General features: G+C 43.6%; 6 protein-coding genes and 1 long non-coding RNA gene across 13 annotated transcripts in view; 4 read left to right on the top strand and 3 right to left on the bottom strand.

The window, feature by feature from the left end:
- pdxdc1 (pyridoxal-dependent decarboxylase domain containing 1) overlaps positions 1-8,956 on the top strand; it is a 53,695-nt gene extending 44,739 nt beyond the window's left edge. For 4 of the 5 annotated variants that reach the window (XM_052049646.1, XM_052049644.1, XM_052049645.1 and 1 more), the window contains 4 exons: positions 1,270-1,362; positions 1,534-1,630; positions 5,531-5,629; positions 5,772-8,956. In XM_052049646.1, coding sequence (XP_051905606.1) covers positions 1,270-1,362; positions 1,534-1,630; positions 5,531-5,629; positions 5,772-6,019 — 537 coding nt within the window. In that variant the 3' untranslated portion in view covers positions 6,020-8,956. The remainder of the gene's footprint in view (positions 1-1,269; positions 1,363-1,533; positions 1,631-5,530; positions 5,630-5,771) is intronic. The other variant, XM_052049643.1, reaches the window with a different exon arrangement.
- Positions 8,957-9,505: 549 nt separating this feature from the next.
- On the top strand, positions 9,506-32,986 carry gspt1l (G1 to S phase transition 1, like). 2 transcript variants are annotated; one of them, XM_052049666.1, is made up of 14 exons: positions 9,506-9,963; positions 11,147-11,191; positions 11,981-12,226; positions 13,609-13,642; positions 13,745-13,822; positions 13,959-14,139; positions 14,755-14,909; positions 16,128-16,268; positions 16,361-16,454; positions 17,398-17,478; positions 17,601-17,774; positions 17,866-17,955; positions 22,481-22,649; positions 32,342-32,986. In XM_052049666.1, exons 1-14 carry the CDS (start codon positions 9,771-9,773, stop codon positions 32,392-32,394), a joined length of 1,734 nt encoding a protein of 577 aa, XP_051905626.1. In that variant the 5' UTR covers positions 9,506-9,770; the 3' UTR covers positions 32,395-32,986. The 2 variants fall into 2 exon arrangements, with proteins under 2 accessions (XP_051905626.1, XP_051905627.1); XM_052049667.1 differs by lacking the exon at positions 9,506-9,963 and adding an exon at positions 9,991-10,372.
- Positions 32,987-34,789: 1,803 nt separating this feature from the next.
- On the top strand, positions 34,790-37,425 carry si:dkeyp-72e1.6 (transmembrane protein 238-like). Its single transcript, XM_052049808.1, has 2 exons — positions 34,790-35,546; positions 37,214-37,425. Exon 1 carries the CDS (start codon positions 35,006-35,008, stop codon positions 35,531-35,533), a length of 528 nt encoding a protein of 175 aa, XP_051905768.1. The 5' UTR covers positions 34,790-35,005; the 3' UTR covers positions 35,534-35,546; positions 37,214-37,425.
- A 3,255-nt stretch (positions 37,426-40,680) lies between these two features.
- LOC127590243 (uncharacterized protein K02A2.6-like) lies at positions 40,681-42,844 on the bottom strand. The gene has a single exon (XM_052049752.1). It carries the CDS (start codon positions 42,675-42,677, stop codon positions 41,658-41,660), a length of 1,020 nt encoding a protein of 339 aa, XP_051905712.1. The 5' UTR covers positions 42,678-42,844; the 3' UTR covers positions 40,681-41,657.
- Positions 42,845-48,671: 5,827 nt separating this feature from the next.
- On the top strand, positions 48,672-67,094 carry rrn3 (RRN3 homolog, RNA polymerase I transcription factor). Its single transcript, XM_052049660.1, has 17 exons — positions 48,672-49,029; positions 49,140-49,196; positions 49,279-49,368; positions 49,464-49,593; positions 49,681-49,740; positions 51,037-51,100; positions 51,228-51,297; positions 51,723-51,821; positions 55,886-55,981; positions 56,831-56,954; positions 57,625-57,755; positions 59,424-59,554; positions 59,670-59,857; positions 62,476-62,584; positions 62,944-63,096; positions 65,829-65,913; positions 66,035-67,094. The coding sequence occupies exons 1-17, from the start codon at positions 48,934-48,936 to the stop codon at positions 66,170-66,172; spliced, it is 1,821 nt and encodes a 606-aa protein (XP_051905620.1). The 5' UTR covers positions 48,672-48,933; the 3' UTR covers positions 66,173-67,094.
- On the bottom strand, positions 66,759-133,438 carry si:dkeyp-72e1.9 (syntaxin-binding protein 4). Of its 2 annotated transcripts, XM_052049652.1 has the most exons (22): positions 133,078-133,438; positions 129,172-129,245; positions 116,485-116,580; positions 107,517-107,586; positions 106,322-106,396; positions 103,947-104,026; positions 98,483-98,606; positions 98,249-98,390; positions 90,738-90,844; positions 90,524-90,656; positions 89,969-90,041; positions 81,439-81,462; positions 79,789-79,877; positions 78,209-78,305; positions 74,802-74,929; positions 74,608-74,700; positions 73,434-73,499; positions 73,124-73,321; positions 70,966-71,082; positions 70,672-70,721; positions 70,463-70,593; positions 66,759-67,267 (listed from the first exon to the last, which is right to left on the bottom strand). In XM_052049652.1, exons 1-22 carry the CDS (start codon positions 133,122-133,124, stop codon positions 67,221-67,223), a joined length of 2,061 nt encoding a protein of 686 aa, XP_051905612.1. In that variant the 5' UTR covers positions 133,125-133,438; the 3' UTR covers positions 66,759-67,220. The 2 variants fall into 2 exon arrangements, with proteins under 2 accessions (XP_051905612.1, XP_051905613.1); XM_052049653.1 differs by lacking the exon at positions 81,439-81,462 and having other exon boundaries at positions 133,078-133,436.
- On the bottom strand, positions 81,506-89,961 carry LOC127590302 (uncharacterized). Its single transcript, XR_007959586.1, has 3 exons — positions 88,232-89,961; positions 81,873-84,179; positions 81,506-81,630 (listed from the first exon to the last, which is right to left on the bottom strand). It is a non-coding gene; the product is annotated as an uncharacterized LOC127590302 (long non-coding RNA).
- Positions 133,439-144,179: the final 10,741 nt, after the last annotated feature.

Here is a 144,179-nt window from a genome sequence, read left to right as displayed (position 1 = left end):
GAAGACAGAGGTGATATTGTTTGGTCCCAGTGGCCCTTGTACATTCCATCCTGTAGACTTGGGCCCCCTGTCTCCTTATCTGAAATCAACGGTCTCAAACTTGGGCCTTAAACTGGACAGTGATTTCAAACTCGATCGGCAAATTTGTGCCGTTGTTAAATCAAGCTTCTTTCACCTTAGACAGCTGGCCAAAATAAAACCTTTCCTCTCACATGAACACTTTGAGACATCAATTCATGCCTTTGTCACATCCCGGCTGGATTACTGCAATGCCTTGTACTTTGGAATCAGCCAATCCTCCATTAAGCGCCTTCAGCTGGTCCAGAATGCCGCTGCTCGCCTCTTGACTGGTACTCGTAAGAGGGAGCATATAACTAACTAATATAACATATTCCCTTCACTGGCTCCCCATTCATTTTAGAGTTATTTTCAAGATCCTCCTCTTTGTTTTCAAATCTCTGAATAATCTCGCGCCACCTTACCTCTCTGAGCTCACCCGCCCCTACACACCTGCCCGGCGCCTCAGGTCTGTGGACCAGTCTTTGTTAGAGGTACCAAGAGCTAAACTGAGGCTCGGAGGGGATCGAGCCTTTTCTGTTGCGGGTCCCTCTCTCTGGAATGACCTCCCACTGAACATTCGGCAAGCCTCCTCGCTGCCCATCATTAAAGCCCTCCTCAAAACTCACTTGTATTCTTTGGCGTTGGACTCAGCTTGATTTGTCCTTGATTTTACTGCTTGGTGCTTTCCACCGCCTTTATTACCGATTCGTCTTACTGTTTATTGTGTATGTTAAATCGCTCCATGTACAGCACTTTGTATGCAGCGATGGCTGTTCGAAAGTGCTCTATAAATACTGTTGACTTGACTTGACTATTGCTGTTTCAAACCTTGAACCTTATTAAAAATGGGTCAAATGAGTCAGGAAGGTTCAGAGTTTTACATTTAACATTTTTAAAAGCTTTCTTAAATGTAAAGCAGGCCTTGATGCAAGTCAGAAAATGTCTGCAGCTTATTGATATCATGATTCACTGCTTTAAGAACTCTGTCTCTGATCATTTTATCTTCATATTTTAAATTTGGAATGTCGGCAGTTGCTTTATTTATTGAATGAAGTTATTGCTGGAATATGGTGTTAGATTGAAACCTAATGAATATTGGAAAATATATTTTTTAAAGTAGTATAGCAAAAGCATACTTAATTTCTCATCGATTCAACATTTCCATCTGTTGTTGTAGTACCATTCTAAATAGAGTTGTTTCCAATGTAGCTACTGGAGAACATGACAGAGGTGGTGAGGAAAGGCATTCGGGAGGCAGAACAAGAGCTCTTAAAAGCCAATGATCAGAAACTCATGGAAGAGGTAAGTAAATTTGGGTTGCATGAACTGCAACCTACAAACATAGACATTTGATTTATTTTAGAATCAGAATGACTTATAGCGGTAGTAATTAAGCTTTCCCAAAAAGGAGAAATGCTACTACTAGTGTGAAGAAAACAATTGTCTGATTTTTGTTTGTTCGTTTTTTTTAAGGGCATGTTGAGACAGCTTCCTTTGGTTGGCTCTGTTCTAAACTGGTTCTCTCCTGTACAAACTTCAATTAAAGGGAGGACCTTCAGCCTGGCAGCAGGTTTGTATACGCATGTGTATTTTCAATATCAGTTTGTCAACAGAGCTTCTGTTTTGTTGTTGTTGTTGTTTTTTTTGTCCTCATAAACAATTAAAATCAGGGGTGTCCAAACTTTTTGCCAAGGGGGCCAGATTTTATGTGGTAAAATGTCGGAGGGCCGACCTTGGCTGACATTCTTTACATTGAACAACAATATTGTTAAACACATTTTAGTAAGCCAGTCTGTTTCACATTTCCATTTTTATTTTAATTTCAACAATCTTAAGAATTTCCTTTGGTTCATTTGAAACAGGTATACACAGGAATATTCAGGAACAGGAATATTCACATGCAACTGAATATTCACTTGACTTTTTCTTAAACAGAAGTCTCCTAAGTGCAAATTGCAATGTTTGAAAATCACCATGACTTTTCAATACTCACAAAACCTTTGACTCGAACAACAGGGAAATGAACCAGCAATACACATATTCACAACTGCAGGGGTCATTTGAAATATGACATATCAGTCAATATAAATGTTGATTGAACTTTTAAAATTTTACTCTGGAATGAAACTTATGACTGATGTAGATCTTAAACATTTATTCAGACTTATTACCAGCTGACAAATGACTTGTTTGTCTTCATGTGACAAGTGATATTGAGATCTGGATTGAAGCACAAAGGGCAGGTCTGGCTCAAAAGCAGTGGTATTGATGTGCAAAATGTCTCGCAGGTGATCGTCTGTTAGCCGTGTCCTCACACAGCTTGTATTTACGTTCATAACCGAGAATGTCCTCTCACACAAATACGTCGACCCAAACAAGCTCAGCATTTTCTTAGCAAACGCGCGAATCTCTCAGAACCTGTCCTTATTCAGCTGTCGGTAAAGGTTAGCGAGAGAAAGTTGCTGGTGCCGACTGCGGCTCTCAGCATCACACAGCAACTCAATGAGCTCCAGCTGCAAGTGGAACTCCAGTGAAAAAAATCAAACTCTTTTCCTCGGTCTCTCGATTGTCGTTTGATGTCCTCTAAGAGTTCTTCAATCCTGCGTGCCACAGTGTTACGTGCCAGGCAGACTTTGGCAAACTCTTACTGCTTTTCAGGGCATATTTTCTTCACCATCGTCATCATGCAGTCTTTGATAAATTCACCTTCGTTGAAAGGTTTGGAACGTTTTGCGATCAGCATTACTACCGCGTAACTCGCTGCTGTTTTCGTTGACTCGCCGCTGTGGCGTTCTCGTTTGACTCTCGAGCTCTTGCAAAAACTGCTGTGAGATAACGAGCTTCAAACTGCTTCAATTTCTCTGTGCGTTCCTTGCCTGTAATCATGTCGTACATGTCAGCGTGTCTTGTTTGGTAATGTTGCTTGACATTATAATATTTAAAAACAGCCACTGTTTCTTGGCAAATGAGGCAGACATAGTTGTTGCGTATTCCAGTGAAGAAATAGTCCAATTTCCATCCATTCTTGAATCGTCATCCCTCGCAGTCAACTTTCCTTTTTCTGTTGATTGTCGCCATTTTAGTAAACTGGGAGGTTAATATGTGCACGGAGTAATGTCTCGTAGACTCGTGAGTGATGTCTCGTAGAGTGCTACTGCTCTCTAGTGTCTAAATGCTATTACTAATTTAATGAATGCTAAACACATTTAGCCACTAGAGGGAAGCAGCACTCTATGAAACATCACTCACCAGTTTACGAGACCTCACTCCGTGCAACGCGTGTCCCATTGCGCCCAACCTGCGGGCCAGACGGCACCGATTTATGACAGAGGCCGAGGGCCGGATAAAATTCGACCGCGGGCCGGACTTTGGACATGCCTGATTTAAATGCTCACACATAGCCCACAATACATTTTCTATTTCACATGGTTTTATTTGCTCGCACTGTTTTAAGTTGAATTTCCAGGGATAAAAGCCATATGCAGATAAGTAAATAGACAAGGCCGGGGCTGCAGCTAGGATAAAGTTGAAGAGACATTAAACTGATAGAACATTAAATCTTGTAAGGTCCTGTTGTGTAGTGGTCGATGGTCTGTGTTTGGCTGGGAACCACTTCAGGGTGTACTGCTTGAAGACAGCTGGGGTAGGCTACTCGACCCTCATATGAGAGGGAAGGATAAGGTCACTGGTGTCAAACATATGTCCCGCGGGCTGGAACCAGCCCCCAAGGAGGTTAGATCAGGCCCGCGGGGAAATTTAAAAGTGGGAAAAAATGCATGAAAGATACGGAATTAATATATTTAATAAGGTGCAACTCATGGAATATCCGCTAGGGAAACAGTTTTGATCAGAGTAGAACACAACATTGTTTTTATCAGAGAAGACAACAGCAGTCTCAGTCTGTCACTGAGACAGACCCAAAACATCAGACGCTACCAGCGACATGTGGATACTCTCCTTAATTTGTAGGGAAGGATTAAATTTAGATTGTATATGCACATGTTAAATGGTTTAAAAATTACTTTTGTTATAAATCTCATTTCGGCGGCCCGGTAGTCCAGTGGTTAGCACGTCGGCTTCACAGTGCAGAGGTACCGAGTTCGATTCCAGCTCCGGCCTCCCTGTGTGGAGTTTGCATGTTCTCCCCGGGCCTGCGTGGGTTTTCTCCGGGTGCTCCGGTTTCCTCCCACATTCCAAAAACATGCGTGGCAGGCTGATTGAACACTCTAAATTGTCCCTAGGTGTGAGTGTGAGTGCGGATGGTTGTTCGTTTCTGTGTGCCCTGCGATTGGCTGGCAACCGATTCAGGGTGTCCCCCGCCCACTGCCCGAAGACAGCTGGGATAGGCTCCAGCACCCCCCGCGACCCTAGTGAGGATCAAGCGGTACGGAAGATGAATGAATGAATGAATGAATAAATCTCATTTCACCTTAACGTGCAGTCCTATATTTTTCAATACCAATTACTTGTTAAAGTTTTATACCTTTGTACATTCAGTGGGATCAGTTGCAATACATACACTGTATGTGAATGATAAAAGTAAATTGCACATTTGTCTAAGGAAATCGAAAGTGCTTCATGAAATGTTTTGTAAAAGATATGTTCCTTAAATTTCAACATATTCCTAATGTTCTTGTGCTTCTTTAGACCAAAACAAAGGAAAGACATGTTATTTTTGTTATTTATAGCAGAATATGGTATAATTTTAATGGTCCAGCCCACTTGACATCTACCGAGGCCGTATGTGGCCACAATGTGAAATGAGTTTGACACCCCTGGATTCGGTGGTATATCCTTAATATCAGAGGTGGGCAATTTACTATATTTTGCCAGTCTGTCATTTATCGTAAGCCTCTGTACATGTCCGTCATAGTCAGTCCAGCATTATTTCAGGCCGAATGAAACTGTCGGCATCAGTTAGGCATGTTATTTTAAACGTGGTTTTGTCATCAATTCCTTCAGTAAACTTGATTCGTATATTCATAAACAATGTCAATCTGTTACCAAAAAAAGTCAAAGCCTACCACAACTCCTAAAATGTTTTACTTCAAAATTTTGTTAACTATAACCAGAATTCCATGTCACATTGTTCCCTAAGTGTGCTTCCCAGTCCTTCTGAAAACCAAAATCAAGTTGCCATGACAATCAATCAATGATTTTTCTTCTTCTTCTTCTTGCTCCTCTTGTGGTTTATCTTCTACTTCTTTCTCTTCTTCTGCTCCATCGTTCAGGTCCATTGTTAGTAAAGTGCCCGGTTAGTGACTATTACACTCACAGAGGAAAAATCATCTCAGTGCTAAATCCATCCTCCCAAAAAAAAATTTTTTTCAAAAGTTTGCCATCATTATTCGTCAGAAAATCGGGCTTATGTCAGTGACGGACATACAGAGCTTCCGTCAATACTGATATAATGCCCACCCCTGCTTAATAGGGTTCTTATTTATTCTCACTATATTATTATTATTCATAGGTTCCTTGGACTCCACAGAGGTGACATACTCTACCAAGGCCCAGTCAGGCAGGCCTCCCTTGAAAGATTCTTCCACCTCATCATTGGAGAGACTGCAAGGTAGCACTGTACAAAACTACTGAAGACAAACAGTGCTTTGTGATGCGTTTGAGGAAGGAGAACAACACTTGCACGTGTCTTGTTGGATATGTTTTGTTCTTCCCAATGCATCACGATCCAATAATGCCCTTTTCCATCACAGGTCAGAAGTTGTTTCGGCGCTCAGGTGCAGGCTCTGACTCCTTGAGTGAATCCAGCTCAATTGGACAAGCTGAGGGGTCAACCAGCATCCACTCACCCTTTTTAAGTGTACCAGAGGTTGACTCTGCATGTCAGTGCATTCCAGAAGAAATTCAGGACTCGTCTCAGCAGAAACAGCATGGCCAGGTGGACAACAAAGCATTCTTGGAGGAGAGGAAACTTGAAGGCCAAGAGGGCCAGCCATCATAATGGTACCAGCCTAACTCATTAACAAGACGTTTTATACGTAAATTATGCATTTATGCTGGTATGAAAGAGTAAACTTGCCGAATTAGTATGGTCTAATTGTTTCTCTCAAGAGTGTCTGTCCAATGAGGTTGGAAAGGATATCAGCGAACATTGTAACAATGTGATGCTTTTTTCTAATCGCTTCCACTTATACCAATGGCTGTAGTTTACATTGTATTTACACACATTTTTGTTTGACCTATCAAGATGGTCCAAGATCAGGACTTAAAGCGATGGGCACAGAACACCCTGGTCACAAGTCAGTCACAGGACACATAACTCTCAACTCAACTCAACTGTATTTATAGAGCACTTTCAAACAGCCATCGCTGCATACAAAGTGCTGTACATGGAGCAATTAACATACACAACAGTGAAGCAAATCTGTAACAAAGATGGTAGAAAGCACCGAACAGCAAAATCAAGAACAAATCGAAGTCATGCTGAGTCAAATGCCAAAGAATACAAGTGAGTTTTGAGGCAGGTTTTAATGATTGGCAGCGAGGAGGCTTGCCGAATATTCAGTGGGAGGTCATTCCAGAGAGGGGGACCAGCAACAGAAAATGAACATTAATTAACAAACGACTGATGTAAACAAAAGGACGATTCACACTCACATTTACACCATCCCTTAAGGGTAAGTCCCAAGTCACAGATGGTAAACTCTGGTCCTCGAGGGCCACTATTTCGAAGGTTTGAGATATTTCCCTCCTCCAACACACTTGTTTCACATGATCAGATCATGATGCGCTGCAGGAGCCTGATAACGATCCTGATCATTTGAATCAGGTGTGTTGGAGGAGGAAAACATCTAAAACATGCAGGATAGTGGCCCTCAAGAACCGGAGTTTGACATCTGTGATCTAAGTGAACGGCAGCACCATCAGTGACGAGATAGATAAGATCTTGCATTACATTCAATCACATAGTCGCATCCACCAAAACGGCACATGCTGGTCAAACGTTTTGTCGTGGGTGCAGTGGATTGAGTGGTCGTTGCTTATTTTGGGATGTTTAAGAAAAACATTCATTGCGCTAGGTTAACTATCCATAAATTTAGAGGATTTTTTAAACAGTTTTTGAGTCTCCTTGAAGACCTCACTTATTGTAGATGTCGATTCTTCAGCTCTGTGGGAAATGCCAAGGTCATAAAGGCTTGATTGTGGCAGGGATGCTAATTAATTTGCATGAGGAAAGAGCTACACAAATGGGATACAGCGTATTGAACAGTTCCGCTTCATGGTGTACTGCTGTGATTGTAATGCAGAAAAGCCTGACCGCATGCATGATGATTTTGGACACACACAATTGCACAACACTAACTCTATTCACACAATACATAAAAATATCAACTACCTTTGCTTTGTTTATGCAAATCTAATTGAGACAGAAATTACAAATAATGCTATAGCATAGAAAATGATAAAAATGGTGTGTATATTTTACCAGAATATAGTATTTTGGTGAGAGGATCAGGAAAGGATTATTTTAAAAATCTACCTTCATAATATATGCAACCACATTGCAGCCATAGCCACACTGAAGCAAAAACTTAATTGCTACACGACACTCCAAAGCATTTATATTTTCATCATGACCACAAGAATATGTTTTTGCATTTACAGGTTTTTTTAATCTTTTTTTTTGCCGAAGATATCCCACCTGACCTGGCTCAAAGTACTTAACATTTTCCACATGTCATAGTCATGGATCATGATATGGGAACTAAAAAGAGAATATACAAGGTGCGTGAGAAAAGTTCATTGACTGGTGCCACAGAAGGTGGAATTTAAACTACAAGTTTTCCCTTTCGAGGTAATTCCCATGGGCTCTCAAGTTTTTCTGAATCACTTTTGTACATTTCTTGATCATCCTCGGTGAATTGTACATGAACTGCATGGACGTAGTAAAGCATTTGAAAACATTAAAAAAAAAAGAAAATTTGCCTTTTTTGATGTGCACCAGTGACACAGTGATAAGAGTGAACAAGTACTTTTGGCAATTTAATATCTGATTTGCAAAATGTACTAAAGTAAATGAGAAGAACAAAAACATTTTCCCAGTTTTCTCTGCCGTGGTTTCATTTTCTCATGGAAGGCATGTTGTCATGGTGAAGCAACCATGAGTTGTCTTGCCACACCTCTCAATTGGCAAACCACAGGATCTCTTTGTAAATGTACTAGTTGATCATCTGGCCAACATTGAAAAGGAAAACTTGTAGTTTGAAATAGATCTTTTGTGTTACTTGTCAGGGAACTTTTGTGACACCCCTTGTATTCTATCCTAAGGGGATGGTGACCTCAACGATGCAAGATATTTTAATGTCATGTCCATTTGGAAATTATACTTCACCAAAAAAGCTGGTAGAAAATATTATTACGTTCTGCAAATGTTTTAATTATGATTCAATATCAAATTTTCAATGTGGGAAAAGGCATTTTTGGAAATCTTGTCTAATTGGTGATAATCAATTGACAGTTTGTCAATACCAATTGGAATTTGGTGAGATTAAGATGCTTTTTTTTGAGATGCCAGTCTCACCTGGCAAACTTTTTTTTGCATACCTTGCCAACTGTTAAATGTATATCAAAGAAAAGTACCAGATAGATAAAGTCACACTGAAGTCCTCTGAGCCAGTGCCTTCTGTAGTATTGAGATAAGAAGTACTAACTTTTGTGGTTAGAAATACATTGTGTTGGTAGAATTAAGTTATTGTGTTGAGAATGAAATTGATTACATTTACCTTAATTGCACTTGTAAATAATTTCTTACATTATGTAAATTAAACCCTTGCTTGATTACACATCAGATGATGATAATGTAAGGTTGTGTCTCGAACTTTGTAACCTTCCAATCTTTCATGAAGAACCTTGATTTAATACAATCTCCTATAGACCACCCCGTTGTAATGTTTTTTTTATTGGCTGTATATAATAATGAAACACCCCCTCACCTTCCCAAATGATCCCTATGGTGAGTATAAAGTATTTCTGAACACGTTTCGTTGAAAAGTCTTTGTGGAATGTACAGCCCACTTTCATTGGATGCAATATTGCCAATACAAGATAGTTTTTTAAATGTAGGGTCAAACCTCATGAGAACTTAAACAAATGACAGATAAAAGGTTACGTTATTAATCAGAGAAAGGGAAATCAATTTAAAATTTAGCGATTATTATTGTCTGTATTAATTTCGTTGGATTTTTTAATATTTCTTTGCACTCTCAATTGGGGGGAAAATCTTCTATAAATAAATTTATCGTCGCCTGCCCAACTAATGACTTCAACGTCAGTATTTTCCACCATGAGAACATTACAAACTATTTTTTAAAGGACAGACTAATGAAAAGTATCATTGGAGTATATGGGACATGTAGTCTTCTTGATTTTACGACTCGCGAAATACAACTTTCTTCTCAATTTCAAGACTTCATAACCCAGAAGTCGTTGCGCACAGCACGTCCGGTTGAAGGGACGCAAGAGCTCACGCGGGCTGTCTCTGGGAGTGCTGAGTCGAATATCCTCTTTGGCGTCTCCACCGATCGTACTGGACGCTTAATTTCACCTAGGTCGGATTGAAAACATTCCTCCTCGAGTTGGGGCGTTTTATATCAGTCAAAGGTGTGGCCTGAACACCGGGATTTGGGTGGACACTGAACGTAGCCTAAAGACTGCGTAGCTCAAATCTCACTAGTGAAAATTCAAAACCCACGATGGACCCGAGAGACACTGCCCCTGATTCTTGGGAACAAGAGGACGATGTGGAGGCCACAATCGACGGACAGCTTGAGTCTGCTTTCACAAGTTTAAATGTAAACGCTAAACCCTTTGTTCCCAATGTGAACGCCGCTGAATTTGTCCCGACGTTTGCCATGAAAGCACACTCGGAAAATCTCAATTCAATGGGTAAGCCGACTGTCACGTTGGGTAGCAACGTTAGCGACAAGCTAGTCGTTAACATGAGCACGACTGTGCAGGTGCTAACCCTCGAGCTACACTACAGACACGCGTTGGTATATTCGAACAACTGTGCTCTCGAATATGATTGGACGCTCGGTGCACTGTACTGAAAACATTGCTGTTTTTTGGCTAATGTAATGTGTATATACACTTGCTGTGCTATTATATCACTTTTTTTCTAGATGTGTTGAATGTGTATTGGCTCCCAACCGGCATTAGCTTGTTAGCTACTAATGCTAAGGTAGCCAGCCGGTATGGTTTTATGATAAGAGTGCTGAACACTTGTTCCGCCCTCTTAGGTTTGTGTGGCGTATCAACCGTTACTTCTAACGGTACACGTCACTGGAAGAGGAAAGTGAGTGAAACTTATAACTGCTGTCATATTTAACAGATACAAACACATTGAATTATTCGGGTAAAGATAACCTTCTTGGGCTGTGTTGCGTGTTGACCTTCGTGCGGTGTGACGTGGACACGGTGACGCATAAATTTCATTGAATCATTCGTTAAGGCTAGTTTCTACACGTAAACAAGTCTGAGCGCTAATTACGCAGTGTCCGACACTACTCATATGAAGGTGTAAAGCAGGTGTCACCAACATTTTTGAGGGTGAGAGCAACTTCATGTGTACCGATTGTGTGAAGGGCTACCAAATTGATACACGTCTGAAATAACACATTTGTCCAAAATACCTTCAATAATATGAGGATGTGTTATTTTTAATACTTGATGATTTAAATTGTCAGACTTTGATCGTGTTTCGAAATGTCTCACAGTACTGCCAATGTTTGCATTTTTAAATCATAATTTCTACTAGCAAATCACAATGTCCAGGCACTGGCGGGCTACTCAAGTGGTCTTCACGGGCTACCTGGTGCCCGCGGGCACCATGTTGGTGACCACTGGTGTAAAGGATAGCCAGTTACTTGTCGTTGACACGAAATAATAATCATGTTCATGTTGATGAACAAATATACAACAAAATCAATTTGCAAGAATTGTATACTTCCTTGAGCAGCACAAGTGGCTTGCGACCCCTGTGGAAACAAAATAGTTGCGCTTCGAAGTATTGAATATTAATTCCTGTCTGATTTTATTATTTTGAAGTAACAGACATGTTGTTTTTCAGTTGCTGTTGAAAAAATAGCCACCATGGAGGTGACAGAAAGTGCTGGTATGTATGGTCTGTGTCTTAAGCGTGAGTGTCAGCGAGCATTCCAGCAGTGCGATCTATTTTCTGGACGTTTGTTGTCCTGTACTGTCCAGACAATGTCAGAGCAAGACCTGTAATAATATAGGGTGGCTCCCTCTCTTTGAATGCGCTTCTCTCCAAGTGTTTGTAGGTGATCATCAGCTTCCAAGTCTCAAATACCCTGTCACTTTCACATAAGCAATTCCTCATTTACTTAAATCAGAACTCTTTTGGTCATGGGTAACAGGGAATAAATGTGTTCATAAGATACTGAAAAAATGAACGACAAAGTGTCGAATTGGAGTGCAGCCTGCCTGTACCCGGACTTTGTGTAAATAATCAAATAGGCACTAATAAATATTTATTTAAACCGTAATCGCAAACTCAAAATTTGAGTGGATATGAAAAGTGAACTGTGGCAATTGATATCAACTTATCTAAGTCATATTTTCTTAAACTGATGCCAGACAGCAAAATATACAATTTCATGTTATTTTGTGAAAATGCAGAAGTAGTTCCTGCTGCACTATATTAAGTGCAATCAATTGTTCTGGTTGCTGTTGGTATGCTGCAGAAAAACAATCGGCAACATTATTCTTACACAGCATTCCTCATCTGAGTTGGTGTCGCTTAATGGAGATGTTTGTAATGATAAAAGTATGCAATAAACTTGATAAGATGATTATTTGGAGAATAATAATAAAGTATGCAATAAACCTTTGTATAATGATTTGGAGAAGAGAATGTGCAAATAAATGACATTTTATGCAGCTCGATTGGAGAATGGTGACACAGAAATGACACCAGAGGAACCATGGGATCAGAAAGAAGTTGAACCAAATGAGGAAGAGCCAGGAGGTCGTTGCTGTGGTGATGGTGGGCCAGTGGTGGTAACAACAACTGAGGAGATGGGGTCAGAGATAGAGGAAGAGGAAATGCTTGCGCCCAAGGTTCCCCCGACACAACCTGACGCCCCCAAGAAGGAACACATAAATGTAGTGTTCATCGGACACGTAGGTCAGTTCATGCATGACTCCGAATTTGTGATGAATGCACCTGGTTATAAGAACACTTGGGTCTTTCTTGGGTACATTGCCCTGTTCGCTCTGCACAACATTGACGTTAGCACATGCGGGAAATATGGACTGAAATTTGTCGCTGTGTAGATGGGATCCCTTCTACTGTCAAACCCCACAATTCAGCACTCTGTTGCAGAATTGTTGCAAAGTAACACAAATGAAACTACAGATACACTTTTTAAAATGTGTAGCGTATCAGTGATGCATAGTTTGAAAAAAGTACAAAAGGCTTTTCTGTAATGCTTAAATATAAGGCACCATGGTGAAACTTGAGTAAGTCTTGTATAGTTGTGAAACGGGTAAATTCATTCATTCATTTTTATTCACATGGAGCTGGATAATTTATCACATTTTACAAAACAAAATCAATAATTACCGTTGGTTGTTTAGTGTGTTCATACATACAATTCAAATGAAAAATCCCCCCGAACCACCATGTGTTTTGAGATGCACTCAAAAGTAGCACGTGGGGGTTTGTTTCTTCCATGCCAAAGGTCTTATTCACCATTTCAAATTGTGCCTCTGCGTTAAACGTTCAAATAAGTTGAACTAATCAAAGAAATACTTTTTTTTTAAATTTAAAAAATATGTCACATAGGAAGTTAATATCATTTATAGTTTGCCAAAGCCTTAAAATTTAGGAATCATTTTAAAAAAAATCTGGGTCAAGGCTCACACTTCAGGTCTTAAAAGTTCGGATTTTGAAATGCAATATTTTTGCGCGCGCATGTGTGTGAAACCAAGTGTTCACATTACATCTTAGGTGTGACCTTAGTCTGTTTTGTGCGTGAACATATGCATCCCCAAAGTCATGTGCAGAAGAAGCATTGTGAGCAAACATTGCTCACAGAGTAATGTTTACAGAACTAAATATGGTCGAATATGTAAGGGCCACTGATGTGGTCAGGGCAGGTTTTTTTTTGTATTTGTAATCTCCAGAGGAGCGATGCGAGATGAGGTATAATCAATATTTGTGAGAAATATGGTGAGGATTTTCACATTTCATGGTGACATCACTAAAGATGACCTCACGTCATTGCAGCATTAAAAAAAAAAAATCTGATACAGATCGCATATGGTTAAAAAAAACTATCTCGGTCGGACTTTCCTGTAATGTGAACGGAGCTGAGGAGGAACCCGCAACATGAACGACCACAACACAGAAAATGAATGGTTGGGGAGAATTTGAAAAAAATTGGATGAAACTATTAATTTTTCTGTTTGTTTGTTTTGTTTATTTTTTGCTTCCCCATCTTGCGCTTACTACATATAAATCAGTAAAGCAACTGTCCAAACCTACAACCTTTCTTTCCTCTTTAGATGCTGGAAAGTCCACTATTGGCGGACAAATCATGTAAGTTGCACTGTTTTTGTTTTAGTGTACTCCATCTTACTGCAGGTGATAATACATAATCACTCTTCTCATATTTTCTTGTCTTCCCTTCTTCACCATCAGGTACCTTACAGGCATGGTAGATAAGAGAACCTTAGAGAAGTATGAGAGAGAGGCAAAGGAGAAGAACCGAGAAACCTGGTGAGTGGGTGTGTTGTGCTGTCTGTTATGTCAAGCTACAACATGGAAATTTGCTCACGGGTGCTAATAATTGCTATTAAAAAAATCGCTGATCTTCCTTGAAGAATGACATAACATCTCCGTTGTCTTTCTTCAGGTACCTGTCTTGGGCCTTGGACACCAATCAAGAGGAGAGGGATAAAGGCAAAACGGTAGAAGTGGGCAGAGCATATTTTGAGACAGACAAAAAGCACTTCACCATCTTAGACGCTCCAGGCCACAAGAGCTTTGTGCCGAACATGATTGGAGGTGCATCACAAGCGGACTTGGCTGTGCTGGTGGGTCAAGGAAAAGTCTCGCGTTTCTTAAAAATTCCTTGCACAAGTTATTGAGTAGACGGTGGTGACAGCATATCATTCATCTGTGTCAGATCTCATGCATTCAGACAATTACAATTCATACACCTTTATCTTCATACACTAATTCTGTCTGCATGTAATGGTACTTGGATGTGTCATATGTGATCCACCGCAGCAAAAGGTCAAATTTTTTACCTATATTTCAGAAATTAAGTTTTGGCATTACCAAAAAGACAATGATCTCATCTTTCCAACGCTATATCACCCATTGCGTTATCCTCCTTATTAAAACAAACAAATTGCTCATTAAATCATTACCACTTGTTATTTCATTACCACATATATGAGTAGGTACGACATGCTCCTTTTGCACTTCGTTCATACGGCGTTCTTTAGTTAGCACCATATCTCGATCAAATGATTTGGTGACACATAGTGCCCGAAGACGCCTGGGATAGGCTCCAGCACCCCCCGCGACCCTAGTGAGGATTAAGCGGTTCAGAAAATGGATGGATAGTTCTTTGCATCTCTGATCTGTCATGTTTTGTGACATTTAACGTTAGAAATGGTAACGACTTTAATGTTGTTCTCCAGGTGATCTCTGCCAGAAAAGGCGAGTTTGAAACAGGTTTTGAAAAGGGTGGACAAACACGAGAGCATGCCATGTTAGCCAAAACAGCAGGTGTTAAGCACCTGATTGTTCTGGTCAATAAAATGGATGACCCTACAGTCAACTGGAGCCTAGAAAGGTGGGTTGATGGATCAGAATGATCGAACCGATAACATTTCTTAATTTTGCAATATTGTGTTACATATGTTATTTAATTTTTAATATGTTGCTAATTGTTAGCCCATTTCTAATCATCTCAAGCAAAGAACAAGATCAAGATTCCTTCTTTTAGTCAGTGGAGTCACATTTTCCTTTACCGTATTTTCCACACTAAAAGGCGCACTGGATTATGAGGCGCACCTTCAATGAATGGCCTATTTTATTATTTTTTTAATACATAAGACGCAATCTACAATGCATCCACTAGATGGAGCTACGCGGAAGTAAAATCCAACAGAACGATCAGAAGTCAGGAAAACGTTAATAAAGCAGCAACACAGTTCACCTAACCAACAGCAAGTTATAACATTGACTCATTAACGAACTCTCTCGCCGCTGCTCTATTTCTGTGTTCAACTGCGGCAAGCATGTCTTGAGCAAGAAGCCATTTTGGGGTCGAAATATTACCGGAATGACCATACACAAGGCGCATTGGAATTTATGGTGCACTGTGAATTTTGAATAAAATGGAAGGCTTTTAGGTGCGCCTTTTAGTGCGGAAAATACAGTATTCAAATCTATGGCGGAGTAAAGCAAGGGAAAGCGTGCAGGTTGTGTGTTTAAAATTTGTGGAAATTTTTGTATTTTCCATTATCCATGACAGTGAACCCAAGCACCACCCCTCCTCCGCCTATTCATAGTTCGTTCAAGTTAGTTCAACTATTTGCGTATTCTTCTGTGGAACACATCTTGACAATTTGCTTGCAATCTCATCTGTTGCGGGCTTTGTACTTTGTGGGTAATGCTTGAAGATGCCACAAGATGGCGCCAAAGCCATGGCTGGTAAGAAAATTGTGATGTCAAGGTCTGTGTCTGAACCAGCAAAACTTGCTTCGTTTTCGGGTAATTTCAAAATGTTGTTTTATAATTCTATTTAATTAAAATGAGTTACCAATTGCATTAGTTGTAGTTATATTTCTTCATTATCCACATGAAGGTGTGCATGGTTCACACCACAGACCTTTTAACTTTTTTTTCGTACTGGATTGAATCACTTTCTTGGTATGGCTGCCAAGAAAGTGAAGAGTGAATCACGCAGCAAATACAATTGGTAAACAGGTTCCGTTGATACTTGGCTCATGGTATTTTTGATTTTCCATGCGACTTTACATGGATCACTTTCTGTCTCAATGCTCAGGTATGAAGAGTGTAAGGAGAAACTAGTGCCATTTTTGAAGAAGGTGGGCTTCAACCCAAAGAAAGACATTCACTTCATGCCATGTTCAGGTCTAACAGGAGCCAACCTGAAGGAGCCCACTGATATGTGCTCCTGGTACACGTAAGTCCTTAAATGTGAATAAATATAAAGCCTTCCTTCTCATTTTCCCACGTTCTTCCGACTGCAACATGTGTCCCTATTTATTTTCGCAGAGGTTTACCATTCATTCCCCACCTGGACAGTTTGCCAAATTTTAACAGATCAAGTGACGGCCCTATCCGATTGCCCATTGTAGACAAATACAAGGTAACTTTTTTTCACACCTATCATACTTGTATTTAATACCGACCTCAAGATGCAGAAGGCTGCATCTAAAGCCAGCTGCACACTGTGCATCGTGAGCAAACGATCCTGAACAAATCAGTCGCGTTGCAGTGTGTGGAGTTCTGCGACGGGTTTTCATGAGTTGCTGACCATCTGCAACTGTTAGATTGTGATTCCAAATACTGAGTTGCGAGTGACTGGTAATGCAACGGCACTGACATTACTTCCAATAAAAATGCCCAAATAGAATCGCATTTCAGAACAAACCGTATCACAGGGCATGAGGCTCCCCTTGCCATAGGGTCCACTCTTCAAAAGAGCTTGTGCAGCAGGTAGTCTGTGGTTGGGTAATAGCGAGCTTTCTTTGTGCTCTCCTGCATTGAGAATCTAACGGGCCGTTTGGGTCAAGCACATTTTATTGTTTCAGATGGTAGAAAAATGTGCCCATGTTACAAGTTGTTCGCAGAAAAACTATGACTTAACAGATCTTGCAAATGACATTTTTCTGCTCACTATTGGACTTTTTAAATCCAAAACATTAATATGCCTGAGTGCTAAGTCAGCGATGTTAATGTTTTGTTTGTTTTAACCAGCTCTTCCTGTTTCGTGCTCTCTGTGCTTGATGCCATTGCCACACGGAGTAGAGTCCAAAAATTTAGATCATTTATACACTCGACCGAATGTACCCCGTGTCCATTGTGATAAGACTTGGTAAGAGCAAACTTTGTAGGGCTGTTGAGTGTTTACTTCAGCTATCAAAAGGTTGTGCTGCTTGGTAAAAGTAATGTTGGGGAATCTTAGAAATTTACCCCTGTATGATATCTATAACTTATGGGGAAAATATCTGTTAGACTTGAGAGATTGCATTTCAGATTTTTTTCAAATGGAAGAAATGACATAACTCATAAAGCGCTCTCTCTTGCAGGACATGGGCACTGTGATTCTCGGAAAACTTGAATCAGGCTCAATCAGTAAAGCACAGCAGCTTGTTATGATGCCGAATAGGGTAAGACCTGTGTTTCACTAGTACGGGGAATAAAAGCTTTATCTTTTTGTTGTTTTTGCTCCCGCTTCAGTGGCCCTTTACTCGCCTCCTGTAATGTGAATGTCATTATAATGTCTTAATAGCATGTGGTCGAGGTGCTGAGCCTCTTGTCTGATGACGTGGAGACAGACGATGCAGGACCAGGAGAAAATCTAAAGTTGCGACTGAAGGGCATTGAAGAGGAGGAGATCCTCCCTGGCTTCATCCTGTGTAATGCAGAGAACCTGTGCCATTCTGGGCGCACATTTGATGCGCAGGTCAGTTTGGAAGAACAAACCAGATTCAGTTTCAGTCGAACAGGAGTAATATTCATGTGAAAACGAATTCCTCTATTTCTTCTCTTTCTAGATTGTCATCATTGAACACAAATCCATCATTTGTCCAGGTTATAATGCTGTCCTTCACATTCACACGTGCATTGAAGAGGTGCAGATTACGGTAAGCGTATGAAAAGGTTGGAAAGTATTTAAAATGGAAGATGGTGGACAGTCCACAGAAGTATTCCAATTAGAAATGGGAGCCAAACTTGCTGTCATAATGATTGCACTGACAAATGCTTCCTGAATGAACCAGCACAACAATTTTAGATCACAATTGTCATCACCACAATTAACAATTACTAAATGTAAAACAAATAAAAGAACAGATGGACATGTCGCAGAACCTTTTTTCAATACAAAAAAAAAAATCATCACCCAAAGTGAATTTTCTGTCATGCAAGATCTTGGAAAATGCATTTAAAAGGAGGGTGACATATTTAATAACGGTGGGAATATATTAATACAATAATCTAAATAAATGCTTAGTAATTCATTATTCTCATTGTAATCAAATATACTATTTGAACTAATAAATTGTTTGCAATACCACTAGGTTTTGATCAAGGAATAAACAAAATTCAACAAAATTATATTGAGGATTTTTTTTCTGTCAATTCGACTACATACAAATAATGTCAATGCCAATTTAAGTCATTCTCTCTCTCTCACACTCCGTTTGTGTGTGTGTGTGTGTGTGTGTGTGTGTGTGTGTGTGTGTGTGTGTGGAGAGAGAGAAAAAAAAACATCATTCAGTTTGGCTATATTCAAGCTTTTAAATGCCTTGGTCAACCAACCACTGAACCACACAATAGTCGTTTAAATTTGAGGCTCAAATGTGCTTTGTCTCCTACTAGGAGCTAAAGCCAGGAGTACCTGCACTGCAGTGCTCTTTTCCCATGTTCTTGTATTACAGCCGGCATGTCCCGATCCGGTTCTGGAGGGCCACTGTCCTGCCTGTTTTCCAGTTCTCCCGGCTGCAACACACCTGATTCGGATGATCAGCTCATCGGCCAGCTCTGAAACGGCATTAGAATGGTCCTGATTATTTGAATCTGGTGTGTTGCTCCTGGGAGAGCTGGAAAACAGGCAGGACAAGCGGCCATTGAGGACCGACTTTGGACACCCCTGTATTACAGGGGGGCACTTCCTCTCCCTGTGGTTTTGTCAGAGCATCCACATTCTTTGTTGTTTACATAAAAACTTGTTGCCCAGACTGGGCAATAGAACAGCCTTGGGAAAAAATTAAGAAATGGCCACGTTTTCTGTAATTGTTCATTTTAATGTCTGGTGCCACTAAAAGTGACTAATGGACAGAAAAGAAAACATAGCTCAATAAAAGCAGTTTTTGGCAGCACAACACTTTTTCTATGTATGTAAGAACTTGTGCAGTAATTTTGGTCACTGTCAAGAAAATGCGGTCAACTCTTAAATATAACTCTTAGAAGCTGTTTTTGCTGCCATTAAAGGGAAAGTCAAGCCAAACATATTACAATATGTTCTATGCGCCTACACTAGTCCAATCATTGTGTTCTGATTTACATTGCGTTTGTGGAATATTAATTGAGCAGCAAAATCCACCCGATTTAGCCATCTCAAAGGGCGGCCATTTTGCCACTCTCAGTTGCTCAGGGCTCAGGTAATGACCAATCACAGTTCACCTGTTTTTTTAAGCTGACCCATGATTGGTAATTTGGTCGTTGCCTGAGCAACTCAGGTCATTTTGAGAGGCTGTATAAAGCACACTAGAGACAACAAAGAAATAGGTAGATTTGCAAATGCTAAACCGTGACTATACAGGGTGACACTGTTGAGTGGTTTTGCTGTTGTACCATGTTTATAAAGCTGAGGGGATGTTTTTTTATTTTTTGCTTTTAATCCAATAGAGCTCATTGCGTCGATCGACCGGTAGATCGCGGACTGGTCCCAAGTCGGTCGCAAGGGATGTAGGGGAGAAAAACAAACAAACAACCATTTGTGTGTCTTTGTGCATGTTGGTAATAATATACTCCACACCCTAATCATCGTATCAGTCTCATTTTCACAAAAAGTATTTCAAAAATTAAATTAAATAAAGCAGTTAAATCTTTAACCTACGCGCCACCGGAAGTTGTTAGCGCTCAGCAATCTGCAATTGCAGCTTGTGATCAGAGCTGTTGTGCAATATCTTTTGTCATTATCATTATGCTCAAATTTTGTTTCATGTACAATTCGCCGAGGGGACGGGCAAAGAATAGGAATCTAGAGTGCCGAGGGAACGACTATAGGCTTGTCGCCCTGACGTCTGTGGTCATGAAGTCCTTTGAACGCCTTGTGCTGAATCACCTAAAGAACGTCACTGGACCCCTGCTGGACCCTCTCCAGTTTGCCTACCGGGCAAACAGGTCTGTGGAAGACGCAGTCAACATAGGTCTGCACTACATCCTCAAGCACCTCGACAGCACAGGGACCTACGCAAGGATTCTGTTTGTGGATTTCAGCTCTGCGTTCAACACCATCATCCCGGAACTCCTCACCCCCAAACTACTCCAACTCGGTGTGTCCCCTACGATCTGCCAGTGGATCCTCAGCTTCCTGACGGGACGGACACAACAGGTGAGACTGGGAGCAACAACATCATCAATACGCACCACCAGCACTGGAGCCCCACAGGGATGTGTCCTCTCGCCACTGCTCTTCTCTCTCTACACAAACGATTGCACCTCAACAGATCCAGCTGTAAAACTCATAAAGTTCGCAGACGACACCACGGTCATCGGTCTCATCAAAGACGGCGACGAGTCTGCGTACCGCCAACAAGTGGAGCAGCTGGAGCTCTGGTGCGGCCGACACAACCTCGGGCTGAACACGCTCAAGACTGTAGAGATGATCGTGGACTTCAGGAAACATTCTTCTCCTCAGTTGCCCCTCACACTATCCAACTGCCCTGTGTCAACCGTCGAGACCTTCAAGTTCCTGGGAATCACAGTCTCCCAGGACATGAAGTGGGAAGCCAACACCATCTCCATCCTGAAAAGGGCCCGGCAGCGGATGTACTTCCTGAGGCTGCTGAGGAAGCATGGCCTGCCACAGGAGGTGCTACGACAGTTCTACATGGCAGTCATTGAATCAATCCTGTGTTCTTCCATCACGGTTTGGTTTGGGGCCGCCACAAAAAAGGACAAAATCCGACTTCAACGGACAGTTAGGACGGCAGAAAAAATCATTGGCACCGCCCTACCCACTCTTGAGGACTTGCACACTGCAAGAATCAAGACAAGGGCACGGAAAATCCTCCTGGATCCCCCGCACCCTGCCTACCACCTTTTTCAGCCACTCCCCTCAGGCAGACGCTACAGATCCATGCGCACCAAATCCAGCAGACACTTAAACAGCTTCTTCCCTCTAGCCATTAACTCCTTAAACAGTCACTGACATAGTCACTCTTCTTGCATCACAAAATGGTACTACAAAACTACTGGTTACTCTAAAATGGTTCAATGATTTTGTTGTTTACGATGATACTAGTGCAGCGTGTTATACCGGAGACAAATTCCTTGTGTGTTCTACATACTTGCCCAATAAAGATGATTCTGATTCTGAAACGGTACGTGTGATCTACGATTGTTAATAGGCTGCAAAAGTGCGTGGCATACCTCCGTGTCAGGGCGTTGCTCATCATGGCGTGCATATGTGCGTGCGCTTTTAACGGGTCGATCGTGGGATGTTTGTCGGTCAAAAAGTAGATCTTCATGAACAGATGTTTGGACATCCTGCCATAGAGCAAAAAACATTGAGTGATCCTTTGAAAAGCCAAGTTGTGGCTGAGCAGATTCAGAAAATTAAACAGTATTTTATTGATGCATGATACCGTCAGTTCTTCTATCTCAGGGGTGGCCAACAAGTCAGAGACTAAGAGCCAATTTTTTTTTACTGTTACTGCAAAGAGCCACATCATACCCTTTCCCGCGCGCGCACACACGGCCACTTTTTTGCCCATAGATCAAGTTTTGAAGCGACCAACTTCCCACGATCGACCCGATCGCGCACGTGCGAGCACACACACACACACACACGCACAGATGCACCCACACGTACACGCACGTGGGAGCCCACCCATGCACGCACGCACGCCACGATGAGCAACAGTCGGAACGGGCCGAAAATGAACGAAAGCTAAAGACACAAACAAACAAATCTTTTGTTCCCATCCATTTCCTCCTCCAACCCCTTGCGGTCGACTTGGAACCAGTTCGCTGTCTCCCGGTCGATTGCGATTGACGTATTGGGCACCCCTGCCTTAAAATCAGGTAATTCGCTGACTAGTTTAGCGCTTAGCACCGTTGTTTGCGCTTGAGCGGTGAAGCATCATCTGATTGGTTGCCATCTATGTCAATCAACGGGATTGGTGATTGGTTGACGTAGTACGTTCTGTGTATTTAGCGCCTTTGTTTGAATGGCATCGCCACTGCCGAGGTGTTTTCGGTACTTGTGTGAAAGCCCGGGAGCCGCATGCGGGTCACGAGCCGCAGGTTGGCCACCCCTGTTCTATCTAATGCGTATTAAAGCAAGCCTTTCTGGTCACTAGTCGTACAGTATTAACACATACACTTGTTTTTATCTTTAAATCCATCAATACCAATGTTTCTGTTCTGTTCCCTCTTAAGGCCTTAATCTGTCTGGTCGACAAAAAGTCAGGAGAGAAGAGTAAGACGCGGCCACGATTTGTGAAACAAGACCAGGTCTGCATTGCTCGTCTGCGCACGGCAGGCACCATTTGCCTCGAGACCTTTAAAGACTTTCCTCAGATGGGACGGTTTACCTTACGGGATGAAGGTAAAGCACCTCCACACAGTGGCACAGTCAAAAGAGGCATCTCCCTATTTAGTTGTAGAGTTTATTTTTCAATTATAGCAGTCGTATTAAGGAGAACTGTGCAATTAAATTTTTCATGCAGTATTTACAGGGTAAACAAGAATGTCCATGCGTTTGTTTTGCCTTCACAAAGTCATCAGAACAGTACGTGAATAGTTTTTACTTTTTGTCAGCTGAGTTTTGCAGGTGATGAATAACTTGAATAGCAAAATGACGTTGACCCTCAACTTAAAACATCTATTGTCCAGATTTGTCTGTGCTTGGTTCATTAAAATAAGCACACCAGCAAAAAAAAAAGGAAAAAAACTAATTTTGGATGTTGCTCAGAAAGAGATGTCAGAAAGGTTCGGCACATTTTGGTTTCAATCCAGATTGACGTAAACCATCTGCTATCATCAATGAGCTAGCTTTTTGTGTGTAGAACATCTGAGATGTTATGCAGGACTTCAGACTGCTTCCAAATGGTGGCATTTTGCTTCTGGAATTGGAAGCAGTGTACGTAAATCTTTCCTCTACTCGCACTTATGCCCCCAGTAAATTTGTTTTCCTTTTTAAAGTATTATTGAATATATAATATATATATATATATTTGCTTACAAATTCCTGCTCAATACTTAATCCCAATAATCATTAAGATAGTGAAAATGAGTGCAGCTAATATTTTCTTTGCAAGTCAACGTCTGCACCCCTAAATTTTCTACTTGCATCTCTAAAATGTCATCTTAGGACCACTGCGTTCCAAGTATAAAAAATAGCCTGGAGCCCTGTTATGTTAATATATAACTGCATTTTTTTGTGAACAAATCCTGAGTGTAATTTATTTCAATTTTTTTACTTTAGATATTGTATTTAGCGTTCTGCATTTCAATGCCAGTCTTAAAACTTCTTGAGATATTAAAAATGAATAGCGCATGAAAAGAATGTACCATATTTTCCGCACTACAGGGCGCACAAAAAAGCCTTCCATTTTCTTAAAAGCTCACCGAGCGCCTTAAAATCTGGTGCGTCTTTTGTTATGGTCATTACGGTAAGACGTCGACTCCAAGATGGCTCCTTCCTGGAGACATGCTTCCAATGTTATAACTTGCTGTTGATTCAGTGAACTGTGTTGCTGCTTTGTGATATTGTTTGGCCCCAGTGGACCTTGTACATTCCATCCTGTAGACTTGGGCCCCCTATCTCCTTATCTGAAATCAACGGTCTCAAACTTGGGACTTAAACTGTACAGTGATTTCAAACTCGATCGGGAAATTGGTGCCGTTGTTAAATCCAGCTTCTTTCACCTTAGACAGCTGGCCAAAATAAAACCTTTCCTCTCACATGAACACTTTGAGACAGTAATTCATGCCTTTGTCACATCCCGGCTCGATTACTGCAACGCCCTGTACTTTGGAGTCAGCCAGTCCTCCATCAAGCGCCTTCAGCTGGTACAGAATGCCGCTGCTCGCCTCTTGACTGGTACTCGTAAGAGGGAGCATATAACTCCTACTTTGGCATCCCTTCACTGGCTCCCCATTCATTTTAGAATTATTTTTAAGATCCTCCTCTTTGTTTTCAAATCTCTGAATAATCTCGCGCCACCTTACCTCTCTGAGCTCATACGCCCCTACACCTCTGCCCGGCGCCTCAGGTCTGTGGACCAGTCTTTGCTAGACGTACCAAGAACTAAACTGAGGCTCAAGAGGGGATCGAGCCTTTTCTGTTGCTGGTCCATCTCTCTGGAATGACCTCCCACTGAACATTCGGCAAGCCTCCTCGCTGCCCATCTTTAAAGCCCTCCTCAAAACTCACTTGTATTCTTTGGCGTTTGACTCAGCATGACTTAGATTTGCTCTTGATTTTACTGCTTGGTGCTTTCTACCGCCTTATTACTTATTACTTATTACTGATTCATCTTACTGTTTATTGTATATGTTAAATCGCTCCAAGTACAGCACTTTGTATGCAGCGATGGCTGTTTGAAAGTGCTCTATAAATACTGTTGACTTGACTTGACTTGACTTGAGTTGCTTTATTAAATATGTATGTGTTGGAGACCTGTGGTTAATTTTTTAAAACGGTCTCAACAAATACTTTGTCTGTCTCCCTTGCCTTCTTCCGTTCGACTCGAGAGGCGTTCAAGGCCGCCTCTGAAATACGTAAACTAACGATTACGTCAATGAAACTACAAAAATTTTAAATAGTACATCAAAACTGAAAAGCGAGGATATCACAAAATAAATTCTATAGCCCCCCACTACAGAATTTATATTGTGATTTCATCATCTGTGAATACCGTATTTTTACGACTATAAGGCGCCATTAAAAGTCTTGGATTTTCTCCAAAATGGACAGGACGCCTTATGATGCGGAGCGTCTTGTGTATGCGCTGACTTCCAAAACCTGACTGTCAGCCGACACGCTGTTTATATAGAGAAAAGGCGGAAGTGACTGTGGACAGGCATGCGGCAAAGAAGTTTGCCAATCAGTGATGGGTGGGCGTGTATATATTAAGGATGTGCATCTCAGCACTGAGGACGATTCGATACACATCTCGATGCACTACCAGCGATGCGATACTTAAACGATACATGGAATTTGCTGGCGATGCGATACGTTTCACCGTCGTCATGTTGTGATACGATGCGATACACATTAAGTTCAAATCAATGCAATCCGATACAATGCAATTTGTTGCGATATTGTGCAATTAAACATGATGCAAATAAGCAAAGTTTTTAAAAAAGATGGAATTCCGTATGGTATTACAAAAAGGATACCACTTTATTCCTTATAAACAGTAGAACTTGTAAAACAACTTATTTAAGCCCTTTCACAATTGGGTTTTGTGCAAAGAAAATGTAAACAATTTGGCACCTGAGACTCACAGCTGTTGCTATAGTGTAAACACAAACAGACTACTCTCACTGAGTGTCTTATATGAAATATAATTATATGAATCTGTAGCACAAGATGTCCACCCATCCACTGTAAGTGCAACTCTTTGCGCACTGTTCAGCGACACAGTAATCTCACTTCTCACTTTGTTGTACAGATCGGGAATATGTTTGTAAGTGAACACAGACCTGTCTGGTATTTTATACCTGGGTTCCAAAACGTGCACGAGCTGTCTGAAACCCTCGTTGTCCACCACGCTAAGGCTGGAGGTCTTTGCATATGAAATAAGCAGTGACCTTAGTTATAGCCATTGCGCGGTCACAGTGAGCTGCAAGGGGACTCCCAAAATAAGAGGCGAATTTTTTCTGATCCTGACCTGGTTTACCAAGAGTTTCTCCGGTGTCCGACGACGAACTGGGCGGGGAAGCGGGAGGGAAACTTGTCGGTGATGTGGTGCCATTGTTTTAAGTGGGTCTGCATATTTGTGGTGCTGCCGTTGTATGGCTTCTTAGTGTGACATTCCTTGCAAATTACGGAGGTTTTATCAAGCTTTCCGTCTTTCTTTTCGAAGCCGTAGTATTTCCAAAATTAAGATTTGAATGTTGCGGGTGCATTAAATATAATAGTTTCCTCACTGCTGCTTGCGGTAACTTCCATAATGTTTCGCTAGTTGTGTACTGGACTGTATGTGACGCACGGCTACCGTCCGTATTCAAAACAAAACGCAAAGCAATGATGGTGCATTCATTGCGCCTAGGAAAGGGCAGATAGGTTACGTTTAACATGAATAAAACGGCGCTTAAATCGGATTTTACCGATACCCACCAATGCATCGTGATGAATCTCGATTTAAATCGCGTCGTACCCAGTGAATGAGCCGATTCACTCGCATCACGCACGTGCGCATTGATGTATCGATTAATATCGATTATTTTCCACACCCTTGGTATATATATATGGAGAGAGAGAAGGCAGACATGAGAGAGGACAGGCGGGGGAGAAGTCCGCCAATGAGTGAAGGGTGGGCGTGTAAGTGGATGCTAAAGGGACGCTCCAAGCAGGTACCAACACCTGTATAGATTGTGGCTATGTGCATTCTTGCAAAACAACTTCGGTTTTGGTTTCTAACAACCCCCGAAAATAAATTCTACAAAGAGACACGCCTACGAAGCTCAGTTCGAACTTCAAGCCATCGGTTATGCTTTTGGCATGCGTGCCCACCTCACAGCAGCGGTGAAAAACCAAGACGAGCAAATGAATTCAGAGCTTGCCGTTATTCCCGGAGGCTTGACTAAAGAACTCCAACCGCTGGACATCGGCATCAACCGGGCGTTCAAAGTAAAGTTGTGACCGGGCGTTCAAAGTAAAGTTGCGAACGGCATGGGAACAATGAATGCGATGGCATACACAACTTTACAAAGACTGAGAGGCAGCGCTGGGCGAGTTACGCCACAATTTGTGAATGGATTGTGGCTGCTTGGATGAACATGTCTGCTTGCACTGTTGTTTTTGGCAAAGCTGGCATCATTTCTGTGGAGCCACATGGCAATGAGAGTTATTCTGACAACGAGAGGGAACGTGGCGTTTTTGATGGATTACCGGTACTTGCACAATTGTTCAATTCTGATACAGAGGATGAGGACTTTGATGGATTTCTGGGTGATGATTGATCGAAAAACGTGAGTACATTGTACGATGGGTAAATAAAATACAACGGAACTCAGTTTTGCTTCCGTTGCCTTTTTAAAAACGTGTTTTTAGCTTGTATCTGTATGTCTTGGCATGCTACCGTATGCTTCAAGCTAACGTGTTTTTAGCGTGCCCGCATGCATGCCATATGTTTAAGCTTGTGTATGTTTTACCACTTTGAAACTGCGGCCAATAATACAGTGCGTTTTGTCCATGTGTAAAATACAGAAATAGCACCCATTAATGAGACTGCGCCCAACCATACGGTGCGCAGAATGGTTGTGAAAATACGGTACACAACAAAGGAATAAATAACTACGACTGACATCTTGTGTTATTTTGACTTCAAGATGGCGCCGCGAGAGTGGCTGCCTTTCCAGCGGCTCCTATTTTGTTCTTCCATTTCTTCTTCTCATAACTTTGCTGCTGGGAAGTGGTAATTTCTCCATTGGAGCTTAGCACCATCTAGTGGAGGAATTGTAGATTGCCCCTTTTAATGCAAAGCGTCTAATGCAGGCATGTCCAGCTCCGGTCCTGGAGGGCCACTGTCCTGCCCGTTTTCCATCTCTCTCGGCTACAACACACCTGATTCAGATGATCGGATCATCAGCCAGCTCTGAAGCAGCATTAGAACGATCCTGATTATTTGAGTCAGGTGTGTTGCTCCTGGGAAAACTGGAAAACAAGCAGGACAGCGGCCCTTGAGGGCCGAGTTTGGACACCCCTGGTCTAATGTATGAAAAAAAAATTACAAAATAGCCATTCATTGAAGGTGCACCTCATAATCCAGTGCGTCTTTTAGTGCGGAAAATACGGTACTTGAATTATGATCAATATCATTACATTCACAAGTGGGACAAAATAAATTGACACTCTTGTATATCGTGATAGTATCTGGAAAAAGATATTCTCATAAGGTGGTATTTCATCAAAATTTTGTTGAATTTGAAATGGATATTTGATTTTAAAAAGTACAGTAAATATTTCGGTGCAATGTGAGCTGGGCGGCAGCCAAAGGCGGGGACCCTGGCGGTCCGATCCTCGGCTGCAGAAGCTAGCTCTTGGGACATGGAATGTCACCTCTCTGGCAGGCAGTTCGATGATCGACTTTGTAGTTGTATCATCGGATTTGCGGCCGCATGTTCTGGACACTCGGGTGAAGACAGGGGCGGAGCTGTCAACTGATCACCACCTGGTGGTGAGTAGGCTCCGATGGTGGGGGAAGATGCCGGTCCGTCCTGGCAGACCCAAACGTATAGTGAGGGTTTGTTGGGAGCGTCTGGCGGAATCCCCTGTCAGAAGGAGTTTCAACTCCCACCTCCGACAGAGCTTTTCCCATGTTCCGGGGGAGACGGGGGACATTGAGTCCGAGTGGACCATGTTCCGTGCCTCTATTGTTGAGGCGGCCAATCTGAGTTGTGGCCGTAAGGTGGTTGGTGCCTGTCGTGGCGGCAATCCCAGTACTCGCTGGTGGACACCAGCAGTAAGGGATGCCGTCAAGCTGAAGGAGTCCTATCGAGCCTTTATGGCCCGTGGGACCCCAGAGGCAGCTGACGGGTATCGACTGGCCAAGCGGACCACGGCTTCGGTGGTCGCCGAGGCAAAAACCCGAGCGTGGGAAGAGTTCGGTGAGGCCATGGAAGCCGACTTCCGGACGGCTTCGAGGAAATTCTGGTCCACCATCCGACGTCTCAGGAGGGGGAAGCAGTGCACCACTAACACTGTGTACAGTGGGGATGGGGCGCTGCTGACTTCGACTCGGGACGTTGTGAACCGGTGGGCAGAGTACTTCGAAGACCTCCTCAACTCCACCAACACGCCTTCCTTGGAGGAAGCAGAGCCTGGGGACTCTGAGGTGGGCTCTCCTATCTCTGTGGTTGAAGTCACTGATGTGGTTAAAAAGCTCCTCGGTGGCAAGGCCCCAGGGGTGGATGAGATCCGCCCGGAGTTCCTCAAGGCTCTGGATGTTTTGGGGCTGTCCTGGTTGACACGCCTCTGCAACATCGCATGGTCAACAGGGAGAGTGCCTCTGGATTGGCAGACCGGGGTGGTAGTACCTCTTTTTAAAAAGGGGGACCGGAGGGTGTGTTCCAACTACAGAGGGATCACACTCCTCAGCCTCCCTGGTAAGGTCTATTCAGGGGTGCTGGAGAGGCGGGTCCGTCAGGAAGTCGAGCCTCAGATTGAGGAGGAGCAGTGTGGTTTTCGTCCCGGCGGTGGAACAGTGGACCAGCTCTATACCCTTAGCAGGGTCCTTGGGGGATGTGGGAATTCGCCCAACCAGTCTACATGTGTTTTGTGGACTTGGAGAAGGCGTTTGACCGTGTCCCTCTGGGAGTTCTGTGGGGGGTGCTTCGTGGGTATGGAGTACCGAACCCCCTGATACGGGCTGTTCGGTCACTATACCACCGATGTCAGAGTTTGGTTCGCATTGCCGGCAGTAAGTCGGAATCGTTTCCAGTGGGGGTAGGACTCCGCCAAGGCTGCCCTTTGTCGCCGATTCTGTTCATAACCTTTATGGACAGAATTTCTAGGCGCAGCCGAAGCGTTGAGGGGGTCCGTTTTGGGGGCCTCAGTATTACATCGCTGCTTTTTGCAGATGATGTGGTGCTGTTGGCTCCTTCAAACGGGGCTCTCCAACTTCAGCCGAGTGTGAAGCGGTTGGGATGAAAATCAGCACCTCCAAATCTGAAACCATGGTCCTCAGTCGGAAAAGGGTGGAGTGCCCCCTCCGGGTCGGGGAGGAGATCTTACCCCAAGTGGAGGAGTTCAAGTATCTTGGGGTCTTGTTCACGAGTGGGGGTAGGAGGGAGCGGGAGATCGACAGGCGGATCGGTGCAGCGTCTGCTGCTGTGATGCGGACGTTGTATCGGTCTGTCGTGGTGAAGAAGGAGCTGAGCCAAAGGGCGAAGCTCTCAATTTACTGGTCGATCTACGTCCCAACCCTCACCTATGGTCACGAGCTATGGGTCGTGACCGAAAGAACAAGATCCCGGATACAAGCGGCTGAAATGAGTTTTCTCCGCAGGGTGTCCGGGCTCTCCCTTAGAGATAAGGTGAGAAGTTCAGTCATCCGGGAGGGGCTCAGAGTCGAGCCGCTTCTCCTCCACATCGAGAGGAGCCAGATGAGGTGGCTTGGGCATCTGATTCGGATGCCTCCTGAGCGCCTCCCTGGTGAGGTGTTCCGGTCTTGTCCCACCGGGAGGAGACCCCGAGGAAGACCCAGGACACGCTGGAGAGACTATGTCACCCAGCTTGCCTGGGAACGACTCGGGATTGCCCGGGGAGAGCTGGAAGAAGTAGCTAGGGAGAGGGAAGTCTGGGCTTCCCTGCTAAAGCTGTTGCCCTCGCGACCCGGCCCCGGATAAGCGGTAGATGATGGATGGATGGATGGACAGTAAATATTCTCTAGTACGGACTTGTGTTTGCGCTGTCCAATTTGTCCTGATAACAGAAATTCCTCATTTGGGAAATGAGCATGGTACATGTCCTTTATGAACCTGCAAGTATGTTGACAAAATGCATGTGTAACAACACAATCAATAAAATACAAAAATATACTGTCCAAAAACTGTTTATATAACAAAAACTGCAATTCAGGTGTATCCCAAAAAAATCACAACAGTAAAATACGTACAGTATTTTAATGTTTATTTTTTTCTGTCTTGGGGAAAAAATATGTATTTTGGATTGTTTTGTTGGATGCATTCTTTGGTTTATGACATTGTTTGCCTGCGTGTCATACAGTTCTCTTGCTAGTTGCAAGTAACTGTCCCGTTGATCACCGATGTCTGGTAATTCTTGTGCATACTGAAGTATTTTGCCATTTGCATTGCTTCCTTGCTGGATGGTGGCTTGTCATCAGGAGTTGAATCGATGCCTTGTTGTTTAAAGTTTCGTAGATTTGCGTCTTTCCGACCCCAAGTGTCTGCTGGATCTTTTTAACTTTGTGTCCAGCCTCGCTCAAACGGATGCATTTCACTCGCTCCGCTCCAGTTGTTACAGTTCTTCTACGTTTCGATGCGATGACCTACACGACGCAAGTGAATTAAGTTAAAACCTTACGCGCAATTGCAGTAAAACGCACGCCAATAAAAAGTCGCTTACACGTCTTCGCTTCGAATCTGATGAATGAAAACGGCGAAGCGAACACGTTTCTTCGGTCATGTCGAGTGGGTGCTGCTTTTAAGCCAGTGCCGCGTTCTACAGGACGTAAGTGAATAAAGTTAAAATAATTCACAATTACAGTAAAACGCACGGCAATAAAAACTCACTTGCACGTCGTCGTTTAGAATCTGATGATCGAAAAATGCGAAGTGAAAAGCTGTTTCACCGTTGTCTTTTCCATCGCATCGGGTGGGCGTTGCATGTATTTAAGCTCCCGCGGCATTACACCTCCATCCGGGTTACGGGTAGTGGAATTTCCGCTTACGCAACTTCCGGTAACATGTAATATCGTAGTCAAAATGTTAATGCATAGGTTTTTATTCCGGTTGAAGGATATTCCCTTCCGTAGAATTCCGGGGATGGGAATATTTACTGTACTACTAAAATTAGACAAGTTGTGTGTGTGCGTGTTCAGGGTTTTTTTTTAATTTTTATTTTTTTTTGCATTTTCATTATCTAGAACTGAACCAAAACCGGGAAAAAAAATTTAGTTGTAATAGTATGCATTTTTGTCTCGTAGACTAAAATTGCTGACAAAAACAACACTTGACGATTAAAATGTATCTAACACAGGGGTGCCCATTAGGTAGATCCTGATCTCCCGGTAGATCTAAGACGACCTGTCAAGTAGATCCGAGGAGTGTCGAGAAGAAAAAAAACAAACAACCATTTGTGTGTCTTTGTACATGTTAGTAAGATATTTTTTGTGTTAACATACACTGCACACTAATCAGTCTCATTTTCACAAAAAAATATTAAAAAATAAAATAAAGCAGGTAAATCTTAAATTTGTGTGTGTGTGCGCGCGCCGGTAAGGGTAGATCCCGTGAGGTTAGTTGATGAAAAAGTAGATCTTCGATCCAAAAAGTTTGGGCACCCCTGATCTAACACAATATTGTGTGTGCGTGTGTTTGTCACAGGGAAGACCATTGCCATCGGTAAAGTTCTGAAGCTGGTTGCAGAGCGGGACTGAAGACGCAGATGTTCGAAAAAGCCAGTTTGGAAGAAACAGGTGGAGCTCGGTCATAACCCGCCCAGTGTTGTCAGCGACAAAGACACCTTTCTATGTCGCCTACCTTCTGTGTGCCGATGATCAGCTTCAGAAAAAGAAACTAAAGAGAAACCAGTTTTTAAGTCTGAAATCCAAGATGAAGTCCACTCAAGTCAGCTTTCTCATATTGAGAGCTCAGCTATGCCATTTCTGGGTTAGCCCGCCCTCCATCTTTCCCTGCTTCTTTTGTCTGGCCAATTCATCATGGCAGTATTTTTTTTTCTTTCTCTATTCCATTTTATTTTGTTTTCATGAATGACAAATGACAGAAGCTACATCTGTGAACAAATGTGGACCAAGATTTTTGCTTGGAGTGCAAATTGACTTCAGAAATGTGCTGCAAAAACAAATGGTTTGAAAGAATTTCACCAATTGAAACCAAAATGTTTATTTGAGTGTACATGACTCCCTTTGCTTTTATCAGTTCTTGGTTTCTCGTGTGGCGTTCTGGCTGTCTGCTTGAGCGTGCTCAAATATTAAAGCAAACAATGACAATAAAATGTTTGGAAAAACGCTTCTCGTTTAAGACCAGATTTAAATGCTGTTCGTCTCTTGTGCTGTGGTGCTTATGCAGCAGAAATAGGGAGCGGTTTCAAATATCTTAATTGTGCCAATGGGAACATTGTGAAAAATGGTTAACAAGTTGTCTTGGAGTTTTTGTTTTTCATTTGACACATCACGAGTGAAAATTATTAAGGTGTCATACCACAATGCCTACATTCTAAAATACTGCAATGATTAATGCCAAGCAGTATATAGCTGGAAAGGAATGCGTTTACCAGCCTAATTTATTGACACGTCAGTGAAACATAAGTGGGCCAGTGCTGAGTTACTGCTCTAGGATTGTCATGGCTCCGTGCTTTTCCCAACTGAATAAGCTAACACGTCATTTGCAGTAACTTGACGCCATTTCAGCAGACTGTGAGTCTATTTTAAAGGGGTTGATGCAATATTTTTGTTAGACCAGCAACCCACAGTTACCCAAAAGGCTAAAATGAGGTGTGCATAGCACAAATAGATTTTAGAAATATATTTTTTATCCTCTTAATATTCTTTTCTTTTTCATAATATGAAAAAAAATCCAATTTTTAGTCACCTTTTGATTAAAAAAACTTTACGTAGCGCAACATATGCCTGATTTTGTGAATATACTTCCCAAGCATATACACACACACACAGACACAGCCTATTTATCCATCCAATAATTTCCCAATCCACTTATTCCCACAAGGGTCGCGGGGCGTGCTGAAGCCTCTCCCAGCTCTCACAGCAGTGGGCAGGCTACACCCTGAACTGGTGCCCGGCCAATGTCAGGCCTCACATAGACAACTATTTGTGCTCACAGTCACACCTAAGGACAATTTAGAGTGTTCAATCAACCATGTTTTCTGAATGTGGGAGGAAACCAGGGAACCCAGAGATAATCCTCACAGGCACTGGAGCTGGAAGACCATACAAACTCCAGAGGAAGACCGGAGCCCAGAATCTCATCCATGACCTCTGCACTGTGAAGCAGAAGTGCTCATCAGGCGTCCTCTGCGCCACCTCCACTGTGTGTGTATATATAGTGTGTGTGTGTGTGTGTGTATATATATATATATATACAGTATATATAATGTGTGTGGGTGTGTAGATACCTTTATATGTATATGTATAATTAAATTATAACATATCCAGGTGTTCGAATAGCCAAGTCAAAGTCCAGGTCTGAATCTAATTGAGAATCTGTGGAAAGATTTGTGAACTGCTGTTCACAAACGCTCTCCATCTAATCTGCCTGAGCTGGAGCTCTTTCACAAGGAAGAATGGGCAAAACCTTCTGTCGCTAGATGTGCAAAGCAAAACGTAACATACCCCAAAAGACTGTACTAGCAGCAAAAGATGATACTTAGTATTCACTCAGGAGGGGTAAGTATTTTCAGACTCCCTTCTTTTTTTTTCTTTGTAAAAAAAAGGAAGTATTAAATATATAGATTTCGTTCCACTAAATGACTGTGCCCCACGTAGTGTTAATACTTAAGCCCCCAGCCCCCCAAAATTATACTTTTTGTTTGAAACCTGAAATGTGGAGGAAAAAAAACTTAATTTCATCCTATTTGATTATGTCAGTATTGTATGTTTTTATAAATGACAATTTTAAGTATTCATTTGCTGTTTTGGGAAAATGTGTGATAAATGGAACCAAATAAACTCGTGTCTCAAGACACAACTGATTTTTGTTTCAAATGTTGGTGGTAAGTGCGAAAAGTTGACAGAAGAATATACCCATTGATCGTACAGATAGCCGAAATACAATTTTTCGAACAGCGATGAAATATTTGTCCTTCATGACTTTCCTCCACCGATAAAGTAATCTCTTTTCGACGGAAAGAAGGATAAATAAATAAAACACGCACCTACAGTTGGCAGGTTGTGTCCTTTTGTCCCCTCCTCCACTGGGCTCACGCCCTCCCCCGTTGCTTCTCACCTAGCTCATCTTACAGGTGCTCTGCCGACACACGATACCTGTGGAGCGCGGTTACTGCACGCTGACATGGAACCAGCGTACCGCGGTCTGGGTCGCTGTGTTTGTTGTTTCTGGCTGGCTGTGGCCTTTGACGTAGTAGGACTGCTCGTCCTTCTCATCGGCGTGTTTGTGAATGTTTTTTTCTACGACCTGCTCATCTACGCCGGCGCCATCGTCATCTTCCTCAGTCTCGTGTGGTGGGTGTTTTGGTACTCCGGCAATATCGAGGTGCTCTCTGCGGAACTGGAGGATGACGTGGGCCTAACAAAGAAGGACAAGGCCGGTCTGAGCGGCATCGGCGGGGCGGTCCGGCGGCTGTCCAACCGCGTGTCCAGCGGCATCAGAAGTTCGTTGCGCAGGAACGGCAGCGCTGGCCGGAGGGGAGGCGCGCGGACTCCGGTTGCATATCCGACTGCGACCTCGCACTCGGAGCAGGTGGTCGTTGCCATGGCAACCTTGACGCCAAATGAGCCAACTTTACGGACTTCTGTCTCTTCCGCGGGGTGCTATGATGCGGAGATGCCTTCCACAGCAACAGAGACCTCACCTACGTAACAGAAGACCAGGGGTGAGGTCTTCGCTAAAGTTTATTTTCAATTTCTTGTATGATCTCTAAGCCTACATAATATACTGATGACATTTGGGTTGAAAGAAAATATTCGTGTTAATCTCAAGATCACACTAGCCAAAACCGAGACCAAGGACTTATTTTCTTGCCTAGTCCAATCCAAGCCTAGTGATTTTGTTTTGTCACAATCGAACTGTGTGCATGGGTGGATTTTTCTTACGACTCAGTAAAGTGCAGATACAAAAGGGTGTTTGCACCGTTGTGGGAAGGAAATGCAGCCAACTCGCAGCCAGTCAATGCAGTCGGATCTCATGATAAAATCGCCTCAATTAAAACTCTCAGTCACCACACTACAAAAATGTTGGTCGTGTTGTTGGTGGCGGAGTGGGTGGTAGTAGCACATGAAACGAGGGTATTTGTTCTTTCTTAAAAAAAAAAATCAGCAAGAATATAAATGAAGTTGAAGAAGAGTAGATCAGTGCTGGTCTTGATAGAAAATCCAGAGTCCGGTCAGTGTGAGACCAAGACAACACTAAAACCCAAACCTTCTATATCTTGCCATGCCACTGCGAACACAACACTTTTTTTGTCATCATTTTTGGTTCAAGTCAGCGTTAGTTCATCACTTCCTGCCTGTAGCACGTGAGCCCTACTATCGTTTACAAATTATAAAACGCTCCATACTATACAAATATGAAGTGCTTTTCTTGCATTTTATTTTACTCCAGCTCTTTCATTAACCTTTTTCCCTATTTGTGATGTAAAATGACATGCGGAGCACCCATTTTTGACAGTGGAATTTACAACATGTGTTTCATTGCCCTATAATTTTCTCAAAAGAAGAATTTCTCATTCCTCAAATATGTATTCAACTACAGTGAATGATAATAATGAGGGTTTGTTTTGAATTGACTGAGGGAATTTGTGTATTGGACCATAGTCAACGTAGAAAATGTGGTCAACAGTGTTCTTTACATCAAGTTAAGATTCATTGTCCCTTATGCTCGGTAATGTTCGGATCTACACTATACAGCAGCGAGACAACTTGTTGACAACAACAAAGTATTGCACAATATTATATGAATTTAGAATGTTCCATTAGTTAATGCGTTGACCTCACATTGCAGAGTTCGTGGGTTCGATCTTCCTGTGTGGAGTTTGCATCTTCTCCCCAGGTGTGTGGGTTTTCTCTGGGAACTCCGGTTTCCTCCCACATTCCAAAAACATGCACGGCAGGCTGATTGAACACACTAAATTATGAGTGAGAGGGTGAATGGTTGTTCGTCTCTGTGTGCCCTGCGATTGGCTGGCAACCGGTTCAGGGTGTCCCCCGCCTACTGTCCGAAGACGACTGGCATAGGCTCCAGTACCCACCGCGACCCTTTTGAGGATAAATTGGAACGGAAAATGGATGGATGGATGGATATGAATTCAAAATGTTTCAACTAAATGCTCCTTTGCTTTGTAGTTTGTTAGTCACAGACCACAAAGTATTATCAGTAGTTAATCATTCACCTTACTTCGTTACTCGCTAAAAGACCACACCAGTTCAAACAAATCTGATATGTACTTCCTTACATAGTCATCAGACACACTCTGATGCAAAAGTCACGTGTCAATGACTTTTCGAAGTCCCTGATGATTTTGTATTTTTGTTTCACTTGCAGAGACTCTGTGAATTCATTGCTGAGGTGGGAAGAGTCAGGTCGACTTGATGCAATTATATTAAAAATAAAAAAATCACTGTATTTTATTTTCTATAATGTCCATGTTGATTCAAACAGGCAAGCAGATGTAGTTGATGGATATCGATTTGCAATTGTCATCACCATGATAAGGAATGATTTGTATTTTCAATAAAAATGTTCATCTGTCTTTACCTTGGAAGCATGAATTCAGATTGTATGGATTTAATGTGATTGCGAGACCAAGTTGTCAAGCCCTTCATCGACAGAACTCACTTCGCGATCTTGACTCTCTCCACAGTTTTAATACCCATCTCATACATCTTTTTCAATTTGTACAATACATCTGACGACTACACATTTTGTGACTTTATTTTCATGAGATTCATATTGTCACGATTCGGTCTAACCGAATCAAGTTTTTGGAACCCAAAAGTGTAGACACCAGACAAGGTCTCCGAAGCAAAAATATTTAATGTACAAAAATCGCACCGACAAAGTAGAAACATAAAGCGCTGGTCAAAACAAGGACCAGAGGGCACAAACAACGAACAACAAAAGGCGCTTGCACAAAAGGCAAGGGAGGAAAATAAGGATCGCGAAGACAAACAAAAACAATGTATCCAAAATACACGCCAAAGAAAGCCAATTCAAAAAAAATAAACTTCAATACTCACAAAACCATTGGTACCGAGAGTTCAAGAGCGAAACATGACGAGATCTATAGCAAAAAATAGTCTATGGGCAAGGACGCATCAAGGCATAACAATATCCCGACAACCAGCAGACAGATTGTTGGTTCTTAAATACACAGTTCCTTGATTGAAAGATTGGCAGCAGGTGTGCAGCCAGAAAGTCTGCTCAGTCTGCCACCTGCTGGCCAGGCCAAGAACAGGAACATGACACATATAAGCTTATTATCGGGTGACCTTCATTGCCGAAAAGCTTCTACAATAAAAATGTGTAAAATTATGTGTTATTAGTCGTAGTAATTGTTGTTAAGTATTATTTTTTTTTTTTTTACGAGACTGTATTTTGGTAGGGCACTCCATTTTACATTCAGTGTAAAAGCTAACTGACTGACTAAAACTGTAAATGGAATTGCAAACAATGAAACGTCATATAACTATTTCGATATTCGAGATTATTGGTCAAAGCTTTACGAACAAAAAGGAGTGTCTTGCATGAAAGCGTTAGGAGGATCTTGCAATAAGGTGTTATTGCGGTGACAGGTGAACACTTTTCAGTTTTTCTGACCTTTGTATCATCTAAGAGGCTTGCAAGTCAATGGTACCAGCGTCCTTGTTCCCACCAAGAGTGATAGCAAATGTCAATGAGTAACGTTTGGAATGGATTGGCTTTATTGACCTTGCTTCGAAGTGACTGCTCTAACGATTGCATCACTGCAAACACAAGCATTGTTGAGTATTGTCATTGCAATTTAAGTGGAGTTCATTTTTTTGTCACGGTAAAGTAAAAGTACTGTACACTTTAGTTCAGGGGTGCCCAAACTTTTCGGATCGAAGATCTACTTTTTGATCAACTAACCTCACGGGATTTACCCTTACCGACGTGTGCGCGCACACGCACACACTCACACAAACACACACACGCCATGATGAGAAACAGCCTGAAACTGAGGCATGCGACGCACTTCTGCAGCCTGTTAACTATCGTAGCTCACAAGTACCATTTTAAAGTGCTTCCCTGGACCCTCCTAAATTCCTATTCTTTGCCCGTGCCCTCGGTGAATTGTACACGAAGCAAACTCTGAATGAGAAGAATGACTATAAAAGATAGAGCGCAACAGCTCTTATCACAAGCTGCAATTGCAGACTGCTGAGCGCTAACAACTTCCGGTGACGTAATCAGGCGCCACCGTAAATTCAAGATTTACCTGCTTTATTATTATTTTTTTTTAATATTTATTTTGTGAAAATGAGACTGATAGGGGGCGGACCGGTAGTCCAGTTGTTAGCACGTCGGCTTCACAGTGCAGAGGTAACGGGTTCGATTCCAGCTCCGGCCTCCCTGTGTGGAGTTTGCATGTTCTCCCCGGGCCTGCGTGGGTTTTCTCCGGGTGCTCCGGTTTCCTCCCACATTCCAAAAACATGCATGGCAGGCTTATTGGACGCTCTAAATTGTCCCTAGGTGCGAGTGTGAGCGCGGATGGTTGTTCGTGTCTGTGTGCCCTGCGATTGGCTGGCAACTGATCCAGGGTGTCCCCCGCCTACTGCCCGAAGACGGCCGGGATAGGCTCCAGCACCCCCCGCGACCCTAGTGAGGATTAAGCGGTTCAGAAAATGGATGGATGGATGGATGGAGACTGATAGGATGATTAGGGTGCAGTGTACATGACACAAAAAAATATATTACTAACATGTACAAAGACACACAAATGGTTATTTTTTTTTCTCCTCAACACTCTTCAGATCTACTCGGGACCTGTCTTAGATCTACTGGTAGATCAGGATCTACCTAATGGCCACCCCTGCTTTAGTTAATCAGATTATGCCTTACCTAAAGTTGTGGTTAATTAGTGTGTATTTTTTTACATACACGTTACTCAGTGTGATATTTTCTTCACTAATTCCATTCAAACAAGTAAATAAAATTGATTTAAGAGATAGCCCATTTAATTCCCACTGTCATGTACACTTGCACAAGTTATTTCAGAGGCCTCTTCAGGAAGTCTAATCTAACATTTTATGCCACCTTTCCTTCACCTTTGTTGGATTACATCATCAGGTCAAGGTGAGCTAAAAAAGGACTACCTTTTCAACACAAGAAAGGACAGCATTCTTTCAAAAGAATTGTATTCCACTTTTCCAAACTGACATCATCGCATGATGGGGAGTATTGCTGACACAAGTCTCTCGCTTTTGGACTTCACCTGCATAAAGTTAACTTCATCATAAAATCAAAAAGATACTGATAATATATTTTTTGTGAGAAGATTGAGAGTTTCACCATCACTGATGATGTTCTTCTTTTTTTGTGTGTGAAAGTTTTCCGAATCTGAATCTTTGATTTTGGAATTGCCTTTTCTCTAATAATTTATGGAAAGATGATGGGCGCAGCAAAAGAAAAGGCAGTTGTGGATCCAAAAGTGAATGGGCGATAGTTGGCAGAGGGTAAAGAGAGTGTTTAATAAGGAGAGGGTCTGGACACAATGGTGGCTCGCAAACAAGAAGGTGAAGCTCCGTATTAGTATTGGAGAACTGACGACGAGAAAAAGTAATGGCAAGAAGGATAGGTGTAGAATCAAGCAGTCCTTGGAGGAAAACGCAAATCCAGACTGGGCAGGGAAGCTCTGGGAAAAAGAAGACAATCAAAATCAAATGGTATGTACCAAAGTCCCAAAATGGCAAGCATGTGCACTATTAATGGCCGAAATACCACTTACAATGCGTGAATCACCTGGCGACTGCTTGCAGATCACCATAGGTCTTTTTCAGAAAAGGTGATTGCTGATCAGCGTTGTGGGAAAACACTCCCACGCTGCCCACACACAAGTCAGGTGAGTGGACCACTACACCATCAGTGACTCAATACATTGCAACTCGTCTTAATTTATATAGTGCTTTCACAACAGCTGTAACTAATGCTCTTTGCAGAACATTCAATATTGTAAATGTTGTGTCTTGAAATGACGAGGCACACACACGCGTTTTCTATAATGTTTTCGACCGTCGAGTTGCACCATTAACCTCGTGGGGGAATTGTGCCTAGGCTTTTCAGGTAACATTTCACACATGCGCAGTAGATGGCAATACAAAGTACGGGAAGTCAATGTGTCCAAACAACATACAAATCTATGATGGTTAATACACCAGATTACCTCCCCCCTTAGTTTAAAGATACATAACAATTTCACATCTCCTTATCCATCATACTGCATAACATTTCTTCAATAATAAACAAGTGAACATGTTTCAATTACGACATCACAATCAATCCCTGTAACGTAAAGGGCGTTGTGCTCTACGTCCTGAACATCTCAAAGCTACTGTCTCTGGCACAAGTGGTTCAGGCGGGTCTGGTGCAAAAGCTGGTGATTTAGGAATTGTGGACTCCAGTTCGTCAAAGTCTTTCTCCTGCTCAGCTGACTGAGTCACACTTTCAGGTCCAGGATCTAAAATGTCAGGTGGGTATCGAAGACGCAGCTGGTCTCCATGGCGCCTGTATACCTGATCAGTTTCACCTTGCACATGGTATGACACTGGTCCGGTCCGTTGTGTCACTACTCCAGGGATCCATTTGGGACGTTCTCCTGCTGTGTTGCGGAGATAAACGGGGTCATCCACATCAAACTGTCTTTCGGCAGACTGACGATCATTTTTCTCCTTCTGTTGATACCGTCTCCTCCTCACCGTCTCAGAGATGCTCGGTTTAAGGAAATCCAGCCGTGTTCGTACATGTCTCTTTAAGTCAAGTCTGCTGGTGACTCTCCAGTTGTACCATTTGGTGTTGTGCGATAACGCAGTAAGAAGTGTGAAATCTTATCCTCAACACTCAGGATCTCTTTTGCAAGCTTCTTCATGCCCGCCTTGAAGGTTGCGATGCATCTCTCAGCGAGTCCATTTGTAGCAGGATGCTTCGGTGCTCCAGTAGTGTGCAAGATTCCGTTCCTTTTCATAAAGAGTTGGAACTCATCCGACATGAAGGTTGTGGCGTTGTCAGTGACGATTTGTTCGGGTACTCCTTGTGCTGCAAACAGTCTTTTAAGCCTTGTGATGGTGGCTGCTGAGGTTATCTGTGACATTTTGAAGACCTCTAGCCACTTGGAGTACGCATCAACCACTATCATAAACATGTGACTCATAAATGGACCTGCAAAATCCATGTGAATCCTTCTCCATACCCCTCCAGGAAACTCCCATGGGTGCAGTGGAACATGGCGTGGCATGCATTGTTCTAGCTGGCACGTCTCACACCGCTTGCAGACCTTCTCGACGTCCATGTCAATATTTGGCCACCAGACATATTGTCGTGCAATTGTCTTTTTTACGATACCAGGGTGTTCATCGTGGATCTCTTTTAACACTACTCTTCTCATTTTCTCTGGCACCACTACTCTTGTTCCCCACAGAACACATCCCTGTTCTACAGAAAGTTCATCTTTCTTTCTGTGAAATACCCTGAAATTTTCGGGAATTTCAGTTGGCCACCCTAACTGGATGTATCTGTGTAGTAGTGAGAGCTCAGTGTCTTTGCGTGTAGCCTTTGATGTTTGTTTTGCACTTAATGGCGCCTCCTCCAGGTGCTCACAAATCAGTGCGTTGAGAGAAGCAGTTATTGTCTTTGTACCATCGTCTATTGTCTCAGGCAGGGGGATACGGGATAGTCCATCTGCATTACCGTGCTCCTCCGATCGCCTGTAGGTAATGTGATAATCATAAGCAGACAATATGATTGCCCATCTCTGTATGCGTGCTGCTGCCATCGTTGGTAGTCCCTTGCATTCTCCGAACAGCGCGATCAGAGGCTTGTGGTCGGTTAACAATTCGAACTTCCGCCCCCAAAGGTATTGGTGGAATTTCTTTACTCCGTACACCAGACTCAAAGCCTCCTTTTCTATTTGTCAGTAGTTCTTTTCAGCCGGAGAAAGCGTTCGAGAAGCAAAAGCGATGGGATGTTCTTTCCCGTCCGGCGTCGTGTGCTGAATGACAGCTCTGATCCCATAAGCAGAAGCATCACATGCAAGTGTAAGTGGCAGGCGCAGGTTGTAATGGGTTAATATATTTTCACTTGTCAACAGTTCTTTACAGTTGTCAAACGCGCTCTGCTCATCTTTACTCCATTTCCACTTTGTTTTCTCCTTCAGCAGTCTGTAAAGTGTAGCCAAAACGGTACTTTGGCATGGTACAAAGCGTCCATAGTAGTTCACGAGACCTAAGAAGGCTCTTAGCTCTTTAGTGTTTGTGGGTGCTGGAGCATCATGAATGGCCCTGACCTTATCTTTGGACGGGTAGACTCCTTTTCCATCCAGCACGTGCCCTAGGTACCGTATTTTCACGACTATAAGGCGCCATTAAAAGTCTTAAATTTTCTCCAAAATGGACAGGACGCCTTATGGTGCGGAGCGTCCTTTATATGCGCTGAGTTCCAAAATCTGACTGACAGCCGACACGCTGTTTATATAGAGAAAAGGCGGAAGTGACTGTGGCCAGGCATGCGGGAAGAAGTCGGCCAATCAGGGAAGGGTGGGCGTGTATATATACATATATGGAGAGGGAGAGAGAGAGAGAGAGGGAGAGAGAGGACAGGCAAGCTAGTCCGCCAATGGTGAAGGGTGGGCATGTAAGTGCTAAAGGGACGCCGCCTCAAGCCAGTACCAACACTTGTATAGCGTGTGGCAATGTGTATTGTTGCAAAACGACTCCGGTTTTGGTTTCTAAGAACCCCTGAAAATAAATTCGACAAAAAGACACGCCTACGAAGCTCAGTTCAAACTTAAAGCCACCGGTTATGCTTTTGGCATGCGTGCCCATCTCACAGCAGCGGTGAAAAAAACAAGTCAAGCAAATGAACTCTGAGCTTGCCGTTATTCCCGGAGGGTTGACTAAAGAACTCCAACCGCTGGACATTGGCATCAACCGGGCGTTCAAAGTAAAGTTGCAAACGGCATGGGAACAATGGATGATCGGTGGCAAACACAACTTTACAAAGAGTGAGAGGCAGCGCTTGGCGAGTTACGCCACAATACGCAACAACGAGAGGGAACGCGGCGTTTTTGATGGATTACGGTACTTGCACAATTGTTCAATTTTTTCTACACACACACGCGCTGCCACCATGTTTCGCTCTGTTCTTTACTTTCAAATGTGGGAAAGCTTTACACGAGAGAAATGTTGACTTTGCTGTTGCTACTCCTTCTTTCCGCTCGGCAATGCGTAGCAACTCACACTAGCATGTGATGCATTCAATGACAACTGAGATGTGCAGTCCTCTGCTTCTGATACAGAGGATGAGGACTTTGATGGATTTCTGGGTGATGATTGATCGAAAAACGTGAGAACATTGTACGATGGCTAAATAAAATACACCCGAACTCAGTTCTGCTTTCGTTGCCTTTTTAAAAACGTGTTTTTATCTTATCTGTATGTCTTGACATGCTACCGTATGCTTCAAGCTAACGTGTTAGAGTGCGCGCATGCATGCCGTATGTTTAAGCTGGCGTATGTTTTACCACTGTAAAACTGCGGCCATTAGTACGATGCGTCGAATAGTCGTGAAAATACGGTACTCTATTTGCGTCTTACCAAAGTCACACTTTGTCCTCTTCACTCTCAGACCATTCTCTTTCAGCCGCTGAAGAAGTCTGTCCAGGTTCATTAAGTGCTCGGATTCGTCTCAGCCCATCACGAGCAAGTCATCGAGGTAGACCACCACATTGAGGTCTTTCATTAGATTCTCCATTATCCTTTGGAAAATACTGACAGCAGAGTTGACACCAAAACACAGTCTATTGTACACAAACAGTCCTTTGTGTGTATTGATCGTAGTATACTTCTTTGAGTCGTCATCGAGAAGAATTTGTTGATAAGCTGCAGCCAAATCAATTTTTGAGAATATTTTCCCACCACATAGTGTGGCCAACACCTCCTCAATGCGTGGTAGTGGATATGTCTCTGTGTTAATAGCTTGGTTCACCGTTATCTTGTAATCACCACACAAGCGAAGCCCACCATCCCGCTTGGGTACTGGAACCACTGGAGCCGCCCACTCACCGTACTTGACGGGGGTGATGACGCCATCTTTCTCAAGTCACTCCAGTTCTTTTTCTACTTTTTCTTTCATGGCAAAGGGTAAAACACAGGCTTTGTGAAATTTAGGGACTGCATCAGGCTTGACGGATATTGTTGCCTTAATGTACTTTAATGTCCCCAACTCATCTGTGAAAACATCATGTTTTGTGAGTACATCTTGGATTGACTTGGTTCTTGGAGATGCATGCATTTTGTTTTCTGTGACAGTTTTGATCATTTCCCAGTTTAACTTTATTTTATCTAGCCACTCTCGTCCGCAGAGTGACGGTCCTTCAACTCCCACAACTATCAGTGGCAAGTCAACAGTCTGATTTTCATACTTCACTTTAGCCATGAACTGTCCTTTTACAGGGATTGTCTCTCCTAAGTAGCCTTTTAGTGCTACACTACTTCCCTCTAGTGGTATACGAGAGAATAATCGTTCATACACGTTTTCAGAGATAATGCTGACTCCTGCTCCAGTGTCAATTTCCATTGGAACCTTCCTTCCATTTACATCAAAAATGGCCCTATATGGTCTACGGCCGCCATTAGCACAATACACGTGGACATGGAACATGGGAACATCATCATCTTTCTTTTCATCAGTTTGCACATAGCCAGTCATTTTACTAAATTTTCTCTCATTGCTTATCTTCTTCCCCCTTCTCTTGCTCTTATCGTCAGATACAGGCGCTCGAGCCCGACATGCTTTCTGAATGTGACCAACTTTACCACACTGTTGGCATTTTGAAGTCTTGTAGAAGCAGTCACTTGCACTATGATTCATGCCTTTACATCGGTAGCATCCATTTTGGTGTGTGGGTGAGCGTCCTCTCCTTTGGTTTTCCTCAACCTTGTGTACAGGTGTGGCGACATTTTCACCTTTCCTCAACTGCTGTGCATCCCGGTGGGCAGACTCCATGTTGACGGCTCCACGGCTCTCGCAAACGACAGGCCATCCTCAGAGAGTAACTTGCGTTGCAAGGCCTCCGAAGCAACACCGCTGACGAAGCCATCACGGAGAGAGTCGTCCAGTCTGGCCCCGAAATCACACTTTGTAGCTAGTTGACTGTTCTTCTGCACACATTTTCGGTACCTGAAACGCTCCGATATCACCAACGGCTTGGGCTCATAACAATTCCTCAATATAGATACAATCTCCGCAAAAGTCTTGTCTCTGGGCTTGGCAGGTTGCACTAAATTGCGGAGAAGTCCATACGCTGATGCGCCCAAAGAGCTCAGTAAAACGGCAACTTTCTTGTCGTCGCTGACATCATGCGCCTCGAACAGCAGTTCCATGCGTTCCACATAGGCCGACCACGATTCATTCTCGGGTTTAAACTCGTCCGGTCTTTGAGAAAAGTAAGCCATCTTACCTCACTAAACTTTAGAGTAATGCCTCCTACCCTAAAATCGACTTTTACTCGTCGCCAGATGTTGTGTCTTGAAAGGACGAGGCACACACACGCGGTTTCTATAATGTATTCGACCGTCGAGTTGCACCATTAACCTCGTGGGGGAATTGTGCCTAGTAGTGATGTGTCGTTCGCGAACGAGCCGGCTCCTTGAAGTGAACGATGGGAGCCGGCTCCCACCTCATTGGGAGCCGGATGGGGAGGGTTACACGCACACACACACACGCACGCACACAGACACACACACACACGCACACACACACACACACACACGCGCACACACTCACACACACACGCACACACACACACACGCGCGCGCGCTGCAGTTTAGAGAAGGGGGAGGGGTTAGAGAAGAGACACACACAGCAGCACACTGAGCAGCACGCGAACAAGACAGACGAGGAGACGAGAGAGTTAGTTAGTGAAAAAAAACAACACGATGGAAAGTGGAAAGGTGAGAAAATGGATAGGAAACGCAGTGAATTATGGACTCATTTCAATTTAATTGATAGTTAGAAGGCAGCGTGTAGACTGTGCAAGGTTAAAATATCCCATAGATCAGGCTCCACAAATAACCTGCACAGGCACATCAGAAATGTCCACCCATCAGTACAACTTGAAGAGAAAAGACAAGCAAGGGAACCAGCTATTAATGAAGGTGCTAGTGTGTCTGCAACTGTTGCTGCTGCTGCAATGTCACAAGTGCCTCGATGTACAACCCAGAGCTCTATGAGCCACTTTATGCAAAAAGCTATAAAACCAGCAAAACAGAACACAATTGACGAGGAACTGGGTAAAATGATTGCAAGGGATTTTCGTCCATTTTGTGTTGGCTGTATGTTGTCGCAACATCTGTCCCCTCAGAGAGAATCTTCTCCAAAACAGGGCAAATATTAACAGAGAGGAGAAACAGGATCAATCCTCAAAGCTGAGGCACTTGGTTTTTCTTCATGCCAATCTTCGCTAAAGACAAGCTAAAACCTTTACCTGGATGCTGCTTTTTTTCTTGTTGTTTTACAAATTTTAATTTATAATTTGTTGTGTGGTATTCAAAGCTTGCTTATATTTTACTGTAAATAGTTAAAAGCTTATAAATATACACATTCAGAGATTCGAACTTTTTGACGACCTTGTTTTGAGATGGGTCTTTGTACTTTTTTTTAATTTTTGTAGCACTCCATTTTGAGTATGTTCAGAAGAATATAAATAAAGCCATATAAATAATAAATATTTGATATGTCTATTTTTTGCATTAGTACTTAATTTTACACATAATATTACGTTATTTTTGGTATTAAATTAATTTAAGCAACAAAAAAACCAAGGAGCCATTTGGGAGCCGAAAGAGCCGGCGCTCTAAAAGGAGCCGGAATTCCCATCACTAGTGCCTCGGCTTTTCAGGTAACATTTCACACATGCGCAGTAGATGGCAATACAAAGTACGGGAAGTCAATGTGTCCAAACAACATACAAATCTATGATGGTTAATACACCACAGTAAGCTTATGTTAAATTTTCAATTATTTACATTTTATATTTGAGCATTATATTCTTTTATGTTAGTTACTTAAATTATATTCTGATTAATACTTTCTGAAACGTTCTTATGTTGCTTGCGTCTGATTGGCTAAAGAGAAGCAGGAAGTGTTTTTGTGACTGAAAGGGGGTGTGTTGTGTTTTCGTTCATCCGTTCGGAGGTCAAGTCAAGTCAAGTCAACAGGATTTATAGAGCACTTTCAAACAGCCATCGCTGCATACAAAGTGCTGTACATGGAGCGATTTAACATATACAATAAACAGTAAGAGGTGCAGACGTTTTTTTCTTTTTCTTTCTCCTTTTTAATAAACTGCATTAAATGATTCCATCTCTCCATCTGTCATTCGTAAAGACGAGCCATCCACTGAAAAACAACGAACCCCTCAACTTACAATATGAATGAACAAAAATCGCTTTTATCATTTTTAGTTTTACAAATTCTACAGATTCTTTACTAACAAAAAAGATTGCCAAGAAAGCATACTCCACCTCTTTATCCACAGCACCACACAAAGTAATTTAAGAAGCTGTAATTGAAATCAAATTAAAGATAAAATGTCATTTGGAAAATCAGATTTTCAATCGACAACACCGGAATTCTAAATTATATTTTCACTCAAACAACCAAACAACAGGGCGTAGTTGTTTAGTATTTATTTAATAGTCATTACATTTCTGTACTGGTGCTATGTCTTTTAAATCCACCAGATGACGCGAATGGCAGCGTTGTGCTTTAGGACACGCTAAAAGCATCAGAAGAAGAAGCTCTCGGATGTGGAGAGGGATTGTCCATGTGGTTGTTTACTTTTATGTAAGACGTTTACCATCGGAATATAGTATATCTTTTCCATAAGCAAGAAATATGATTATTCGCAGGTAAACAGTTTTTGCTTTAGCGATATTCACGAAACCGTGTCATGATTTCTTCCGGCTGCGGTAAAATACGTATTCGAGAAGCTAACCCTGCATCGCTAAGCCTTCATTTATCTCGAAAGCATGGAGATAGAAGATCGAGATTTTCTGAACTCCCCGCCTTTGAAAACGGTCAGATTTGGCGGTAGTGTTGTGGAAACTTTAGCCAAGTATAAACGGGTGAGTGATACGCTTCAACTCAGTGTGGCTTTTGAAATGCCTCTATTTCCTTATTTTCTGATTCTGTCTCTTGGAATGCGTGCGTGATAAACTATTTTTGTTGTGTGAAGGGAGACTTGAGTGACTATGAACTACTGAAGCATCAGCTGGCGGACCCTGAGATTAAGGTAAAGCGTATTCAAGAAGCACTCAAGTCATTGTTATGTTGCCAGTTTGTCACAGCTTCGTGTATGTTCTCTCTCCTCATAGGACGCACAGATTATTACATGGCTACAAGAATTTCGGAATTGTGTCGCTCAGCTCACCAAAGACCATGAACAACTCATCTATACTATCTTAGTCAGTATAGCGCACCTGCATTCATTTAATTCTCTTTGACCTAAGATAGTATAGAAATTATATTGAAACTTGTCCTGTTGTTGTGGATTTTGCAGAGGGTTCCCTGGGTGGGTCGGAGCCAAGCAGTGGTGGAGGAGTACATGGCTTTCCTCAGTAATCTGGTGTCGGCACAGACGGTCTTCCTATGTGCATGTCTCAAAATGATCGTCGCCCACTTTACACCCAGTAGGTTTCTACCTCGTCACACGAGTTTATTTAGTCTAAAACGCCACTGTGTCTTGAGAAATAATCTGTATGTGTGTTTATTTACAGAAAAAGTTGCGATCTGTGAAGGAGGAGTCGAGATCTCAGATTCAGAAGATGACGATGAAAGTATGTGTCCTTTATGATACTTTTCAATGACATTTATTTATGTTTCGGCTTATGACATTATTACTATTATTATTATTTTAGACAACGGAAGCCGCTTTCGTAGATCTCACAAAATTGTTGGGACACAATGTGCTGCAATCAGATAATTAGATGACTAACAAGTATCTGGGACTGCTCTACTACTTGTACGATGACAACAATCGCTTTCAACACAGTTGGGCATGAGAAATGACCGTAAAAGAGCACACCGAGGTTCCAGTGTTGCGCAATGGCACTTGTTCATCGTGTCATCATTCACCGTTTTGGCGGCCACAGCGAATGTCAAAGGCTCACTGTAAAGCACGGGTGCCCATTACGTCGATCACGATCAAGCGGCAGATCGCGGACTGGTCCCAAGTCGATTGCGAGAGGTGTAGAGGAGAAAAAAAACAAACAACCATTTGTGTGTCTTTGTGCATGTTAGTAATATATTTCTTGTGTTAATGTACCCTGCACCCTAATTTGTCCTATCAGTCTCATTTTCACAAAACGTATAAAATAAATAAATAAAAAAAACGAAGCAGGTAAATCTTTAACCAACGGTGGCTCGTGACCTGCGTCACCGGAAGTTGTTTGTGCTCAGCAGTCTGCAATTGCAGCTTGTGATCAGAGCTGTTGCGCTATATCATTTATCATTATTTTTATTCACATATAGAGTTTGTTTCATGTACAGTTCACTGAGGGCGCGGGCAAGAAACAGAAATCTAGAGGCAGAGGGAAGCACTTTAAAATGGTACGTGTGAGCTACGATAGTTAACAGGCTGTAAAAGAACGTCGTATGCCATGCGTGTGTGGTAACGGGTCGATCAAGGGTGGTTAGTTGATCGAAATGTCAATCTTCGGTCCAAAAAGTTTTGGCACCCCTGATGTAAAGGCTGTGTATTAGTGACATTTATTTGTGAGTCCAAAACATGTTAAAAAACAAGACACTGATGAGATTTTATCAGGACACGCCGTAGACGGATTATTTGTAAAAATACAAGTTTTAAATGGAATGGATCCCTATGAAACTCCAAGCTTAACTCATCCTTGTTTGCAATTTCCAAAATTGTCAGTTCGAAGCAGACTCCAAAAACCGCATTTGTTCAACCATTAAAATTGCATTATCAAAGAGAATGAGACATTTTTACCTTAGATTGGTCAATATTTTGTGTAAAAATAACACCGATTCATGTGTACAGTCCAATAGTATAGATTTGAAAAAAAAGCTTCTTCTTTTTTTCCTGACTGAACTTCGCTGTACAATAACTTTTGTAGATCTCCCCAGAAATTTCAACCAGTGCCATCAGGCTTTGCAGCTCATCACCAGATATGTCCCATCGTAAGTCATTTCGTACGTTCTTTTGCCTCTATGTTATTCATTCAGGTTTGAGCAGATTTTGTTGTTGAAAGCTTTGAGCTTGTTACCTCTGGTTTAGTGCTTCATGTTCTGCTCTTCCTTCTCTCAGAACGAGTCACTTTTTGGTGCCTATTTTGCAAGACAGCTTTCCTTTCGTTCAAAAGTCCTCCAGAACTCTGGTAAGAGACTGAAAAATACAATGCATATTTTCTCTCGGCTGATTTAATCGTCCACCGCCATTAGCTCTTTTAGAATGGGCAAAAATGGGCATATTTTTGCCGCTTAATTTAATTTTTAATTTTTATACACGTTACAAAACAAAAAACAAAAACAAGTATTCTAATTCTCTGCAAAATACAGTATTGGAATCAGTCTAAACTCCCCACCACCCACATCCATTTCTGGTCCTATGACGCAGAATTTATTCCTCTTTTTATATTTGGTAACGTAAAGATCACAGTGTACATTTATGTATGATCATTAACCGATTATCTTTTCGAAACAGTTTGCAGAGGTCATTGAAGTCATTTTCTCCTTCAACAACTAACCTTCACTTCCAAAGCCCAAGCCCGTGTGGCAAATTATTATTATTTTCTCTCTGCAGGAATGTTACGTCCACAACCTTCTGACTGTGACTTCGTACCTACCAACCATTCAACGAGACGTGCTCGAGATCATTGTTGGACAGATGCTTAAACTGGATGTAAGCTCTTTAAGTGTTTTATTTTCAGAACGTGTAAAGCCCCTTTTCCTCTTCACTCTACCGACCCAATTTGCCACAGTTGTATTTGGCTTAATTTGGGTTGGTCAACTTATTTACAAAAGCAGAATGCCTCGAGTCCTTGCGGGAAACTGCTTGGATGTCAAGGCACTAGTTTGAAGATAATAGCTCTTCTATAACATAAACCTGCAAGTATGTTGACAAAATACATGTGTAACAACACAAGCAATAAAATGCAAAAATATACTGTCCAAAAACTGTTTATACATTATAACAAAAACTGCAGTACAGTATACAGTACAAGTGTAGTGTATAAAAAAAATCACAACAAAGTACAGCACATACAGTATTTTAGTGTTGATTGTTTTTTCCGTCTTGGGAAAAATTGAGTCTATTTTGGGTTGTTTTGTTGGGTTGTTCTTCGTTTCGATGCCATGATATAAGCCAGGGGTGGGAAAACTACGGCCCGTGGGCCGGATCCGGCACGTTGGTCTTTTTAATCCGCCGAAGATTGGTGCACAATTAAGGTTTGATTGCATTCATTTCGTTTGGACTTGTAACGACAGGTATTTCAACACGAGGTGGTGCAGTTACTTCAAGTTGCAGAGCACAGGGAGGGAGGGGATAGACGAAGAAAGAACGAGAAAGTAATGACCATGGAAGGGAAAGTAATATGTAGAGTATCTGATTAAGCGAAGTGGGTCGCCTGGAGTCGGAAAGACTCAAATCTACGAGACTTCGAAAAACAAGGAAGCGATTCTTACTCAGTCCGATTCTGGCAATTTCCATGCTCAGAGTGAATTGCTTGTGGCTCGAGTAAATGAACATTTCCAAGAATGGTTTGATTGTTATCATGTTAAAAACGTTCTGCAAACTGGACCGCTAATAAGAGTCGGAGAGCAGTCAAATGTGTAGAGCGTGAACAACAGGGGGCTCAGTACACATCCTTGAGGAGAACCGGTGCTGAGTGTGATGGTGGAGGAGAAGGTTACATTATTACTGGCATACAAAGACATTGTGCTATCTTCTTTATTTTCTATTTCTAACTTTTGGCCCGCCCCTCCACAATATTTATTGCTTCTGATTTGGACCCCCGGAAAAATAATTGCCCACCCCTGATCTAAGCGAATAAAGTTAAACTCAACTCAAAAGTTAACCTCAACTCAACTCAATTGTATTTATAGAGCACTTTCAAACAGACATTGCTGCATACAAAGTGCTGTACATGGAGCAATTTAACATTTACAATAAACAGTAAAACAAATCGGTAATAAAGACGGTAGAAAGCACCAAACAGTAAAACCAAGAACAAATCTGAGTCGAATGCCAAAGAATACAAGTGAGTTTTGAGGAGAGTTTTGAAATGCACGGCAATAAAAATTCACTTACACGTCGTCGTTTCGGACCCGATGATAGAAATCGGCAAAGCGAACACGTTTCTTCCGTCGTGACTCCCGTTTTGTGTTGAATGCTTTTTTAAGCTACTGTCGAGCTCTACAGGACGTAAGTGAATAAAGTTAAAATCATTCGCAATTCCAGTAAAACGCACGGCAATAAAAAGTCAGTTAGACGTCGTCGTTTCAAATCCGATGATAGAAAACGGCGAAGTGAACATCTGTCTTCCGTCGTGTCTTCCGTTGCATCGGGTGGGCACGGCATGTATTTAACTCATTCAGTACCAGCCAATTCTAGACCAAGTCTGAAAAGACTCTTTGGGAGTGAATGAGTTAAGCTCCCGCAGCCTTCCGTCTCCATTCGGGTTACGGATAGTGGAACTTCCGCTTAAGTAAGTTCCGGTAAAATGTAATATCGTAGTCAAAATGTTGATGCATAGGTTTTTATTCCGGGTGAAGGAAATTCCTTTACGTAGAATTCCGCAGATGGGAATATTTACTGTATATGTTTCATATCCGTCGTTGTGACCAGTTCTCATTGTTACAGCTGCAGCGGTTTTGAAGGCTCTATATAAATAAAGCTACATTGTATGTATTCCCTTAGGGCGTAGCACCATCTAGTGGATGCACAGTGCAATCATAGCCACAAATGTAGCTTCAATTTGCACCTTACAGTGCGCCCTATATATGAAAACTGTTTTAAAATAGGCGATTCATTGAAGATGCGCCTTATAATCTGAAGCGCCTTATAGTGCAAAAAATACGGTAAATATGGTCCCGGATGAAGAGGCTCATTTTATAATCTGATATGACCAGAGTAGTGAGGCAGAGGAGGTAGAAATATTTTGGGGATATCGGGCAACGCTCCTCAATATCGTTATTTTATGCGTCTATTCATATGGATTTCAACCGCTAGCTCCAAAGTAAAAACATTCATGATATGACGCAGCCTCACACTACTCAGCTATTTGGTTTGATACAGAAACACTCCACAAGTGCTGTTATGTTTCAGGACCTCGATTTGTCCTATATAGATCTGCTTTATACGTATCAGCCGGCATCAGCGTGGAGGACGCCATTATCTACCTCCTCCACTCAGTGCTGCTACACCTGGAGAAGGCTGGGAGCACTGTGAGAATCATGTTCTTGGATTTCTCCAGTGCCTTCAACACGATCCAGCCCAACTTACTAGGATACAAACTGCAGAACGCCGGAGTGGACCACCACCTCACAGCATGGATTACAGACTACCTCACAAACCGGTAGCAGTACGTGAGGGTACAGAGCCGTGAGTTGGACAGGCTTCTCTGCAGCACTGGAGCACCGCAGGGGACTGTTCTGGCTCCATTCCTGTTCATCCTCTCCACCTCAGACTTCAGACACACCACTCCAAACTGCCACCTTCAGAAGTTCTCCGATGACTCTCCGATTGTAGGCCTCATTACAGAAGGACATGAAGGACTTTGTGGACTGGTGCCAGCAGAATCACCTCCAGATCAACCCCAGGAAAACTAAGGAGTTGGTTGTGGATTTCTGCAGGAAACAGTCCTCACCAGCACCGATGAACATCCAGGGTATGGACATAGAGAGGGTGACCTCCTACAAGTACCTAGACGTTCTTCTAAACAATAAACTGGACTGATCTACCAACACGGACGCCCTGATTAGGAAAGGACAGAGCCAACTCTTCCTACTCAGGAAACTGAGGTCTTTTGGGTTCAGGGGTCACTCCTTAAGACTTTCTAGAACTCGGTGGTGGCTTCGGCCATCCATTATGGCATTGTCTGCTGGTCAGGCAGCATCTCGGCTCGGGACAGAGAGAGACTGGAGCGACTGGTCAGGAGGGCTAGTTCTGTCCTGGACTGCTCCCTAGACACTCTAGAGGAGGTGGGTAACGGGAGGATGCTAGCTAAGCTAAAAGCTATGATGGATAGTCCCTCCCACCCCCTCCAGCCTGCCCTGACAGCACTAGGTAGCTCCTTCAGCCAGAGACTGCTACACCCGTGCTGCAAGGAGAGATACCGCCGCTCATTCCTGCCGACTGCTGTCAGGCTGCTGAATATAAAATGTGTTATCCTATATTTATATTGCACTTAATTGAACTGTGTACATTGAAACTGTAACATTATTTTGTGAACGCAAACACTTTGTATTATTTCTTCTTTCTACCCACAATCTTGCTGCTGTAGACTGTAAATGTCCACAGTGTGAGACAAATAAAGAATCAGAATCATCTTTATTGGCCAAGTATATAGAACACACAAGGAATTTGTCTCCTGTATAACACGCTGCATTAGCATTATCATAAACAAAGACATGACAAATAAGTATGGAAGGACATTTCGTAATGTAAGTGAACCGTAGTGCGGTGGTACCACCCAGTGACAACTGTGAGACAATGCGCAAAGTATCAAGGAGAGCGAAAGTGATCAGTGGTAGGATATCTTATTTGCGTATTTGGCTTTTAAATCTTGGTGTAATTCTATTTCGGTGTTCAACTAAATAGTTTTTGTAAAGATTTCAACTTCAATCATTGTATTTCATAAGCAAATTAGAGGGGCACCTCCTGTGGCTTCAGAATGTTAATAACCATTGATGTCATAGTTGTATGGGAACTGTAACACAAGAACAAACTATTATCTCCTGTCTTAGGTAAGTGCATCCCGCTCAGATATTGAAGAGGCCGAAGAGAACTTGTCACAAAGCCAGCAGGCAGGCAACTGTACTGAAGAGGCCCTCTTTGACATGGTACGTAAGATCCCCACCCCCACCCCTAACCCCCACCATCATAGTCATCATATAGAATTTTTAAAATACGCAGCTTTGTACGCAGTGATGATGACAATGACCAACTCCTGGTGCCGATATGATGCAATATGATCCAATTCACTCATATGATCCAATTCACTCATACATACATTTATAAATTGCCATGTTGGAGAAATAAATGAACACAAATTCAGTTTTTTTTTCTGACATGGCTCTGAAATCTGTGATATTTATTATTTTTTAATAGTCTTGGTGTCAGGTGTCCAGATAACTCCGGACAAAATTGGATTCCACAAACGTAGGCACAAACAAGAGATTTGACAAAAAAATATTTATTTCTGAAAGAATGCAAGACCGACAAAGTACCAAAAAAGGACGCTGGGAACAAAGAACCAAGAAAAAGTGAAACAAATAAAAACGCTTGCAAAAGGTAAAGAATGAGAAAAAACGTAAATTGCTTGGCAAGAACTACATACATAAAAAGATACTTTGAACAAACTGAGAAAAAACGTAAATTGCTTGGCAAGAACTACATACATAAAAAGATACTTTGAACAAACTGAGAAAAAACGTAAATTGCTTGGCAAGAACTACATACATAAAAAGATACTTTGAACAAACTGGCAAGAACTTCTGTGAACTTCGGGTGGACTGACACGCTCTCATAGTAGCCTACTGCTAATATAGAAACCAAACTGATTGGGAGATTCTGACGAGTTCAAGGAGATCAACGACAAGTTTGGGGATGTCGGTGCACCACAGCACCCTGGTTTGGAATCACTCGTGTTGTCAGTTAAAAAAGTGTGTGTGTGCGTGTGTGTGTGTTAGGATGAGGACCTGCCGACAGGTCAGCCCCCCAGTTTGGGAGTCATGGCACACCCGGTGGCCGAGAGGCTCGATTCGCTCATGACCATGTTGTTGGCGTACATCAAGGACCTCTGCCATGTCAACGGTAGCCAATTACATCATAATGTTATTGTCTTTAAACGACAGTGAAACCTCTACTTACGAAATGTTCAAGTTACGAAACGCCTCAAGAGGAAAATATTGCCTCTTGTTACGAAAAATATTTCAAGATACGAAATGTAAAAATAGTTTTAGAAAAAGTGCTCACCAGTCCGGCGATCGCTCACTGTGCTGATGTTTGCCTTAGACATTTTCAAAGGATTCTTAAAAGCCGACAAAAGCAAACGTCCTTGGATCAGTTCTTTTCAAAACCACTTCTGAGAGAGAACATGAACTAAAGAGGACAAAAAACGATGAGGACGCAGTTAAAGGTTAAATGACCATCGTTTTTATTCTTTGTTTTTTACACAATGGACAACTCTCATTTATTGTGCAATAATCTAATTGTAACATGTATTTGTTACATATTTTAATGCATTTTTATGCTTTGTAAAACATGTCAGAATTTTGGGGGGCTTGGAACAGATTCTGGCATTTACATGGAAACGCGTCTCTACTTAAAATATTTTCCAGTTAAGAAATTTCTTCCAGAACATATTAATTTCGTAAGTGGGAGGTACCACTGTACTGGTTTGACCAATAGGAATCATCAGAATACACTTGCTTAATTGGCTGATTTCATTCAAATGTATTCATATCGTTGTCCTCACTTCAAGGTGCTCTGCATACAGACAGAACCAAGGAACTGTACCGGGACTTGTTGGATGTGTTTGACAAGCTCATCTTACCCACACATGCCTCGTGTCACATCCAGTACATGCTCTTTTACCTCTGCAGCTTCAGACTGGTGAGTCTCCCCTTCATCCTCTGCTATAAACCTTTACAAATGAATTTATAAGATAACGACCATCAATGCTCACCTGCTCTCTGGGTTTGGTTATGTGTCATTCGCAAGCTGAGCTTAGGCACTGTTATGTCACTTTCAGTCGGTAGCAAGTGGCAGTACAAGGCAAAATGGCATACTCCCTAGTTAGATTAAAACAGGTGAAGTTTTCTACTTTATTCACATTTGACAATCTCAGTATTATTCAGAAAAACATGTTTAGACTAGTGGGGGCGGGGTCATAGAATATGTTGAAAAGAAACATTTTGACTTGACTTTCCCTTTTAAGAAACAACTAGATCAGCGGTGCGCAACTTTTTTCAACCACCATCATGAGTAACATTGGAATAAATTAGCAAAGGCGCCGCCGGAGCAGGTTCAAAGGGAGGCCAGGTCGCAAGAAGTGTGCCGCCGGAACAGAATCAGAGGGCAACCATCGGGCTTGCGCCGCCGGAACAGGATTGTGTTCTTTAAAGCTCTTTGTTACAGCTGCAGCTGTTGTGAAAGCGCTTTATAAATAAAGATGTTTTGTATTGCAAAAGAAGTAGAGGGAGATGGATGAATGGGCGGAGTCGGGTCTAGTTAGTAAGGGAGTGCAGTCGAACAAGTAGCGATGGGTCAAAACAATTGATCCGTGAGGATTGCTTTTGGGAAAGAAAATCTTCCACCATGACGAGGCAGATGGAGTCTGCGCAAAAGTAACAAGCAGCCATCAAAAGAGGCTCCATGTGCACGAACTTCGTCCGCGTTATGCAAAAGCCACAGCGCAGCAAAAGTGCCTTCGCAAAAGCGAGCGATGAGAAACCAGAATGCGACAGACATTTCATTGCTTCATGTTGTATCACACACAGAAAAAAAAGCATAAGTTGCAGGGTGAAGGGGGGACACACATGCATGAAATTGCCGACACTTGCAAACATACACGTGCACACACTCACTGAAGTCATTGTTTCATAGTTAATTTCATCAGTTCAATTGAGTGCAGATAAATATTTTTGCTCTCAAAAGCCCCTTTGTGCTGTTGTTTATGTTGTTTTTGTAGAAGGAAAATCTTATTTAGTTGAATTGATTTAATGAGTGGTGCCCTACCTGAAATTATTATAATAATTATTATAATTATTGCTTGAAATGCATGCTTTTACAAAAAGGTCTTTTTCTCTGTTCTTTCCTCAGAAACTTGAAATCTGATGAAATGTAGCTATTTTCTAGAACCCAATAATCCATGGGCATTGCAAATCAGTCAAAATCCAGTAAAACGGCTGTGATTGAGGGCTTTGCTCCAGCGGAAATGGGTGGGATTCAATGAGTTAAACATACTGTGGGAAAATTGAAAACTGCACCTATTAAGCAATGACTAAATTAAATGATGTATTACACATAGCAGTTATCTAAAACCTTCTTTGCCGTCTGCACTGTGTCAATCGTGGGACTTGTCTGCAGTTCCACCATGGTGGACGTTAGTTACCCTGTTTGTGTGCTTGGCAGCGGAACAGCCCCTGGACTCAATACGCAGCTTTTCAGAACAGTTTTTTATTGTTTTGTTTTGTTTTTTGATAAAGTGAGTGTCTTGAAAATCCCCACACATTGTAAGTTTGATGTAGGAATATTTATTTATAATTTTGTGTCTTTAAGGCCCTAGCTGAGGCTTTCCTGGAGCACTTGTGGAAGATTCTGCAGAGTCCATCACAGCCTGCTGTCCTCCGCCAGGCTGCAGCGGGGTACATGGGAAGCTTCCTTGCCAGAGCCAAGTTCATTCCTGTGCTGTAAGCTTAGTCACAACTTCGGTTTCGTGACTGTTATAACAATAGTTGATGTTATTCATTTCTTGTTTGAAGGAAGTTTTACGTTTCTAATTGAGTGTGCACCTTCTCTCCCCAGCACGGTGCGAGCGTGTTTGGATCTGCTCATCTCGTGGATTCACCGCTATATTGATGGCCAGGACAGTAAAGGTGGGCAGGCCTGCTGCGACATCAGCCTGCACGGACCATTCTACACTGCCTGCCAGGCTATCTTTTACACATTGATTTTCAGACATGGAGCCATTCTGGCGGGCAACATGAAGAAAGGTACACATCCCTGCACTCGTCCCGAGGTGTGAATGTGAGCATGGGTGGTTGTTTGTCTCCTGTGCCCTGCGTTTGGCTGGCAACCAGTTCAGGGTGTCCCCTGCCTAATGCCCAAAGACAGCTGGGATAGGCTCCAGCATGCCCCACACGACCCTTGTGAGTATAAAGCGGTTCATAAAATGGATGGGTGGATGGAAATAATTGCTGGATTGATTGGTTTTAGCATGTCGGACAATGTTAAAGTGGCCCTTCCATCCTTCGATTTTTCTGTATGCGCCCTTTGTAGGAAAAGATTTTGACACCCCTTCCTAACAATTTGTTCCACATAATCAATACAATTCTAAATGATCAAGAAACTTATTATTACGCACTTTCCTTGTAGAATTTTGCATGCTCAGTCAGAATAATCCACTGTTCACCTTTTTTTTGCAGGTTGCCCTGAATAATAAAAATCAACAAAAGTTGCTCATTTGCCTATAGATGCCACAAGATGGCAAGCACTACTGTTGTCCAAACGGAACTCCTAAACTTACTTCCATATCCCTCAAAAGGGGTTTCTCACTCTACTCATTAACAGCGTTCGTACGGGTCCGTAAAGTTCATAAAAATCAATTAAAAAAAAGAAGTTGTAAAATTATGTTCTTAATTGTCCATAATTTTTAGGGAAATCTTCTAAAATCCATAATAATTAACCTGCGGTGTTCATTTCATTTGTGTATGTCATTTTCCCCACCCTTTCAATTCATAGTTCAGTCGGAACATGCAGGACATGGGACCCACTCTGCTTTTTTCCGCCGTCTCTGATTAGTTCCGACGATGATCACGTGATCACTTCGGGTCATTCCGGGAAACAATAGATTGACGCCATCCTGGGGCAGTGAATGGATGGTTTGGTTGCCTGCTCGGCAAACAATGACCGTATTTTCTGGAAAAATCTACTCATCGAATTTATCGATCTCAACAAGTGACAGACAAATATGTAACGTTGCCACTCGAGCGAAGCGCACCTCAGCAGTCAATAGTCCGATGCTCTCCGCTGTGTGTAGGTGATATGAGGGAAAATAATAGGGTTATGTAGTGACTTCTATATACTGTACATAATTCACCACCAACTGCAAACTAGGGATGTGAATCTCAGCACTGAGGACGATTCGATACACATCTCGATCCACTGCCAGCGATGCGATACTTAAACGATACATGGAATTTTCTGGCGATACGATGCGATACGTTTCACCGTCGTCACGATGTGATACGATTCGATACACATTAAGTTCAAATCAATGCGATCCGATACGATACAATGCAATTTGTTGCGATATTGTGCAATTAAACATGATGCAAATAAGCAAAGAAAAAAAAGCTTTTAAAAAGATGGAATTCAGTATGGTATTACAAAAAGGATACCACTTTATTCCTTATAAACAGTAGAACTTGTAAAACAACTTATTTAAGCCCTTTCACAATTGGGTTTTGTGCAAAGAAAATGTAAACAATTTGGCACCTGAGACTCACAGCTGTTGTTATAGTGTAAACACAAACAGAGTATTCTCACTGAGTGTCTTATATGAAATATAATATATATATATATATATATATATATATATATATGAATCTAGCGCAAGATGTCCACCCATCCACTGTAAGTGCAACTCTTTGCGCACTGTTCAGCGACACAGTAATCTCACTTCTCACTTTGTTGTACACATCAGGAATATGTTTGTAAGTGAACACAGACTTGTCTGGTATTTTATACCTGGGTTCCAAAACGTGCACGAGCTGTCTGAAACCCTCGTTGTCCACCACGCTAAGGCTGGAGGTCTTTGCATATGAAATAAGCAGTGGCCTTAGTTATAGCCATTGCGCGGTCACAGTGAGTTGCAAGGGGACTCCCAAAATAAGAGGCAATTTTTTTCTGATCCTGACCTGGTTTACCAAGAGTTTCTCCGGTGTCCGACGAGGAACTGGGCGGGGAAGCGGGAGGGAAACTTGTCGGTGATCTGGTGCCATCGTTTTAAGTGGGTCTGCATATTTGTGGTGCTGCCGTTGTATGGCTTCTTAGTGCGACATTCCTTGCAAATTACGGAGGTTTTATCAAGCTTTCCGTCTTTCTTTTCGAAGCTTTCTTTTTACTGTTGTGTTTATTGAAAAATAACTTGAAGTTTTGTATTTTCTCAATTTAAATCTTTCTTTGTGTGTTTTATTTCAGAATTAATTGAAAAGTTGTTTTCATTTTTCTACCTGTGAATACAGGTAGCAAAGTGAACATTTGACATACAGTATGTCAAATAAAAGCTGAAGTGATTGCCCCGAAAAATAAAGATGTGCCCTTCCTTTGGCAGCAATGATTTGAACACCAGCTCAGTGATATGTGGCTTTCTGTTCAGCCCGTGTATTGCTGAGCGGGCATTAAATCCACCGTGTATCCCCCCCGCTGAATGGAGAAAAAGTCCTTAAAGATGGCTAATTTGGTCCACAAAAGTCATTAAAAGGTCCATAAATAGAAGAGTGGGAACCCTGATTAATGTTTAATGTTCTGACCCCCCCAATCCGTGCACACACACACGAAATCTGACCACACTCTAGTCTCATCTAGTAATGGTGTGTGTCTGCGTCAGGCTTGGAGTACCTGCAAAGTTTGAACCTGGAGAGGGTGGTCATGTGTCAAATGAACCCGCTTAAAGTGTGTCTCCCTGCGGTCACAAACATGTTTGCAGCCATCACCAGGTAACCACTCAGCACACATAAGACAAGTGTTACTGCACGAGCCGAGTTGTTTTAGTGTCACTCAAGAGTAATTGTATCTAGCTTATTGCTCTCTGCTTCTAGATATATAAACAACTTACTAGTGCAACCCTGCAAGGACTTCCTTTACGTACATAGCGTAAGGCAATAGAGAGACGGGAGACAAGCAAAGTGTTTTCAGAGCTGTTCCGAGACTGTACCTGATTGCACTCTCAGTTCGTTCTCCTTGCGACAAAAGATAACTCTGCTTAACTCTGAGCCTCTCTTTGTGTTTTAAGGTTTGTCTTAAGGGTCTGATTGCTTGCTGGACCTGACAGTCGCTGTGTTTGTGCTTGCTTCAGGAAATATCAGGTGGTGTTCTGCTACACCATTATCGAGAGAAACAGCCGCTACATGCTGCCCGTGGTGCACAGCTCAGCTGGAGGCGACAGCGTGACCACGAACACCAACCCCCTGGACAGCTTCTTTCCCTTTGACCCCTACCTGCTGAAAAGGTACATGACTGCACATCACATCATCTGATTCCGGTGCTCCGAAACCTTTTCACTACAGAGACCAAATAGGAAATGTGTCAGATGGAATGCGTGAAAGCACACCATGTATTGCCAATGTTAATACAATGGCCACATGTGGACCCAGTTTGAGTTTTCCCTTAAAATCAATCACAAAATGTTAGCACGTGGTACTGTTCTACACAACTGCGAACCACAAACATTCATAAGCATAACGTGAAATCAAATGGCGCATGTTGTTAAGACCTCTTTGACAGTGTATGTTTATCAATACGGGATCATCCATCATGCTACTAAATATTACAGTGTTTCAAGGAAAAACCTTGAAGTAGTGAATTCCAAAATTCCCATATGAATTTAAATGACAGACACCAACCAGAAGTCACTCTCTCTCTTCATATATAGATGTACCAAATACACTATTACCGTATTGGCCCGAATATAAGACTGTGTTTTTTGTATTGAAATAAGACTGAAAAAATAGGGGTTGTTTTATATTCGGGGTCTCGACATTATACACATTCACAATGCTAGATAGTGCCAGATATCATTGAAGCGAATGCTGAATTTGACTTCGCAGGCCAAAGTGAACCCCTGCCATGAAGAATAAAAATAAAAATAGCGGTAGCACGAAGAAGAAAAATAAAAAATCGCACTAAGAAGGAAAAGAGAAGAAAATAATAGAAGAGAAAACAGAAAATGGAGGAATGTAGTGAGAATCTCGAGAAAAGTGGGTCGAAGATCGTCCAGGTTAACGGGCAGCTTAGGAGAAGTTATGATGTAATTTACATTTCAAAAACCAGAAGCCATTCATTTACGAATGTGATTGAACTTTAGATTTGAATGAGGCAAAACAACATGCCTTTTCTCTCAAATATATTGTTATTAGAGCTGTCAAACGATTAAAATATTTAATCTACGGTAATTAAAAATGAAACTGTCATAATTAACTCAAATGAACTAAAAAAATATTCGTAATCACGCTTTTTTTATCGTTTCTGAATTTCCTTTTATATTTTTTTGTCCTATTTTTCCCCATTTTAATGCTCTCATCAACATGGAATCATGAATCAGTTTTCTATGTGCAAAATGCAAATATTTACTGAAATAACTTTCGATTTTCAATTTTACATGAACATTTTTCACTTGGAGCAGTTATTCACACAATCTCTCACACAATATTACTGTCCATCAACAACAGTGAAACAAATATTTTGTCACACAGCAGCTCCTTTAACAGCTCTTTTTATGGAATCAAAACGGCAATATAACATTATAAAGTGCACATCTAAAGTAAACTAGTACTCAGCCTATAGTGGATTTAAACCATGGTTGCATACTTCGTTTTTCTCAAGTTTGCTTTGAACACAGCAGTCAGGCTATGTTGATTGTGTTGGTCCTTCGTGCGTGGAAGTCTCTCTAAGGTTTTGTGTAGACATCATTTCGGATGACTACACTTGGTTCGATGACAACACTGGAGACGTTTTATTTTCAGTGTGGTCGCTACCACTGCACCGCTAAACTCTCGGCGTGCATCAGCGCACAGTCGCTGTCAGACGAACACAGAGAAGCTCCACCCGCTTTATTTATATGGACACAGAACACTGTAACCTTCCACACAAAATAGTTCCAAACAAGTAACAATGGCGTCAGTGGCATACATCGAATTCAACGTAATGCCTGCTCTTTATTCACCAGAGGCTCATCAACCTAGTCTCTTTATTTCTCTCCCGAAACAGTGTCTTCTGCGCTACATACAATCTCTGTTCACAGCTTGTAATGGAGGCTCTCGCTGGCAATCCGTAGTGGAGTCGTTAGATGGAATGCGAATGATTTCAGCTTGAGTCGAGCTGTGGACAATGTTAATAATAATAATAATAATAATACATTTTATTTGTGGGCGCCTTTCTAGAAACTCAAGGACACCTTACAACAAGCAGTTAAAATCACGAGTACAATGTTAAAAAACTACATCAAATAAGATAAGAAAAAATACAACAAAATAAATAAATAAAACAATGGCTTTATGGTCTGAGTGGATAGGCTTGTCGAAACAGATGTGTTTTGAGGCGGGATTTGAAATGTGTTAATGAGGCTGTATTACGAAGGTCAGCGGGGAGTGAGTTCCATAGCTGGGGAGCAGAGCGACTGAAGGCTCTATTTCCCATGGTGACGAGGCGAGCAGGGGGGACAGAGAGGAGGACAGAGGAGGAGGAACGAAGAGAGCGGACAGGCGTAGGAATATGGATGAGGTCAGATAGGTATGGAGGGGCTAGGTCATGAATGTTGACAGGCTTTAATTGTTATAATCATTTGTTTCAGATGTACTGTAATTATTTTCTCTATAAAAAATTATTTGGTGTTCAAAAGTATTTTTTCAAACTTGAGTCTTGAAAAAGAGGGGGTCATCTTATCTTCAAGGCCGTTTTATACACGGGCCAATACAGTAATTCAGTCACATCATAAATAAATAATTCATTTCGATACGAAACACAGTTGACAAATTAACAAACCCAACAAAAGAAGTGATTTCAGTCTTTGGAATATTTACACGCACACTGACCAGCTCATAATGATGAAGTGTTGATTTGAATGGAATAACATTTCACAACTGACGGAAGAGCCCAGAAGCAAGACTTGTGTTCATTTCCACAACTTAAAAAGCATCTTTGTGTGTTTATTGAACCCGGATGCAACATTTGTCTTGTGCGCAGGTCTGGGAAGTTCATTGAGCCCCTCTATCAGGCATGGGAGGAGCCAGCAGACTCGGAGCTGATCGCCAATAAAACAGTCCACCAGGTATGATGACTGGAGGATCAGATCAACATGCTCCCAAAGATTAACAATTGGAAGAAAAAAAAACAACCACAACGGATGATGATGATGACGATGAACACAGTCACCGCTGTTTCTTTGTCAGGGCTCGAAAGAGGATGACTTCGACTTCCTGTGTGGAGAGACGCCCCAGGGTGATGGCATTGTCGGAATGACACCCAACTCCTTGGACTCAAACCCCAGTATCGGCTCACCCACCGTCTCTTTCCAGAGACATTGCTAGTGCTGCATCACCGACTCTTGGCTGGACCAGGCCGTACTATTATTCAAGGACAAATGACTTGTTTTGGTTTTAAAATGGTGTATGTATGCAAGTCTCCCACTGCTATTGCATCCGAAGAAGTCATTAAGGTAAAAAAAAAATATGCACAAAACGATGGCCTTGTTTTTGGAGTAATAGACTTCTGATTTGTATATGAATCATCAGACAGTCCAGTTCTCAGTTATTCCTTTATTATAAAACTGTTAACAGAAAGAATATGAGGCCACAACAAAGATTCAGTCTGGTTGAATGACAGGAAAATGACAATATCGGTTTCTACTTTATGTGCATTGTTCATAGAAATAGCCAGAAGCATGATGGAAGGCTGTTGAGACTCTTGACGACCAACAACACGATTACACAACAGGAGCTATGTCAGCGATTTCCTTATTGTACAACAATGTCACCTCACCACATACCGTGATGTTGACTGAACAAACGATGCCCTTGTTGGTCTTGTGTACCAACGCTAACGCTTGCGCCGCTCCAATTCACATGGGGAGAAAGATGTAAAACAATGGGACAGGGGGGGGTCAAGGTTTTAGTACTTTTTCTTAGCTGGTCATAACAGAGGAAGCAGATGAGGCCGTGCTATTATGGAGTCTCATGGATTTCGATTGTCCTTTACATGCGATGGGATGTGTTTGTTGAAAGGGTAGAAAATAGGTCAGAAAGAAATATTGAGTCTGTAACATCTGTTTGTTGGGGTCATGCTTCAACATAAGTTTAAACAAGATGTCCATCAAAAGTCCGGAGAAGGGGAGATGCATCAAGTTTTGGTTGAGTCCATCTGCAGAAGCCATACTGGAAACTAAGGATGTCTAATTGGATGGATACTTGTGAGCTTTGGCATTAAATGATTGCGTTCCGTCTGGCACTAGGACTCGTGTGTCTGAAATCAATTTTTACTTTGAGAAGGTGAGTGGCACAGCAAGTGTCCGGGTGGTTTGGGGCGTCTGATTACACAACTTTATTCTTGATCACGTTCTTCCTCGGTCGGCCTTTCGGTTCACATGTCGTGAGGGTTGACATCTGGGTCGACTTCCTCCTCTGTCACTGGTTGCAGGTCAGTCAGTAGAAAATGAGAAAACAAGTTTAATGCGAGATCAAGAAAGGAAGACAAGAGGTTGCAATATCTTGGGATGAGCACGAAATGGACAAATACATTTTGGCAAGTATAAGTGTTAAGTATGTTGTTGAAAGAAAACATTTTGATTGTAGCAATGCAAATTCTTGCTACATGATCGTCATTTACCATTTTGCTTTTTTAAGTGCAGCCCGAAAAGTTCCTTTTTTTGTTTACTTGTTTATTTAAGATGGAATCCACTTTATAGCACCAATCGCTAATAATTGTATTAAATTAATTGTGTTGTCAGGTCTAAGCTTGGCGTGACCTCATTTTATTTTGAAATGACAGGATGTGCCTCTCTCGAGATAATGTCTTCTCAATGAGGAAGAGGAAGAGGCAACCTGGGAACAGGGACTGAACTGTTCAAGTGTCACCCCAATGCAGAAAAGAGACAAACTGCAGCCGTCTTTTTAGTAGCCTTTACCGCACGAGGGTCAAACTCGAGGTGAAGCGGACAGACAGATCTGGACTGTCCCACGAAAGCAAATCATATGTCAACTTCCGTGACCCTTGCTAAAATCTGTCCAAAAAAATAATTTTCATGTGTAATGAATAAATGTTCAGATTTTGCAATATATTATAATACCCTTTTTACACTCACTTGAACAATAATTGAACAAACAAAATGGAAACATTTTCTTCCCCTTTTTTTCGTCACACTTCTGCTTTTAAATTAGATCATACTTCCATAACTCTTCAGGTCCCTAAACAATATTAAAGTTCCAAAGCATGTTTAATTGCTTTGAGAGTCATAATTATGAGCGGGCGGCCCGGTAGTCCAGTGGTTGGCATGTCGACTTCACAGTGTAGCAATTCCAGCTCCCGCCTCCCTGTGTGTGTGGAGTTTGCATGTTCTCCCTGGGCCTGCGTGGCAAAACATGCATGGCAGGCTGATTGAACACACTAAATTGTCCCTAGGTGTGAGAGTGAGTGCGCATGGTTGTTCGTCTCTGTGTGCCCTGCGATTGGCTGGCAATTGGTTCAGGGTGTACCCCGCCTACTGCCCGAAGACGGCAGGGATAGGCTCCAGCACCTTCCGCGACCCGAGTGAGGATTAAGCGGTTCGGAAAATGGATGGATGGATGGATTTAGATGATCTGGGCTGACAGATACGAAACAAAAAAATGACGATGTTGTTAACGTTTATTTGCTTAAAAAGGAGGTGGTCCAGTGGTTTGCGCGTCAACCTCACAGTGCAGAGGTCATGGGTTTGATCTCTGGCCTTCCCGTGTGGAGTTTGCTTGCATGGGTTTTCTCCGGGTACTCCGGTTTCCTCCCACATTCCAAAAACATGCATGGCATGCTGATGGAACACTCTAAAGGGGTGTTCACACGGCAACTTTCTGCTTGGCTCTCGACGAAGACGGACGCTTGTTTTGCTCTGTTCCCCTGTCCCCCCCTTGCCTTCTGTGGCCTTTAGGCACACACAACCAGACTATCAAATGCGCATACACATCCTTATCATCACCGCCTTCATCGTTCCTTTTTTTTTCCCCCCCGTCACATGACCTGATCTACTGTGCGCTAGACGGACTGGCAGCACGCTGGTCGGGCCGTGTCGCTCTAGCACCCCCCATCCATCCGCCCCCTCATTACATGTTATGTCTTGCGACTTGTTGTAACTGTCATATGCTTGATGTGCAGGGATTTTTTTTCTCCAAGACTTAAATTATAGAAGGATAGTTCGAGCATGTTTTTTTGCCCTCTCCTTCCCTAGTGTTTACTTTCTCAACTAAGATCTTGGGCGCTGTACAGGCGAGTACCGACAGGCCCTTTGCACTGTATCCCACGTTCGTCATTGTTTTTCATGTTTTTTGTGCAGAGCGTGCCTGCTCAGTCCAAATTACTCCATGGGGATAAATAAAGTTTTCTGAATCTGAAAGATTTGCTGCGGTGCTGCGCCAGCGCTGCCCCAGTTGAGCATTCACACGTGCAAATATACACCGGTGTTGCTCCGGAAAACTGCTTATTCCGGAGCAAATTTAACCCACCTCAGAGAGGTGGAAATAGTCCCCAAACGTCATCTTTCCTTTTGTAGGAGATTGGACTGTCTCGGAGTTGTTTGTGTAGTTTGTTCCTTTCTTGTATGTTCACAACCCCCCGCTCCCCATAGAATTTATTTTGTGATTTCCTCTCTTGATTTTCTGATTGGCGCATTAGATGTTTGCTTTTTAAAGTGTCATTGAAGTCATCGTTGATTTACGTCTACGGGGGCGGTCACTCTCAAGCCCAAGGCACGGAGACCGAGAAGGACGTGCCTGTACAGTAGTTATCATGATTCGGTTTAAGGACCAACAGGTGGCACTGCAGGGCTCGCCCGGCAGCTGCACACCTGTTGGTCATTTGGTAATTAATTGTATAAAAGGACTCCTGCCCGAAGACTCGGTGTCGGGTCATTGTTGCTATTGCTACTGTCATGCTTTGTTGGTTGCTGTTGCGCCTTGCTACTTTCATGTTTGTTTCAGTTATGTTTAGTTCATTGTTATGTTTTAGCTTCAGTCCTGTTTTGGTCATGTTTTTGTTATTGAGAGTTTTTAGTTTCTGCCATGGTTTTTGTTTGTTACTTTGGACTTTGTTTAGGATTTAGCTCCTCTCTCCTGCCTGCTTTTTTTGGGGTCCACCACCAGCATGCAGCGTGACAGTAGTTGCTTGAGTTGTGTATAAGTTAAAAAGAACCAACACGACAGCTTTTTGTTTTCTGTCGTTTTGCTCCGCTGCAGAAACTGCCGTGTGACCGCAAGTGGTGCTGCACTGACGCTGCGCCGGTGCTAACACGCTCAGCGGCTTTGTACGTGTGACCGCTCCACAAAATTTGCTCCGGTGTAAAATATATCGCAACAAAATACATCGATGCAGCACCGGAGCAAATGTGTGCCGTGTGAACACCCCTTAAATTGTCCCTAGGTGTGAGTGTCAGTGTGAACGGTTGTTAGTCTCTGTGTGCCCTGTGATTGGCTGGCAACCGGTTCAGGGTGTCCCCCACCTACTGCCCAAAGACGGCTTGGATAGGCTCCAGCACCCACCGCGACCCTTGTGAGGATAAAATAGATCGGAAAATGGATGGATGCTTTGAAAGGGTAAGCCAATGTTTTTTGCTTTAACAAGCTGAGAGCATGTGATACCTTTGTCATCATTGGGGAGGGTGAATACGCCCTGCACCAGCTCTTTGGCCTCAACAGCCAGCTGCAAAGCAGGATCGGGAAGAGGCGACAAGGTGTCTGTACTATCTGCAGCCGGTGACGGCCTGATGCTCCTGCCACATAAAACAGAAAGCAAAATAGTAAATTAACAGCGGGGCAGCAAACAGTTGAGTTAAGAATGTATGCCTTACCCAAGTTCTCCTCCAAACAGACTGGGTGTTGTTAATACCTTGTGGACGTTCTGAGGGCCAAGCACAGGCACAATAATTAGGTGGCATCAAATCAAATAGACTCCTCTCAGTTTGGGGGCATTCCAATTGGGCTAAAAATGTATCACCCAATAAAACTCAAATCACTACAGTTATTCAGGGGATGGCCGATTGTAGTGTTGACATCATATTTACGTACAGGCCAATGTTCAGCCCAGTCCATTGTCCCTTTCATTATCGTGACACAATTTTTTTGGCTCCACATGAGTTTTGTACCTGTGCAAAGCCGAGCAGTCTTTTGTTGGACATCTCAAGATGTTTTCTGTTGACCTCGGACTTCTGAAGCTGACAGTCGATGGCAGTCAGCCTCCTGCTCAGTTCCTGCACCTCTTCCTGGCAAAAATACATTTCATATAACGCCATGAATTAATTCAGATATTAACAATATAAAGAGTCTTAATGGACTCTCATGAAACGAAAGATGTGATTCTTTTAACTTTGACGACATATTTATTTTTGCTGTGGGCTTGAATGCATTTAAGTTTGATGATGATGATAATTTCTTCGGAATGTACTTCTGGATCTCATACAGAAATTGGAAGAGAACACCCATTTTTCATGTGAGCAAAATTATTGGAACATTTGACTGACTGGCATATTCTGTTGCCCATGTGTGGCCCACTGAGATGATTATTTGAACACTAAATATTGGTGAATATCAATGGTGATTTCAGGTTTTGGTTTTGCCTCTTAGGTGGACATTTATATCAGTATAACGATCATTAAAATTCCAGTAAGGTGAAAGATAGAGACTTGTGAACCTGGAAAAAAATGCCAATACAATCATTTGTAACTTTCTGAAGAATGAAGTGACATTCAAATGTTAAACGTTGAATGGGGTAGATTAAGGAAAACCATACCAGTTGTTGACAGAAAAGCTGTCAAGAAAAGATCAATAACAACCTTTAGGGGGCGCAGAGAATGTACCTGAATCGCCGAGTGCTGCGACTTGATGAACACAACGTACAGAGGTTACAAAGCACTCATTAAAAGGCAGAATATAAAACCAGACTGGAATTCCATCAAATTCGAAACTGGCGAAACACAAAAATTCAAAGACTGATGAGACAAGACCAGAACGGCTAAATAAACCGTTGAGAAATAAAGGCTGCTCATGAACACAAAGGGGTCGACCTTTAGGGGTCGCACTTTCATGGCAACAGCAAAATGAAGTCAGAGGCTTGGTGAATCATTTGTCCACCAATGTATTAAAAACGGTACACCCAAACTGTGTGGGAAATCATTCGTCACCTTATCCGGTGGTGTAGTGGACGCTACAGCTTCTTGTTTACTTTCAAGCTGATCTGTGCGTATTTGGAGCATGACATCTCTGATCCACTGGAGTGCGGCAACTGTTTGTATTGTCCGTTTTATGATGTTTTACCTATTCAGTTCATATTTTTACTTATTACTGATTTTCTATTTTAAGGTTTTATGTGTCTCACTTTGCTATTTTAGAAACCTGCCTTGGGACTGGGGCTGAAAATTAGTATTTACGGTATGCTGAAAGTCTGGCACATCTACACTGTTTATTCTTGTGTTGATTAATGGGCACTGTGCCAATAAATAAATAAATAAATAAATAAATAGTGGTTTAATTACTTGGCAGTGAGTTCAGTTTCCACCATACCATTACTTTTGGAGCGTACCGTTTCAGATCACCTGGTTAAACTCGGACTGCAAACAAAGAGATACAATGATTCAACGCGAGAGGAATATCAAAGGGCCAAGTGATCACTGCAACTGATGATTTGAATGGGAGTCAGAGTAAGGTCGCCGGTCCCTGAGAGGCAGCGTGAAACCAAGGGATTTAGCGCTCGAGATGAAAAGCTGTGAGTGGTGAGCCTGAGAGCGAGAGCAATAGAATGAAAAGCCTCTGCTTTATCACAGCGAGGTTGCCGCTGAATATTGTGGCTGCGGCTCAAGCGGCTCAGTCAGAGCGAGTGTGCTTCACTGGGACTGACAATGCTGCAGGCACCCACCGGGTGAGGGAGGAGGCAAGAAAGAATGCAGAATAGAAACGCTCAAGCCTATTTTAGAACTACGGAACATCAACTGCTGCGCCTTCTCTGCATCGAGCCTTTTCTTATAGCACAGGGGAACAGACGACACGATGAGACATACTATATAATGAAGAAGAAAAAACACTCAGAGTTCCATGTAATTATGCTGCGACGGAAGAGCGAGGATTACACTTGATGCTGGCTGGGGTGTGAGTGTGTAGTGTGAAAGAACAACTAATCTGCTGCTTTTCACAAAAAAAAAAAAAAAACGCCCACTGCATCATCTAATGAGATCCAGCGCGAGTCCTGTGTCTCTGTGCTTTTTAAATAACGTGTTACTGAGAGAGTCTGACTTTGATTGGCAGACTCACTTTTGTGGCCTCTCCTCCTCGTGCTTGTCTCTTGCTCGCCAGCTGGTTCTTTAGGTCTTTAATCTCAGCCTCAAGCAGCTGGATCACCTCCTCGTAGTCCTGCTCGGCACTGCTCGCGGGGCGCTGCACCACCTCAGCCTCCGCTGCTTGCAGTCGGCTCTTCAGACGGGCGTTCTCCTCCACAGTCAAACACGCTTTCTGAAAGGATGCTCTGGAGTCAGTGTATCATCTTAACTGGAAATTCTTTTTGTGTTCACATTTAAATATCATCTGATGCACGAGGCACTACTTTTGTGTCTTTGTCTCATACCTCAGAGGTCTTCTGCAGCTCATCCTCAAGCGTTTTCTTGCTGTGCTCCATGTCCTTTAGTACCACCTGTCAAAACAAACATGCCCCCCAAAAATGCAACTCATTGAACTGAATGATAGAAACTACAAGTACAGTGTGGATATAGTGTGCATCGAGAAAAAGGTCAATGAATTAAGGTAGTGCATACTTACTGACTTGTATTATTCCAGTTGATAGACTTGTATTGATTTGCCTTTTAGAATGGTAAAACTCCATCAGTGAAATGTAAAATGTTGTGTTATGTCTGATTTGTTACAAAAAGAACATTCAAGTCAGGCTGGCCTTACTTCTCAGCAGTCAGTATAAATAGGGTTGGGTGACACACCAGAACAAACCTGAACAAACAAATTGACTGTCTGACACTGCAGATTATACGAAATTATAAAACCTCTAACTTCTTATTTCGATCTACACATTATATGTTTGAATTCCCTTTCAAATTAATCCAAAAACATGAAATGAACAAAAATAAATAAATCTTGAAAACTTGGATCATTGGGGGTGGCTGTGGTTCATTGTATGCTTGTGAATTTATATGATCAAAGAGCCAAAGCTGTTCTGTAATTCAAATTATTCGTTCTGCACGACTGTCCATGTTATGTGTTGTGTTTATTATTTTACTTTATATTAACTGTTTTGTTAAGCGATTTGTTAAGCGAAAATCCGGTGCACCTTGTGTATGGTCATTATGATAATGTGTCGACCCCAAAATGGCTCCTTGCTGGTGACATGCAATAGAACATGGAAATAGAATAGCAGTAAGAGAGTTCAACGTTAACTAGTCAATGTTATAACTCGCTGTTGGTTCAGTGAACTGTCACTGCTTTATTAAATAAGTTTTGTTGCAGCTCCGGTGCATCCAAGATATGAAAAAAACAAAACAAAATCGGCCATTCATTGAATGTGCGCCTCATAATCCAGTGCGCCTTTTAGTGTGGAAAATACGGTACCTTTTTGAGCAAGGTATCAACCCATAAACCCAAACTCGAGAGGCACTCCATTTCAATTTGACTGCACAATATGATATGATTCGGTTGTATTGTGCTGCGCAACACAAACTGTCGGCTGCAAACATCAGAGCGTATGCCGTGCTTGTGTGGCCATGGCCTGAGTCTGAGAGCGAGCGTGCACTCACCTTGAGCTGCTTCATCTGGGTTTGCAGCTCTTTCACCTCACTCTGAAACTGCTCCAGCTCCTCACTGTTGTAGCTGCACTCCGATTCATATGTCTGCGGACGCAAACGCAAATTTACACACACTGGTCCAATTAGATAGTGATCATAGTGAATAAACTACACGCCACTCGGATGAGGATGAGATGACTGCTTACAGGGGAGTGGAAGGCCGACGTGTCCATCAGACTGGCTGCTTCGTGAGAGGAGAACATGAAAGGACCTGCACCTAAACTGAGCTCCTCCAAGTCGTCCTGGAAAATGGTCCGTGTGGCCTCAACAAACTCTGGTAAAGTTCGGAGAAGGAATGTCAGTTAGAAGTAAGCTTTTTTTCCCCAAGGTGTCATGAAAATACTTTGGAAATTTCACTTCCATTTGCATCGTAAAGTTGCGATGAACTCTGACTACATAATAGGCGCTAAAGCTCCCGTGGAAGTGGGCTGCCTGCTGATGTGTTGTATTTGCTGCTCAGGCCTTCCTGTTTAGGGTTCGCATGCTCTCCTTGTGCTTGCAATGGGTTTTGTTCCTGGCAACTTCCTCCCACATTCAAAATGATGCATGTTAAATCCATAGGTATTAATGTGAATATTGACTATGAACATACACGGCAAGGTGTACTGCCACCTGCCAAAGCTCAGTCCCCATGACCCTGATATGGAACATTGATGGAGGGATTTGTGCTTTTTCCATTACTGTTAAATCACAAAATAAAGTATGGCTCAGAAATGAATCCAACATCCTCGCGTGAAAAAGCAGGTGCCCTGTTCCTGATTTCTAATTTTCCTTCATCTTCATTGTACTGAAATGTTTCAGATTACCAAACCGGATTAGATTCTCTTCAGTAATATCATTTTGGAGCCATTGAATGATCAAAGTAGGGCTGATTTGGAGTGAGTCACATAAAGAGGTTGTGCTATACGCATCCATCCATACCGCTTATGCTCACGAGTGTCACGTCGCGTGTCCGCCAGCAGGTGGCGGGTTTTCTCCTCCGCCATCGGCACACCTGCCCGTAATTTCGGGCTGATTACCCCCCTTTATTTAGAGACTCCGGCAGTCATCTCACTGCCGGAGAATTCCACGCCGCGCCATTGTTCCTTCGCGAAAGTAAACCCTAAATTAATATTACTCGTTGCTTCCTAGCCTTTTGGCAATTGTATTGTCGTACCAGTTATTGATTGTCTGTAAATTATTCCTATAGTCTATTCAGATATTCCTCGCTTTTGTTTTCCGCGAGCGTTTTCTGTTGTTTCCTTATTTTTACCCTGGTCCTTATTTGACCAGCGCTTTTTGTTATTCTTCCTGTCGGGTATTTTGTGTTCCGTATTAAAGACTCTTTTTGTTCTTTGACAAGATCTCGTTTTCTGTCTGCTATCTCGGGGATCCACTTCCTTATTTTTGTTGTGCACGAAGCGATCTGTCTATCGCTTCGGGCACAACGTGACAACGAGGATCCCGTGTGTGCTTGAGCCTATCCTAACTGCCTTTGGACGAGAGGCGGGGTACAGCCTAAACGCCCCCACAGTCACACCTATGGCCAATTTATAGCGTTCAGTTAAGATACCATGCATGTTTTTGGATTGGGGGAGGCTACCAGAGAACCCGGACAAAAGCCAGGCAAGCATGGGAAGAGCATGCAAATTCCACACATAAAGGCCGGTGCCCGGATATGAACCCATGAACTCTGAACTGTGAGGAGAATGTGCTCATCGGTCGGTCGCTGAGTGCTCAAGGACAAAGTGTTCAATGTGCAAGGATGAACAGGCATTGCTGATGTTGCGGCTCTAGAGCACTGCGTGAGTTAAACAGTCTGAAAGTTTGCGGAACGGAAAGAAGCTGTTCCTCAGCCTGGTGTTCCTGTTCTGGATTCTCCTTAGCTTCCTTCCTGAGGGCAAGAGATGGAGGAGGGCGTGTGTGGGGCGTGCTGGGTCCTTGATGATGCAGAGAGCCCTCTTTCTGTATCCGCTGGTGAAGACGTCTGCAGTTGCAGAGAGGCCGTTCCCCCAAATCCGCCTTTACCATCTTTTGAAAAGCCTTCCTTTCGGGAGCCACACATGGTGATGATGGTGCTGAGGACGCTCTTCCACACACTTCTAGAGAAGCTCCTCATGAAACAGTTCCCTAATCCAGCACGTCACAGCTATTGGATGAAGTAGAGACATTGGTGAGCCTTCTTCTGTAGACAGGAAGTGTTTCGGCTCCCGGTGAGGTCCTTGAAAAGGTGGACTTCAAGCTTCTAAGTTTTTGGAACCACTTCCACTGCTGCTCCTCCGATGTGCAGAGGGAAAAAGGGGTGTCTGTTTTTCCTTCAGTGCACCAACATCTCCTTGGTCTTCTTCACATTGATGCAAATATTGTTTCTGCACCAGTACACCAAATGTTCTGCACTCTGATACAGTGTGGTGCATGATGCATCTCGCTACCACTGTGGCATCTGTAAACTTGACTGGAAGACAGCTCGTGAATTTCACAAAGCAGTCATATGGTCAGTAGTGTGAACCGCGGGTGGCTCGTCACACAACTCTGTAGGTTGAGCCAGTGACGGTGCTGTCGAACCTGACTGTTGGTCAGGTAGTCCAGACGGGAATGTTCAGCTTTTGCATCAGCTTCTGTGAGATAATGGTGTTGAAAACGGTGGAGAAATTCAGGTTTCGTAATGATGTTGATGTAATTCTTGATCCGTACCATGATCAGCTTCTCAAAGCACTTCACGACTATCGGAGCGAGGACTACTAGCCGCTCGTCATTCAAACCTTGTGGAGGTTTTAGGTATGAGGATGATGGGGGCAGTTTTTAGGCAGGGTGGGCCAGATGTTAGTTGGAGCGAGGCGTTGAAAATGTCTGTTAGTATCTTGGACCGCTGATGGGCATCTTTGTACCTGCCCTGCGATATTGTCAGGTCACAACGTTCTCCTCACGTCTGCTGGGGACAAGCAGGGCTGCGTGTCATTGGGTGGTGCTGTGAGTCTGACATTTGGGGTGCTGTTGGTGGGGTCCTTGAAGCGGGGAGACAAACTTGCTGAGGGCATCGGGCAGAGAGGGGTCTTTTGGGCACTGAGCATCCTTGGTGTCGTTTGTGATAGACGCTCATGCCTTCCCACATGCTCTGAGCATCATTGGAGTTGAAGTGCCCCTGGATTGTCTGAGATTTTAGCCCTCATCATTCTTCCTGCTACCGTTCTGATGCTTTGTGTGTCCTGAATGTAGCATCAGTAGCCTTCAGCAATCAACCAGGGCTTCTGGTGCAGGTAGATAGCGATTTCCTTGTTTTGGCGCAGTCGTGTCACCAAGGAATTATTTTGAAGATGTTTCATAGGTCCTTCTTTGCAATTACGGTAACGGGTATTTCAAATTCAACACATATCAGACAAAGCTGCAGAAACAGAACAGGCTTACGGCTCCATGTGACATCGCGCACAAGTGCCACAACCAATAAGTGATATACAGCCATCACAATGGAGTTGCGATTTGACAGCATTTCAACACGGATCTGTCACTTGCAGTTGAGGCAACTCGAAGCAGCTATCCGTTTGCATGTGTGCGTGTGTGTTTATGAGGGACTCACCTCCGTAGGCCACAGTGCCTTGCGGGTCTGGCGTCAGGCTCTGTCGTAACTTCTTTCTTTTCTCGTCCGTGACATCCAAGCCGAGAAAGGACAGAGCCTGCAAGTAATGAACAGAGTTAACGTGAAGACAATCACAGAAGCGCCACTTGTCAGGCTTGAGATGATTATTATGCATATTGGCAAGCGTAGTGATGACATACCAAAAAGCTGGAACAAGAAATGGATATACATTTAAAACACAAAAAAAGAGCAAACAGCACAAACAGTCTTCAAATGACATCACAATCAACATTTTTCATAGTTTCAGCAAAATTGCCAACCAATATCTTTGCAGGGCTGATGAGTATTACATGCAGATGTAAATATCCAATGGCAAGTTGCATTAAGGTCTCAGGCAAAATGGTTATCTCTCTTTTAACAATTTTGATATGAATGTATGGTTCTTAACTACTACTGAACTATTTAAACATTTTCTCTCTAATCTTATGAATGAATTGGTAAACGGGGGAACTGAGCTCCATCTGTGTGGGATCTTGACAAAACACAAAACAACAACAAGCAGCCCATATGGCTGAATCAGTCACAGCAGGTCCTGAACCGCAGAGAGATGTGACGTTTGAAGGCAAGGGTGAGCGTCAGGAACCATGAGATCAAGTGCTCATAAGAGTATGGTGAAAACTCAATTGAAGTGTGTCATTGTAAAAGAGCAGAGTCAGATTGTAGAAAGATCAATAGTTAGATGAAGAGAGAAAGAGCTTGGGGCTGGAAGAGGGTGCAAAAGAGGAAAAACTGAAAAAAAAGCTGCAAGAGAGTTTATCTGAATGAGAGAAATTCCCTGAGTACAATCAGTCTGAAGACACGAAAGAAGTTGAACTCTCACATCAAAGGTCCTGATAGAGTTACAGTTTTCAAAGCTTGCAATTCAACAAGCACGGGGACCCAATTCATGTGGAGACTGATTTCCTTTTTGTTTCCCAACATAGCCACAACAATCCAGGATATATTTTGTTTGACAATAATACTTTATTATTGTTGGGAGGGGGGGGTGTTTTGGTGGGGCGGGATCCTTTCGCCGTCCTCTGCATCCTCCGCGTCCTACGTGTGTTCGTTTGAATTCTGGTTGAGCTAATGTGTGAAATCAGAGGCTGGGAATGGAGAAGTTGTTTCATGAAGATTTTATGAGAAGTGTGATTCAAACAATGGTTGTGGTCAGCGCACAAATGCGCAAAAGCAATATCTCAAGGCAAGTCTTAGATACTCTAAACAGGGTGTAGCTTTCAATTGATACTTCACTTTCATTTTCCCGATGACTGTTGCAGTGCTTTCGTTTTTCCAAAAATTGTTCCAATATTTTCGTTTACTATCAACATAACTGTTGCAGCACTTTCATTTCTCCAAAAATTGTTCCAATAGTTTCATCTATGAATAACATAACTGTTGCAGCACTTTCGTCTCTAGCAGGTTTGAATAAGACTGTGGGTGTGAAACTGCAAGTCAGCAAGGGGATGCTGAAAGGGTTAATGCACTGTCCCTCAGAATTGGTTTCAATTGCTGGGAAAAATGCCTCTGATCGGACTCACCAAATCCAACTTGTCTGATTTGAGCCGAATGTAGGGGTCGAGTGTGATCTTAGGTTTGGCCCCTGTGGGTGAACTCGGATTGGTTGAATCTAGAGAGGGAAAAGAAAAGATGGAGTTAAACAAGTGGCTCACGGACGAGGATAGTATGTGATCTGATTGGGCAATAACAGACAGGATGTATAATCTGGACTAATCAAGTGGATGAATCTGGATTTTGGAGAAGAGGGTTGTTGCGGTTATCAGGGTTTTTATTTTTTTTAGCATGAGAGTACAGGATGAAAAAAAAACATGATTAAAAAGAGTGGAGTAGTGGAAAGATGAGTGATTATGTTGATGGGAGCGAGGAAACACGGTGAAAAACAGCAGAGCAGACAGTCAGCGGCTAATACTAATTTGATGAGCTTCCCTGTCCCAGATTTGTGAGTCTGCTTGTTATGGCAATGGCACCGATACTGCCATTGCAGTGTGTGGATATGTGTGCGGGCGCGTGTGTTTATGAAAGTGCTCAGTCCTTTTGCTGGGAGTAACCTGATAGCAGCGAAAACCTGCCTCCCTTTCATCCAAGGGATTTAAACTGTCCCACCCTTAACCGGTGGTGATGACTGCTGCCGTGACAACAGTCTGTGCGTTAAATGCTGCTTGCACACACAGTTGACCCTGCTACGAACAGCTAAGGACCGAGAGTGCTGGAGATCCCTGACTGCCCAGACCTCCACCATGGCACCCCGACGGCCTCTTAGGCCATGGGATGAATAAGAATAAGAAGACACACAGTTGATATGATTCACTTTTCTTTCGTGCAATTAAGGATGAACATCCACAAAGGCCCATTTGACCTTGCGTGAACTATTACGCTTTGAACAACGTGTGGTGGTACGACCTGTGAAAAGTATTAATAGTAATTGTACAAGTCCCGACAACCGTTTGTGCCAATTTTAATTTAGATTGTGTGTCCCGGGTTGGTCTATTTGTACATACATTTCTAACTTGCCTGATCTTGTCCTTTTTCTTGCCTTTTCAACTTGTAATTTTAATCTTTGCACAGGTTTATAGATTTGAAAAACACGATACAAATGTGAGGAGAAATTCCTTTCTGTTACTGGCTCATCTTTAACCATCCCCCGCCCCCCTTGAAACACTCGCGTGCATATAGGGCTTTACCTATGTCGGCACATGCCGGTTTATCTTTCTAACAGGATTGCACACCACTGATGAGCTGCTGCCCAGCTGTGTTTCAGGATGGGTGACAAAGACAAAGTGTAACAAGACGTCAGCGTCATCTTAAAGAGATGAGCGAGCATGTGTAAGTAGATTTTCCATCGGCTTTGTGTTGTGGCTCTTTAAGTGATGCAAAAATAGTTTGACATGATAAGTTCTCAAATTGAAATGTAGATTCATTTAACGTGACCAATCAGGGCAAATCCCACCCCCCAAACAAACACTGTATTTTGCTTCTGCATGTGTATCATGGCACCTCTTTGGAAAGTGCTGACATCTGTCACAGCTAGCAACTGGCTTAACCAATAAGAGCCTGAAAGGGAGCTAAGGAGGGGTCAAACCACCTAGAAAATAACTTGGACTGTGGTAAGCCTTGTCAATAGGATTGGGATGTGAGGCGTGTGGGTTCTGGGACCCACGTGTGACCCTTACCATTGGAGATATTTGTCTGCTTGGCTGTTTGAAGGCAAAATACAAACACAAACATGTTAGCCCTATGACGCTCACGCCATTTGCATTAATCTGTAACCTGATAACATGATAAACCGTCCACTGTAGTAACCGCGGTCCCCCTGAGAGGGTGAAAAACCCTGCACAAGCGGCTGGTCAATATTGCCACTTACACTGTGTATTTAATTACTTGGCTGAAAATGTCAAATGTTTTTGCATGTTTATCAATAAGAATGTAGTCTGAAACAGGTCTTTCTTTATATTTGTTGTTCAATTATTACTTTAAATGTTAGATTATGAGTCCAACAAGCTCTGGTAATCTTGTTCTCTCCTGTATGCCACCTTGAGCTGATGAGCGTCAAAGTGGATTCATTTGGTACCACGATGCAGTGATTCCAACCAGAGTGCAAGGGCACATTAGTGCGGGCTCTCAAATGTCACTAAATTGGTTAGAAATGTATTTGTTTAGTATAACAGTTAGTGTATCCTTGCCAATTTACCTTATCCAGAAACTTATCTTGACAGAAAGAACAACTAAATGATATTCTATTAGATGACAGAAAAAATATATTTTTTTGTCAGAGGCACACCATCCCCTGGTGTGCCGTGAGATTTGTCTCCCTAAAAGTATGCCTTCCTCTCAGCCACAATACTGATACAAACTTTATAGATTTAAACGGTTATACTGATTGGTAATTTCACTAGAACTCCAGCTGTCAGTGTCTTTTAAACTGTGCATGTCAAACTCAGGTCACAGTGCCCTGGCAGAGGGCGTTACATTAATCTTGTCCTCCACACCTAGTGCCAAATCTCGATGTTCCCTGTTTTTCAATTTAGTGATTAGTAACCTAATTCAAAGTGCTTGAATTTATTTGGAGTTGCTCCCTTATGAATTTCCCTTAGCAGAAAAAACTAATAAAAAAAAGAAATTCGTTTGTTCCTGTCCCATTCTGTCACCATTCTGTATGATTGTTGATTGTTGTAGTGTGAGCATTGTGTGGAATGTACTCGAAAACAGAATCAATCAATCAATCAATCAAAGCTGTTTCAGAGTGACCGATGATGATGAACAGAATGAAAGAAATCTATGGGGTGGTAAATAAAAATAATTTACCCCAGAATTTTTCTTACAGGGTCTACTCTCTGTACTTTGGAATTTTGGGCTCTGGCGCTGAAAGTCACTCACCATATGTGAAAATCCCATGCCTGGGATATTCAAATAAAATGAACTTTATCATAAATCCACAAAAATGTATTCAGAGCGGATTAAGAATACTTTCTTTCCTTTTAGCAACAAACCTGGAACTTGCCATTTTCTTCGAATCTAGGCTCCGACAGCTGGCAAAGTGTCAATTTGTGAACATTTTCAAAAACGAAGTTGAACGAAAAAAAGTGTGCTCGCAGCAGTGAATTCCGAGTGACCCAAGTAACAGGCTGTGCAGTGGAGATTATTCTACTCTGTTGCGGGTTCAGGTAAGTGGGGCTCACGTCAGAATATCACCACAAAACCATTTGAGGGCTGCAGTCAGAGGAAAGATGGTCAGATATGCAGGGTAATCGCTTTTACTCAATTTCTGAAAATATTGTTCCTTCCTCTTTGTATGAATATGTGTGTTTGGTATAAGCCTGTTTTCTGTACTCATGTATTCTACGGTAACCTGATTTGTTGTCCGAAAATATGTGTTGTGGTATCCACACAAAAATAAAATCTAACAATTCTCCACATAGTAATTTGATAGATTTCTTCAGATCAGACACTTGTTTTTTGTTAAATAGAAGTTCTCTTACGTTGCTAACAATTTTGCCGGGCATAGTTTTTTGGTGCTGACCAACAGTCATGGTGGCCCTGGCGTGGAATTGCCATGAAACGTATTTTTCAAAGCTAGTCTCACCTCAGACACACTTGGAATCATTGGAAATTGTCAGCACAATCCTCAATTATTTTATTTTTTTTATGCGTGACACCACACGGGGGGGTTTGTGCTCGCTCACTCTTGGGCGACATCTCTGAGCTCTCGCCATTCCGTGATTTGAGACTAACCCATTTGAGAAATGAGACAACCAATGGCGGGTGTGAAAGTACTGACCACATGAAGCTCATTAGCCCGTAAATATTAAAAGGTAGCTGCTTGTAATCTGGAAAATACGGTATAACCCGAAAAACACAATTTAGCACTGAGTGAATCATGCCCTCTGCTTATCCAGTCTCCAGCCACAGTGACATTCTTTGCCCATGAATGGGCCAAGTGGAATAACAAATGTACAAATGAACACAAAAGTAATAAAGTTAGAGAGCTCAACATATTTTCCCCAGCAATTAATGACTTTGCGGCCTTTCCGGTGGCATGCATAAATAAGTCCGTGCTGACCCAATCAAAACACAAAGCGAAGGGAATACCAGTTCAGGACCACAAATAGGTGGTCTATTGAAGGCCGAGACTCAAAACAATGCAATGTGAGCTATAAACTGATACAGGAAATGTCTCAAAAGTTAAAAATGGTCGTAGACTATTCATTTCAGCAAAATGAATATATATTTTTTTCTTTTGGCGTATCCTTCTGGAGGTAGCCATCGTACAACATCCTTTTCGATCTCAACCTACTATGTCTTCTGCATGCTCCTTTATTACACCAACTACCCTTCTGTGTTTCTTCACTCCATCCATGAACCACCTCTAACGTTTTCCTGTAGCTGTATTGCATGGCAGCTCCCTCCTCCTCATCTTACTACTGAAGTGTAATTTGGAATTCCCTCTCTATTTCTGTAGGTGGCCTTAGAATGTCTTTCCGCAGTACCAGCTGGGCGGCATTCCCGAGGGTCACTCACTAAAGTCGGGCTCGGGGCCCAATTTAATTGAAGAGCACCTACGGGAGGTGCGATGTCTTCGCCAGCGTCTGGAAGAGTCCATTCGGACCAACGAAAGGCTCCGACAGCAGCTGGAGGAAAAATTAGCAAACCCTGGGCGCGACGGAGGAGCAGCTACAAACATCTATATTCAAGGGTTGGACACAGTCACACATCTGTCGAATGAAATCCGAGTCCTGACAGACGAGAACTTGAATCTGCAGTCCCGTCTACAGGCCAGCACAGACTCGTGCGAGGAGCTGATCGAAGCACGTGCCCGCCTCAAGCAAGCCGAACTGGAAGCTGAGCAGTGGAAGGAGGAGTTGAGACGACTTCAGACACACAGTGAGGAGCAGGGACGGCAGATTCTCGCCTTGAGGCAAGCCGGTCAGGAGAGAATCAACAGAGCGCAGCACGAGGCGTCTCTACTGCAGCAGCAGTTGTGTGAGAGCAGAGACCTCATCCACTCCCTGCAGAACGAACTGCACGTCTACGATCGCGTGTGCTCCAGCTTCAAATCCAACAAAGGCTTCCTGTGCGAAGCTCCTGGCCTGCCCGCGGAGTCGGCGGAGCTACTGAGCGAGGTGAGGAGTCTGCGGGCCCAGCTGCAGAGCAGCATCCAGGAGAATAGCGCCTTCAAGCAGCTGGAGCTCCACAAGCAGCTGGAGAAAAAACTGGGCGCCGGCTCCCCTCGCACGCCGTCCCTGTCGGCCTTCGGCGCCAGCCCTCAGAGAGAAAACGTCTACAGGCGACAGCTGCTGCACGACCCGGCCCCTTCTCCACCTGTCAGGGACATTGGTCTCTTTAACTGTGGATCTCCCTGCCCCCCTACTCGGACCTGGATGACAACCATAGCGCCGCCAACGACCCCCTCGACCCGCACGCTGAGCTGGAAGGCGACGCCCCCGATGGCTCGTTCGCCAACCGTTATGGCCGCCACGCCGTCGGTCACGTGGATGACTTTAACGCTCTCCAGCAACAAGTCCTTGAAGGTCGCAGCATCGTGCAGCGCATGGAGGCAGCGTTGCGCCCGCGCCTGCGCTCTCCTCCACCGTTAGGAGCCGCCCAGAAACAAAACAATGAGCAGCTCTTGGATTACGGCAATGTCCCGAGTCTCTTGTCCAACATGAAGACCCTGAGGCAGATTCTGGAGGAGGCGGCATCCCTGCTGAAGATGTTCTGGAGGGCGGCGCTGCCCAGCGCCGACGCCGCCACGCCGAACCTGAAGAAGGAGCAGTCGATGCAAGAGGAGATCTTGTCCCTCAAGCTGCGCGTGTCTGAGCAGGAGGAGGTACTGAAGGGGACGATTCAAAGACTGAGGAGCACCAGTCGCACCAAGGAGAGCATGGAGCATTTCATTGTGAACCAGCTGTCAAGGACTCGGGATGTTTTGAAGAAAGCAAGGACAAACTTGGAGAAGAACGAGCTGAGACTTTCCTCTCTAAGCTCCTCGTCTTCCGCTCCCTACGCCGCTGAGGAGCCAGGAGGTGGTGCCAGAGTGCAACCTGCTAATGTCCGGGGCTTGACGACTGACGGAGTCAAAGCCAACCAGCACTCTGCTGCCAGGAAGCGCACCAGCCGATGCTTGCTTTAGACCCCGAACAACCGGACTCAATGCTACGGACCTCCACATTTAAAATCACTAAGACCTCCTCAGTCCCCTAAACCTCTGTCTTCAACCAGGCCTTACCAAACTCCCTTCAGCGTCCCCAAACTCCTCAAAAGCGCAGTCAGTGTTATTCTTTGAGTGGAGCTGTCAGCAATGTGTATGAAAGAAGGCGTGTGAAACGTGTACCTGGTGGTTGCAGTGACAAGCCGGATTGGAACGGCTTGAAGACGCCCCCGAAACGTCGTCTTCCGAGAACATGTGGAGGGGCAAAGGGTTTTTCTGCACGTAAAAAGGCAGAAACAAGAAGAAGCACAAGAGAGACTCGAAGCAAATACTAAAGACACGGTTCAGCCAGGAGACGAGGTGTATGTGAAAGTGTTCCGCCGCAAGTGGTACAACGAAAGACGGCAGGGGCCATTTGAAGTTGTCCGCTGTACCGGAACAGCGGTGCAAGTGAAAGGGTCGCCAACTTGGTACCATCTGACACACTGCGTCAAGGTGCCCAAAGATGAAGAACCCCAAAGAGGGAGTCGCGGCTGCGAGAACTCCGAACAACTGCCAGAACAAGAGTCGCCCGGGGGCCCAGATCGGGAGGAAGACGGGCAAGGTCGAGCTGTGGTGGATAACGTGTCTGCTGTATCTGTTCCTGAGGACATCGGGGGCGACACAGCCGACGATGGAGGAAGCCAACAGTTCGACAATGTCAATCTTGACGACGCGCCCTCCCCAGATGCAGGTGACTCTCCCCAACACAGCGACACCGAGCCAACTACCACCGGAGATGGTGTCCCCAATGGACACGGTCACCCAACAGGACCCAGTGACGGACGCCCAGTCCGCCACAGAGTCCGGCCGGAGCGTTACATTGAGCAATGTTGAGGGAGTGTTGGGAAGAGCTGTCATACTGCCATGTAGTTGCGCAAGGGCAGGAAGGTCCCTGTGCAGACACACCGCCAAATGGGAAGACAACACCGAACCTCTGGATGCTGACCCGGGCCGTGCAAGGGACTCTATGGACAGTGACCTGGACATAAGGACTTTGTATGGACAGCAGGCCCTGGGCAGTGATACCCAGCACGTTCTATCGCTGAAAATTCGGGGAATGGACTCTGCCTCGGCACGCACTTACACATGAAGAAGGGGGGCGACATTGCGGGGGCTTGTTTTGATAGCATGTTTTGATACCTCATTACTATATACCTCATTGTTTATTCCAATATTTTTACCTCATTTTGTTACCTGCTGGCCGGCTGATCATGTGACGGTACAATTTCACTGTTTGGTGATAGGGGGACATGTCATTCCATTTTCACACTGTTTGGTGAGCTCATACTGTTTTGTGGATTGTAATGTGCCAGGGCTCCTTACACCTGGTTGACACCAGGTGAAGGGAACCACTGGGGATGGTAGAAAGGGCCTTCCTCTTTTTCCTTGTCATTAGACTGGCGAGGTTTTTTCTTGAGGAGGGGCCGGCAGCTTTTTGGGGCTTCTAACGGGCCACACCAAATTCATTACTTCGCAATTTGTCACCGTTGTAAGGGTATTACCTAAGGGGGGTGGTATCGTCGTTTGAATTATGCGGACTTCAATTTTCTTTGCTTGTGGTTCCTGAGAGGCCTCAGATTGTTGTCAGGGAGCAATTGGCTAACTAAATAGTTTGAGCTTTCCTAGTTAAAATAACCTTACGTAGCATGCCTCGAGCGTGATTTAGGCTGAGGATTTTGGGCCAAATTGTAGACGTGAGCATATATAAAATTTGGTTGGGGGAAGATGTTTGGACCTTTACCGATGTTATCTTTTGTTAGACCGTTTCCGGGACTATTACTTTGTCCCGGAAGGTGGGAATGAAGTGTAATTTGGAATTCCCTCTCTATTCCTGTAGGTGGCCTTAGAATGTCCACCTGGCGTCAGTGACACGATTCTATTCTATATTTGCTGGTCAGGGAGAATTCAGTTTCAGCAATGTGTGCAATCCTATAATAAGGTAAAGTGGCTGTTGTCGTCCATCACCAACAGCGCTGGTCAAGATCTCCTTTTTTAGGACTGAAGTAAACTAGTAAATTGAAAACCGCAGCTGGTGCACAAACCCATGACATCAGCTCCTTGCCAGGTATAAAAGATACGGGCCTGACAGGGGTTGGGGGGCTTTTTTACATCCATGCCTTGGGCCACTCAACTTTTTGGAAAGACTTCACTCTGACATTGGTAGAATAAAATCTTTTCCCAATCAGCCGTGGTCCCTGAAGTGCTCATTCGTCGGGAAACAGCCACCGATCACCGAGTGTTTTTTGAAGACCAGCGAAGCAGAAAAAACCATATACCACACTACCAATAAACTCACTACTTGTGAGTTTACAAACCTCCAAGTCTGGTGACTCTAACTTTGTCTCCAAAGATTTCCAAACTTGGCTGTTCATCTGATCATCTAATTTCTTATCCCATCCACCCTGATTGCTCCTAAGGAGAACCTCAACATCTCCATCTCCAGATGTGCATCCTGTTGTGCCTCAGAGCAGCATATCATGGCTGCCCTCAAAACGGTCTTGTTTTCTTCACTTCTGATCTTCCCTTCAGCCAAGCAAAGACCCTTTTATCACAAAACCCAAATCTAATGAGCTCAAGATGTCATCCATCCATCCATTTTCAGCACCGTTTATCCTGAAGAGGGTCGCGGGAAGTTGCTGGAGCCTATCCCAGCTGACTTTGGGTGGAAGGCAGACTACTCCCTGAACTGCTCGCCAATCAGTCGCATAGCGGCAAATGAACATTCACACCCACATTCATATCATCACTGAGTGGGAACCGATCCCACACTGCCCAAGTTCTTCCTGCCTACCAAAAGCCTATCTCAGCTCTATTGTGAAAGCCGCGCAGCACTCTTTCTTAGCTTCCATTCCTTTCTCTGCTCTGCCTTTGTCTTCCTGGCGACCAGTCCTCTAACACAATGCCATTTGGTGACAGTCCTGATATAATCACCGATTGTGACATGCCGCTAGGGAGACCTGGAGCCAGACACCTCACCTTCTTGATTGAATTGCACACATCTCCTACTGAGACCTTGAGATAAATTGATTCAATTTACATCCTCATGGCAGACTATTGTTGGATTAACAATTGCTCCCAATTCCTTATTGACATCGCCTGTACAAGATGTATGTACATATGTGCTTCTAGCGTCATGTTCCTGCCTCATCTGTAAGAAAGTGTTTCCAACAGCTATTTCCATTCTTTTGCCTAAGTGTAGCATAGTCTGTCCCTTGCGCTTCCTGTCCTGGATTTCCAGTCTGACCATTATTTCTTTTTCATCCCTGATGCCTTGGTCAACATGCCAATTAAAAGCTGCCTCAATCAGGACACTCTCTTGGCTGCTCTTAACAACATTGTCTTAGCACCTTCTCACCTGAGAACCGTAAAGACTCATAACAATAAACATGATAACCCTCAATTTCAATCTTCACTCAATCTGACACATTTGCACACCTGAGACATTCCAGGAGAAGTGAACCAATCTCTTTTTTCGTCAATGGATGCTACAGCTTCTTGTTGACTTTGAAACTTAGCTTGTAGCCGACGTGTGCACATTTTGAGCATGACGTCTCTGATCCACTGGTTAAAGGACACTTTGATTCTCTCCTCTTTCATCTCAAACTGCTTCAAACAACAAAGCGTGTGACGGAAAAGTGGTTAGGACTGCACGACTGTCTGTGTTTTATGTTATGTGTTGTGTTTATTATTTTACTTTATGTTAACTGTTTTGTAAAGCGCTTTGTTACAGCTGCCGCTGTTGTGAAAGCGCTATATAAATCAGCATGTATTGTATTGTATTGTATTGTATTCCACCACCGCCCTGTTGGGTTAACAGCGCAGATGACTGTTGGGCTGCAACCGATTTGATATGAAATTCTTTTAATGAATGGTGCTACACAAACACATTTCCTTGCATTGCATTGTAATCTCATTTAGACTTTTCTGTACCATAATTGCCGAAAGGTTAAAGTTTGGTAAATCTGGGTGAAATTCTGTTTGAGTTGCCACTCCCACATAACATGTATTGAGACCTGAAATATGGATATCCGGCGGACAGATGTCAGGAGAAGGCGAGGACACTGGGGCAGGCTCCTCTGCACAGACCTACAATGAACACACACACACACACACACGCACACACACACACACACACACACACACACAAATAGTGACACCACATAAAATAATTAAAGTGAAAAGAAATAAATATTAACTAGTCTTGAGATTTTTATGTTTTGTGGCACTGCCGACAAAAAGTAACCTAAACCCATTTTTCTTTTTTGTTGAGTGTATCATTTTTTCTTTAAGTGAGGTTACAGTGTTGGTTTGCTCCCCGATGTAAAAATTCTACAAAAGATGTGAAGCGCTTCTGCATCATCTGCAGCAATGAATGCAATGCTGTTAAGATGACAGATTCAATGGGGCTACATTAAAAAAAAAGCAGTCATCAAATACTAGATAATACTGAAAATTGGTCTGTATGTTTTCACATGCAAAATAACTGATATGTATTTCTTCTTAATATATTTTTAGAAAGCAAATGTCTAGAAATTAATTGGATGGAAGGTCCAGAACTGTGAGCTGACCTCGGGTGATCGGATGTGGACTTTTAAACGTCCAGAGTTGGCTGCTGCCCGCTGAACACCATTGTGAAGAGATGTGGTGCTTTGGAAAAGTCCTTTACCTGGGATGAAAGCAATCTCCACTGCATTTTCTTGACTGGGAATATAACAGATACATTGCTCATACATTACTATATGCACAATGAATTAGGTGGAGAGATGTCTCCGCTTCACCCACCTGAATTTGGCTTTGTTGAGCATGCTTTTGGCCTCCTCGTGGGTAACACCTATCAAGGACTCCTTGTTAATGGCAATGAGCTGATCTCCGGGCCTGAGACGTCCATCCTGTGCAACCAAGACAAAAAGGCAATGCCTTCAATCTTGAGACAGGCCTCAATTTCCTTCAACATGATGGAATTTACTTTACTAATTTTAAAATCAGAATGTCGGAACCAGAATCGGATTTACAGTGACCCCTCACTTATCGCGGCTAATGGGGACCGAGATCACCCGCGAAAGAGGAAAATACGCGAAGTAGGTACCTCCCTGTAAAGGTATATCTACATGTGTATGAGTATATATATTTATAAGGCCAAATTTAATGGTATACATGCATCTAGAAGTAAATGTTTGAAGTAATGAACATTACTTAATGCTATATACTACACATGTGTATAAGATGTATAAGTTAGGTTAGGTTAGTGTATAAATAACTAAATACAGTAAAAATATACGGTACATGTCAAGTCAAGTACAACTTTATTGTCAAATGTGCTGTACAGCACAGATGAAATTTCTTCCCTCTCAAGACAACATGCAACAAGAGGAGCCGCTGCGGGTGCCCCCATCAAAAGAAAAGTGAACATAACAAACTTTGTTGTTTGAAGCAGTTATAGATGAAAGAGGAACAAATCAAAGTGTCTTTTTCACCAGTGGATCAAAGACGTCATGCTGAAATGTGCACACGTCTGCTACAAGCTAAGTTTGAAAGCAAACAAAAACCTGTAGCGTCCATTTGATGAAAAAGAGATTGGCTCTCTTCTCCTGTCCCATGTAAATCCACTTCAATTCCAAATGGGCTCCTTTCTTATCATCGTCGCCTCCTCAAGCCATGCATCCATCCAGCCGCAGACCGTTCATCAGCACAGACCTTTCCGCTGAACAAAACGGGCTGTGAAAATGCTGCCCATTACAGGCGCAAGACACAAGCGCCAGCAACGACAGTCAAATGGCGCCAACATTCCTCCCAATCAAAATCAGTGCCGGGTGCTGTCGAGAAGGCGCAACCACTAAGCACAGATTCTTCTTCTTTGACGAATGTTGTGGCCAAAAATGCTAAAACAGTCCACATCAGGTCCACACGATGTAACAGCAACACCATGTGACAAAACAAAAGACAAAAAAATTGAAAACGCAGGGCTCTTGAAGGGCACTTGCCGACTGCTGCCTACTCGGGCGCCATCTTGGAAAATAAGTCAATAAAAGTACTGTCTATGTAGGACTGTATATGTTGCTCTATCTGACTTGCTGTTGTTTTGCTGACTTTCGCTGCCCCTCACGGACCTTTTGCGTCATTTTGCTATTTATTTATTTTTTTGATGAACGCTTTTGAAAAATCCACGATGCACTGAAACTGCGAAAGGTGAACCGCGAAGTCGCGAGGGATCACTGTATTGGCAAAGTATGCAAGGAACACACAAGGAATTTACTTCCCAGGTCACCTATTTAAAGAGTGACATGAAGGTTAAGAGTTTTACAAGAAGGTCACACCCTTTAGACGTGTAGAAAATCTGCATCATCGACGGCAATCAAGCCTTGTCGACTATGCACATCCCCCTGAATTACATCCATCCCGTTTTATCCATAGTTGCTTGAAGGGAGATTGCTGTGGGTGTGCGGAACATATTAAGAGCTTGAATATTCTTCATTTTGAGTTATTTAATGAATACATTCAATTAATTAATTTAGAGAATCATCTACCTCAAAACCGAGTCAACCAGAGTGTTCCAACATTTTGTTTTGTTTTGTTTTCAAGAAAAAGGTCTAATTTTAAAGCGGACTGAATATCAACATCAGTGCTGGTTGCCCCTGCACACAGCTCAGCATTATACTCAGCAGGGGTGCCCATTAGGTAGATCCTGATCTACCGGTAGATCTAAGACAGGTCCCAAGTAGATCCGAGGAGTGTCGAGGAGAAAAAAAACCAAACATTTGTGTGTCTTTGTACATGTTAGTAATATATATTTTTTGTGTTAATGTACGCTGCACCCTAATCATCCTATTAGTCTCATTTTCACAAAAAAATACAATAATAATAATTAAAAAATTAAATAAAGCAGGTAAATCTTGAATTTACGGTGGCGTGTGATTACGTCACCGGAAGTTGTTTGCGCTCAGCAGTCTGCAATTGCAGCTTGTAATTAGAGCTGTTGCGCTCTATCTTTTATCGTTATTATTCTCATTCAGAGTTTGCTTCGTGTACAATTCACCGAGGGCACGGGCAAAGAATAGGAATCTAGGAGGGCCCGGGGAAGCACTTTAAAACCGTACGTGTGAGCTACGATAGTTACCAGGCTGCAAAAGTGCGTCGCATGCCTCCATTTCAGGCTGTTTCTCATCATGGCGTGCGCGCGTGTTTGTGCGGGTGTGCGCGTGCGCATGCGCGCGGCGGTAAGGGTAGATTCCGGGAGGTTAGTTGATCGAAAAGTAGATCTTCGATCCAAAAAGTTTGGGCACCCCTGCTCTACTGTTTATGATGAAGTTGTCTGTGCAATTTGCCATCTGTTATTGGGATATGAATACTGAAGGTTAGAGGACGAAAAATGGCCAAAATAATTTGTTTCTGTTTCTGTGTGGAGAGAGGTTCGATGTATTGTATCTATTTGGCGATAATAATGCAATGTAAATGAGCAGAAACAATTGTAATTGATAAAAATTAAGCATCCGTCTCGTGTCAAAAATGAATAATAATATCACACACGATATTTTCATAGTCTCAAGACACTGTGAGAATTGAATCCATAATTTCTTTATGCTGCAGGACAACATAAACAAAAAGAGCAACACAGCGAACAGTTCCTTCGATTCAGAACAACAATTGACCAAAAACGTGACGATTCCTGAATTCTATCGACTTGGCGCTCCTTTATTTGCTTGTCATATTGCCCCGAGTTGTGAAATGAGTGGGCGAAAGAGAGGCATGGAGGATGGGATTTCAAAAGTGGAAGGAGCTGTCGCGAAGAAAGGCCGTGGTATGTGCAAATCATGCAAGAGTGAGTGGGTGGCCAATTGAAACGCTGCCTCCCCCCCAATCATCATCATCATTTGAGTCTGCTTGCAATGATGTATCTCTGATACCTCTGAGTAAGCCACTCCAAGGAGAGCTCTCTCATTTCACAAGACGGAGCGTTGTAGCATGTGGCATACAAAATAATGAGCTACCATAAAAATCTCCCCCACTCAAAATTCGGTTGTCATACTTCCTTTAAAATAGTCATTACTTTACAAACCAAATTTGTGGCCAACGGTGAGGGTGGAAAGGTGAGGGGTGTTCACACGGCAAGATTTGGTCCGGCACTGCGCCAGTAGAGCTTTCACACATGCAAATTAGTTACGGCGTAGCCCCGGAAAACAGCTTACATCGGAGTAAATTTGATCTACCTCAGGGTGGTTGTTTAAAAATGTGCTCCGGAGCAAATGCTCGTTTGCGAAGTAGCACCGATGTAAATTTGCATGTGTGAACTCTCCAATTTGCTCAGGAGCAAATGCTCGAGAAGAGTTAATTACGTACGGGGAGAATGCGTTGCTTTCGTGCTCTGTTGGACTTCCGTCATGTGTTTGTTTTATAACGACACATGGCTGGTAACGTTAAGCGGCACCTCTTGGATTATACCATCTCAACTAGAAGCGGGTGGGGGATAGTCCCCAAACGTCATCTTTCCTTTTGTAGGAGACTGGACTGTCTCGGAGTTGTTTGTGTAGTTTGTTACTTTCTTGTGGGTTCACAACCCCTCCGCGCCCCATAGAATTTATTTTGTGATTTCCTCTCTTGATTTTCTGTTTGGCGCATTAGATGTTTGCTTTTCTGAGTGTCATTGAAGTCATCGTTGATTTACGTTTTCACCAAACCAGATCATTTTCAAAAAGCGGAGACGCAAAACTGATTCCACCAAAACAGACTACCTTAACTCTATGGCTACATCTAGAACTTCTGTCCAGAAATCTTATGAACAGAATCTCTCACAAATGTCAGCAGAACCCAACAGCTTGCGAGAAATCAATCCAATTCACTGTTGGCACAGCGGATTTGCAATTTTTAAAGACTGTGTACTGAAACTCAAAAGAGCACAAAGGCACTGCTGCCCGTCACAAGTGAGCACACAAAATAAAGACAGCTCAACAATATACTAGTTCTGTAATAAAACCCAACATATTTCAGCTCATAATAATGGCACAGAAAGATATTTGCAGAATATTTACTGAAACACAGAAAAGTTGTGAGCTCAAATAGAACTACTGCATTGGAACATCAACAGCAGTGTACTCAATATGCACCGTTGTTGCCACTAATCTGCAGTGATTATTATTGCGGTATTGTTATTGTCATTATTTTACACTCAAATAGGTCAAGTATTTTAAATATTCGGTGTCACCTTGATTTTCTGGAGGAGATTAGCCTATGAGAAGCATAATTTTGTTGAATATTTAGTTTCATTCCATGGTGAATCTTATGTGCTTGGATGTGTTTTGGCCTGCATGTTGTTTTGGTGTCAGGTTCAATATATGAGCCCAGAGACCCAGAACAGACACAAGTGTGAAGGTCAGCAGGAAATGCCCGCTTTAAGAATCGCTGTGTTGCTGCTGCCCCTCCATCTTGCACCCACAGAATTTGACAACAATAAACTACCAAACTGAACGATCATATGTGTACACGAGAGGCACACCATTTGGTTTTATTGAGGAAGTGAAAGTTGTTCAAACAAGAAAACAAACGGCTTTCCAATTTTGATTTATTATGAATCATGGATGGAGCTGCCAAGATCAGAAACATGCAACCTTAACATGACTCAGATGTATTTAATATTAATCCCTGGCCAAAGCTGGAGAGGTCTGCACATGCAGTATTTTATTCCCTTCTTCAGCTCTGCCTTCTTCCGTGGAACTCATTATTTGACAAGCGCCCTACTTCTGCTGCACTGCATCCATCTATGGTTCTCAAGATGTCTTTACCCTTTTGAGTTTACAGTCAAAAAAGTCATTTCATGTTTTGATTCCCCAGTTGAAAAAAAAACAACTGAAAATGTAATTAAGATTTTTTTAAAAACCAAAACACCTAAGTATTCACATCTTTTGCCAGGCCTCAAAATTGAGCTCAGCTGCTTGCAGTTTCAACCCATCAACCTTGAGATGTTTCTGCAGCTTAACTGGAGTCAACGAGTGCTAAATTCAGTTGATTGAACGTGATATGGAATTGCACACACCTTTCTATATCAAGTTCCACAGAGCACAAAGCAAGTATGAATTCAAATGAATTGTCTGCAGAACTTTGAGACAGCATTGTCTTCAGGCACGGATCTCGGGAATGGGAAACAGAAACATCTCAGCTGCTTTAAGGTCCCAATGAGCGTCCTCCAACAACTGGAAATGGAAGAAGTTCCACAATTCCTTATTAGATGGCTCCACCTTTTCTCCATGGAAAGAGAAAAACCTTCTTGAAGGACAACATTCTCTTTCCCAATCCACCAATCAAGCTGAGATGAAAGAATGGCAAGATGGAAGCCGCCACTTACTAGAAGCTATATGATGGCCGAATGCCTGCAATTGGCCCAAAGGCAACTGAAGAGCTTGCTCTCTGACCAGACGAGAGAATTTCTGGTCAGATGAATGAAAGATGAGAACCCCAGATTTAATAATAATAATAATAAATTTTATTTATAAGCGCCTTTCAAGACACCCAAGGACACTTTACAATAGCAAAAAACACAAAACAATACAATACATATATCATGTTTGGAGGAAACGAGGCGCTGCTCGTAGCGGGCATGGAGAGAACATGCAAACTCTGTACTGAAAGGAGGGTGCCTGGAATCGAACTCTGACCTCTGTACTGTGAGGCTGACGTGCTCACCAGTCACCCAACATGCCGCTGCTCCGACTATCGACCTTAGTTTATTAATCTGAGCTCTGATCACCTTTCAATTGCACTGCACTTATTTTTCCCTTGTGTTCTGGGAGCACTTTTTGTGGTACCGTATTTTCCACACTAAAAGGCACATCCAAAAGCCTTCCATTTTCTTAAAAGCTCACAGCGCGCCTTAAACTCCGATGCACCTTGTGTATGGTCATTAGGGTAATATTTTGACCCCCAAAATGGCTCCTTGCTCGAGACATGCTGACAATGCAGAGTTCATACTTAAGGCGATCGGTTACGCAGTTGAACACGGAAATAGAGCAGTGGCAAGAGAGTTACACGTGAATGAGTCAATGCTGTTGGTTAAGTGAACTGTGTCGCTGCTTTATTAAATACGTTTTACTGTTTGCGTTTCCTTGTGCGTAGCTACAACTAGCGGATGCATTGTAGATTGCGTCTTATAATGCGGTGCGCCCAATGTATGAAAAAATTACAAAATAGACCATTCAGTGAAGGTGCGCCTCACAATCCAGTGTTGAAAATATGTTATAAATGTTCTACTGCACATGCCCTTTTATTTTATCAACCTCAATATTCATACTTGATTCTGCTTTTTGGGGCTCTTCAGTCACAGCTTCAGCCATACCCAACAGATTAAGGTAAATATCCAACCATCCATTTTCTGATCCGGTTGATCCTCACAAGGGTCGCGGGGGTGCTGGAGCCTATCCCAGCTGTCTTCGGGCAGTAGGGCGAGATGAATAACCATCTGCTCATACTCACACCTAGGGGACAATTTAGAGTGTTCAATCACCCTGCCATCCTTGTTTTTGGAATGTGGGAGGAAACCGGAGTACCTGGAGAAAACCCACGCAGGCTGAGGGAGAACATGCAAACTCCACACATAAAGGCCGGAGCCAGGATTGAACCCATGACCTTTGCACTGTGAGGTCAACGCACTAACCACACAACCACCAAGGTATAGATGAATGCAATAATGTGCAGAGACACTTTGGATATTAGTTTTCTCGAGAGGTCCCTTGACTTCGGACTGTCCCAATGGTTCCTTTTTCAGCAAAACACAAACCCAGTCAAGACATGAAAGAAAGTGGTTTCAGAACAACTCCGTGAATGTCCTTGTGAGCCAGAGTCCAGAGTTCAATTCTCAGTGACAAAGTAATTCTTTCTCTGACTTTGCAAAGAGGAGCTTTGAGGACACAAAGCCAAGAAACTTTAGTCCTGAATCTCAAGACAATAACAAAGGTCGATGCTGTTTCCATTCACCCATTTTCTGAATTAGTATTCATGTTAATTACATTGTTCACGGTATAAAAACGGTATGCTAGCTACAAAAAGAGTAAAGAGAATTGAAGTTTTGAATCTTTGACTAGCTCCACGATTCATTTAGAAGTTCTTCATAGTAAACACTGCGCTCAGAGACTTCAAAGCATTTCTTTTAATTTGAGACTGAGGTGTTCCTCAAATATCTGGATCAATCAAAAATACATTCAGATTACCACAAAACTGTTTTAAAAATAAAATTGTAGACCCCTGCCTCTCTTTTAAGTCAACTGAGTTTTGATTGATGAGTGTATCAGCTCGCTGGCACTCTCACTTACCCGGTGACAGTCTCCACCAGACAGCACCTCCTGAATGAAAACTGCTGGGCCATCAGGGCGGTTGGAGCCACCTCCCAGGGTGATGCCCATACTGCTAAATCGGGCCACAGAAATGAGTTGAATCACTCCTTCACCTGGGTGACTGAGAACATGAATACATCATCATATCAAAGTTACAAAAGGAGGTCTGTTTTTGTAAACGGAGGAGAGTGTCACATTTTGAGCTCATCTGACCTGAGTGAGCGCAGCATCGGTCCACTGTTGTTGTACATATTCTGAGAGCCAGCTGGGCTTAACAACAAAGGACTCTGGGAGCGAGATGAGGAACCAGAAGACGTACTTTCCAGGTAGCGACCTCCTTGGGATATGGAATAAAGGACAAAGGGTTTGCGAAAACCTTCGTAGTAGGTGCATTCAAAGGCTTCGATTTCATTTCGTATCGTAACGGAAATAACACAACACACAACACAATGGCAGATTCCTGTGTCTCACACACCCCGCTACAGACCCAGGACTCAAAAAAGTCCAAAACTTTTATGAGAGACTAGAAGCAACTGAACCAGTGTCACCCAATGGGACAAGAAACACTCCACAGTTCTCTCTTTCAATGAACAGAACTGTTTACAGTCACAATAAAAATGTGCTGGAAATGAGTTAACTTGTTTTCAGCAGTTGACTACATGTTACTGACCCTGGGCAATATGTGTTATCGTAGAAAGCATAATATGAACGGTAAGTGTGGAAGTGACAAAGCCCTCTCTTCCTGCATTTCTTCTCCTGAACACTTGTTTCTTTCCGTTTGGTCTCTGCTCGGTGTGTTTTTCAAAGCTCCCGCACAAACATTGTTTTTTCCTCTTCCCACTGCATTCGACGCGGATCAAAATAGTGTTATCGTTGTCCATAATTTTATACTTCTACTCTTGCCTCAGCCTTTCTCCAACCTGCTCCTCTGGTGCTTCAGAGACGGTAGGGTAGCTATAGTGAAGGAATTTAACCACTCATTGACTTGCAGACAATTTTCGTCCTAGTATTACAAAGTATTGTCCAAATATTTTTTTCTGAAAACATATGTGTCAATGGTTAGTGCAAATAAATAATTGAATGAGGAAATTTGGGGGATTAAAAAAAAACAAAAGCTGAAGTAAAAAATCTTGGATCTATTTATCTGACCTTCAGCAGTCACATTATCTCTCTACAGGGGATTGAACACAGGCGTGCAGCTACAATATTTAACCCTTTGTGGGACAGCAGTTACTACAGTGGGCAGTTTATCATGTTTTGAAATGTATTTTAACTAGAGCTGTCAAACGATTAAAATATTGAATCTAATTAAAAATGAAACTGTCATAATTAACTCAAATTCACAAATAATTAATTGTGATTACGGACACATTTTTGATCATTTCTGAATTTCCTTTTTTATTTTTTTGTCCTATTTCTTTTCCCCATTTTAATGCTCTCTTCAACATGGAATCATGAATCAGTTTGCAATGCAAATATTTACTGAAATAACAATTTCGATTTTCAATTTTACATGAACATTTTTCACTTGGAGGAGTTATTCACACATAATCTCTCACACAATATTACTGTCCATCAACAACAGTGAAAACAATATTTTGTCACGCAACAGCTGCTTTTACACCTCTTTTTATGGAGTCAAAACAGAGCAATATCAGAATCTGAATCATCTTTATTGGGAAAGTATGTAGAACACACAAGGAATTTGTCTCCGGTATAACACGCTGCATTAGTATCATCGTAAACAAGGACATGACAAATAGGTATGGAAGGACATTTCGTAATGTAAATGAACCATAGTGCGGTGTTACCACCCAGTGACAACTGTGAGACAATGTGCAAAGTATCAAGCAGAGCGAAAGTTATCAGTGGTAGAATACAATACGATGACAGTTTGTACAGTTGGTGCAGAAAATCACTGAACCATTTTAGAGTGACCAGTGGCAGTATTTGTTGTACAAGAAGAGTAACTACGTTAGTGACTTTTTAGGGAGTTAATGGCTAGTGGGAAGAAGCTGTTTAAGTGTCTGCTGGATTTGGTGCGCATGGATCTGTAGCGCCTGCCTGACGGGAGTAGCTGGAAAAGGTGATGGGCAAGGTGCGGGGGATTCAGGAGGATTTTTCGTGCCCTTGTCTTGATTCTTGCAGTGTGCAAGTCCTCAAGAGTGGGTAGGGAGGTGCCAATGATTTTTTCCGCTGTCCTAACTATCCGTTGAAGTCGGATTTTGTCCTTTTTTGCGGTGGCCCCAAACCAAACCATGATTTAAGAACACAGGATTGATTTGATGACTGCCGTGTAGAACTGACGTAGCACCACGGTCATGAGCAGGTCATGCTTACTCAGGAAGTACATCCTCTGCTGTGCCCTTTTCAGGATGGAGATGCTGTTGACTTCCCACTTCATGTGCTGGGAGACTATGACTCCCGGGAACTTGAAGGCCTCGACGGTTGACACAGGGCAGTTGGATAGTGTGAGGGGCAACTGTGGAGAAGGATGTTTCCTGAAGTCCACGATCATCTCTACAGTCTTGAGCGTGTTCAGCCCGAGGTTGTGTCGGCTGCACCAGAGCTCCAGCTGCTCCACTTGTTGTCGGTACGCAGACTCGTCGCCATCTTTGACGAGACCGATGACCATGGTATCGTCTGCGAACTTTATGAGTTTGACAGCTGGACTTGTTGAGGTGCAATCGTTTGTGTAGAGGGAGAAGAGCAGTGGAGAGAGGACACATTCGTGTGGGGCTCCAGTGCTAGTGGTGCGTGTTGATGATGTTGTTGCTCTCAGTCTCACCTGTTGTGTCCGTCCCGTCAGGAAACTGAGGCTCTACTGGCAGATCGAGGTGGAGAAGTGTGGGGGTGAGGAGTTCCGGGATGATGGTGTTGAACGCAGAGCTGAAATCCACAAACGGGATCCTCGTGTAGGTCCCTGTGCTGTCGAGGTGCTCGAGGATGTAGTGCAGACCTTTGTTGACTGCATCCTCCACAGACCTGTTTGCCCGCTAGGCAAACTGAAGAGGTTCCAGCAGGGGTCCGGTGACGTTCTTTAGGTGGTTCAGCACAAGGCGTTCAAAGGACTTCATGACCACAGACGTCAGGGCGACAGGCCTATAGTCGTTCAGTTCCGATGTTGCAGATTTCTTGGGAAATGGGATGATTGTAGATTGTTTGAAGCAGGATGGGACCTCCCACAGCTCCAGGCATCTGTTGAAGATTTGTGTGAAGACCAGAGCCAGTTGGTCAGCGCACACTTTCAGGCAGGTTTCAGTGAAGCAGAGCGCAGCAGAACATGCAAAGGTTTTGTTGGTCTTTGTGAGGAGAAGAAGTTCATCCATCTTGTTTGGCAGAGATCATAGATAAGCAAGATGGATCGATGGGAGCAAGGTTCGAAATCCACGCTTCCGGAGCTGGACGAGCACGCCGACTCGCTTCCCCCTCCTCCGGCGTTTCCATGCTCCGTACAGCGCAGCCGCGATTAGCTCTGAAAAACCTTGTGGATTTTCGTGTGCTGGTGAAAAAAGACCGAGCATAGACTCCCCAGGCGGCCCGGTAGTCCAGTGGGGTAGTCCAGTGGTTAGCACGTCGGCTTCACAGTGCAGAGGTACCGGGTTCGATTCCAGCTCCGGCCTCCCTGTGTGGAGTTTGCATGTTCTCCCCGGGCCTGCGTGGGTTTTCTCTGGGTGCTCCAGTTTCCTCCCACATTCCAAAAAACATGCGTGGCAGGCTGATTGAACACTCTAAATTGTCCCTAGGTGTGAGTGTGAGTGCGAGTTGTTGTTCGTTTCTGTGTGCCCTGCGATTGGCTGGCAACCGATTCAGGGTGTCCCCCGACTACTGCCCGAAGACAGCTGGGATAGGCTCCAGCACCCCCCGTGACCCTAGTGAGGATCAAGCGGCTCGGAAGATGAGATGAGATGAGATAGACTCCTCAATGCTGAGCAACTTTTCCCTCGTGTAAGTAAGCTGCTCAGGGTCGCCAAAAACTGACGAAAATGACAAAAACAGGGATAATACTAGGGAGCGTGTAACCGAGGCAGCCATACCTGTCGGCGCCTGATGAAGCCATTATAAAGTGCACATCTGAGGTCAACTAGTACTCAGCCTATAGTGGATTTAAGCCATGGTTGCATACTTCGTTTTTCTCAAGTTTGCTTTGAACACAGCAGTCAGGCTATGTTGATTCTGTTGGTCCTTCTTGCGCGGAAGTCTCTCTACAGTTTTGTGTAGACATCATTTCGGATTACTACACTTGGTTCGATGACAACACTGGAGACGTTTTTGCTAGGTCGCAACTACTGCACCGTTGTCATGTGACCGCCTCAGCGCACCGTCACTGTCAGACGAACAGGGAGAAGCTCCACCCGCTTTATTTATATGGACACGGAACACTGTAACCTTCCACACAAAATAGTTCCAAACAAGTAACAATCGTGTCAGTGGCATACATCGTTTTCAACAGGCTACCTGCTCTTTGTTCACCATAGGCACATCAACCTAGTCTCTTATTTCTCTCGAAACAGTGTCTTCTCCCGCTTGGTGTACCTTAGCCTTCTCCGCTACGTACAATCGCTGTACACAGCTTGTAATGGAGGCTCTCGCTGGCAATCCGTATTGGAGTCATTTGATGTCAATCAATGTGAATGATTTCAGCTTGAGTCGAGCTATGGACAATGTTGACAGGCTTGCATGCAGTAGCCATACATTTAGCTACGGCTTCAGCAAATTTGTTCTTCGTCACGTCATCCTTTTTCTTCGCTTTGAAATGATCCATAGCTGTCTGTCTGAGACGAGGGGGCGGAGTACTCACATCAGCTGTGTGCTTGGCCATTAAGTGGTATTTCAGACTCAATGTGCAATGATGGTAACTCAGTTTATTACTGCAAAACATACAGGTAACTCTGGTCTTGTCAGTGGAGCAATCTGGCAACTTTTTAAAAGTAAACTTTCCATTCATAAACTCTTTCAGTATCAGTTATCGGTGTCTCGCGCTGCCGTGGCTGGCAAAACAAACGTGCGTTGACCGATGCAGCGCGCTTGTTGTTTTGTTTCTAGTTTATTTATAGAGCAACATGACGTGTGCTGCGTTAATCTCGCGAGAAAAAAATTAATCCTGTTAAAATTAATTTAAATTAATGCCAATAAAAACGCGCTAAACTGACAGCTCTAATTTTAACATTATGCTACTTGTGTAAAACTCACCAAATGACCCAGAACAATTCACTGATAAGTGTTGTGACATATGAACAAAGAATCACTCTTCAATTCACTGACTCAGGTTGGCTTCATGCCCGGTGTGCAAATATATGGGGAAGCAGCATTTTGATGTCATGATGTCAAAACCCAAACCTCAGATCTCCACCCGCTGCACAGAAAACACAGTACTGTTCTTCAGCCTGTTTTAGCAAATCTGTACCAGCCAGCTGTCTCTTTTATCAAAGAAACAGATGTTGGCAATTGTGTTACGGACAACTGCACTTGTCCTTAACCATTCTTAAAGCTTGACTGAGTCCATTTAGCCTTTGGGCTCAGAACTTTGAACAAAACACAAGCTTTTTTTTTTTTGCTGTATTATGGTGCTCACAGAACTTTTCTCTCTCATGCAATGATTTCATGAGCATAAGATCATCGATCAGTTGAGCACAAGCGACATTGTACAAACAGGACAGAGCACAGCCTTTCTTACCTTGCTGTATTGGAGAGTTGCGTGTTGATCCTGTGCTACCGTTGGAGCCATATTTTTCCAATAGGTCAGCAAATTCTTTCCTTTCCAGGGGAACAAAGTGTAAAAGTTCACCAGTCATGGACATGAAAATCTCCAAATTTTACTCTCATCTTTGTAAAAATGGTGCCCCAGGTTTGTGTGATGATGCATCAGGGAAGTCTGAAATGTGAAACAGGCAGTCCATACTGTGCTCTCAAATCAGGTATGTGCTCTTAGTCACACTCTGAGGAAATTATTATTGGTGACTACTGTATATGGCAGTTCTTGCCAAACACTGACAAAGACAGATTTTAATTGTCATGCACTGACAGCACAGCTGCACGAAAGCAGCAAAACCCATGTTGGCCACCCACCACCGCTCTGAAGTATCATTAAATCTGATTTATTTGGTTGAGCTTTGAAATTGTCAATGAAAAGGTGTATAAGTATTCAACAAAATGTAATTTTCAGACTTTGTCACTTTCAGACTTCGACAGTCACCAACACATTTCATTTAAATAACCTGATGGTTGAAAAAGATTAATGAGATGTGATATCAGTATTTTTAACACATATCCGACCAAATAGTGTTAAGTGGTTTGGATCGTTTTGAGAGGAGTAAACCTCCCTGCCAATGTCCATTTTCTCTCCATAGTCATACTTTGGTTGAAGGGTGGTTCAATCACAGATTAACACACAATGTTCATCTTCTGAGGAGAGCAGCCTGAGGCGAAACTCTACCCCTTACTTTGGTCAGTTGTTACTCCAGAGCAGCACAAAGCGAAGGAGGGGAGCTGGAGCAAGTTCACCACTGAAACCTGGCTTTTTGCAAGAATATACAGTATTGTCAGGCACAAATATATTTCACATTGGTGTCCCAAGGCATTGAACACAACATGTTTTACTTAAGGGGGGCTTTACTGTTCTACTTTCCTTCATTTTCCAAGAAATGTTTCTGAGATTACCAAACCGTGACTCATTTTCTTACATTCTTTGACTGTCACATAACCATGATTAACTTATTTCCGTCAAATTCACTGGAAAAGCTAAAGTGTAAATCCTGCACTCTGTCAGAACAGCTTTTCTGAGGATTACATGGACTGGCAAGACAAAGCAAACTATTTGGGAAATTTCTCGGCAGATGCTCTGAGGTACTGTTAGTTTCACATATTTAAATATGCAAATCGATGCTTTTTCAAGTCAGAGTCAAGATCATACGATTCTGAGGAAGAGAAGGCCCGTGCCTCAAAAAGTAGTGCAATGGTTTCATCTGAGCTTCTTGTAGGTTACTTAGACCACAATGCTAAGATGCTATGCGATTCTTTACAATGCGAAAGGTGAGGTGCATAAATCAGAGAATTTGCACGAAAATAATTCCGCAGACATGTTCTGGTCGCGTAGTCTCTGTTAGTGTAACTCAGGGGTCCTCAAACTTTTTTGCCCCACAGACCGGTTTATTTCAGACAATATTTTCAGGGACCGACATTTAAGGCATGGCGGATAAATACAACAAATTAATATGGTATGAGCCGCATGAAAACTGTGGTGTTTTCAAAATATAATAATAAACATGAGGAGCGTCTAATCTGGCCGCAACACTCTGATCGCTATGGTAATGTTTCCTGCCTTCAAAATACGATACAAAGCAAATTCAAAGTGCATGAAAATGACGACTCACCACAGCCCCGAGCTTGATTTTCTGCAACCAGACGGTCCCATCTCGGGGTAATAGGAGACAATGACACCTCAAGTATGTGGTTTATGTCCAGTCGACTTCGTTATTTTGTTTTAGTCGCTGTTGCTGCAGAAAATCGATCTCAGAGCCATAACTTTAATCCAGTTGTCTCGAACGTACTTTTGAGGCCGCCGTCATTTGCGGTCTCCAGCAGTTTTTTTACTCATTTTGCGAGCTCCAGCGTTTTGTTTTTAGCGTAATCGGTCACTTGACGGAGAAGCGTGGCTTGACATGAGTCAAGCGTGACACAGATGTAACGGAGAATCTGGTAATTTTTCAAAAGGCAAGTTCTTTCTGTACGGCCCAGTACCAAATGCCCTGGGGACCGGTCCGCGGACCAGCGGTTGGGGACAACTGGTGTAACAGTTTTTTTGCTTGAACTGTGCAGATTCATGGGTTCACTTTCCACTCAGTAACTTTGTAAATAGGTGTGTGAATTGTTAGCTTTTCCTTTATGTAAGTCAGTACTGTGTCTAAAAATCTTGGTAGTCTTAGTTAGTTAGTTTAAAGGATCTTTCTTCATTATAACTTTGAGATGACCAGTACAATTAAGACCCAACTATGAAGAACCAGTAAATACATGTAGAGTAGGTTATATAAAACTACATGGAGCTCTACTTACTTTGCTTCTTCGTCCCTGGCGATAAGAAGTCGCATGTGATTGGTTGCTGAGGCTGCTCTCAAGATGTCCACAGCTCTGATGAAAACAACAATTGTCATGACTCTGTTCAGTTTGGTTTCTAATTCCAACTGGAGTGGTGGGTGGTGCCCTCCAGCGGTGCACCTGTCACGCATCATAATCATCCATGTATAAAAGGACTGCCAAACCATAACAGAATAATCTGACCATCGAATTTGTGGATTCGGATCAGATCAAGCAAGTGTTGGCAAGGACAACTGGTGGGACGGGCAGGAGTCTGCGCTCGCAGAGCTCCATGATGTGGCTCACTGGTTTGAGAAGTTGGGTACTCGTGTAGCGCCCAAGCCCCCAAGTTAACATCCATCCTTCCATTTTTGAATCTGCATATCCTCACAAGGGTCACAAGCCTGGTGGAGCCTATGCCAGCTTTCTTCAGGCAGTAGGCAGGGTGTACCCTGAATTGGTTGCCCGCCAATGATGCCCTGTCCTGGATCCCTGACCCTGCGGAGTCCTAAACCAGAGAACATTCACCAAGGTCATTGCATCGTGGGGGCATTGAGGTGGGAGAGAGAAGAGAGAGAGTCCCATGTTAACTGCACTTTTCATCTAATCTCTCAGAGATTTTGGTGGACAGAACTCAAGAAAGATATCCTGGACTTCATCAAAACATGCTACGCCTGCTCCACCAACCACCTACTGCGTTGCTTCAACCATTACCGGTTCCACCTTGACCTTGGTCCCACATCTTCATGAATTTCATCATAAGATCTTCCTCCATTACGAGGCAAGTCTGCCATTCTCACCACTGTTGACCGGTTCTCAAAATCAGCTCACTTCATCGCTCTATCCAAGCTACCATCCGCTTTAGAGACCGCCAACATTCTCCTCAATTACATCTTCCGTCTTCATGGGATCCCGGTCCACAATTCTTCTCTCAGGTTTGGAGATGTTTCTGCCGAGCCCTGGGAGCTACTGCAAGCCTGTCTTCAGTGTACCACCCTCAATCAAATGGACAAACAGAATGTGGTGTTGCGTATTTTTGTATAAATGAACCATTTTTGTTCAATTCCATTTGAGTCCACGTTTTGAGAGTCCGATTCAATTCTGAACCCTTCACAAAAATATAAAGTGTATAATAATGTGTGTGAGGCAGAGTAGTCAGATTTTACTGGTTTACCTGTCACTTGTGACACCTATTAAACTTTCTCCATTAACCTCCAAGATTTGGTCTCCTGGCGACAGGTTTCCTGTGGGAAGTAAAATACAGGTCGTTTATTCATGTCCAACTGATGGAGCATCAGCAACAGGATTGTCTTATATTATATATACCGCGCAAATAAAGGGAACACTTGCGCTGTTTAGGTGTTCCCTTTATTTATATGAGTAGTTTATACCAGTGTGTACAGATTGTTAGAAGAATCTATGAGCAAAAATGTATCATGTTTAAAGTTTCATTTATTTGGGCGCATCGAAGCGTTTGGGTGCATATCCAGCACCCCCAAATGCCTACAAACAAAGGCGCCGGCCACCTGGCCGGAGGGCTGTTGAAGTCCACAATTAGCACGTCAATACAGGTGGGCAACCACAGGGGAGAAGGCGAAACTCGGTCACAAAAGGGGAATTAATAATTCGGGAACAGCAACAAAAGACGAGTTGAGAACACTCGTCGCGCCCAGATGACATTGACCATCCGCAAAGTCTACAGCATGCTAATTCGATGTAGACCAGCCAGAAAAGGCGCCAATGTACTGGTGGTTCGAGGTTGACAAACAGGTAACCAATCACTACTGAGGGGCCCGACTGGGGGTGCGGCATGCAAATATTGGGGGCAGTGTTTTTCTTGTATTTTGCATATGTTACAATAAAATGTGGAACTCGCGGAGTGTGATCGCGGAGCAACAACCGTCGTTCGCTCTCAGAGGTCCGCTCCCGCCGATATTGAAGATAATTTTCCTGTGTGCCGAGTCGTTTCTTTAACTTTGTCCGAGAAAATCTCTGACACAGATGTACATAGGAGTTCCATTAATAGTGCTGGTATGTCTATTGGGAGATGTGGTTGAATGATTAAAATACAGCCTGTCTTAGGGAACCTGTGTATGATTCACCACTAACCAACCAAAAAATTGTGGGGGGCACATTGTCAGTCAGCAGATTGTGGCCAAACTACACTATATGTCGGCCGCGAGTCTGTTGTGGCTTGTATTATTTGTGTGACTTACTCTCAGGAGAGAAAATCGCCAAATGCTTGACCTGCCATTCAAGATGGATTTAGACAGACTATCAGTCCACTGTTATCACTTGAAATTCACAATGTAAACTTCAACTTTAGCTGGAATGTGCACTCCAGGGCACATGTTCTAACATATTAGCAAATTGTGCTTTTCTGCTCATGCAGTCATGTAGGGGGGAAGTAAACTAAGAAATTCGTGCTGAGGCGTGGAAGAGATTTGCATGTTATTAAGGCCTTTTATCGTGTTAGGCGTGAAGAAATTCGCGTTATAGCAATACCACATATAAAATGGCATGAAATTAGTAGAAAATACAGAGCAACATTGAATACTAGAAAGGTGTAGGGTTGATGAATGATGTCAATTGAAGCCATGTTCTAGAACACATTTCAGTCGGGTAATTATTGAGCGAAGAGCAACACTGCGCTGCCAGATAATGAGATCTATTATCATGACCACTGCAATTTGTGCGTGGCAAGATACATAAATCTACATGAGGCAGGTTTGATTGAGGCTATTTTCGCAGATATATGCAGTTTGGCGCAGTTAGAAAAAGAGCAGTTAGGTCCGTTGAGGACGCGACGCAACCTTGATTTATCATAAATCATAAATGCTCATACGATGGGCAAGTGGTACACTGATCATCCTTGACATGGCGGAGAATGAAATTGCTTTGCTCAAGTCAAAGCGCGCAAAATATGTCATGTTTATAAGGAACTACACAAAGAGCTCCACAGACTGATTATGTGAAGTTAGCTACAGAGTAGTGATGGGTTCATGAGGTCTCATGAAGCGTGTTGACGTAATGACACACTGTGTTGATACTGTGTTGATACTTTGTCGCTGACCTCTGACACCTGCTGGACTTTCAAAATTCCTGCAGGCAACCTACTTGACAGACTGAACTGACTGATTTGATGCTTAAGTGTATTCAATATCATTCACATCTATGCATTCATATTGTATTCTTCAATATGTTTGAAGAAGGTGAAAATTATGTAAATGAGGATGCTTGTGGGCTTTGTCTTCAAAAATTTGTATTCAGAAAAATCAGTTGCTCCAGTGTTTTGAATAGTCAGTCTGTTGCGTTTCTTGCATGCTATTTCCCCTGCTTGCATGGCACTGGTGATGCTGGCGTACAGAGAAACTGATTTGCGAGGTGGGAGAGGTTTAGAAAAGTAATGTGTTGGTACTTCAATTATAACAGCGGTTCTTGACTGCATGCAATTTTCCCCTCTGCCAGGTATCGCTGGACCTCAGGTATAGCATCTGCTGTTGCACTTCTTCCCAGTCTCACTCCCTCATCATCCAAATATTGCTACAGGTCATCTAAAAGAAGCAAACCTAACAAATTTGGCATTTAGAACCCATCCATCCATCCATCATCTACCGCTTATCCGGGGCCGGGTCGCGGGGGCAACAGCTTTAGCAGGGAAGCCCAGACTTCCCTCTCCCTAGCTACTTCTTCCAGCTCTCCCCGGAGATCCCGAGACTTTCCCAGGCCAGCTGGGTGACATAGTCTCTCCAGCGTGTGCTGGGTCTTGCTCGGGGTCTCGTCCCGGTGGGACATGCCCGGAACACCTCACCAGGGAGGCGCTCAGGAAGCATTCGAATTAGATGCCCAAGCCACCTCATCTGGTTCCTCTCGATGTGGAGGAGAAGCGGCTCGACTCTGAGCCCCTCCCGGATGACCGAGCTTCTCCTTATCTCTAAGGGAGAGCCCGCACACCCTGCGGAGAAAACTCATTTCGGCCGCTTGTATCCGGGATCTTGTTCTTTCGGTCACGACCCATAGCTCGTGACCATAGATGAGGGTTGGGACATAGATCGACCGGTAAATTGAGAGCTTCTCCTTTTGGCTCAGCTCCTTCTTCACCACGACAGACCGATACAACGTCCGCATCACAGCAGACGCTGCACCGATCCGCCTGTCGATCTCCCGCTCCCTCCTGCCCCCACTCGTGAACAAGACCCCAAGATACTTGAACTCCTCCACTTGGGGCAAGATCTCCTCCCCGACCCGGAGGGGCCACTCCACCTTTTCCGACTGAGGACCATGGTATCAGATTTGGAGGTGCTGATTTTCATCCCAACCGCTTCACACTCGGCTGCGAAACGCTCCAGTGAGAGTTGGAGAGCGCCGTTTGAAGGAGCCAACAGCACCACATCATCTGCAAAAAGCAGGGATGCAATACTAAGGCCCCCAAAACGGACCCCCTCAACGCTTCGGCTGCGCCTAGAAATTCTGTCCATAAAGGTTATGAACAGAATCGGCGACAAAGGGCAGCCTTGGCAGAGTCCTACCCCAACTGGAAACGATTCCGACTTACTGCTTGCAATGCGAACCAAACTCTGACATCAGTGGTATAGTGACCGAACAGCCTGTATCAGGGTGTTCGGTACCCCATACCCACGAAGCACCCCCCACAGAACTCCCCGAGGGACACGGTCAAACGCCTTCTCCAAGTCCACAAAACACATGTAGACTGATTGGGCGAATTCCCACATTCCCTCGAGGACCCTGCTAAGGGTGTAGAGCTGGTCCACTGTTCCACGGCCAGGACGAAAACCACACTGCTCCTCCTCAATCTGAGGCTCGACTTCCTGACGGACCCTCCTCTCCAGCACCCCTGAATAGACCTTACCAGGGAGGCTGAGGAGTGTGATCCCTCTGTAGTTGGAACACACCCTCTAGTACCCCTTTTTAAAAAGATGGACTACCATCCCGGTCTGCCAATCCAGAGGGACTCTACTTGTTGACCACATGTTGCATAGGCGTGTCAATCAGGACAGCCCCACAACATCCAGAGCCTTGAGGAACTCCGGGCGGATCTCATCCACCCCTGGGGCCTTGCCACCGAGGAGCTTTTTAACCACATAGGTGACTTCAACCACAGAGATAGGAGAGCCCACCTCAGAGTCCCCAGGCTCTGCTTCCTCCAAGGAAGGCGTGTTGGTGGAGTTGAGGAGGTCTTCGAAGTACTCTGCCCACCGGTTCACAATGTCCCGAGTCGAAGTCAGCAGCGCCCCATCCCCACTGTACACAGTGTTAGTGGTGCACTGCTTCCCCCTCCTGAGACGTCAGATGGTGGACCAGAATTTCCTCGAAGCCGTCCAGAAGTCGGCTTCCATGGCCTCACCGAACTCTTCCCACGCTCGGGTTTTTGCCTCGGCGACCACCGAAGCTGCGTTCCGCTTGGCCAGTCGATACCCGTCAACTGCCTCTGGGGTCCCACAGGCCATAAAGGCTCGATAGGACTCCTTCTTCAGCTTGACGACATCCCTTACTGCTGGTGTCCACCAGCGAGTACGGGGGTTGCCGCCACGACAGGCACCAACCACCTTACGGCCACAACACAGATTGGCCGCCTCAACAATAGAGGCACGGAACATGGACCACTCAGTCCCCCGCCTCCCCCGGAACATGGGAAAAGCTCTGTCGGAGGTGGGAGTTGAAACTCCTTCTGACAGGGGATTCCGCCAGATGCTCCCAACAAACCCTCACAATACGTTTGGGTCTGCCAGGACGGACCGGAATCCTCCCCCACCATCGGAGCCTACTCACCACCAGGTGGTGATCAGTTGACAGCTCCGCCCCTCTCTTCACCCGAGTGTCCAGAACATGCGGCCGCAAATCCAATGATACAACTACAAAGTCGATCATCGAACTGCGGCCTAGGGTGTCCTGGTGCCAAGTGCACATAGGGACACCCTTATGTTTGAACAAGGTGTTCGTTATGGACAATTCGTGACGAGCACAGAAGTCCAATAACAAAACACCACTCGGGTTCTGATCGGAGGGGCCGTTCCTCCCAATCACGCCCCTCCAGGTCTCACTGTCATTGCCCACGTGAGCATTGAAGTCCCCCAGCAGAACAAGGGAGTCCCCAGCAGGAGTACTCTCCAGCACACCCTCCAAGGACTCCAAAAAGGGTGGGTATGCTGAGCTGCTGTTTGGTGCATATGCACAAACAACAGTCAGGACCCGTCCACCCACCCGAAGGCGGAGGGAGGCAACCCTCTCGTCTACCGGTGTGAACCCCAATGTACAGGCACTGAGCCGGGGGGCAATGAGTATGCCCACACCTGCTCTGCGCCTCTCACCGTGAGCAACTCCAGAGTGGAAGAGAGTCCAACCCCTCTCGAGAGAACTGGTACCAGAACCCAGGCTGTGTGTGGAGGCAAGTCCGACTATATCCAGTCGGAAATTCTCTGCCTCACACACCAGCTCGGGCTCCTTCCCTGCTAGAGAGGAGACATTCCATGTCCCAAGAGCTAGCTTCTGCAGTCGAGGATTGGACCGCCAGGGTCCCCGCCTTTGGCTGCCGCCCAGCTCACATTGCACCCGACCCCTTTGGCCCCTCTCATGGGTGGTGAGTCCATGGGAAGGGGGACCCACGTTGCCTCTTCGGGCTGTGCCCGGGCTGTACCCATGGGTGTAGCCCTGGCCACCAGGCGCTTGCCAACGAGCCGCACCTCCAGGCCTGGCTCCAGAGGGGGGCCCCGGTGACCCGCGTCCGGGCAAGGGAAACTTAGATCAATTTATTGTAATCATCATCAGGGGTCTTTGAGCCGTGCTTTGTCTGGCCCCTCACCTAGAACCTGTTTGCCATGGGTGACCCTGCCAGGGGCATAAAGCCCCAGACAACTTAACTCCGAGGATCAGTGGGACACACAAACCCCTCCACCACGGTAAGGTGACTACTCACGGAGGCATTTAGAACAGTTTAAAAAAAAAAAATTAATTATGATGAGTAACATGCCAGATGTAGTTGCAGTATGTAGTATGCAAATATCATATACCAACAAAAGCACCTTTGTTGGTATATGATATTTCTATATGGCAAATTCGACGTTTCACCTGTAATAAAATATGTGAATAGTAACCTAAGAGTTACCATGAAATTTATTTGAATTAGAATTAGAGCTGTCAGTTTAGCGCGTTTTTATTGGCATTAATTTAAATGAATTTTAACGGGATTAAAATTTTTCTCGCGAGATTAACGCAGAACACACACACAGCTGGTTGTTACAGATTTGCTAAAACAGGCTGAAGAACAGTACTGTGTTTTCTGCGTAGCAGGTGGAGATCTGAGGTTTGGGTTTTGACATCATGACATCAAAATGCTGCTTCCCCATATATTTGCACACCGGGCATGATTAGCCAACCTGAGTCAGTAAATTGAAGAGTGATTCTTTGTTCATATGTCACAACACTTATCAGTGAAGTATTCTGGGTCATTTGGTGAGTTTTACACAAGTAGCATAATGTTAAAATTAGAGCTGTAAGTTTAGCGTGTTTTTATTGGCATTAATTTAAATTAATTTTAACAGGATTAATTTTTTTTCTCGCAAGATTAACGCAGCACACGTCATGTTGCTCTATAAATAAACCAGAAACAAAACAACAAGCGCGCTGCATCGGTCCACGCACGTTTGTTTTGCCAGCCACGGCAGCGTGGGACACCAAAAATGGATACTTAAAGAGTTTATGAATGGAAAGTTTACTTTTAAAAAGTTGCCAGATTGCTCCACTGACAAGACCAAAGTTACCTGTATGTTTTGCAGTTGTAAACTGAGCTATCATCATCGCATGACAAGTCTGAAATACCACTTAATGGCCAAGCACACAGCTGACGTGGGTACTCCGCCCCCTCGTCTCAGACAGACAGCTATGGATCATTTCAAAGCGAAGAAAATGGATGACACGACGAAGAACAAATATGCTGAAGCCATAGCTAAATGCATGCAAGCCTGTCAACATTGTCCACAGCTCGACTCAAGCTGAAATCATTCGCATTGCGTCTAGCGACTCCACTACGGAATGACAGCGAGAGCCCCCATTACAAGTTGTGTACAAAGATTTTACATTGTAAGGCTAAGGTACACCAGGTGGGAGAAGACACTGTTTCGGGAGAGAAATAAGAGACTAAGATGATGAGCCTCTGGTGAATAAAGAGCAGGCATTACATTGAGTTCGATGTATGCCACTGACGCGATTGTTACTTGTTTGGAACTATTTTGTGTGGAAGGTTACAGTGTTCCGTGTCCATATAAATAAAACGGGTGGAGCTTCTCTGTGTTCGTCTGACAGTGACGGTGCGCTGAGGCGGTGACATGACAACGAAAGTTCAGCGGTGCAATGGTTGCGACCTAGCGAAAATAAAACGTCTCCAGTGTCTTCATCGAACCAAGTGTAGTCATTCGAAATGATGTCTACACAAAACTATAGAGAGACTTCCGCGCAAGAAGGACCAAGAGAATCAACATAGCCTGACTGCTGTGTTCAAAGCAGAATTGAGAAAAACGAAGTATGCAACCATGGCTTGAATCCACTATAGGCTGAGTACTAATTGACCTTAGGTGTGCACTTTATAATGTTATATTGCTCTGTTTTGATTCCATAAAAAGAGCTGTTAAAGCAGCTGTTGTGTGAATATTGTTTTCACTGTTGTTGATGGACAGTAATATTGTGTGAGAGATTATGTGTGAATAACTGCTCCAAGTGAAAAATGATCATGTAAAATTGAAAATCGAAATTGTTATTTCAGTAAATATTTGCATTTTGCAGATAGAAAACTGATTCATGATTCCATGTTGATGAGAGCAGTGAAATGGGGGGGGGGGGGGGGGGGGTAAATAGGACAAAAAATATAAAAGGAATTTCAGAAACGATAAAAAATGCATGAGTAATCACCATTCATTTTTTGTGAATTTGAGTTCATTATGACAGTTGCATTTTTAATTAGATTAAATATTTTAATCGTTTGACAGCTCAAATTAGAAAGGAATAAGACATGTCAAAAATCTGAGAGGCACTTGGTGAGACAAGGAGATTTGAATAAATACCTTATTCTCCAAAAGGAGATCAAAATGGCTCTACACAGCGGACAATTTGCGTTTCTCCGGGAACTGCTCCATAATATGCACGTACTGTAGCAACGTCACGCGAGTGAACCACGCCTCAGCAGTCGATAGACCGCTGCCCTATGCTGCGCGCGCGTCAGCGCGAGCACGTATTCACGGCACCGACGCAACCCGCGTCACATATTAAAGAATCTTTGATAAGCTAACCTAGCGGACATGACACTCGAAGTCAGACGGACACGTTTTTCTGATAATGTGTGTGTTTTCCTTTTTGCCCAAATTTATATTTTTATTCGAGCGAGGGTAAGGTCTGGCTTGTTTCGGCAGGCGGCATCACGTCGCTCGACACGCTTCCTTATAAACACAGTTTGGCGGGCTTTTGTGGCCAAACTGAGTCGACGCAGCCTGGACTGTGTCGATGCAGTTTATGTGTTGGTCACGTGATCGTCACGAAGCAGTACACGCACCGACACGTGGATTGCTCTGTGAGCTCGACGGGTGTGTCGACGCATCTGTGTTGCTGGACCCATCACTACTACAACTTAAGAGCAAAACATTGAAATTCCGTCATCCTACACATGAATGGTCATGTTATAAAATCTAGCAATTTCTCCTAGATCAATGAGAATTCAAAAGTAAACAATAGATTTATCATAACCTCACTTTTTATTCATGTACTGTATAAAACTACCAATACTGCACTTTCAATTCAATTCCTAATTAAATACATATTTATTTTAACCCTGGAGAACCCACGGGGTCAAATTTGGCCCCTATAAATTCTGCTATTCAAATGCTATCCTTAAAACCCAAAGGGTCAAATTTGTCCCTTTTCCTAAATTAGGATTTAAACATTGAATATTTGAAAAAAAAAACTATATTTTGGCGCTCAGTGAACATACAGCAGTCATTTAATGTATAATTCATAATTTTCGAAAGAAGAAAAGGGTTCTTGGGTTCTCCAGGGTTAAACAGGAGTAGGCGTAATTAAAAATTAAGAAACCTCATGCACGACATGAACAGACATACACTCTCAAGTTGTATGCTTACCATCACTTGAAGCAAGGCCGCCAGGTAAAATCCTTTTAACATAAACTCCAAACTCCTCTCCAGTTAGTTCTTTCACTCCTCCAATCACTTTAATTCCTATTGGAAAAAGATGCAGATACATTGAAATGTGCCCCATTTATTATAAGCATGGTCCAACATCAAGCTTTTTTTAGCGGTGGCCGTTTGGGAACACCATTAGCCGAGTTGTGGTGCCACTTCAAAACTGGTACTGGTCCCATGCATCCATATGATTAGTTTCAATTATTATTTCATCTTTATCCCATAATATTTAAGACCTTAAGTAAATATGACTTAAGTGTAGCTAAGTTTTTGCATGTTAAAAAAGCAAGTATGTGTTGCAGGTTCACTGTCAAAAATTGGAGCAGCATCAAGATGCAGCCACACTTAGTTGATTTTCTAAATATGTGGCACTTCCTGATATCCTTCATAGTTTGTATTTGGTTACATGACGGGCATAGCTGAATACATTTTGAAAGGTTTTTATCTGCAAGCCGAGCACACACAATGATTCCACCATGGCTGATGTCGTGGGTCTTTTAAACTCCTAAGTCCAAATCTATGCCTTTTAGTTTTTGTCAACTCACAAGTCATAAAGTGGGCAAAGTGTGAGGATTTCCCAAAATTGAAAGTCTGCCAAAATGCAAAGTCTGGTTGGAAAGGACACCTCAATCTGATTTACACTGCTGCAAGAATTTTGAATTGGATGAAGGGGTTCAGAGAAATTGAGCTTTTTGTGTGGGGAAAAATGGCGATTTTGAGGAACTCCTTCGTGTTAATTTGCCTATTGAAAATCTGATCAGAAAAGCACTTTCTAATGAGAGTAAAACATTTTAACTTCATTATTTATCGCAACAAAAATTCAGTTAACATATTTCTTATGACAATGCTCATTTTTAGGCACAAACTGGCATCTTTCATTTGGAGCAGTGGTTCTTAACCTGGGTTCGATAGCACCCCAGGGGTTCTGTGACTGGGTCTCAGGGGTTCGATGGAGCCTCAGCCATAGAGGTTAAGACATACTCGACTCAACATGTCAATTAGTTATGAGACGCCTCTCTCGCCATCACTGGCTGCAGATGACCACGTTAGATTGCTTGTCCAATTAGTGCTGCGGGAAATTTAGTTCGCTCAGTCGTCAACGTGTGACTGTCGTGATCGTACGTTGTAATATTAAAAAAATGTGTACTTATGTCTAGAATTTGTTTGACTTCTCAGTTTTTTTTAACGTTTTGAATTGGCAAAAAGTCATATTTTGGTTTTTCACTCATTAAGGATTCAGTGAATGTGCATATGAATTGGTTGGGTTCAGTACCTCTAACAAGAACCACTGATTTGTAGGTATGTACTACATTTTTTGTAAAGTAAAATAATGATGCTAGGCAATTTACTTTTTGACATAATATAAAGAACTCACCCATAAATGCTAATTTTCCATCAACTTTGGCACTGTTGCTCCAAGTGAGCGCCTTAAAATTACTGTTATGTTTCAAACTGTATCACTTGCCCGAAATAAGAAATTGACCGAAGTAGCACAAATTAAATGTTACTTATGAGAAGAGCACTAAAATAGTCTGTGTAGATGCATCACTGATAGCTTGTTAAAATGAGATCACCTGGATTTGCCCAGTTTGGTGTTGATTTGAAATGCGATTGGCTAGCAAACAGTTCAGGGTGTACACCGCTTATTGCCCGAAGACAGCTGGGTACACCCTGAACTGGTTGCCAGCCAATCGCAGGGTGTTGAATTAACACCATAATATTTGCAGTGTACCAGTGACAGAAAACAGATTGCTTCTCTGAAACCCGTGAGAGTTTGTGCATCACTCAGAAGGAACCAGGACAGCGCGGAGCAAACTTGATTGACAGCTGAAGGTCGGCTTCAGCGAACACATCCACACAGTCCTGCAGGTGGAAGGCGGGCTCTATTTTTCACGATTTTGTGCTTTGAAGTGGATAATAATGACTGTTTCTCTGAGGTTGTCCGGAGTAGAGCACGGCGAGATGGAAAAAGAGCCACACAGTTGCACAACTTCCCCAGTATTTTTCAACACCTACACTTTTTCTGATGAGAGGCTTCAACGCCCATCCATATCCACACTTTCCTTGCTTTTATTGTACGAGTAATAGGTGATACATCCATCAAAGTAGTAACCCCCTTCGGCTCCTAATTACTTCTTTTGAGCAACGGCTTGGAAAGGTTACGTACGGTACAACACCCTCTACACATACACTTCAGCATGGCTTGCTTTGCCTCTTTCCAGAAAAAAAAAAAAAAAAATTCTATATTTTGTAAGCAACTCTTATGACTCACACAGCATTGTCTTGTCCTATTTTGTGACAAATATATATGACGTAAAAATGTGACACTCCGTACTGCCCAACCGTGCCACTATATTATCGATTCTATGCCTCCCGACCAAAATATAGTTAATGCTAATTGCCTTATGAATAATTATAACACAACACCCCCTCCGTGAGTCGTCACCTTACCGTGGTGGAGGGGTTTGTGTGTCCCAATGATCCTAGAAGCTAAGTTGTCTGGGGCTTTATGCCCCTGGCAGGGTCACCCATGGCAAACAGGTTCTAGGTGAGGGGCCAGACAAAGCACGGCTCAAAGACCCCAATGATGATTACGATAAATGGATCTCTGTTTCCCTTGCCCGGACGCGGGTCACCGGGGCCCCCCTCTGGAGCCAGGCATGGAGGTGGGGCTCGTTGGCAAGCGCCTGGTGGCCGGGCCTACACCCATGGGGCCCGGCCGGGCACAGCCCGAAGAGGCAACGTGGGTCCCCCTTCCTATGGGCTCACCACCCATGAGAGGGGCCAAAGGGGTCGGGTGCAATGTGAGCTGGGCGGCAGCCAAAGGCGGGGACCCTGGCGGTCCGATCCTCGGCTGCAGAAGCTAGCTCTTGGGACATGGAATGTCACCTCTCTGGCAGGGAAGGAGCCCGAGCTGGTGTGTGAGGCAGAGAATTTCCGACTGGATATAGTCGGACTTGCCTCCACACACAGCCTGGGTTCTGGTACCAGTTCTCTCGAGAGGGGTTGGACTCTCTTCCACTCTGGAGTTGCTCACGGTGAGAGGCGCAGAGCAGGTGTGGGCATACTCATTGCCCCCCGGCTCAGTGCCTGTACATTGGGGTTCACACCGGTAGACGAGAGGGTTGCCTCCCTCCGCCTTCGGGTGGGTGGACGGGTCCTGACTGTTGTTTGTGCATATGCACCAAACAGCAGCTCAGCATACCCACCCTTTTTGGAGTCCCTGGAGGGTGTGCTGGAGAGTACTCCTGCTGGGGACTCCCTTGTTCTGCTGGGGGACTTCAATGCTCACGTGGGCAATGACAGCGAGACCTGGAGGGGCGTGATTGGGAGGAACGGCCCCCCCGATCAGAACCCGAGTGGTGTTTTGTTATTGGACTTCTGTGCTCGTCACGGATTGTCCATAACGAACACCTTGTTCAAACATAAGAGTGTCCATATGTGCACTTGGCACCAGGTCACCCTAGGCCGCAGTTCGATGATCGACTTTGTTGTTGTATCATCGGATTTGCGGCCGCATGTTCTGGACACTCGGGTGAAGAGAGGGGCGGAGCTGTCAACTGATCACCACCTGGTGGTGAGTAGGCTCCGATGGTGGGGGAAGATGCCGGTCCGTCCTGGCAGAGCCAAACGTATTGTGAGGGTTTGTTGGGAGCGTCTGGCGGAATCCCCTGTCAGAAGGAGTTTCAACTCCCACCTCCGACAGAGCTTTTCCCATGTTCCGGGGGAGGCGGGGGACATTGAGCCCGAGTGGACCATGTTCCGTGCCTCTATTGTTGAGGCGGCCAATCTGAGTTGTGGCCGTAAGGTGGTTGGTGCCTGTCGTGGCGGCAACCCCCGTACTCGCTGGTGGATAACAGCAGTAAGGGATGCCGTCAAGCTGAAGAAGGAGTCCTATTGAGCCTTTATGGCCTGTGGGACCCCAGAGGCAGCTGACGGGTATCGTTTGGCCAAGCGGGCCGCGGCTTCGGTGGTCGCCGAGGCAAAAACCCGAGCGTGGGAAGAGTTCGGTGAGGCTTCTGGACGGCTTCGAGGAAATTCTGGTCCACCATCCGACGTCTCAGGAGGGGGAAGCAGTGCACCACTAACACTGTGTACAGTGGGGATGGGGCGCTGCTGACTTCGACTCGGGACGTTGTGAACCGGTGGGCAGAGTACTTCGAAGACCTCCTCAACTCCACCAACACGCCTTCCTTGGAGGAAGCAGAGCCTTGGGACTCTGAGGTGGGCTCTCCTATCTCTGTGGTTGAAGTCACCGATGTGGTTAAAAAGCTCCTCGGTGGCAGGGCCCCAGGGGTGGATGAGATCCGCCCGGAGTTCCTCAAGGCTCTGGATGTTGTGGGGCTGTCCTGGTTGACACGCCTCTGCAACATCGCGTGGACAACAGGGAGAGTGCCTCTGGATTGGCAGACCGGGGTGGTAGTCCCTCTTTTTAAAAAGGGGGACCGGAGGGTGTGTTCCAACTACAGAGGGATCACACTCCTCAGCCTCCCTGGTAAGGTCTATTCAGGGGTGCTGGAGAGGAGGGTCCGTCAGGAAGTCGAGCCTCAGATTGAGGAGGAGCAGTGTGGTTTTCGTCCCGGCCGTGGAACAGTGGACCAGCTCTACACCCTTAGCAGGGTCCTTGAGGGTATGTGGGAATTCGCCCAACCAGTCTACATGTGTTTTGTGGACTTGGAGAAGGCGTTTGACCGTGTCCCTCGGGGAGTTCTGTGGGGGGTGCTTCGTGGGTATGGGGTACCGAACCCCCTGATACGGGCTGTTCGGTCACTATACCACCGATGTCAGAGTTTGGTTCGCATTGCCGGCAATAAGTCGGAATCGTTTCCAGTGGAGGTAGGACTCCGCCAAGGCTGCCCTTTGTCGCCGATTCTGTTCATAACCTTTATGGACAGAATTTCTAGGCGCAGCCGAAGCGTTGAGGGGGTCCGTTTTGGGGGCCTCAGTATTGCATCCCTGTTTTTTGCAGATGATGTGGTGCTGTTGGCTCCTTCAAACGGGGCTCTCCAAGAAGAAAGAAGAAGAAGGAGCTGAGCCAAAAGGCGAAGCTCTCAATTTACCTGTCGATCTACGTCCCAACCCTCACCTATGGTCACGAGCTATGGGTCGTGACCGAAAGAACGAGATCCCGGATACAAGCGGCTGAAATGAGTTTTCTCTGCAGGGTGTCCGGGCTCTCCCTTAGAGATAAGGTGAGAAGCTCAGTCATCCGGGAGGGGCTCAGAGTCGAGCCGCTTCTCCTCCACATCGAGAGGAGCCAGATGAGGTGGCTTGGGCATCTGATTCGGATGCCTCCTGAGCTCCTCCCCGGTGAGGTGTTCCGGTCATGTCCCACCGGGAGGAGACCCTGAGGAAGACCCAGGACACGCTGGAGAGACTATGTCACCCAGCTTGCCTGGGAACGACTCTGGATCCCCCGGGGAGAGCTGGAAGAAGTAGCTAGGGAGAGGGAAGTCTGGGCTTCCCTGCTAAAGCTGTTGCCCCCGCGACCCGGCCCCGGATAAGCGGTAGATGATGGATGGATGGATGGATGGATGGATAACACAACACCAGATGGAGTTTTGAATATTGTCTCCTGGGTGGAAAAGGAAGGTCATTAGTTGACCACCATTTGAGTGACATAATGCTGACAGGAACTCTCAGGTCAATCTTTCTTTTGTGTTTATGAGACAAAAGTGCTCCTTTGATTTACTTTCAAATACGATTTAATATACAGTTAAAATGACTGCAATTTGAATGGATTGCAAATGCAATAACGAAAATCCATATCAATGATATAACAGTAAATAGCATGTTTTTACTGCTAGATGCCAAAAAGTAGTGTTTGAGTGCCTTAACCCTTTCATGACACCTGTAACCTGATAACATGCTAAGCTCTCCACTGTAGTAACCGCTGTCCCTGAAAGGGTTAAAGAAAAAAAAAACATTCACCACCAACCTCAGTTACTGTCAGGTTGGTCCAAATTGACACTCAGGAATAACCAAAAGAAGGAGACAGGAGACTCGATTCTGGTACCAGGAGGGAACGAGGAGAAGCGTTCGGTTTCAGTTCTCGGCACGTAAACCTAACGATCTCCCCCTTCACCTCCTCATTTATTGGGAAAGCTCCTACATAGGTGTGTCCAACCTAAAGGGTGGGGGCTGTTGAACACACACTGAACTTGTTTGACTATGTGTGTGTATGTGAGTGCAATTTACGTACATGTGTGCAAATGTCACATAAACATCACGTTGCAGCTGGTGTTGATGTCTCCATTCACTGTTCACCCTTGCTCACTGTTTAGTCTTAACAGTTATCTCTTCCCAACCACGTCCTCGGAAAGGTGGTTGCGACCCTAACCTTTCACACAGTACAGCAAGCAAAAGTGAGCATATAATGAAGAATATATAATGATTATAGATGTGAGTAAATAATAAAGGATATATCTTTATTGAAAGCATAAGCGTTCTTCATTGCAGGCAAAACCAACTAATGATTGCAAGCATAAGCGTTCTTCTTTGCAAGCAAAATCAAACTATCATGACAGGCAGAAGCATTCTTCTTTGCGAGCATAAATTGACGATCGAATAATACGCGAATGTATGATTACTAAAAAATAATAAATCCAACAGTTACCATATAATGCACAGAATATAGTCTCATAGAAGTTGGTTAAATACTCACACGAACCACCCGAACCAGGTCATGAGGATAATATAGAATTGTGGGTGTCAGGTGGCATCGGCAAGAAATCTGAGATACAATTGACTTTGGCACAGGTTTTCGAGCCTGTGTCTGAACAGGCTTAGGGGATTGACTAAATAAATGTTAGCATCAACAATGTAATCTAAGTTTTGCATGAGGCTCCCCCCCCAAAAAATTTGGGCTTGTAGGGCACGTGCGGGTGATAGCGAACGAGTGGTGGCACTGAAATTCGTCACAGTGAGTATACAATCTTTTGACTTCTACATGACCTCAGTCTGGAGGACCTAAGATCCACTCAAACAGATATAGATAGGACATTCATTTTAAATGAATGTTACTTTCATGAAATGGTTGAAATGTCATTGATCCACTACACTATTCTATCTTCCTTAATCATAATGATAGTCTGTGTTGCCAAGTTCAAAATATATGCAGATTTTTGGAATTCCATATGTGCAGCAGTCTTATACTACCGATGCTGAGACATCCAACGTGCCTCAAGCTGTCGTTGTTAATTCCATTAACAAGACTCCACCAACACACATACTAATACACCAAAGCCTTCCCTAGCCTTGAAACTGCCTTATTAATGCTTTACATCAAGGTTTGTTCATCTTAAGGCCACCATTAGTCTGTAAACACAGACCAAATTGAAACATTAATTGGGTCTGAAGGAAAGGGGTGCGTGTTAATTATCGCCAAAAATGGGGTAACAATATTCCTTATCGCAGTGCTCCAACCTTGCTCATCCTTCGGAGGAAAACTCTTCCCTGTTATTGCGTTCAGCCTCAAAGCATTCTCAACCCAACTAACATCAGATAGGAAGAATAACATCACCAACTTAATGCATAAGTAGCTGGAGCAAATGTAAACCATATGAATCATATTTTGTTTTTCAAATCATGTTTTCTGCTTTTGATGTTTCAAAGATATTATTGCTTCCCAAGGAATAAAAGTTATATTTTCTTAAAATCATAAAAAATGCATATTAGTGATGGGGATTGACATCAAAGCTACTCAGTGGACAGGACAGCCTCACAGCAAGAAAGTTTATATTATGACATAAATTAACAACTCCTGCAAACGTCAATGTTTATAACAGACGTGGAGATAGACACGCTGTACATTCTGTATACCTTTAGGAGCTTGTAAGGCTTTATGAGTTTTGAAATCCCCTGCACCGTTGTCCAAAGTGTACACACCACAGTTCAAATGCAAATGAGACCAAGACAATTCATTTCAAAACCCTTTTCCACCCTGAATGTAGCCTTCAACCTGTACCTTTCCAGTATATCACCCCCGCAAAAAAAAAAGACTATTGAACAGGGGTGTGCAGACTTTTTATATCCACGGTACATGTGCATGAGCTCACATGGCGGAACATGGACGAGTAGTTAGCACTTCTGCGTCACAGTTTTGAGGTTCAGCATTCAAATCTCAGCTCCTCCTTCCTGTGTAGAGTCCAACTACACAGTGCTGCATGTGCTTTTTTCAGGTTGCTCCTTTGGCTTTCTCACATGTTCAAAAAACATACATTACATATGATATTGATCTGCATGAGTCTCTTTGATCGAGACAACAAAAAGTCACAGTCGGCTTTAAACAGGCCGAACAAACATCGAACGAGTTGCCCGCTCATCCAAACTTCCACAGCAGAAGGCAGAAAGTGGAAGTTCCACCTCCTCTATTTCCTCCACCCTCCGCTCCCAGCCCCCATCACATTCATCCAATACAAAGCTAACTGCAGCCGTATTAGATTTGGGATTGACAGTCAGCAGCACCCGTGCCTACCAATACTCTGACTCCTTGGGCTCACTATTATTTCATCAATCTCGGACTAGATCAAGCATCAACACAAAATTTGCAGCTAAATTCTAGAACTGATAAAGTGACTTTTATTATTGTTTAAACGTCTTCAACAAGAATAGTCTTAAGTTTCAAGTTTGCAGATATGCCTGTTGTGTTTAGCTGTATGTTGTCTACTGAACAGTATTTTTATAACTGGCTGATCCATTTTCAGGCCAAACACGCTGTAATTGAGTCTGATCAGTTGGAATCAGCTTTAATTACATTTATTTACTGGCCAGCAATCATATAAAAAGGCTGGAGAATGGGTAAAAAAAAGATATATTTGTATGTATTTGAATCCAATGTGTCTGTCCCCGGTGGTTCACCGTGTGACACCCCCCGGTTCTGTTTTTGGTTTCCCTTCACTGGGCGTCTCCCCAATCATCGCACCTGTCCCGCCTACACACCTGCCAGTCTTCACCTCGTCAGCCACACTGACCCCTTGCAGCATAAAGGCCAATTTGTCAGCTATCTTCCCTGCCGTACTCGCTGCTGCCTAGCTTTCAAGCCTTGCTGTACACCTCGATTTAGTTTCTCTGACTGCATTTGGTACTTGCCTCCTAGATGTATCCATCTTCCTGACAATAAACCAGTTCTGAGTTCATCGTGAAGTCAAGTCAAGTCAACAGTATTTATAGAGCACTTTCGAACAGCCATCGCTGCATACAAAGTGCTGTACATGGAGCGATTTAACATACACAATAAACAGTAAGACGAATCGGTAATAAAGGCGGTGGAAAGCACCAAACAGTAAAATCAAGGACAAATCATGCTGAGTCGAACGCCAAAGAATACAAGTGAGTTTTGAGGAGGGCTTTAAAGATGGGCAGCGAGGAGGCTTTCCGAATGTTCAGTGGGAGGTCATTCCAGAGAGAGGGACCAGCAACAGAAAAGGCTCGATCCCCTCTCATCTCAAGCTAAGCCTAACAGTCTGTGTTTATATGTCATTCCAACCTCACATACAAACATACCAGTACATTGGTAAACAAATTGTGTGTGTGAATACTTTAATGAGAGTTAAGTTGCACCTAATGTAATCATAAAAAATTAGGAAGGACAGCAAAATGGAAACGTAATAAAAAGAAACAATACAAATGCATTATAAATATTAATGTAAATAATTAAAGGGAGGCAGACAGCTTTGCTTAACAGCTGGTGCTTGAGAAAGAGGTGTAAAAAATGCTTTCAATAAAAATGTCAACAAAATATTGTGAATTGCACACAACTATAGTATAATACTCAATTGTGGGTGGGCTGAAGCTGTACGCGTATGGTGCAAGAGAAGTGACATACAGATACAAACAACAGCGCTCAGCTTTCTGCATTCTTAACCCTGCTAAGTGGGTTAGGATTTACTACATGACCTACTTTGGCTCACAGGCAAATACCGTACACTGATACTGAGCAGGGATACCTCCTCTACAGAGAAAATCCCTTTGAAAAGTAGTACTTGCATTATTAGACGTGCTCAACGGTCAGTTTGCGTACATACAATCTGGTCGTAGAAGGTGACTGGAACTGATTTTTCATGACTTGTTCCAGTGAAGTTATTTGGTTAGAAGCATTTGTTTAAAAGACTGCTGGGTGATAACAATGTGTTCTGTGGTCACATTTACACATACAGAGTCGTGAAGGTTTGAAAATACCACAACTTGCTCAACCCTGACCCATCTTTTGGTGAGACAGCTGTGTGAATCACTGGGCAGCCCAATTTCCAATTGGTTTCCAGTTGGTTATTAAAGACATCCAATTAACAGAACACAATTGAGAACCATGTCATAGAGATCCTGATCCGTTTTATTGGATACTGGCATTTGGGCCGTCGGCGCCTTAACCTGAAATAAAACCACTTTATGTTTGGTTGCTTGTTTGGTTATTTGTTTTTAAAAGGACAAAGATGAAATCATTTCTCGTCCTGCAAAACTCCGCAAAGGTGGGCTGATATGTCACAAAACAGATGATGAAAGACAAATAAATCCCTCAGACCCACCCGCAGTCTCTGAACTCTGTGACAACCGGCACCCATGTACAAAAGTGCACTGTCAGTATATAAAGATGATTAAATACATAATAACATGGCTTCTGCCACATGCCTGAGCCCAGACTGGAGCAAAGAAGGATCAAGAATTAGGTTTGACAATGGTTTAACTCAAATAAAGAAAATTTGCTGTTATTGACACCTAAAAATGTTTACAATTGCCTTCATTAATAGTTTACACAATAAATATACCCCAAACTGTAATCCAGAAAAACTTGAATGCAAATTTAAATGGCCCTAATAGCATTATTACAGCTGTAGGTATATTACCATACAACTATCTTATGAGCCATTTTATTACATGGATAGAGTGATGCAGATGCTCACATTTTTTTTCCCCCCACAAATCAATTTTTTCTCAGTTTATTCTGCACTTACTGTACTGTTACCGTCCTGTAAAATTGGCTTGGTTTAGGAGTGGATATTTTTTAATCAGCAATGGCAACCACGTCTTTCGTTTTATTGATAACCAGTGTCACTGATCTTCCAGCTGACAGTGAGCCTCTTCGGCCTCGCTCAATTTTATGTGATGCCGTCAGCTCCCTACTTCTATCAGCGGGATCAAAGCCCACAATGTGGAAACAAGCGTGCACCCAAGACAATGAAAACATTTTTCTCAACTTCCAACATAAACAACCGTCAATAAGTTCACAGAGCAATGCAGTGAATGTTGCATTTCTTATAACGCATGAAACCACCACAAGGTAATTTAACCATACGGCCTCATACAAACACATTTAACCCTTTCATGTACTCTGTAACCTGATATCATGATAAGCTGTCCACTGTGATGGACAGCTTTTCCACCACAATGGACACAAGTGGACACTCCTAACCGCTGTCCCTGAAAGGGTTAAAGTGAGCGCCCATACAGTACTGTTGAGATTCCATTGCATTATTACTTGTGGTGGCAGCATTTCAAACACTTGTCAGATAGAACATTATTATCAGAAGTCAATGCTGATAAAAGTGTTTGCTAACACTAAATTGTACTAACACTACAGATCTGCTCATCATTTGGCTTTGACAGGGAATCGCTTCGGCCATTGCGGCAAAGTGTTTTTTTGAGTTCTTTAGAACTTTGTCCAAGTTTTAATTGGCCTCATTGATTTCTAATAGTCTGAAAGATAACCGCAAATTTACTTGTGCTTTTAACCCTATCGGGGACAGCGGTTACCACAGTGGACAGCTTATCGTGATCAGGTTACAGGTTATCATTATTGGTGCATGAAAGGGTTGATTTCACACTTTGGCACACCAAATACCCAACTATTTATAAAAAAAAACATTAATGAATACAGTTTCCATAATTGCCTGTTTTCGGTCCCTACCAAATGGTGGAACAAACCAACTGTACATATACCAGTAAATTTGTCATGAACACGAGATGGGTTGCACAACCTCAAATTTTTTCAAGTCGCCACAGATGTGATGAAGATTTTACTTGACGTCAACAAACAAGTCGCCGATGATGTCAATAATAATTTTTCAGTCTAGCTGCACAGCATGGACATGGGCTGGGTAAAATCTATGCCGAAGCTGCAGGATGCTAAAACAAAATAATCCTCTCTCTCAGTGTGCTTGCCATTGGAACAGTCAGGTAACGTTTGCATAATTGGTCCAAATGGGCAAACCTGTCTTGGGCCCACAACAGCACCGGGGTTTGCATGGTGAGTAGCTGCAGGGTTTGCAAGTAATCACTGACTTCTTTGTGTGCTGCGGAATAATTCCCTGCTCACCTACAGGTGGGCCAAATCCAAATCCTGCTTGAGCCTGGCTTTTTTTCTTTTACTGTTTCTTACTCATTTACTAAAGCTATACATTCATGAATGAGTTTTTGCTAGAATGGGCTCTGTCTTCTCCGCAAGCCAAAAACATGCTCAACATTCATTGTGGAATAGTTAAGTCAAAAAAACAGATTGTGGACTAGCATGTACGAACCGTAGTATGTGTCACAAGTAGTTTTTTAGTTTTTCTTGTGGCTAAAGAATTATATTTTTGCTGAAACAATTCTTGCAACTCATCTCTAACTTTCTTTAAATACTGATATACTCACCTAAGCCATTCTCGCAATCTGTAAAGTCCATGGAGTGAACTGTTCTGTCGACACCATATGGACCCATGAGTGTCCTGGTTAAAGATGAAGAAAGAGGGGACAAATAAGTGCATGGATAATACATTGACAGGAAAATTTAAGAAATCTTTCTTCATCGAATTTTTAGCAGCACGGACAGTAGCAAAATGCATAAGATACAAAAACATTGAGTTAGAGGGTGTACATAAATACAAAAATACAGGGCTCACAAATAAAGGCACACCATCAAGACCATCAGAAAAAACAAAACAAAACTATGCTGGTCCACGCTGTTTTTTTGGGGGCTGGGGGGTTGGGTTTTTAGCAGAGAAAGCGCCAATGGGGTTCGGGTCAGGGGGGCTTTTCTTCCTATCACACTCTTCCAGGTCTCATTGTCTTTGCCCAAGTGAGCATTAACCCTTTCATACACCCTGTCAACTGATTACATGATAAGCTGACCACTGTACTAACCGCTGTCCCTGAAAGGGTTAAAGTCCCCACAAAATGAGGGACTCCCAAGAAGCAGCAGTCTCCAACATCCCAACCAAGAACGCAAGAAAGGATGGGTACTCTGAACTATGTTTTTTTGCACAGGCACACTCAAGTCAGGTCCTGCCTGCCCATCTGAAGGTAGAGGAGGCTACCCTTTTGTCCACATGTGTATGGCAACTTACAAGCAACAGGCCTTGGGGGAAACAAGTACCCGTATGTTCACAATGGGGACAACTCCAGACGAGCTCACCTGGGTGGCTCGCCAGGGTGAAGGAAAACTTGGTCCAATATTGTTTTGTCATCACGTGGAGTTTGTACCCGTGCTTGGTCTCGTCCCTCATTTCGGACATGACGGCCTTTGTTGACCCTGCCCTAAATGGAAGGCAGCATACACCTGCCACTATTTAATGTGCTTCTAATGAATCCCAACCTCCTCCCCCCCAAAAACATTTCATTGTTCTAGTCACCTTTTCTTAAATTTTTTGTAGCATGAAAAATTGGATACCTCTGAAAATTTGATGAAAACAAACCTGGTTTGACTTTCTAAGACAGTCAACAACAACAGTGAAGAAGCGTCAGGCAATTGTGGCCAGTATTGTCTGTTTCATACAGGGGTCGCGAACTCAATTTACGTGGGGCCGCTGGAGATAGAGTCTGGGTGTGTCTGGGCAACATCAAGCCTTCCATAAAAGGGGTTTAAGCAGTGGTTCTTAAGCTTGTTAGAGGTACCGAACCGAATCAGCTCATGCACATTCACCAAACCCTTCATTCGTGAAAAATAAAAATATGATTGTTTTTTACAAATTCAAGACATAAAGAATGCATTTATGAAAAGCAACAAAGTAAACCAAAATTAGTATAAGTATAAAGTATACGTTTTTTAATTGTGCACAAAATGAACCAGCCGGTGATGGCCAAGCGAGCATGTCATAACTAATTGACATCTTGAGTCGGGCGTGTCTTAACCTACGTGGCAGAGGCTCCATCGAACCCCTGAGACTGATTTACCGAACCCCTAGGGTTCGATAGAACCCAGGTTAAGAATCACTGGGTTAAAGTATTCATCCAGTCCTCTCAATCACTTTCATTTTCTCCATTTAACATGCATTTGAATGTGATTGGCTCATTAAGAACATCATTATTAGGGTATTTGCCAACTTGTACGACTACATTATTTCAGTAGTTTACTTTTTACTTCCCCTGTCTAAAGTATTTCACTTTTTTTAATGATTAACTCCACATCCCATTTCATGATGTCATAAAACCTGTAATTTGAAAAGAGGAGAGTCAACTTTTATAATGTAATAAAGCCTGTTTTATTGTTTGTTCAAATATGTAGCATGAATGGTACATGGAGGTGAAGACGAACATTAACAGTTAAAAAAAGGTCAAACACGACAACACGTTCTGAACTGAAAACAACAGTATAGATTTTGGATGTTGGTGTATCAGTACTATGAGAGATGATCCGACATACAGTACATTATTGTGATATTGATATTTTGTCCAACCTCTTATTTTTCTCCTCTTGTGCTAATTCAGTGATATCTTCCTAACTGCAAAACAGAATTTTTCTGGCTGACTGCCAAATGCCTGTCAAGGAAATGTATCAATATTTCAGCTACTGAGGGTTTCTAAGTAGCAGTCTGATACTCCCATGGCTGATTGTGAAACAATGAGGCTAATTGGGGACACAATGAAATGGCGCGTGAAACTTTGTTAAGAAACTTTGCTTCCCTGAACATCTAAAATCGGAAGCAATAAATAATAAAGTGGAAGCTTTTGAAGTAAAAAAAAATAAATCCCCGACTGTTAAAATTCAACACCCAAAAATGTGGGCAATTTTGAGTGCATGTTAAAATTTGTGTGTGGGGGGGTTGTTTGTTTGTTTGTTTTTTGCTTTTTCTTTTGATTAGATTTTTTTTGTGTTGCCACAGAGGTTGACTGGTTAGCACGTCCGCCACAACGTGCAGAGGTGCTTGTGAGGAGTTTGTATGTTCATAGTTGATGCTCTGAGTGTGCGGTTGTTATTTGTTGTCATAGGTTGCTATGCGGAATTGAAAATGGATGGATAAAATCCGCTGATTCTCACGAGGGTCGCCGGCGTGATGGAGCCCAACCCAGCTGTCTTCAGGCAGTCGGCGGAGAACACTCTGAACTGGTTGCCAGCCAATAGCAGGGCACAGATAGACAAACAATCCCCCACCATGACAATCACACCTAAGGTCAATTTAGTGTTCCATTAACCAGCCATACGTGGTTTTGAAATGTTTGAGGGAACCGGAGTACCAGGAGAAAACCCACACAGGCACAGGGAGAGCATGCAAAAGACACAAAGGAAGGCCGGAATCCACCCTGCAGCTAACCAGTCGACCTCCGTGGCGCCGACTTTCATTCAAAGCAGTAAAATCTCAGCGTCATCTTACATATCAGAACTTGTTATTGAAGATAAAGCTGAATGGATGAAGTCTTTTACTGTTTTATTATTTGTAGTTTCTTTGTGGATTTGTTTACTGTTGAATTATTTTTACATTTGTATAACCATCATGTTGTGATGTCATTTTAAAACTGCCTGTATCATGAATAAAGTTTTGATAACGGCAAATATTTCCCCCTTTTTTGAGAGCACACATTAAATCCTTTGTACCTTCAGCACCTCAACACATAACCATAAACTGTATTTATCTAAACATTTTCCTGCATTAAAATACAGGAATCTAGATGTCCAATTGTTAAATGCTTTCCGTTCTATTTGAATACACCTACATTTCTAAAATTATGATCAAAGAAAATCGGTGTGACAATCTATTCACAACCTCCAGTCTTGACTAAAACCGCTCGGTGGTGGTTGTGATCACCGTGAGCTCACTGATAGTGATAAAACCCCTGTCCGGTCAACTTTTCTGGACATTTCTCAACGTGACAGACAATGTTTTTAATCCACAAAACGGCTTTGACAGACAAGGCAGAATAAATCCACCCAGTTCTCGTTGCGCACAGCGGCACGGGGAGAAGACGACAGAGTTCAACCTAGACCGAAGCAAACAGGAAACAACGAGAAGGCGAGGTGCCGTTTTTACATGTTGCTCTCAAATCCCTTTAATAATAATATATAGCTACACAGAACGGTTCATTCCCGAAAAGGGAATTACTGGGCGCGAGATTCGAGTCACCCTTGTTTTGGAAGTAATGACGCGCAAGCAAAAATACGCGTACATTTTCATGAATCAAACGTTTTTAATGAAAAATAATAGTTCCTGTTTAGCTTGCTTGTTTAACAATAAACGCGTATCTCTGCTACCATGGCAACAAACGTGCAGGTTTACCGAAAGTGCATCCACAAAAACTTGTACGCGCAATATTTTAGATGAACACTTGTCCCTGTTCATTGCTCACCTGCTAATGATGACAGCTCCTTTATACATAACGGAAAAGGTTGGCATCTTGTCATGGAGCCAGTTTCTCCGCCAGAACGGCCGCACGGACGCTCGCTCAGTGTGTTGGGCAGAGCTTCCCCTGCCTCAGCCTCCGAACAGCCGCCGCATAACGATACGCGCGTGTGTGTCTGCACAGGCAGTCTGTCTCTGCATTCCGTTAAACCGACGCCACCCAGTGAACATCACCCACCTTCGCCCGCGCAGTTAATCTGTTATGTAATTTAAAAGTCGACGAAAATTTATTTTTTAAAGCGTTAATGTGTGTTTTTAGGGGCTCGACAGCTCCGACTGAAACTGTGGAATGCCTGTTGAACGTAGGGGCAATTTGTTGCCAAGGCTCAAGTGTGTGTAGTAGAAGGTAAGATTCCCCCCACCCCACAGTGTAATCCGATACTTTGCAGCAGCTGCTAAAGCTAAATCATGTTGATTATTGATTGATCCTGTATTTTGTATCAATGTTTGTCAAACTATAAATTCATTTAAAAAACAATTACATTCCATCAATCGACTATAGGCCAGTGTAGAAAATCATTTTTATCTAAATATTTTAAATGAAAGCTTTTTATAACCCCTTATTAAAACCTATTTCAATAATGTACAGTATGTGTGCATGTATGTATGTATGTGTGCATGTATGTATGTATGTATGCATGTATGTATGTATGTTTATAACACAGTGATCACTGGGGATAAATCTATACAGTCCTTTAGTGTAGCAGTGCGGATACGATTGAAAACAGTGAATTTAAAAAAATCGGCTAATGTTATATAATTACTGCTGTTGAGTGATGATGTATGCCACTGGCATTATGACTAAATGTTTGGTACTATTTTGTGTGGAGGGATACCGTATTATGGGGTGTATATAAATAAAGGGGGTGGAGCTTCCCTGCAGTTCGCTTCTGGCAGTGACGATGCACTGAGGCACGTCGGGTGTTCAGCAACTCAGTGGTAGCTACAACAGAAAAATAAGAAACGTCTCCAGTCTTGTGCTTCGAACCAAGTGTAGTCACCAGCAATGATGCGTACATAGGAACAGCGAGAGACTTCCGCAGCAGGAGCTCCAACAGGTTATGGGCCCAGGTGGGTTCCAGGCACAGCGGCGCTCCATGGGAGATGATTACTGCCGCGATTTGACGGAGATGATGCCCGCTATCACATCTGGGAGGCAAGGTTCCTAGCATACTTGAAAGCCATCGGGCTAAAAGATGCTATCCTCGGGTGTGATGTAGCTGCGGGATCCAGCGAACAGGCCGCAACAGAAACCGAGTGGAAAAACGAACTGGCATATGCTGAACTGTGCGGCTGCTTGGATGATAAAACATTGACACTCATCCTGTATGAAGCACCAGAAGATGACCGCTAATCTGACATCACTTGCATTCTCTTGCATGCTATCATACAATTATCCAACCCATCAACAAAACAAAACAATTATCAACAACCTTGTGTCCTGCATAGGTATTGAAAGATTGATTGGGCAATTCTGTCAACTTTCCTACAAAACCACTTGTCTCAGACTCTATTAATGTATCTCTATTAATTGTATGAGACTTTATTAATGGTTTTCAGAGTCTCAACAAATACAGATACTCTACGTCTTTGTCCGTCTCCGCGTCTTCTTCCATTCCACTCGAGAGGCATTCATGGACGCCACCGAAAAACGTAAATTTTTACTTCAATGAAATCACGAAAAAAAAATGCATGTTTTGATGCATGCTTTTGAGTCTAGGGCCCCCACCACCACCCCCCTCCTTCTCGGCCATGGACTAACAAGCCGGGACTATCTTCATGATGAGCAGACCTCGACGAAGCAGCTGTGACCTGTACATGCATACACATACACGAATGGACAAGCACACGCGCATACACATCCTTGTTATCACCGTCTTCATCGCTCCGGTTCTTTTTCCCCCGTGACGTGGCTTGACCTGCGGAGCGCACGTGGCCGTGCAGCTGGTCAGGGGGCCGCGACGTGGTCACCCCCTCCACCCCCTTCCCATTCATCCTCCCCATTACACATGTTATGTCTTGTGACTTGTTGTAACTGTCATATGCTTATTCATGTGCTAGGGTCTTTTTTTATCCTGGACTTAAATTATCCTCAGAAGAGGATAGTCTGAGCGTGGTTTTTTTTTCCCCTCTCCTTACCCAGCGTTTTTCCTTTCTGAATTCTGAATGTAATTTCCCCATTGCGGGGCAAATAAAGGATATCTTAATCTTCATTGAAGGTGCGCCTCATAATACAGTACTTCTTTTCATGCGGAAAATATGGTGTAGATAGATAGATAGATAGATAGATAGATAGATAGATAGATAGATAGATAGATAGATAGATAGATAGATAGATAAAAAATCCTCGCCTCACCCCTTGGGTGGTGTCCGTCCCTCATACAGCTCGGGTCCTCTACCAGAGGCCAGGAAGCTTGAGGGTTCTGCGCAGTATCCTTGCTGTTCCCAGCACTGCACATTTCTGGACTGAGATGTCCAATGTTGTTCCCGGGATCTGTTGCAACCACTCATCTAGTTTGGGGGTCACTGCCCCGAGTCCTCCAACCACCACAGGCACGACCGTAACTTTTACCTTCCAGGCTCTCTCCGGCTCATCTCTGAGCCCTGGGTACATGATTTCTCGAGTTTCTCGTGTTCCTTCTTTCTGATGTTTTCATCACTTTGGACCGCTACATCCACTACAACGGCTTTCCTCTGCGCTTTATCTATGATCACGATATCTGGTTGGTTCGCCATTACCATCTTGTCAGTCTGGATCTGGAAGTCCCACAGGATCTTTGCTCTGTCATTCTCCACCACCTTCGGAGGTGTTTCCCATTTTGACCTTGTGGTTTCCAGTCCATACTCCGCACAGATGTTTCGGTAGACTATGCCAGCTACCTGAGGAGTGTGATCCCTCTGTAGTTGGAACACACCCTCCGGACCCCCTTTTTAAAAAGAGGGACTACCACCCCGGTCTGCCAATACAGAGGCACTCTCCCTGTTGGTGGTGCAGAGGCGTGTCAACCAGGACAGCCCCACAACATCCAGAGCCTTGAGGAACTCCGGGCGGATCTCATCCACCCACCGACGAGCTTTTTAACCACATCGGTGACTTCAGCCACAGAGATAGGAGAGCCCACCTCAGAGTCCCCAGGCTCTGCTTCCTCCAAGGCCGGCATGTTAGTGGAGCTGAGGAGGTCTTCAAAGTACTATGCCCACCGGTTCACAACGTCCCGAGTTGAAGTCAGCAGCGACCCATCCCCACTGTACACAGTGTTTGTGGTGCACTGCTTCCCCATTCTGAGACATCGGATGGGCACCAGAATTTCCTCGAAGCCGTCCGGAAGTCGGCTTCCATGGCCTCACCGAACTCTTCCCACGCTCGGGTTTTTGCCTCGGCGACCACCGAAGCTGCATTCTGCTTGGCCAGTCGATACCCGTCAGCTGCCTCTGGGGTCCCACAGGCCATAAAGGCTCGATAGGACTCCTTCTTCAGCTTGACGGCATCCCTTACTGCTGGTGTCCACCAGTAAGTACAGGGGTTGCCGCCACGACAGCCACCAACCACCTTACGGCCACAACTCAGATTGGCCGCCTCAACAATAGAGGCATGGAACATGGTCCACTCGGACTCAATGTCCCACCGCCTTCCCCCGGAACATGGGAAAAGCTCTGTCGGAGGTGGGAGTTTAAACTCCTTCTGACAGGGGATTCCAGCAGATACTCCCAAAAACCCTCACAATACGTTTGGGTCTGCCAGGACGGACCGGCATCTTCCCCCACCATCGGAGCCTCCTCACCACCAGGTGGTGATCAGTTGACAGCTCCGTCCATCTCTTCACCCGAGTGTCCAAAACATGCGGCCACAAATCCGATGATACAACCATAAAGTCGATCATCGAACTGCGGCCTAGGGTGTCCTGGGGCCAAGGACCCGTCCCCCCACCCGAAGGCGGAGGGAGGCAACCCTCTCGTCTGCCGGTGTGAACCCCAATGTACAGGCACTGAGCCGGGGGGCAGTGAGTATGCCCACACCTGCTCTGCGCCTCTCACCGTGAGCAACTCCAGAGTGGAAGAGAGTCCAACCCCTCTCGAGAGAACTGGTACCAGAAACCAGGCTGTGTGTGGAGGCAAGTCTAACTATATCCAGTCGGAAATTCTCTGCCTCACACACCAGCTCTGGCTCCTTCCCTGCCAGAGAGGTGACATTCCATGTCCCAAGAGCCAGCTTCTGCAGCCGAGGATCGGAACGCCAGGGTCCCCGCCTTTGCCTGCCGCCCAGCTCACATTGCACCCGACCCCTTTGGCCCCTCTCATGGGTGGTGAGCCCATGGTAAGGGGGACCCACGTTGCCTCTTCGGGCTGTGCCCGGGCTGTACCCATGGGTGTAGCCCCGGCCACCAGGCGCTTGCCAACGAGCCCCACCTCCAGGCCTGGCTCCAGAGGGGGGGGCCCCGGTGACCTGAGTCCGGGCAAGGGAAACTTAGATCCATTCATTGTAATCATCATCAGGGGTCTTTGAGCCGTGCTTTGTCTGGCCCCTCACCTCGGACCTGTTTGCCATGGGTGACCCTGCCAGGGGCATAAAGCCCCAGACAACTTAGCTCCTAGGATCATCATCATCACACAAACCCCTCCACCACGGTAAGGTGACGACTCACGGAGGGGACTGACGCCTCTAATATATATATTTATATATACACACATATCTCGTCATCCCTTGCTATCAGGCCTTTCGCGACTTTGCTTTTTCACTGATTTTTTAAGTGCAGTTTTTAAATGCTTTTAAACAGTGAATTGCGTTCTGTATCCTCATCCTGGCTCAGGCAGTGACCGACGTGAACAGTCTCCGCACCTTGTCTCTACACAGCTCCCAAATTTACCTTTTTGGTCTTTGGTTTCATTGTATTAGTGGCGGATGCTGGTCTGTCAAAGGGCAAGCTCAATTTCGGCCTACATCATAAAATGTGTCCATTTATTTATACATGAATTCTACTCTCTGTTCCTTTTTTTAAAAATGAAAACGATGCCTTCACCATAAGATCGGTGATTGGCTCATTTCGCTGTCAATCAAAGCGAGATTCAGCCTCAGACAGATCATCCAATCATCATGCAGAAAAGCTGAGCGTCCGGGCCAGCCGATACACCGAGCGTCCGATGGGCGGGACAAAACCAGCATTTATCGAATGACTCGTCTCGTTTCAATGCATTGGGACAAGCTGCGCTAAACTCTCTAGACGCCCAGCGTCGCACGGTCAACGCTCAGCGCCCACACAGTTTAAAGCACAGTGAAGCTGCGGAAATGAATGAGAAGAGAGTCGCATCGTAACCAGGAAGAAGATGATTCGGAACAAAAGTTTAGCGCGTTGTCGCGCATATTTAGTTAATGACATGTCCACACAATTGTACGTACATACTGTACATATATTTGATTACTTACTTTTTGACATTTTAGGGGAAGCTGAGCTTCCCTTGCAGTCTTCGAGCAATCACCTCTGTATTGTATACATAGTTCAGTATTTTATAATAACTGTAAAAAATAAAGCTATCAAGATACAGCACATTTGAAATTTCTTACCTCTCACATTCTTTTTTGGGAACGTAACCCCCGCGATAAACGTTTTTTAACTTTATTTTAATAGCGGCGCGGACACCCGCAGCAGCTCCTCTTGTTTTATGTTGTCTTGAGAGGGAAGAAATTTCATTTGTGCTGTATGTTACTCATACAGTACATTTGACAATAAAGTTGTATCCAATCCAGTCCAAAGACGAGGGATTACTGCATGTATGTATATATATATATATATATATATATATATATATATATATATATATATATATATATTTCTTTTATATATATATATAAAAGAAATCCTCACCTCACCCCTCGGGTGGTGTCCATTCCTCATTCAGCTCGGGTCCTCTACCAGAGGCCAGGAAGCTTGAGGGTTCTGCGCAGTATCCTTGCTGTTCCCAGCACTGCACATTTCTGGACTGAGATGTCCGATGTTGTTCCCGGGATCTGTTGCAACCACTCATCTAATTTGGGGGTCACTGCCCCGAGTGCTCCGACCACCACAGGCACGACTGTCACCTTTACCTTCCAGGCTCTCTCCAGCTCCTTTCTGAGCCCTTGGTATTTCTCGAGTTTCTCATGTTCCTTCTTCCTGATGTTTCCATCACTTGGGACCGCTACATCCACTACAACGGCTTTCCTCTGTCCTTTATCTATGATCACGATATCTGGTTGGTTCGCCATTACCATCTTGTCAGTCTGGATCTGGAAGTCCCACAGGATCTTCGCTCTGTCATTCTCCACCACCTTCGGAGGTGTTTCCCATTTTGACCTTGGGGTTTCCAGTCCATACTCTGCACAGATGTTTCGGTAGACTATGCCAGCTACCTGAGGAGTGTGATCCCTCTGTAGTTGGAACACACCCTCCGGTCCCCCTTTTTAAAAAGAGGGACTACCACCCCGGTCTGCCAATCCAGAGGCACTCTCCCTGTTGGTGTTGCAGAGGCGTGTCAACCAGGACAGCCCCACAACATCCAGAGCCTTGAGGAACTCTGGGCGGATCTCATCCACCCGCCGACGAGCTTTTTAACCACATCGGTGACTTCAGCCACAGACTATGCCAGCCACCTGGTTATGGCGTTCCATGTAGGCTTTCCCTGCCAGCATCTTACACCCTGCAGTTATGTGTTGGATCGTCTCAGGTGCCTCTTTGCACAACCTACACCTTGGGTCTTGTCTGGTGTTGTATATCTGGGCCTCGATGGCTCTCGTGCTCAAGGCCTGCTCCTGAGCAGCCAGGATGAGTGTCTCTGTGCTGTCCTTCAGGCCAGCCCTCTCTAGCCACTGATAGGACTTCTTGAGATCAGCCACTTCAGTTATGGTCCGGTGGTACATCCCGTGTAGGGGCTTGTCCTCCCATGATGGTCCCTCTTCCAGCGCCTCATCTTCTGTTCCCCATTGTCTGAGACATTCTCTGAGTACGTCATTGGAGCCTTCTCCTTGATGTATTCATGGAGCTTGGATGTTTCATCCTGGACAGTGGCTCTCACACTCACTCGTCCCCGGCCTACTTCCTTTCGGCTTGCGTACAGTCTCAGGGTGCTGGATTTGGGATGGAACCCTCCATGCATGGTTAGGACCTTTCGGGTCTTAACGTCCGTGGTCTGAATCTCTTACTTTGGCCACCTTATTATTCCTGCAGGGTATCTGATCACTGGCAGGGCATAGCTGTTTATTGCCTGGGTCTTATTCTTGCCATTGAGCCGGCTTCTTAGGACTTGCCTCACTCGCTGGAGGTATTTGACCGTAGCCGCTTTCCTTGTTGCCAGTTCGAGGTTGCCATTGGCTTGTGGTATACCAAGGTACTTGTAGCCATCCTCAATGTCTGCTATTGTTCCTTCAGGGAGTGAGACCCCTTCAGTGCGGACTACCTTTCCTCTCTTAGTCACCATCCGACTACATTTCTCAAGCCCGAATGACATCCCGATGTCGCTGCTGTAGATCCTGGTTGTGACAGCAGTTGCCGTTTGTGGATGTTGGAACACTGAGTTACTAGTTGTTTCGTGGTCAACCGTGACTGTGATTTCGAAGTAACCATTTAGCCCACATTCTCTGCCTGTAACCCCTCTGACTAGGGTTGCTTGAGTAGTAGCATTCCAACAGAGCCATGTTATCGCATCTCGCCCATCTCCGCTTTGTTCCAGAGGTGCTCTGGTTCCCCAGCACCTAACGCAGACCTTGTTTGGCCGGGCGACGTATGAGCGGGCATGTCATTCGTTTTATTGTCTTTCATCATTGAGGTAGGCATTAGCGTGAAGGATCTTGCCCAAGGACCCACACTGGATGGTGTTATGTGCTCATTTTTGCCCCAAGCGGGATTCGAACCACCATCTCCCGTATGCCAAACCGATGCCTTACCAACTGAGCTATCCAGCCGCTGTGTGTGTGTGTGTGTGTATATATATATATATATATATATATATATATATATATATTGCGCGGCGTCCCGCACGCGGTCTGTCCTTCCGTCTGTCCCTTTTCAAAACGTACCTACTTCACCGCGCCGCTGCGCGCCGCCACTGCGCCGCTCAGGCAGTGGCTCACTACGATCGCGCGGGCATCTTAGCGAAAAAATGTTGTCTACCCACAAGCATTGCAATGAAATTGTTAGTTATTTAGTAGAGCTAAACATCTCTTTATTTTCGCGATAAGCAATGAAGATGAACAAAAAGTTGAACCAAGCAACAACACTTTTATGGGCTGAAGGCCCACCTTACCAGCCTTCCGCAGGAACTAGCTGATGAGCCGCCCGGAGGGCGGCGAACCAGCTAGTAGTATATATTAGAACTGTCAGTTTAGCACGTATTTATTGGCATTAATTTAAATGAATTTTAACGGGATTATTTTTTTTCTCGCGACATTAACGCGGCACACGTCAAAGCGGATGTTACGTTGCTATAAATAAACCAGAAACAAAACAACAAGCGTGCTGCATAGGTCCACGCACGTTTGTTTTGCCAGCCACGGCAGCGTGGGACACCAAAAATGGATACTTAAAGAGTTTATGAATGGAAAGTTTACTTTTAAAAAGTTGCCAGATTGTTCCACTGACAAGACCAAAGTTACCTGTATGTTTTGCAGTCATAAACTGAGCTATCATCACAGCACGTTGAGTCTGAAATACCACTTAATGGCCAAGCACACAGCTGACGCGAGTACTCCGCCCCCTCATCTCAGAAAGACAGCTATGGATCATTTCAAAGCGAAGAAAATGGATGACGTGACGAAGAACAAATTTGCTGAAGCCAAAGCTAAATGTATGGCTCCCGCATGCAAGCCTGTCAACATTGTCCACAGCTCGACTCAAGCTGAAATTATCCGCATTGCATCTAACGACTCCACTACGGCTTGCCAGCGAGAGCCTCCATTACAAGCTGTGTACAGAGATTGTACATAGCGGAGAAGGCTAAGCTATACAAGCGTGAGAAGACACTGTTTCGGGAGAGAAATAAGAGACTAGGTTGATGAGCCTCTGGTGAATAAAGAGCAGGCATTACATTGAGTTCGATGTATGCCACTGACGCGATTGTTACTTGTTTGGAAGTATTTTGTGTGGAAGGTTACAGTGTTCTGTGTCCATATGAATAGAGCGGGTGGAGTTTCTCTTTGTTCATCCGACAGTGACGGTGCGCTCAGGCACGTCGAGAGTTCAACGGTGCCGTGGTAGCGACCTAGCAAACACACTGAAAATAAAACGTCTCCAGAGTTGTCACCTAACCAAGTGTAGTCATCCAAAATGATGTCAACACAAAGCCATTTGAGAGACTTGCGCGCAAGACGGACCAACAGAATCAACATAGCCTGACTGCTGTGTTCAAAGCAGACTTGAGAAAAACGAAGTATGCAACCATGGCTTAAATCCACTATTGGCTGTCCTTGTTTACCTTAGATGTGCACTTTATAATGTTATATTGCTCTGTTTTGATTCCATAAAAAGAGCTGTTAAAGCAGCTGTTGTGTAATAAAATATTTTTTTCACTGTTGATGATGGACAGTAACATTGTGTGAGAGATTATGTGTGAATAACTGCTCCAAGTGAAAAATGTTCATGTAAAATTGAAAATCGAAATTGTTATTTCAGTAAATATTAGCATTTTGCGCATAGAAAACTCGTGATTCCATGTTGATGAGAGGATTAAAATGGGGAAAATAGGACAAAAATATAAAAGGAAATTCAGAAACCATAAAAAAATAATTTTTAGTGAATTTGAGTTTATTCTGACAGTTGGATTTTTAATTTGATTAATTATTTTAATCGTTTGACAGCTCTAAACAATACCCATGAAGTAGCTCCACACTTCAAAAGATTGGTGACCATCCTTCTAAACAGTTCCCTGACCCGTCTGCTAATCCTTCCTAAGGGAACGAGTGAACTGGGGCCTATCTCATCTGACTTTGAGTGAGAGGCGTGGTTCACTCTGTACTGGTAGCCAAGTCCGAGGCTAAGGGTTAATAATTTGGCCGTAATAAACTATTCCACATGAACTGTATATATGGTCGCAGTATTCAAAATGCCAGATTATATTACATGATCTTTCACAACCAAAAATCGTTAACTAGTTGGAAGAGAAAGGAAGTGTTGAATAGATTCTCCGACATTGCCTGCTGTCGCTTGATAAAGAATATCAATGTTTGATTTCTCTACAATTTGTCTTCCAGCTCCATTGCTGGCTAAATGCTTTCCATGAGCTTTTGGTTTGGCAGACTTGTGTTTACTTTGATCTGCCACTGGATTATGCCACATGAAATCCAAAAAAAAAAAAATCTAATACCTCAAGAAGCTTAGGAGCTTTTCAAAGCCTCTTTGCCACATTTATTAAGAACTGAAGTGTGCTCTTAACAAGACTGGCTCTTGGTTTTTTTAGGCACACTCACAGAAAACCTCAACTTCAAAATGGCACTCGTGTGTAGAGTTTTTGCTGGTCTGTGACAGAGAGAACGGTTTGTTTTAAGATTTAAAACAAACGTGAATTACCGTACTAGTATGTAACGGGTTGCTTACTAGGATAAAAATAATCCATTCTTGATTTTAAAATCTTTTTTTTTTAGAAGAAGAAGAAGAATCATCTTTATGATTTCAATTCACATCGTCCATTGAAGTGAAGGATATGTTAAACTAAACAAAAAATTGTTCAGGTTGTATTTAAGATGGTTTGTCTCTCATCAAACAAGCTTCATCAGGCTGTATGGTATTGGACCCAAGTACCGTATTTTCTGTACTATAAGGATCTTTGGATTATAAGGAACACCTTCAATTAATGGCCTATTTTAAAATTGTTTCATACATAGGGTTTACTGCTTTATAAGGTGCATAGAATAGAAGCTATAATTGTGGCAGTGGTTGAGCTATGCATCCACTAGGTGGTGCTACGCTAAAGGAAATACAATACAATACCATACAATATACCTTTATTTATATTATATTGAGACTTCACAGCCACTGCAGCTGTAACAAAGCCATGAGAACTTGTCACAAATACAGACATGAAACA

This window comes from Hippocampus zosterae, chromosome 17 (assembly GCF_025434085.1).
Source record: "Hippocampus zosterae strain Florida chromosome 17, ASM2543408v3, whole genome shotgun sequence".
Lineage (NCBI taxonomy): Eukaryota > Metazoa > Chordata > Actinopteri > Syngnathiformes > Syngnathidae > Hippocampus > Hippocampus zosterae.
Note: the sequence above shows the minus strand (reverse complement) of the source record. Positions and strands in the feature narration are given on the sequence as shown.

Excerpts from the sequence above, each read along its gene's own strand:
- gspt1l (XM_052049666.1), top strand. The coding sequence starts at position 9,771 with ATGGACCCGAGAGACACTGCCCCTGATTCTTGGGAACAAGAGGACGAT. Across the intron at positions 16,269-16,360 it reads GATATGTGCTCCTGGTACAC|AGGTTTACCATTCATTCCCC; the intron begins GTAAGTCCTTAA and ends TTATTTTCGCAG. Across the intron at positions 17,479-17,600 it reads TTGTTATGATGCCGAATAGG|CATGTGGTCGAGGTGCTGAG; the intron begins GTAAGACCTGTG and ends ATGTCTTAATAG.
- si:dkeyp-72e1.6 (XM_052049808.1), top strand. The coding sequence starts at position 35,006 with ATGGAACCAGCGTACCGCGGTCTGGGTCGCTGTGTTTGTTGTTTCTGG.
- LOC127590243 (XM_052049752.1), bottom strand. The coding sequence starts at position 42,677 with ATGGCAGCAGCACGCATACAGAGATGGGCAATCATATTGTCTGCTTAT.
- rrn3 (XM_052049660.1), top strand. The coding sequence starts at position 48,934 with ATGGAGATAGAAGATCGAGATTTTCTGAACTCCCCGCCTTTGAAAACG. Across the intron at positions 49,197-49,278 it reads TGGCGGACCCTGAGATTAAG|GACGCACAGATTATTACATG; the intron begins GTAAAGCGTATT and ends CTCTCCTCATAG. Across the intron at positions 65,914-66,034 it reads CCAATAAAACAGTCCACCAG|GGCTCGAAAGAGGATGACTT; the intron begins GTATGATGACTG and ends TTTCTTTGTCAG.
- si:dkeyp-72e1.9 (XM_052049652.1), bottom strand. The coding sequence starts at position 133,124 with ATGCCAACCTTTTCCGTTATGTATAAAGGAGCTGTCATCATTAGCAG. Across the intron at positions 129,246-133,077 it reads GGAGCTGTCATCATTAGCAG|GACACTCATGGGTCCATATG; the intron begins GTGAGCAATGAA and ends ATCTTTAACCAG. Across the intron at positions 73,500-74,607 it reads CCCAGATGAAGCAGCTCAAG|GTGGTACTAAAGGACATGGA; the intron begins GTGAGTGCACGC and ends TTGTTTTGACAG.